The sequence below is a fragment of the Xenopus laevis genome, chromosome 3S (assembly GCF_017654675.1).
Source record: "Xenopus laevis strain J_2021 chromosome 3S, Xenopus_laevis_v10.1, whole genome shotgun sequence".
NCBI lineage: Eukaryota > Metazoa > Chordata > Amphibia > Anura > Pipidae > Xenopus > Xenopus laevis.
In genome coordinates this window covers 73,354,030-73,462,549 of record NC_054376.1, presented here as the reverse complement: position 1 = coordinate 73,462,549, position 108,520 = coordinate 73,354,030, and the positions used below count along the sequence as shown (strand labels likewise).

Here is a 108,520-nt window from a genome sequence, read left to right as displayed (position 1 = left end):
ATTGGAGGCACGCTCAGGCTGCACTGCGAATCCTTATCATTTCCGGGGGAGATGGCGAAGTCGCAGTGTAGTCCTTGTCACTTCTCCCGGGTCAACGGGCCCCCGGCTCACACAAGGTGCAGATGGAATACAAATGAACGTACTGGCGCATCCTCCGCCTCCAGCCAGCAGCTGCCTGTCAATCAAAAGGGAGCCCGGCGCGTGCACGTGACCGCTGGAAACCATGACAACCATCCATCTAAAGCATTGCGTGTGGAGCAGGTGCGGGTAGAGATTGGCGGTGATTCTGCGCAGAAACGAACGTGTATGAAGGGGACTCCCAGCTCAGCAAAACAACGGGAGTGGGTTATGGGCTCAGCAATAGCACGCTCGGAGCGAGGCCCTGACCCTCTTATATTGTTCCTATATCATTTTCGTGCAACTAATATTTTGTATTCTCTTGTATTATTACAAAAGGGTGAACTGGCAGCAGAAGGACCTCAATCCCCCTGTCATTTTTATACTTGTCACATGTACTTATAAATGTGTTGTGAAAACACACAGAGTACAAAAGTAGCTTAAAAACAACACAAAAAGACACAGAAGAGTAATAAAAATGGTGCTTGGGTTACTGCCAGCTGCAACTTCCTAAACAAACTCTTATTATTATAATTGTAACAGTACAGGGTTGTGTTTTAGGTAGGGATTCCTGTCTGAATTCAACCCACAGATACTGGATGATAGAGGCTCTTACAGCTTTGGAATCTGTTATCCAGAAACATGTTATGCAGAAAGCTCCGAAGTAAGGGAAGACCATCTCACATAGACTACATTTTAAGCAAATAATTACATTTTTTAAAAATGATTTTCTTTGTATTTATAACATTAAAAGAATGCCTTGTACTTTATCCCAACTAATATATAATTAATTCCTACTGGAGGCAAAACAATTCTATTGGTTTTATTTAATGTTTAAATGATCCAAATTACAAAGAGATCACTTATCTGAAAAACATTAGTTCCCAAGTATTCTGGATAACAGGTCCCATACCTGTATATAAATGAAAACAAGATCAAACTGGGCCGGCAGGACACCGGGAAAAAAGCCTGGTGGGCTCCTGCTGACCCAGACCCTCCCTTTTCAGCTGGCCCAAAAAAAAAACATGTCGCGGCCGGCCCCGGAGGTTTGGAAATAGGGATACACCAAATCCAGGATTCAGTTCGGGATTCGGTCTTTTTCAGCAGGATTCGGATTCAGCCGAATCCTTCAACCCAGTCGAACGAATCTGAATCCTAATTTGCATTTGCAAATTAGGGGCGGGGAGGGAAATCGCATGACTTTTTGTCACAAAACAAGGAAGTAAAACATTTTTCCCCTTCCCACCCGTAATTTGCACGTGCAAATTAGGATTCAGTTCGGTATTCGGCCGAATCTTTCGCGAAGTATTCGGGGGCTTCGGCCGAATCCAAAATAGTGGATTCGGTGCATCCCTATTTGGAACCTGGTGGACCCCCAAAATATCATCTCATGCAGCAGACATTTAGTCAACCCATGCATATAGCTGTTCATACGGCAGCAGAACAGCAACTAAAAGGGCTCATTGGGTGATAAGTACACCAAGATCTCCGTTTGACAGGACTGTATGCGCACATAAAATATTGTTCATTAAAAGTGTAAAAACTTGTTAAGGGGACATTAAATAATCACACCTTCAGGAGGGAAAATGTATTTAAAAGGAAGGGGGTTGAGAATTTACAATGGAAGTCAGAGAGTATCACTTGGATACTGTTAATAGACCAAACTGGGGCAGGTTGAATTAAACATGATGGCAGATATGTGAATTTTATAGCAACACCACAAAATGTGACAATAAAAAAACTGCATGTTACATTGTGTTCTGAGTTCTTGTTGATGGACACATAGGACCTTCTGTTGCTAAATCCATATTAGGAAGATTCCATATTATAATCCCAGTCTTTCATCTAAATTAATCTGTGCACAATTGGTTCCACTTTTGACTTGATAGTGATAATATGGTTATCCTCCTGTAACTGATTGGATTGTGTGGCTCAAACCTAAACATGTCTTAATCCACTTCTCTCTTGAAAGCACTACATAAAGCAAAACAACTACATAATTATTCTAGCATATCATAAAGAATTAATTTCCTTTGAACACTGTAAGGATTTAAGAACATAAGCCCCTAATGAATTCATTGTTGTGGCAGAAGACATTGGTATTCTGCACACCTTTCAGATACTTTTCAGTTTTGCACCTTGAGAGTGCTAATATAAAACATGATAACGATTGCTAAGTGAAATATAATTTTTTTGCAAATTGCCCATTCTGCAGACTGCAGAATTTCTGTAAAGTAAACATAGGAAGGAGCATAAGATAGCTAAGATTTGAGGGTTGGCATAACATATTGAAAGCAATGGTTGATGGGTTTAGAGATATGGATGGAATTCACTCTGTCCAGGCTAAACAAATCCAGGGCAATTCAATTAGATAAGTAAGCATATATTCTGCAACAAGACGGCAGGATCGCACTACATGGGTTCACGTTTTATATAAGTAATTATTATATACCGCTTTTTCAAACCACAGAGTATATTTATCAAAGAGTGAAGTTAGTCACCACAGTGCTCCAGAGTGAAATTCTGCCACTCTCCATTCATTTCTATGGGATTTTTAAAAGAGTATTTATCAATGGGAGAAAGTTCATCCTTTGATAAATACACCTTTCAAACTCCCATAGAAACAAAATTTCACTCTAGAGGACTGTGGTGATCTCTTTGCTAAATATACCCTCAAGTGTGTGTGAATTTCTATGAAGGATATGGAATGTATTTATCTTTACACAGATAAGCTTACTGTACATGCTCAGTGAGTACAGACAGTTGTGCCTTATTAACTTTGCCATCTTTTCGCCAGATGAAATTTCACCAATGAATATTATCCAATTTACCAAAAGCACAAGAATTAATTTTTGGCAAGAACATTATTTGCCAGGTTCACGGTGGCAAGTTGGACATGCCTAATAAAAATTCTGATGTTATGCCTTAAAACAGCCTGACCTAGATGATCTGGTGCATCATATAATAAGAGGCTGTAGGCCTACATTTCCAGTACAATATTTTGCCTGGACTGAACTCACATTCTATTGAATGTATTCATTGTAACAGCACACAGAAGATTATACTGTAGTGGGAGGATCTGTTTTGCTTGCTGGCATGCCTTTAGTATGTGTGTGTAAGAGCCAAGCTGGCTGTGTGTTCACTGTTCTGCTCATATGCTCTTCCAAGGCTAATTCATAAAGAATGAAACCATTGGCAAGAATAATTCTGTGTTTATGGAAAGATAACTGCTCAGCTGTGAGATTTCAGTTTAGCAAGCACTTATCTTTTTGGTATACAGAAAAGGGAAGGAAGCAATTTTAATGGAATGCCCAATCACTGTAATAGGATAGATCTCTGACTATTTAAGAGCAATCTCCCCATCTTTACCAATCTGGCATTCTTTACATACTCATCTTCTTTAAAATATTTGTAGTATAAAATAAATGCAACTTATAAAGAAGCAGCTAATTCGTTTTCACACATAGAAGACTGTAGGTTCTCTCTGTTATTAAAGTTTCTACTTACCCCAGCTCTGACTTTTTCCTAATCAAATAAAAATCACATCATTACATATTCTTAGGTGGCATATTTTATGACTGAAAAAATTACTGTTGGACTGGGGTGTTTGGGGCCCATGAGGGGCCATTACCCATGGGCCCACCACCCCAGCTCCGAAGAACCTCACCCATGTTGCTGCACAGCAAACGTGTATGTAGGGGACACCCAGCTCAGCAAATAAACGGGAGTGGGAAAGTGGGTTATGGGCTCAGCAATAGCACGCTAAGAGCAGGGCCCTCGCTGGTCTTATATTGTTCCCATACCATATTCTTGCAACAAATATTTTGTCTTCAGGTGAACTGGCAGAAGTAGTGGCGTAACTGCTCACCGGTGGGCCCTGGTACAGGATTGTCACCCCGGCCCCCCTTGTTGGGCTTTTCCCGCTATGAATCGCACACTGGAGTGCTGCTGGCATGATGTAAAATCTCTCCCTGCTCAGCAGCCCGTGATAACCATTATCGCGGCTCTGGCGGGCCCGGGTGCAATTACACCCCTGGTAGTTACGCCACTGGGCAAAAGGACCTCATTCCACCTGCCCTTTTAATACTTGTCACATGTACATATAAATATGTTGTAAAAAACACACCAAGTATAAAAGTAGCTTTAAATAAACACAAAAAGATCACTGCTCTTGTGATTAACTGGCTACTTCTCTCCGACTGCAGCGGGTGTGAAAAACAAATTATTTTCATGCCTACATACTCTGCACTTGCTCAGAGTATGTAGACACGAAACGCATTCGTTTTGCATACCCACTGCTTTAATATAATTAATATGTGCGCTTTAATAAAGCCAACCGGTTATAAATCTGACTGTTCTCCAAGAATGCTTTGCTCAGCGCTTACAAGCGAGTTAGTATATGTACATTTTAAGCAAACAATTAAAATTTTTACAAATTATTTCCTTTGTGTTTAACCTGGATGTCGGTGAAAGTCTTTGCAAGAGGACAGATAATGGATCTACTGTTCAGGTAAAGAGAGAAAGGTCTGGCACACAGAGCAGTTTAAACCGGGGTGCAACCCCTGGTGTGTTTATTGCATCAACAACGTTTCGGAGGGCGTTCCCCCTTCGTCAGGTGATACAGACAATACGTGCATAGCCCTTAAATAGGTAAGTGAACCCACCCCCTCATTAGACAAAAGGAATTAGAGTCCCATGTGTGTCCAAAAGAGTAGAAAAAAAGTAGAAAAAAATGTTTCAAAAAAAGTTTCAAAAGTCCATTCCAGGTGGAAGTCCATTTGTTCAATTGTAACAAAAAAGTAGCGGAACAGCCAGCAAGTAATTAAATAAGAAACAGTATACAAACTGACAAAAGTCTCAAAAACTATGTATTGTAACAAACACTTGTTGAACTGTCCCTATTAATCGAAAAAAGGTGTATTACCTTACCCTGGATGCATATTCGAATTTTTTTTCAATTTAATATCTGAAAAATAAAAGGGATGGTTAGTTAAACCAGAAGTAAAGATAAAAATTTTTTTATATATTACAAAAAACATGTTAAATTGAATTCTTCATTCAAGCCTCTAGGGGACTGTGTCTGCAAAGTCCATATCCAGAAGCTTTCACGCTGTAATAATTTTTGTTTAAGGTCCTGTCCCTGTTTGACACTCACTCTTTCCAAAATCTGCCAACGGATCTGCGACACCCTATGTTTGTATTCGTAAAAATGTTTGGCTAAAGTGGTTTCCTGCTTTTTCTTTCTATCTGTTTTCTCCTCCACGTCTGGCTGAAAATTTCTTATAACAGATTTGTGTTCATTTAAACGAATTTTGATGGTACGTTGTGTCTGACCCACATACGCCAAGCCGCATGGGCATTTAATACAGTATATAACCCCCTTAGAGTTACACGTGTGGAAACCTTTAATGTTAAAAGGTGTTCCTTTAAGTGGGTGCATCACCTTATCCCCTTTGATTATGCCATTACAATGGCCACAGTTATGACAAGGGTGGGTACCTGTAGAGATTTTTGTAGTTGTTATGTATTTCTGTTTTTTAATCAGATCTTCAATATTCTTTCCCCTTTTATATGAAAAGATCGGAGGTAACGGGAAGATGTTAGACGTCTTAGGGTCTTTCTCCAAAATGCCCCAATATTTTAAAATTGTTTTTTTGATAAACCCCGAATTGGTGTCATAAGTGGACACAAAAGGTATTCTTTGAACCGTGTCCTTTTTTCTTTGCTGTAATAAACTTTCTCTAGGCATATTTCCAACCTCCTCTTGTGTTTTTTTAAACTTTCCTGTTTGTAACCTCTATCACTGAACTTTTGTATCATTTTCTCAGACTCCTGTTTAAATAGGTCGTCGGTACTGGTTATCCTTCTCACCCTCATCATCTGACTTTTGGGTAACCCTTTAAACAAATTGGGGGCATGGAAACTCGTGGGGCGTAATAACGTATTTCGATCCGTGGGCTTTGTATACACGGTGGTATAAAAAGTACCTTCATTCAGGGATACATTCACATCCAAAAAGTGTATTAATGTGGGGTGATTTTCCAATGTAAATTTAATCGTTTGGTGACATGAATTTAGGTAATCCAAAAACTGATTAAGGTGTTCTTGTGAACCCTTCCAAATAAAAAACGTATCATCCATATATCTCATATAGGACTCAATGTACCCTGCAAATTCATTATTGGAAAAAATGAAATTCTGTTCAAAAAAATCCATGAAAATATTAGCATATGCAGGTGCCATGTTAGCACCCATGGCGCAACCCTGTACCTGTAAATAGAATTCATTATTGAATGTGAAAAAGTTATTGGTGAGAACCAATTCTAGTAATGTGCATAAGAAATTGATTTTGTATGTAGGTAAGTCCGTGTGTCCCAAATAGGTACGTACACATTCCACCCCCTCTTCATGTGGGATAGAGGTATATAAATCCCGCACATCCAATGAACACAAAATGCAATCACTCTCGGGTGCCTTGATATTATTCAATCTTAATAAGAAATCAGTAGTGTCTTTTAAACATGGTTTGAGTGTGGGGATTATATCCTGTAATGCTATGTCCACAAAAATAGCCAGTGGTTGAAGGAGTGAACCCACGTTAGACACTATAGGTCTCCCTGGAGGGTCCTTGAGGGTTTTGTGTATTTTGGGCAAAAAATAAATGTGTGGTACCTGGGCATTTTTACATAGCAATAAATCATATATACTTTCAGTGATCATGCCTTCCATCAGGGCAGAGTGTAATAAGATATTGATTTGATCCTTTAGTGCTATCATAGGATTGTCTCCAATTTTCTTATAATGCTTTGTATTGCCCAATTGCCGGAAAGCCTCTTTGTTGTAATCAGCTGTATTTAACACCACAATTCCTCCCCTTTGTCAGCCTTACAAATTATGACATTGTCATTTTCCTGTAGTTTCTTAATTGCTGACCATTCCAAGGTGGTAATATTGGTACATTTAGATTTATTCTGTTTAGCTAAATGCTCTTCGACTTCTGCTTTAACCAAGGTTTCAAATACTTCAAGGGATGGGAGATTACAAGGTGGCATATACGTGCTCCTGACCTGTAATTTGGAAATTAACTTTTTCTCCATTTCATCCTGTTTCTTACCCAGTTCCTTCCCTGAGAAAAACACCTTGAGCTTTAAGGCCCGCATAAACTTGAAGAAATCAATAGAAAAATTAAATGGTGGATTAACATGCATAGGAACAAAATTCAGACCCTTATTCAATACAGACATTTCAACTGGGGACAATTCCAAAGATGAAAGATTAAACACATTATTTACCTCCTTGCTCTGTTCTTTACAAAGGGTCTTTTTCTTCCCCCGTCTTGTCTTGCGGTGTTTCCGCGGGCTCTGTCTAAAAAAGCAGCAGGTGACGCTTGAGAAGACGTGAGCAAGGAGGCATCCGAATCTGAAGATTGATAAGAGAAGCTTGGATCTGAAGCTGTTGAAGTCGTCTGTTGTTTCCTTCTTTGGGGTCTTCTGCCTTCCTTCCAGGAATAGACCTCGCCTTTTTCGTAGTCCCTTGTGTCCCGACGAAATTTCTTTAGCTTGTTCTGCAAAATGTCCTGCTGCATTTTGTCTATGTTGATTTGTAACTCTTTCAGTTTCCCCTCGTACACCTCCATGTTCTCCTTTGTTTTGTATAGTTCCTCCGTTTTGTGCACTTCCTGGCGTACCTCCTTCAACCCAATCTGCAGTTGTTGTACTGTTAGGGTGATTAGATCCAAGCTGCAGCGATTCAAGATCCCCTGCCATTTCTCCAGGAATGTACGATCCTCTTTGAATAATACGGGTTTTAGATGTACCCTGAGGCCACGTGGGATCCGCTGCGCTCTGGCATACTCTGCGAGTGTGGAGGCGTGCAGTAGCCATGAGGTCTCTCGGCGTTTGAGTTTTTCCAATTGCCGGAACTGTTCCGGCAATTGGAAAAACTCAAACGCCGAGAGACCTCATGGCTACTGCACGCCTCCACACTCGCAAAATACAAAACCCTCAAGGACCCTCCAGGGAGACCTATAGTGTCTAACGTGGGTTCACTCCTTCAACCACTGGCTATTTTTGTGGACATAGCATTACAGGATATAATCCCCACACTCAAACCATGTTTAAAAGACACTACTGATTTCTTATTAAGATTGAATAATATCAAGGCACCCGAGAGTGATTGCATTTTGTGTTCATTGGATGTGCGGGATTTATATACCTCTATCCCACATGAAGAGGGGGTGGAATGTGTACGTACCTATTTGGGACACACGGACTTACCTACATACAAAATCAATTTCTTATGCACATTACTAGAATTGGTTCTCACCAATAACTTTTTCACATTCAATAATGAATTCTATTTACAGGTACAGGGTTGCGCCATGGGTGCTAACATGGCACCTGCATATGCTAATATTTTCATGGATTTTTTTGAACAGAATTTCATTTTTTCCAATAATGAATTTGCAGGGTACATTGAGTCCTATATGAGATATATGGATGATACGTTTTTTATTTGGAAGGGTTCACAAGAACACCTTAATCAGTTTTTGGATTACCTAAATTCATGTCACCAAACGATTAAATTTACATTGGAAAATCACCCCACATTAATACACTTTTTGGATGTGAATGTATCCCTGAATGAAGGTACTTTTTATACCACCGTGTATACAAAGCCCACGGATCGAAATACGTTATTACGCCCCACGAGTTTCCATGCCCCCAATTTGTTTAAAGGGTTACCCAAAAGTCAGATGATGAGGGTGAGAAGGATAACCAGTACCGACGACCTATTTAAACAGGAGTCTGAGAAAATGATACAAAAGTTCAGTGATAGAGGTTACAAACAGGAAAGTTTAAAAAAAACACAAGAGGAGGTTGGAAATATGCCTAGAGAAAGTTTATTACAGCAAAGAAAAAAGGACACGGTTCAAAGAATACCTTTTGTGTCCACTTATGACACCAATTCGGGGTTTATCAAAAAAACAATTTTAAAATATTGGGGCATTTTGGAGAAAGACCCTAAGACGTCTAACATCTTCCCGTTACCTCCGATCTTTTCATATAAAAGGGGAAAGAATATTGAAGATCTGATTAAAAAACAGAAATACATAACAACTACAAAAATCTCTACAGGTACCCAGCCTTGTCATAACTGTGGCCATTGTAATGGCATAATCAAAGGGGATAAGGTGATGCACCCACTTAAAGGAACACCTTTTAACATTAAAGGTTTCCACACGTGTAACTCTAAGGGGGTTATATACTGTATTAAATGCCCATGCGGCTTGGCGTATGTGGGTCAGACACAACGTACCATCAAAATTCGTTTAAATGAACACAAATCTGTTATAAGAAATTTTCAGCCAGACGTGGAGGAGAAAACAGATAGAAAGAAAAAGCAGGAAACCACTTTAGCCAAACATTTTTACGAATACAAACATAGGGTGTCGCAGATCCGTTGGCAGATTTTGGAAAGAGTGAGTGTCAAACAGGGACAGGACCTTAAACAAAAATTATTACAGCGTGAAAGCTTCTGGATATGGACTTTGCAGACACAGTCCCCTAGAGGCTTGAATGAAGAATTCAATTTAACATGTTTTTTGTAATATATAAAAAAAATTTTTATCTTTACTTCTGGTTTAACTAACCATCCCTTTTATTTTTCAGATATTAAATTGAAAAAAAATTCGAATATGCATCCAGGGTAAGGTAATACACCTTTTTTCGATTAATAGGGACAGTTCAACAAGTGTTTGTTACAATACATAGTTTTTGAGACTTTTGTCAGTTTGTATACTGTTTCTTATTTAATTACTTGCTGGCTGTTCCGCTACTTTTTTGTTACAATTGAACAAATGGACTTCCACCTGGAATGGACTTTTGAAACTTTTTTTGAAACATTTTTTTCTACTTTTTTTCTACTCTTTTGGACACACATGGGACTCTAATTCCTTTTGTCTAATGAGGGGGTGGGTTCACTTACCTATTTAAGGGCTATGCACGTATTGTCTGTATCACCTGACGAAGGGGGAACGCCCTCCGAAACGTTGTTGATGCAATAAACACACCAGGGGTTGCACCCCGGTTTAAACTGCTCTGTGTGCCAGACCTTTCTCTCTTTCCTTGATCCATTGGGAGTGCCGTCTCCCTCAGGTCCTGGGCACCAGCATTACCTAACGAAGGGCCTGAGTGTGCGCGTGGTTTTCTCAGTTCTACTGTTCAGGTTCCATTTAAGAGCAAGAAAGCCTCTGTTTATTCCAAATTGCACACCCTCAATCCGGATGTAGTATAAAGGCTTGGAATTCTATATAGGGACTGGACTAAAAAAGGCCACCTCCTCAGGGCTTTCTGGAGGTATCACCAGTCCACACTTTCAAAAGTTTTTTACAGCTAGGACACCCCTTTCACCTCAGTTAAATATTTGATAAACATCTAATATTATATGTGATCTGGTGCTTTATTATCAAGTATACATTATGTCAAGAATTCGGTATACAGTACCTTATTCAGTCTGTCATATTTTTAGCACTCAGTTTGATCTCTACAATAATTGATGATACTGTAGTTCCCCACCTGTGCAGAATATCTATTATAGGGCTCTTTTATTAATAATCTGGACACCAGTACAAAAGGAGCAAACGTGATCACTTGTGTCTGGGGCAATGGCTGCACTATGCATGCTTGCTTTAGACACGTAGACAAGTACTGTGCTATTCTGCACCCTGTTCTTATATTCTTAATAAGTTTTTTTTAATAGCACTATAAACTAAAGCGAGGAAAGAAGAAAAAAATATTATAGAAAATAAAGTAAGTAAATAAAGTAAAAAAAAGCATTCAAATAACAAGAACTCTTATTGCTACTAAAGAACTAGTAAAGCTTCATCTAGAATATACAATGGAAACTTGGCATAAAGGGTATTATGGAATTCAGAGCCCAGAGAATGGAAATTAAATTTAGGAGAACACTTGTCTACGAAGCCCCAAACTTGATTAAACATCTTCAAGTACTTACTGTATTAGCTTAAGTTTAAGGCTTTGTTTAGCAACTCAGTAGTAATAAGAAACAACTCAAACGTTTTATATATTTACTCGTGACAGTGTAATTCTTGACAAATAATTTAAAAAAAGATTAAATACATTCATTTTCATCCAGTCATCAAAATTAATTTTCACTTTCCTAGTTGTTTCTGTTTAATCATTGAGAAAGTTTTAGCTATATTAGCCTAGTATATGACAGGAGTTGTACTATAAACTAAGCAACAGAAGATGTTACACCAAAGGCTACTTTAAAAGGTTATGAGAGAACAAAGAGTACATTTATATGACATTTTGTTCTAAGCATGGAAGCAGGCACTTGACATTACAGCAGAAGGGAAAACTGCACTTGAATTAGTATCTGGACTTTAGAGAAAACACAGTCATGGGGCACTTTTGCCATAAAATTAAGACCTTTAAAGGAGAACTAAACACCCCTACCAAAAGCCCCCCTATCTTGCAAGCATTGCCCCCCTCTCCCTCACAGCGATATGATTTAGTGTTAAAAAAAACCCTTTTAAAAAATTATGACCCTTAAAGGAATTGTTCAGTATAAAAATAAAATGTGGTAAATAGATAGCAAAATAAAAAATGTTTCTAATATAGTTAGATTACATTTTTGGATAACTAACTACAGTATATTTATCCAGTTTTTATTTTTACGCTTAACTGTTCCTTTGACTGTAGAGAAGAGCAGTGGAACTCCTGGTCACCATCTTCCAGATCTTGGTGTAGTCTTCGAGTCTCTTCGCTGGCACAAAGCCGGCCCATGTGCAGTTGGATTAAGTCAGGAATTGGCTTCAACTGTGCATGCTCAAATTGGCGTTGAGACCCGAAGGCTATACGGAAGATTATGACCAGAAGCTCTGCTGCGCTTCTCTGCATTTAAGTCAGAATTTTTTAGAGGAGTTTCTTTTTTAACACTATGGGGCACATTTACTAAGGGTTGAATATCGAGGGTTAAGAAGCCCTCGCTATTTGACCACCGAAGTAAAATCCTTTGAATATCGAAGTCGAAGGATTTACCGCAAATATTTGTATCGAACGATTTTCCTTCGATCAAAAAAAGCATAGAAAGCTTATGGGGATGGTCCCCATAGGCTAACATTGATGCTCGGTAGGTTTAAAGTGCCAAAGTAGGTAGTCGAAGTTTTTTTTAAAGAGACAGTACTTAGACTATCGAATAGTCGAATGATTTTTAGTTCGAATTGTTCGTTTCGTAGTCGAAGTAGCATATTCGATGGTCGAAATTCTTTTTTTTACTTCGAATCCTTCACTCGTGTAAATGTGCCCCTAAAGCACATTTCGGAGGGGGTAATACCTGCCAGATTGGGGGGGGGGGATTGGTAGGGGGCTTTTAATTATATCTAATTGCATATAATATATGGAATTTTTTTTTTGTAATTCAAAGTTTTTTTTACTTTGAATCCTTCACTCAAGCTAAGTAAATGTGCCCCTAAAGCACATTTCGGAGAGGAGAGGGGGTAATACCTGCCAGATTGGGGGGTGGTTGGTAGGGGGCTTTTAATTTTTTTTAACTGAAACATGAGCACGAGTGCTAAAAAGGCAAGGGTAGAAATATCTGTTGTGTTGAATTTTCAATACTCCTTAAAAAATGGATGTGCAGCATGATCTCACTTAAGGGGCAAGTATAAATTTAATACGCCAATTCATTTTCATTTGTATGCTAATCAAAGCTTGTTATAATCTTGGCAGTGTGTTTGGAATTTGACTGTTTCAAAGTTAGGTGTCCTTTTTCATTACCTCCTTTCATTTCTTTTTACTGTAACAAATCAGTCTGCCACAGGTATTTTCAAATAATAATTAATGACACCTCTGGTGCTGCAGAGTTTTCCCATCTACCTACCACACCTAAAGCTATGATGTATCTACAGATGTTTTGAAGCCTGTTTCATCACCACCACCACATACCACCCAACATTTAAAGGAACAGTAACACCAAAAAATAAAAAAACTTTTAAAGTAATGAAAATACAATATGCTGTTACCCCCCACACTGGTAAAACTACTATCTTGGCTACAGAAATTGTAGCATAGTTTATATAAACTAGCTGCAGATAACAGACAAGCTTATGTTTATATAGAAAAATAAATGCCTATTTGAATCCCACCACCTCTGCAGGCTGGTTGATGGGATTGGAAGCATATTGAGCTGGGTGTGGTCGGAATAAATGCTGAGCATGAAAGGGGAGATTGAATCAAAACAGACTGATTGGTTAATCTATTGTAGCAATAAGTATTTTGCATTTAAAGTTTATCCATTCTGGTTAGAAAATATTTTTTTAATATATGTTTTAGTAGATGTATGGTATGTTGCTTCAAATTATGAGTGTAGTTATTTATAACCCACAGATCCCAAAATTCGCATAAATGTTCCCATACATTATAAAAATAAGCAAATATGGGACATCAATTATCAAAGTTATCAGTTCAAGTTTACACTATACATTTATACTGACATACTACACAACTGCTTCAAGCCGAATGCTTTTCTACCCCTTGTTTAATCCCAAGCACGAGGTGCAGGAACCAATTAAACTGCACAGTCCAGCCTTTATCCCTACAAACTTCAATCTGGTCGAGGAAATGCTTCTTGGCACTCTCATCATTCTTTCCAACAGTCAGTGAGTCCCGGATATATTCAATGTCCTCCTTACTCGTCAGCTGAGGCATACCTGTCATCAGCATCATTGAAAACAGGATGATCATTAGGTTTGTATGATGTCGAAGAGCCAAATATGCTTTCACACAGACATCCTAGAAAGGGAAAAAAATCTGTAAGACTGTAATCATCACAACTTGCACTAGTACTTGCAGTAGGACAGTTAAATAACCAATTCGTAGTACAGCTCAAGTTGCCATTTAAACAACTTTGTCCTAACACGTTTCTTATCTGATACGAAACACGTTAGGACGAGGTTGTTTTACTTCATGGAATAAAATCGAATTTACCACATCGGTGTGCCTCAGGAGTGCATGCTCATTTCTACAGTATTCTGTACCAGTAAAGAAGCACCCAAACCTGGACATGCAGCCTGTCATTATGCTTAAACATTACTGTCTGTCACCACTGGGGAGAAAACACTCCACCTGTCACCAGCGCACATGTCACGCGTGCAATGAGCCTGAAGTTTAAAACAAGTTTAGAAAAAAGTTGTTGTGCCTAGCCCATAATACATGACCTACTTTCAGTAACCTCTTTATATTAAAGACTTTTTGGAAATAACCTTTCAATTTATTTTCTGGTTTAGAAGTCTGTGATTCATATGACTGTTAATGCATTTAGAAAATTATAATTTCCATTCCATTACAGTGTCAAATTGCCTAATGGCTGGATGCATCACATTTTGAGCTTAGTTAAACAGCTCACTCTAGTGATAAAAACTTGAAGCAGTGGGGACTGGGATTTCATTTAAGGTCAAGCTGCAAATGAAATATTTTACTAAGAGCCAAAATACTCTGTGGGGGTCATTTATCAACACTGCGCAAATTTGCCCATGGGCACTAACCCATGGCATCCCATCAAAGTGCTGCATTAATTGTTCTACTTGCAGCTGGCTTTAAAAAGATAATCACCGATTGGTTGCTATAGGTAACTGCCCATAGGCAAATTTGCCCTGTGTTAATAAATGAGCCCCTATGTGTTCTTTGGTCAGGCGGTGACATCTGGTGGTGGGACTGATGACTGATTGCCATGTCATTATTTTCAATGTCCTGTCTGGATTTTCTAAGTTTCACCTTGACAACCCTTCCTAATACGGCTGTCCAGGTGAATTCCGGACATGTGGCAACTCTATTTGGTTTGTTATAGAATCCAATTCTAAGCCACTTCTCAAGTGGTCTTCAATATTTATTTTTTATAGGTTTTGAATTATTTGTCTTTTTCTTCTGGCTCTGTTCAGCTTTCAAATGGGGGTGGCTGACCCCAACTTAAAAACAAATGCTCTGTAATTGCTAGGCTAATTCGGACCCTAGCAACCAGATTGCTGAAATTACAAAACGGAGAGCTTATGAATAAAAGGTGAATTAACTCCAAAATCACGAAAAATAAAAAATGAAAACTAACTGCAAGTTGTCTCAGAATGTCACTCTCTACAGCATAAAAGTTAAAGGTGAACAACCCCTTTAAAACAATGTGCCAGTCAGATCTTATCTAAACTTTAATCAGGTGTAATCGGCTGGTTTGTAACACCGAGGAGTCAGAGAAAGGAGTGCAGAGAATACACAAATACTGTTTCCAATAGCAATAAATGAAAATATGTATAGGTTGCTTAGAATGACATTTTCTTTCACTGTGTATAATGCAGGGTTTGGGTGGAGGACCCCTTAAAGAAGTTACTCTAAAATACATAAATTAAGTGCCTGTAATTTTTTTACTGTGTCTGTTTGTAATATACATACCTGAAATGTATTAAAGTATTGACTTGTCTTCTTTCCTGATGTTCCCATTACATAAAGAAAATCAGGTGTTAACACAAAGGGCACCCTCTCCTTGTTAATTCCTAGAAAACTTTTGTAGTTACCAAGTATATGACCAAAATCTATGTGGAACAGGTTACCTAAAGAGAGAGTAAAAATCACACTTTATGTATCATTTTCCTTGCCGTGTACATAAATTTATAGACCTGTTTTGGGTATAAGGCTGAGTTATGATGAGCAGGTGTAATATAAAGAGAACCAAAGCAACAGCAAACAGCAAATAAGGAAGATCTTAATTATATAAAACCTTTACCCAAGATTAAAGGTGGCCTTAAAATGCCCAATACAAATATTAATAAAATTATTGGCCCATGTATGAGGCAGATTTTTGGCCAGATATCACTTGCAGATATTATTTTCCCATCAGGCCGAGGACCACTTCGGTGCACGCCCTATCAGAGTAAGATCTGATCTTGGGACCTAGCCAAACAAGCAGATCTTTTAGGTGTATGGCCAGATTAACACTAAATTAGGCCATTACTGTCAACACTCTAGATACACCAAATTCAGGCAACAAAAAAATTACAGATGACAATTATTCTAGGTAGTGGCAGCACTTAACACTCAAAATACATGGCTTTTTTAAAGATAAAACTTAATACAAAATTTAAATATCCTCCTTAGTGCATCTAATTTATGGATATTTATGAGTTCTCACCATTAGAAGATAATGCATTTTACTAGCATGTGCCCTTAAATTCAAATCTAACAGTTTGAGTGAAAAATGTGAATATATAGAAATGATAAAACCCCTCTGATGCTATGATGTGCATTTATACATATGGATAAATTTAGTTATTGGCTAAAGGAATTGGCATGCCTGCCTCTTGAACGATAGTAAACACTGCTTACCATATTGTATAACGTAATAGAAAAACTAATCAGACATGCATTTTGCTTAGTTTTATAATCAGTTATAAGTTAACAGACAGTTCACCTGCAGAAACCTTAATGTTTCAAAACAATACACCACAAATAATGATTTTTTTTTAAAGTTCCTTTACATTTTTTTATTTTTTACCATTTTCTTAAATTCATGTTGAAAAATGTATTATTTTGATTTTTCCCCTAATAATAATAAAATATTTGTTAAGAATAATATATAATTATAATAACAATATATAATAACATGCAGTTTCATCTGCATGTTATTTTCAAATTGAATAAAAACAGCTTAACAACAAATCAGTATTTTCATCTAAACAAATTCAATGGACCACCATTATTAAAATTTCCTGTTTTGATATACTACAGGTACAAAAATTTTTTATCATGGGCAAAAATTCTGACATTTATGCTATTTTTAGGCTTATCTCTGGATTTGTTGTTACTGATCCAAACTCTTGGTTAGATTGTATGCTACAGAGAACAGAAGACTCTAGTGTGGCTGATTTTCAAAAAATTTATTTTTCAGTTACCTAGACAGCATCATCTGCTTTGTTTTCTATTTCCCACATCAGATGGACATTATAAAATCTTACATATTTTATAAATGATGAATTATTGAAGTGGATTTTGTGTTGGCAGAGTGAATTATACAGTTAAGACTGCCTTAATAACTATGCACACATATCAGTGCTGCAGATTTCTACTGATACATGGCTATTCAACAATTTCTATATTTGTTTCAGAGTGACTTACCTGACTCAGTTACCATTATGTTGTCATTATGTCTGTCTCCAATCCCAAGCACAAACGTCGCAACGCAGTATCCAGCACAGGAATAAACAAATCTCTCCACTGCTGCACTGAACTATTGGGGAACATACCACACATAAAAAGAGTGCATATGGTTTTTGTGAAGTTGCTGATACCTTTGAAAAGGTAACCTAAAAAAAGGCAGTTGTCCATCCACAATTAAATAAAACAAAAATATCAATCAATTTTCTAGCTGCTGTGAACTGCAACCTCCATGATGTCAAGGGTTTCACACAACAGACTCTGTTGAACTGTGTGCATATGACTTTGTAACCTGCCCTTTCTGCCACTATTCACTCTTAAAACAGCACTCCATTTATACCAGGCCCTGGCGAATCAACTCTTTACATATACTGCTGACATGATGCATTACTTTACAGAGATTTTCATAATGCAGCTGGGTTGGGTTGTCACTGGCAGAATCAATGCCCACAGTTTTCAGGATTTTCCTATATCAGACATCATTTTTCACTAATGAATAAGTGGCCATAACTTGACAGAGAAGTTTCAAGGTAGATGAACTGATTTTCCATACTTTAATTTTGTAGGGTCACAAATATTTTTTTTAGCTAAAGCTGTGTTGAAATCAGTAGGGGTGAGGTATTAATACTTCTGTTCCAAAGAATATATAAAATAAAATATACACTTTAATTTCCTCTCCTGATTCACTTGCATATCTTTGATCCAACTGGCTGGCAAGATTCAGCTAATCAGATCACTTATATGCAAATGAAGCAGGGAAGGAATGGTATGCCCTGTAGTGCTTCAATCCCAAACTTCCTCCTTCAGCTTTGTAACCCGCCCGGCCACCTAATCTTACCTCCAGACTCGCTGACCGGCAGGTTTGGGTGGAGGAGCCTATTTCCACCCAATTAAACTCGCACCTGTATACATGCTCATTATTCTATTACTTTATTGGTCCCTTTCACTGTCCATCTCTGATTCCCTTCTCCCATTGGTCCTTTTTGTCTTAAATAGTGGCTTCCCCTTCCCCAAGCTGGCTTCTGTTTGTTCAGTTCCTGCTTAAGCTTTTCAAGTGCTGTTATTCTGGTTTTCAACTCGCGATTGACTTGACCCCGATTCTGCCTAACCTTATTTTGTGTTTGCTGTTTTGACACCTGCCTGGTTACCGACTCTGATCCATGCTGCCTGTCCCAAACTTTGCCTGGCCTGACTTCGCTTTCCGCTTGCTCCTTGTCTATACTACTGGTATCCCCAACATGTTCTGGTTCCCTGATTGATTATGCAAAAGATAGTCTGGGGCCCTAAAAGGGCATCAGTGAAGACCAGGATTGTCAGGGGGGTTCCTGTTAATCGAAAGGTACCTTCCAGCGGACTCCCTGGGTTCCTTGTTAACTAGCATTACAAGCTTTCTGCTTGTCACACAGGCAGGGGTGTCAGCAGGGTCAGAACTAGGGGTAGGCAGAAGAGGCTGCCTAGGGTGCACGGATGTGGTGAGCAGGTACAGTTTAAAGCAACGTCTGCCTACCCCTAATCTTGGCTCTCTTGCCCCAGCTGCCTCCCCAGCTTTTAACCTCACACCATGTGACATACTGCACGCACACACATTGGTGGGTAGGTGGCCAGCTGGGTTGCCTAGGGCATCCAGTTGGCTTGGCCCGCCTCTGAGTGTCAGCCCTGAGCCAAGTCTACCTGAATGGAGAAGAAAAAAAACTGAAGAGTCTGTGATGCACAGTCTATTTTAGTAATAAAGATTTGGTATTTTTTTGTATGACACAGGCAGCGCCGATTCTTACCTAAGGGCCGCCTGAAGCGGCTCCTGCAATGCTGCCCCTCCCTCGCAGACTTACCTGTCGGGAGGGGAGGCAGGAACACTAATGCAGAGAGAGCAATTGTGCTCTCTTGCATTAGTAAAGCCGAATTTCCGTTTTAAAAGCCAGAAAGTCGGCTCTTAAAAGGTACCAGGAGCGGCTTTTTGCCGCCCCTGAAAACCTCTCCGGCATTGCCGCCTGAGGCGAGTGCTCAGCTCGCCTCATTGGCGGCGCGCCCCTGGACACAGGCTGTTTAATCATTAAATGTTAACAGCTGTTATATGTGTTGTACTTTCTTGCTTAACCTACTGAAACAAGTGAAAATCAGATCATACACACTTGTCAGATGATAAACCTACCTATAAACATAACACATATTATTTTACATTTCTACTACCAATGACCAAAATCTAAAAAATGCTGGTTGAAATCAAATCTTTGAAGATGACATATAACATATTACATTTCCATTGTGTTTATATATCTTCAAGAGGGAAAACTATTACTTATTGGTGGTCCTGTATCTTTTTCCCCCACACTTTATATTAGGGATGCATCGAATCCAGGATTCGCCTTTTTCAGCAGGATTCGGCCTTTTTCAGCAGGATTCGGATTCGGCCGAATTCTTCTGCCTGGTCCAACCAAATCCGAATCCTAATTTTCATATGCAAATTAGGGGAGGGAGGGAAATCGTGTGACTTTTGTCACAAAACAAAGAAGTAAAAATTGTTTCCCCTTCCCAACCCTTAATTTGCATATGCAAATTAGGATTTGTTCGGTATTCGGCCAAATCTTTCGCAAAGGATTCGGGGATTCAGCAGAATCCAAAATAGTGGATTCGGTGCATCCCTACTTTATATTAGTCAGATGGGAACAGTATGCAATGGCAATATACCTTTTCCTCAATTGGACATTTTTCTTTCAACCACTGACTCAGAACTTCATCTTTAAAGGCTCCTGTGTTTCCAACTGTACTCTGCTGTATTTGTGCAATGGTGGTGGCATCCTTTACTATTTCTATCATTCCTACAGACACAAAGCAAACATTAGATGTGCTGAAATAGATCATAATGACCCAAAATATTTCCATGTCAAGCCACATATGATATGTATTTGTCTATATACTGTATATATTCTGAAGCACTTCTTTAATGCTACAACATAACCTAGGTAAGTAATCTCATTTTGAGGGGAATATTAGGGTCAGGCCACACAAGCAGATTCGGGAAGATTAGTCGCCCCAGTGACAAATCTCTTCTTCGGGGCGACAATCTCCCCGAACTGCCTTCCCCCTGCCCTCCGCCGGCTAAAATGAAAATCGCCTGTGGCAATGCACACGCGAAGTTTCCTCGTGAGGCAACTTCGGACGACTTTGGAAAGCGAAGCGCCGCATGTGCATTGCCGCAGGCGATTTTCATTTTGGCCTCTTCTTCGTCCAGAAGAAGAGGAGATTTGTCGCTGGGGCGACTAATCTCCCCGAATCTGCTTGTGTGGCCTGACCCTAATACAGGTACCTATAATTAGTAATGAAAAAAAATCATTAAATCATAATTAACTTGTTTTTAACTCTTTTTATTAACTGGATATACCTTTCTAATATGCAATATATAGGTAAATATTAGGCAGACAAAGGAGTAATCAACCACATACCTATTTTGTTTCCTGTGGAAATGCAGCCATATGGCAGTAAATACAGGTCCAATGATTCAGCTTCCCATATAGAACCCATGATGCGAAGGATCTATTGAAAACAACAGAAATTAAATGATCTATAACTCTATAAGCACAGACAGTGGCTCAGACAGAAGTGCATGTTGATGCAACCAATGAGTGGGATTTTTCATTAATGGATTGCCAAATGCAACTGGGTTTTTTTCATATTCATATTTTTAATAGAAAATAAAGAAATAACACCTCAACAGTAAGAATTTAAATATTCAGCCCTGGAATATTAACATAACTAATATCCTTATTGTGAAGAAGTTATATATAATGGAAATGAGGAAAAAAGTAAATGTCCTCAACAGTTGTCATTTGTATTGTCATGAATATGAAAGGATGGAATAGAATAATAAAATAGAGTCCACAAACACACTACGGGGCCCATTTACTAAGGGTCGAAGTGAATTTTCAAATTCAAAAACTTCGAATTTCGAAGTAATTTTTGGGTACTTCGATCATCGAATAGGCCAAAATTTGATTAAAATTGAAAAAACTTTGACTCTGAAAATCAAAGTACTGTCTCTTTAAAAAATGTCAGCTTTGACACTTTGCCACCTTAAACCTGCCGAATTGCTGTTTAGCCTATGGGGGACCTCCTATAACCTTTCTGAGTGTTTGGATAACTTTCGATCGAAAAAATACTTCGACCATCGTAGTATCAAATTCGATGTTCGAATTTCAACGTTTTTTAACTTCGTAATGTGACCCTTAGTAAATGTGCCCCTACCTGTCTCATTTGTTATGAAATATAATGCTGGGAGAAAGCATTACTTTACATTGCAAGGCTAAAATTGCTGACTCAAGAAATCTATGTATTTTTGTCAAGACAAAAGTATAAATATGCATTTCTGCTCTTAACTACTGATATGCAAATCTTTGCTGAAGTTTGTGGTTTTCATAAAAAATCTGAAAATCAACAAAAAGCAAAGTCTATAGTGGTGCACTCACGATATAGGTAACCGCCTGGGTGCTGGTTATAGCATAGCATAACAATCCAAGAATAAAACCGCACTCCAAGGTCTTGAAATCGTGAAAAAAGTGGAACGTTTTATTTCAAAGTTTCGGCACACTAACTCGGGTCGTGAGGACGACCCGAGTTATATATACACAAAAGAAAAAAAACAGCACTCACGAAAAATAAGTCAATGTCGCCTGGGTGCAGTCCTCAAAACTAGAAATGGATATGGACTGAAACCATAATGGCACTATAGCTACTCACCAATGTTATTGTTGTGGGTTCACTCAACTGATTGGTTGAGAGGTTGAGAGGACGTTTCTATTAAGTGCTATTATAGGCACTAACTTGCATTTATCACACTTAGCACAATACATTTGTTATTCTTTTATTTATGTTTATTTTGCATTTACTTCTAAAGCAATTTTTTTGCCATGATTACGTCACATCCCTTGTTTGTAGGGCGAATAAATAGAATAGCAAATACAATTTGCACTGACTCACAGAAGATATTAAAGTCACTCCTGTATACCAAAAGGCAATAATGAATAAAACTGACAATGATGATTAACACACAAACGGGAGAATGTAAAAAATTAGCAAATAGCTATATAATTTGCACAAATAGGAATTAAAATTTGCATTTTGCAATGTAATACTCTTATTTAAACTGTTATTACATTGCGAATTTTCATTGTGCATTGCGAATTTTCATTCTTGAAGGTGCCGTAATCTTTTGGAGCAAACGTAACAACTTTTTCAGTAAGTTGTTACTGTGCACTGGTGCAAACTATAAAATTCTCAAACCTTCTTCCACTGTTGGAAGTGGTCGCTAAACAGTTTCCGGGTTCGCAAAAGCTATATTAAATTCACGCAAAAGAAAGTTTTTTCGCACAAAGGCATACATTTTTGCATTGCAAATATTTTTTCCTTACCGTCTTTTGTTACATTCCACCGAAAATATCATAATACCGCTATATATGTCTGTTACACATTTTAACATTTTCCCTATGCCCCAAGAAGAACATTTAAAAAATAAGAGTTTGGGCCCACTCACTCTTCCTCTTGTATTAAGAGTTGGGCAACACATGCCAGCTGGGAGCAGATTTATCATAGAAGGGGTGGATAGATCTTGTTCACAAATTATGCAGAGAGCTTAAATTATTTGGATGTAGTTTATACAGTATATTAATATTTATAATATTTTATGTTTTCTCTATAGAATGAAATTAATTTGTTGTTTTTTATCTGAGGCTATCCAGGATATTAAATGAAAAGCATACCTGTAAAATAAGCATATCTTGCCGTAGGTCATCTCCGTGCTTAAATATTATTCCTATTGTTTCATTCGATAATGCTGTTGTGTCTGAACATTTAAATTCAAGCCAAAGTGGCTTTTTCTTTGATGCCATAACTTTGCACTTTTCAACCTATCATTTATTTAAAAAAAGTTGAAGGTAAAAACATAGTTTCACATAAAATAATTGACATATTACACATATTATATACTTTACTTTGCCAATTCACATTTTAAACATTTCATCAGTTGTGAAAAAAACTTATTGTATTCAGCTGGCCAAAACTTTGGAGGCTTAAAGGTCCATAACTAAACTCACAAACTCTAAAACCACAAAAGTAATTTAATTTATTAAAAGAAAAAAAATGAAAAAACTGAAAAAAAACACTGAACATTGTGCTAAAAAATATTAATACCTCAAAAACCTAAAAAATTTTGCCAAAAACCTCTGAAATTCCAATTAATTTAAAGCATTCCAATAGGATCAGCGCAGCTACCATTGACTTCTACAGCACATTGACAACTTTTCGTAGGCGAAGTTTCGAAGTTTTGCATTAAAGTTTTTGTGTTTTACATTTAATACATTTTGAATTTTTTTGAAATATAGGAAAACCATGAATTTTTTGAGATTCGTGGAAAAAAAATCTCAATTCGATATTCAATTCAATTCGATGTAAATGCCCCCTTTGTGTCAACCATTAATATTGATCAAGCAGAATAAGCAATGATAACATTGGGGAAGTAAAGAATAACTTACCACCAATGACCCAGCTCTTAATCCAGGATCATAAGGCACTCGGAAGCTATCAGGAAGCTTATCTGGATGTTTTGCATTTTGCAGCTTCTCAAGTTTTTGACGCAGCTGTGTAATGACTATGAATGATTAAAGAGACAAAGACAACTTACAAAATTGAAAACGTCTTTTAGAATGAATAAATATAATGGTTCAATCTATCAAACATCAAAGGTCTGGACTGTGAAATCAAACCCAATAATGATTGCCAATTATTTGCAATAAAAAATGTTTTGGTTTAACGGATATGTTGTAATGCACGATTTCCTCAATAAAAACTATTGAAAGAAAAAAAAAATGTTTTGGTTTTTTTTTGCAAAACAAAAGTCACACCAGCTTAACCCTACTGGCATGCAATAGTAGTAAATGAGAAGTGGATTTTTAAAATCTTGGAATGTGGATATAGTTTTTTTAATTAAACTAACAATCACAACTGCTGTAATTTTTATTCTGATATACAAAAAACACCAGCTATCTGTAAAACACTAGCATATAATTAGTTCTAGTGTAAATACCTTGTGAAGTTACATCATACTTCTCAGCAGAAACTGACTTGATCTCCATTGTAACTTTATGTAGGATCTCAGTTACTTGCACCTGCTTGGTAAAATCATCCAGCATTGCCTTGCCGCAGCCTCTTAAATACGCCTCAAGTATGACTGCAAACCTCTGCTGATAATGCATTGACTGAGCAATCTCACTTCTCAGAAACCAGAACAAGAAGTGGCCAATCCGTTTGCTCTAGAAATAGGATTAAATATGTAAGAACAAATGCTGTTTCCTCTTTAAATCTCTCTCGTTAAGTATTTAGAGTTGGGAAAGTTTCCCAAAGTATGGAATATATAATTAAAACAAATCTAATCTTTGGCTTGAATCAGTTCTACAATGATGATACATCATTTAGTATGTAGACATTTTTCACTATTTGCAGTGTAACAGAAGTCCATGACAGTCACTTATTTCACAATTGATGGGTACAATTGTATCCAAGCAAAGACTATGGAAAGCATATAGGATACACCTGCAATTACAATAGACTACAGACTGTCTACAGACTTTGCCTAGAAACAGTTTACAGAGTTTGGAGCTGTAGATTTAAAATGCCCTTTCAGTAAACCTACCTGTAATATAAACTTTCACAAAAGATAACTTAATCAGCTAAAGATATGCTAGCTAAGTGGCATCTTTCTTATGTCACAACATTATACATGGAAAAAAGAAAGACAACAAGCAAAAAGTCTTAAGAGGGGCCCGGCGCGCAAAGACGCTCTCGCTCTGCACCCAATACCTGGCCGCCCCCCTTCGCTGTTTGCCGATGCTTCCCGCCAGCTCTCAATTAGGAGAGCGGCTGCAGAGAGGACATTTGCGTAACTTCGAGAAAGCAGGCCCCGGGTAAAGGGCCCCATTACTCCTCGGGAAGCGACCGCGAGGTCTGCTTCCTCTATAGTTATGCCACTGACAACAACAAATAATAGACTACTGCTGTGAGTTAAAAAATAAAATCAACTGTATGGTTATGATGGGTTATTGCATAGTTGCCCAATATTATAAAGTGGGACTTATTGATATAAATATTGCAAACTGAAATGATGAATATTAATGTCTATGTTATGATAATATTTTAAATTGAAAATATATTACCTGTAATGCACGTTTTACAAGGAATCTGGATAAAGCACTGTCATGATATGGTTCAAACTTTACAGCCTTAAAAAAAAAAAGAAACTATTTGTCTTCCAATTTACTTCAAAACAGCAGGAGGGGTAATAAAAGAAGGGACTTACTAGTAAAATCAAACACAAATTCTCAAAATGTTATGACAAATAAGCCACCCAATTCCTCAATTTCATAATCATCGACTGAATGAAGTTTATAAAACTCAATTACCGCTAGTAATGCACCCCCTACCAGATTCCTGTGATTTATTTAATTCATTGTAAGACCCCCGTTTTTAAAAATGTTATGTACTTTGTGGTGCTATATAAATAAAGTATGATGATATACAAATGGAAACAAATGTTTGCATATGTCTGAATATAAGGGGTAGTAACTGTCAGGCTCTGCTGGGATTCGAGTCAGGGACCCTTGAGTTTCTGGCTCGTTGCCTTGATAATTGGGTCATATGAGCAGTCGGTAGGGTAGCTATTATCTATAACCTGGCCTTTGCAGCCCTTGCCCAGCTGCAGCCTGATTGGTGGATTGGGGTCAGTAAATTAGGACTCACCCTGTCCTATATAAGGACAGCCTTCCTCATAACCAGTGCCTGGGCTTTGACCTTCCTAAGCACTGTGGCTACGCCCCTAGCTTGGTTCCCACTCTAGTCTTTTACCTTGCCTTGTCCTGACCTTGCCTTGTCCTAACCTTGCCTGATCCTGCTCCTGTTCCAGTCCTGCTTGGTCCTGTTTCTATTCCTGTCTGCCTTGCTTTCCAGTCCTGTCTGCCTTGCTATCCAGTCCTATCTGAACCTTGCTATCCAGTCCTGTCTGAACCTTGCTATCCAGTCCCCATCCTGATCTGACTCTTCACCCACACCATCCTGCTCCAGTTCTAGTCTTGCACCTGCTCCATCCTGTTCCTGACCTGCTCTTTATGCCCACTCCGTCCTGTTCCAGCCAACTCCTCGCCCTCTTTACCCTGTTCCTGTCCTACCTTGTGTACACAGCCAGTCCCTGCCTTAAGGACTCACCTTTCCCACCTCTATCTCCACAGTGCCCCTACCCTAATCTTTGACAGTAATCCTGTACCTCAAGACCATTTTTAATCATGATACTGCTGATTTGGACAAAACTTTAGTATTATGAAATATACAATTCCTTGTAATAATTGGTACATTATGATATGTGTGTTTCACTTTAAACATTATACTATGAGACAAATATATAGGAAGTGAGAATGAAAAAGAGAACGAGGACTCATTGTCATACATTTGTGAGGCAATGTAAATGTACTTTGTGCTCATGCAAACAAATAATCAGAAAAAGGAAGTGTGGTAGCAGTTATGCAAAAACAGGCCCTACCTGTACTAGTTGTAAAAGATAATGCAGTACATCATCATCTTGCAAACTTTCCAGTTTCTGTACTGCCATGGCTCTTACATTTTCATCTGAAAAATTACAGTCAAGAAGCTGAATTGTAAGTCCAACATCAAGAATGCAATCATCCCATGCTTCTCTTTTACTCAGTAATTGATATGTCTTGGCAACCATTTCTTGTTGACCCCACTTTACTGAACTCAGCAACTTTGGATATGCTTCTGGGTGTTTAATAATTTCAGATCTGAAATGCCACAACAGTTCTTTATCCTCAGGTGTAAGGGGGTGTAGTGGGTCTGTAGCTATGATTTCTTCAAGCTGCTTTCTTAGTTGGTTGGGCATTTCAGTCCTTGGCCTTTCAAGCTCTGGATCAGACACCAGTTTGTGTTTAGGGAGTGCAACTGGATGGCAGTACTTGTCTAGACTAATAGAAATTGCCATAGATGTTTCTTTGTCAGGATTAGTTGCAGATGTAAGTTTATCAGCATTAATGCTTCCTTGTTCTTCTCCTTTACCTGGAATTTTCCACATGTGAAGGACATACTCTCCCTGTCTTAATAAAAACCTGTGATCAATTAACAACAGATTCACATAGTAAAGTAGCTGATTTTTGAATTTGGAATCTGAAGCTGCAGACTCTGGTGACAGTGCGTTAGATTTAATTGAGACATTTGGTGCTTTACCACAAAAGATTTGTAAATTTAAAAGAGCTCCTTTTGGTAAATCTTTGATTTTTAAATCAAATTCAAGCCATGAATTCCACAGAACTTCTTCAGTAAAAGGCTTGCATGTAGTTCTCCTCTGTGAAAGGACTTGTTGGCCATGCTGAATGTTGGCTTCCACAAAAACAATGATCTCAGTGTTTTTTGGCAGAACAGGTATATCAATGCCAATTATTTTTACTCTAAACTTCCGGTTGCAGTCCCAAAGTGATATAGTAAAAATCTTTTCATGGTCCTTACCTTCAATTGTTAGCTGCTCATGGTACCCTGTGACACCTGTGCAGTCATCAACCAAAGGCCACTCTTCTTTCTGGACATCATCTTTTAATGCATTAGGAGGCTTTTCCAGAACAAGGTGTATCTCCTGTCCATTTTTAATGCACTGCCTTATCCAATGAAAATCTTTAATTGGTGCATTTCCAATAATATATTCATCTCTGCCACAAACTCTCAGGACAAAATCAAGTTCACTGTTCTCCTCAGAAATCTCCAACAGTGACTTTTTCTTTGCCATCTTTGTAAAGAAACTATGCAATATTACATCTGGTGTATCATCAATAGAAACTCTGATTGTGTGGCTTGTCATTCCTTTGTGTATGATGATAAAAATGCTATTGGATGTAATTCTTTGACACAAATATTCTGGAAGTGGTTTAGAAGTCACCCATGGGTCCATGGAATATAACCTAGCATCTCTCCTGGACAGTTCAATCATTCGGGGAGTAACTAATCGACGACGTGTAAATTCTAACTCATCATCATGGACATTGCTTACATCTGTAACATCATATCCAATCAAGTAATTTAAAGTTTTCTGATATTCTATCATTTCTTCTGGGGTTTTTTCTTTCTGCACAATATGAATCTTTCCTACAGTTTTTTGTAAAACCTTCCAGTACATTATACAGTCTAGTGTTTGTATTACTTGATGTTTGTCATATATTTCATACCACTGTCCTTTCTTTTGATACTGCAGCAGAAACTGGTCTGGAGTAAGTCTCTGGTAAAAATCGCTGTTGTGGCTTTTTTCAATAGCATGCATCCAGACCTGTGCTTTCATTTGCTCAACACTGCAATTGCCAGCAACTTCAAGTAGCATTGTTTCCTGCACTTTACTACACCGGTTAATTGTGGGCATAATAAACTCTATTGGAATTAGGTCCATGGAGAATACACTGGTAGTTGCAGAATGTGGCCTCATTCTTCTTCTTCTGCGCTGGTTTTCGTCTCTTAAAACAACTGGCTGTTCATAATTGTCCAGCTCCATGCCAGATGAAAGCTAAAAGCGGAATAGAAAAATAAAAATACATAAAATGACTTAGATTAAATCCTTGTCTAAATAACTGTTGTTATAGATTAAGGCAAGCCATGATACCTACAATTCTTCTTAAAGGAGCAGGAAACCCTTTTGCAAAAAAACCCATACCCCCCACCCCAAGTAGATCCCCCTCCCTCCTCCCCCCAGGCTAACACTGCCCAAGGAAATGCCCCATTCTCCATAATTACCCCCTGGGCGCATATTCTTCCAGTGAGTTGCACGCCTCTATCTTCGGGTTCCTCTGTAAGATGACTGGGAGATCTGTATTTCTGCGGAATTACATGGAAATTGCCGACCTCCCAGTCAGCTTACCAAGGACGCGGAAGATGGATGTGTGGAACTCCACTGGAAGAATCTGCGCCAAGGGGTAAGTATGGAGTATGGGGCATTTCCCCAGGGGGGTAGTTAGCCTGGGGGAGGAGGGAGGGGGGCTACGTGGGTTGGGGGGTACGTGTTTTTTTGGAAAAGGGTTTCCATCTACTTTAAATAAAAGCAGCTATTTTAGAAATACATTAAATTCAAGAAAATCCATAACCTCATATATGATCACTAATGATCCAGCATTCAGATTACTGATACTGGCAAGTCCCAATTTACAAATTTTACACTCGGTTATATGAATTCACCAAAGAGCAAACTACTTCTGACCCCTTTTGGTGGTCTTGGGGCCAGAACTAGGGGTAGGCCGAGTAGGCAGCTAGCTAAGGGGCACAATTGGCAGAAAAAATGCTATATGGCTGCTTCCACCCACTCTGTCTTGCATTATATTCTGTGAAGCCATAGAATGGAATGTGATGTAGCCCGCTCGCACAACCCTGGCCTTCAGCAGTTCAGCGCCTGGTGCACGGTGTTGGAGGGATCGGCACCCTCCTCAGCAGACATCCAAGAAAACACTGGCACTCAAAGGCAAGTAACAGCAGGGTTATACCCTTGCGTATTTATTCTGCAAACGTGCAACGTTTCGGGGTCAGACTCCTTTGTCAAGCATGACAAAGGGGTCTGACCACGAAACGTTGCACGTTTGCAGAATAAATACGCAAGGGTATAACCCTGCTGTTACTTGCCTTTGAGTGCCAGTGTTTTCTTGGATGTCTGTGAAGCCATAGGGCATAGTCTGAGGCAGGAGGTAGAGGTGGGATTGGGGTTGAGGCTGCTAAAAGGGAGGTTGCTGTTGCAGGAGGGAGGTTGCCGCAACAGGCAGGTGGTAGGAAGGGGGCAAGTGGGGGCCAGGACAAAAGGTATTTGTCTTAGGCCAGGCACTGGGTTGTCTTACATTGTACTGCCTGTGGAAAACAAGAAGGCTTATAACAAGTTTGGAAGTTGGAATTAAAGCATTTCTTGCAATATTTAACATTATTTACAAAAGGTATTTGTGTCTATAAACACATCCACCTGTCACTTTACAGGAGAGAAGTTATTTTAGCTCAAACATGCAAACCTTTGCATTTTGCAACAAATAGATTATTAGTTCCTTTTAATAAGGCACTCTGATACTATTTTACCCTCTATCCTGGTTTAATCATTAATTGTGAGACCCATGTTTGTTATAAATTAATATAAAGCACGGAGTGTACTCCATGTCTAATAGCTGTGGTTACTGACACCTGACTTGTTTCTAACTATCCTGACTACTGCCTGCCTATACCTGAACCTGATGTGTTGACTCTCACCCTCTATCTATCTGAAACCATGACATTATACTTTTGTCTGTTTTTTAATGTTCACCACATTTTCCTTTTTAGTCCCTACATCTGATGTATTTGTGACCCAGACAAATACAAGGCAATATAGTTTTGCTATAATGAATTAAGATGAATGAGGTGATTTAACAGCTGCTGTGACCCAGGGAGACTGCATTGGTTAAAACATCTTTCCATGCTCAACACTGCTTTAATTTCAAAAGAGTGTAGAATGGTCTGCATATGGCAGATGCTTGCAATAACTATAAGGAATGCGTAGGAAAGATCTATACACACTTGTGTTTCAAAGCCCTTATGTTTATAGCATAGCACAATACACATCCAGTGCTTTCATATGTGCAGATTGGAAATAGCAAACTGCTGCATTTGCTATGGTGTTGAAGAGCAGCTCCACTGGGCAGCTAGATGGAGAAAATCAAACCACATCTTACTGAAAGGGGCAGTACACTTTCTCTAGTTCAATGAATAGGGCTTGTATTGTTTTAAGTAGGAAATTGTGTTTTTTATTTCTTGCACTCAAAATGACAAATTCAGAAATTAAAAGTAAAGTCACATTCTACTTCCTCATCCCTATACCCGTCTGTATAAACAAATGCCTCCCGTCCCCTGCTACAGCCTGGCATGCTTCATGATCATGAGCAGATTATTATTGAAAGGCTTCTTTTTTTTTACCTTCCATAGGAAGTAGAATGTGACAATTTCAGGTTTTGCCCTGTTTAGTGCAAATATAACAAGAACCATTGATATTATACAACAATTGGCAAAAGCACATTCGGCACAAGCCCTATTAAATAAATGTTGAGAAATGGGTATATTGCCCATGCTTTAAACTTAACAGAGAAACAGATTGGATGGTAAAAAAAATGAAAACAAAATGTTAAGACCTAAATAAAACAAGGGATCTCTGCATTCGTTTATCACTACTGCTGAAGAAGAAAGATATTAAGAATAAATAGATACTTCATTGGTTCCTTCCTATCTAACGGAGTATGAAGTATTTCAAGAAATTAATAATGAGCACAAATCTAATTAGCTTAGGCCTATTTGTCAACTAAGTTGGATCACTTTAAAACATGAAAACATGATTTTTGTTCCAGCCAAAACTGATCTTACAATATAATTTCCCGTAACAGTTACCACAAAATCACATAATGATCTGTTTAATAAGAAGAACAACATTAATATTCTGTTGTGTTTTTGGACCGTGGGAAGAAACCATATTAGCTAGAGTTATTTGACACAAACACAGGGAAAACATACAAATGTAGCAACTGCAGCTGGAAGTCTTATGCTATTAAACAGATGATTCTTGCTATTAACACTGAATATAGCTGTAAAAAAACCAGCACATTATTTATTTGATGTATATTCACAATTGCCATACTTGTACTAATTCATTAGGTATACATGTGCATCAGAATTTGTTGAATTAAACGTGCAGTATACCTTATTTTAACATGAGTACTATGAATAGGGCTTGTGCTGAGCATACAGTCATATGAAAAAGTTTGGGAACCCCTCTCAGCCTGAATAATAATTGAATCCACTTTCAACAAAAAAGATAACAGTGGATTTTTGCAAAAAGGTCGGAACTTCATAGGCAGGTGTGTACAATCATGAGAAAAGGTATTTAAGGTGGCCAATTTCAAGTTGTGCTTCTGTTTGACTCTCCTCTGAAGAGTGACAGCATGGGATCCTCAAAGCAACTCTCAAAAGATCTGAGAACAAAGATTGTTCAGTATCATGGTTTATAGGAAGTTTACAAAAAGCTATCTCGGGTTGAAACTGTCAGTTTCAACTGTAAGGAATGTAATCAGGAAATGGATGGCCACAGGCACAGTTGCTGTAAAACCCCGATCTGGCAGGTCATGAAAAATACAGGAGCGGCATATGTGGAGGATTGTGAGAATGATTACAGACAACCCACAGATCACCTCCAAAGACCACATTTGAGGTGAAAGGGTTAATCCAAGTTTATTACTTATATAATTAACATTCACGAGAAACGTTGATCATGTATTCGAGAGAGACAGAATACAGAATAAAGGACTGACCAGACATTATATACCCTCTGATAAACAAATATTCATGAGAAGGAAGGTAATGGAATGATAAGGCACTGGTATGGGAAAACTAAGGGAGTAACTGCAGATGTGCTTCAAGGATGATTCTCCTAGGCACAGAATACAAAAACAATACAGGATACTGATAAGAACCGACTTGGCAGATGTTACACATAACCTTGGAACAGTTTCTAGAAGGGCCCCATGGGCATTTTGAAACTGTTCACTCCCCTAAGAGGGGCCAAGAATCTGCGGGCTAAGTGTGGCCTGCATATTTTTTCCTCCACAGTACATCATTCATTTGGACAAAGAATATCTGTATGGCAGGGTGATGAGAAAGAAGGCCTTTCTGCATTCACGCCACAAACAAACAGAGTTGCTTGTTGTGTGCAAAAGCTCATTTAGACAAACCACAGTCATTTTGGAACAAATTGCTTTGGGCTGATAAGACAAAAATTTAGTTATTTGGTCATAACAAAAAGAGATTTGCATGTTGGATGAAAAACACCTGCTACCTACTGTCAAATTTGGTGGAGGTTCCATCATGCTGTGGGGCTGTGTGGCTAGTTCAGGGACTGGGCCCTTGTTAAAGTCGAGGGTCGGATGAATTCAACCCAATTTCAACTATTTCTTCAGGATAATGTTCAAGCATCAGTCACAAAGTTGAAGTTACGCAGGGGTTGGACATTCCAACAAGACAACGAACTTAAACACACTTTGCAAAGGCATTTAAGCAGAGGGAGAAGTACAATATGCTGCAATGGCTGTCACAGTCCCTAACTTGAATATCACTAAAAATCTATGAGATGATTTGAAGCAGGCTGTCCATGCGCGACAGCCATCAAATTATACTGAACTGGAGAGATTTTGTATGGACGAATGGTCAAAAATACCGCCATCCAGAATCCAGACACTTATCAAAGGCTATAGGAGGCATCTAGAGGCTGTTACATTTGCAAAAGGAGGCTCAACTAAGTATTGATGTAAAATCTCTGTTGTGGTGCCCAAATTTATGCACCTGTCTAATTTTGTTAGGATGCAAATTGCATATTTTCTGTTAATCCAATAAATTTAATGTCACTGCTGAAATACTACTGTTTCCATAAGGCATGTTATTTACCAAAAAGAAGCTGCTACTTTGAAAGCTCAACCAATGATAAACAAAACTCCAAAGAATTAAGAGGGGTTCCCAAACTTTTTCATATGACTGTACCTTTTTGCCGGTTTTAATAATGAGAAATCTAGGTTTTTGTAATTCCTTTAGCTGAAAAGGGTACACATAATGGTGCAATTTACAAAAAAGTATCAGCCAAATACACCAGATGTTTTAAGATGAAATAAAAGTAATTACCTGTTTATTCTGGAACTCTGATGCTGCTGAAGAATCATTTGTTTAAATTTTGCAGACTATGCTGTGCCTGTACTGTTGGCTATTAGGACAGTGTCACGTCTAGCTGTTCTGCTTTTTCTCTCACATTTTCTTCCAGTTACAGAGGAAGTGCAGCGAGCAGCAGGAAGGAAGCCTCAACCACACTGATTAATCATTTGATTACATATTTAGAATGCTACTGTGTACTTCCCTTTGCAGACGAAAAAGTATATTGGCAGAACCAATGAACTTATTATTCAAAGATCACAACAACTACTGACATTATTAAACTCTTATTCAATCCAAACAATGGGCGTGTTATAGGACCACTACTGTAACAAGCATCAAAAGTAAACAAAACAAAACCTATTCATGTCTATATCATTCATGCATTTATATATAATATAATGTAAGATGAAATTTACAGTTTTGCTTAACATGAAACTGCGGCTACTTGAAATGCACTCCATGCAGCAGTACACAAAAGTTTTAAAGACCATAAAAAGTTGCTAAACACAGTTTTTGTCTATTGCTTTAATCATGAAAAAACTTGCTTTTTTAATCTTGGGGCAGCTTTATCAAAATGTGAGATTAGATAGAGATCACCACAGAAAATTAGAGTTCACCATTTGATTAAAGGAGAAGGAAATGCTTGGTGCACTTGGGGTGCCAAATGTTAGGCACCCCAAGTGATTGTATTGAATTACCTAAAACCCCAGGCCAGTATTCCTATCAGCAGAAAACTGCACCGGTCGTGAGCACCACGGAACTTTCCATTTCTGTCTTCTCCTTTCTTAAAATTTCCTGGGGCAAACGCATGCACAGTTGAACAAAATAGCCGACTTTTTAAAGTTCGGCTGTTCGTTCTACTGCACATGTGCAACCGCACGAAGGAGGAAGGCGGAAGAAGATCGATCCGTGGTGCTCACTGGTATAACCCAGTTTTCTGCTGATAGGAGCACCGGTCCTAGGGTTTTTAGGTAAGTCAATACAATCACTTGGGGGTGCCTAACATTTGGCTTCCCCAAGTGCACCAAGCCTTTCCTTCTCCTTTAATACACTTCTAAAAATCCCATAGGAATGAATAGAAATTGTGTGAATTTTTCAGTGCTGGGCGCTAATCTCACATTTTCATCTATCTGCCCCTCAATGTCCTGTGGCTGCTGAAAAGGTCTGTAGGTGAATAAAGCATCTATTTTCTATTGTGAACAATCCCAACTTAGCCAAACTTCCCTCATAACTGAGACCTTTCATACCTCTTATCAGCTTACTTGCTCATCTTTGGACATTCTCTATTTTATTAACATTCCTTTTTTATAGCACTGGAGATTAAAACTTCAGTGGATATTTTAGATGGGGCTTTAAAAAGGAATAAAAAAGCCTTGCTGACAATTACATTTATTATTCACAAATATACCCAGGTCCTACTTCATAAAGGATTTGTCTCTCTTAGTCCGATTAAGGGTATATGTGACTTGCATCAAAATCACAATTGGCTGTTGTGAAAAAAATGCCTAATGCGTTTTGGCAATACCCCATAATCACTGAAGCCTATGGTTAAGGGATGTCCCCTTAGCATGTTGGGCACTGTTTTCCACAGTTGCCACTTGTGATTTTAATGAATTAATAAAAAGTGGTGTAACTTCTTGAGAAGGTGTAATCCACAGTTTTCATTTTTGAATGGTGTGAATTTCACGGAGCCCTGCATGAATGGATGCACACGTAAATCTGTTGAATGCCCCCTCTTGACCTTTAACAAAGGAATAGGGGAGAGCCTAAATAGGTTATCATTTTTTGTTTAGGCACTTTTATATGTGACTTTTTTTATATTTTTAAAATACATAACCTTACGTTTATCAACATTGAAACTTATCTGCCCAGGTTGCCATTTTGACCAGATACCCCTGCAAAGATAAAACCTGATGGATGGAATGAATTGGCTTTCACAGTTTTGCGTATTCCGGCAAGTCTAATGAAAAAACTGAATAAAAGTTAAATGATACAGAACCCTGGACATCCTACCAAGAAAATCCACTACTTACAACCAATCCATGTACATGATCCTTTGTCATCCCTATACAAACAACTTAATCTGCTGCAGCCTCAAAAGTACTTACTTCATTATAAAATGCAAGAAGGTGTTTGACATAATCTGTCCTTTATAAAGTTATAAAATTTACTACTTACAATACCATTATCCAGAATATATTAATGTGATCCCCACAACAGATATTAACCCCATTTTCGACAGGTGGAGAGCGTAATGCCTTGTAAAATATTGGAATTACACATCAGACATCAGCTTTCTGTCAATCCATTGGTATCATACCAGATAAAAATGAGTCTAAGAAAATCAAAAGAAGTGGCTTGGCTTGCTCTTTAAGTACTTGAGTGTTTGTTCACGTGGCCCTTTTTCACATTATACCTTAACCTGGGTCAACCATCAAGCAATGTGTACAGAGTTGATTTTGTCAACTAAATAAACATTTCTCTATGAGACCACAACCTTACTGTTATTGTTACTATTCATATTATGACTTCCAAATCAATTCTATGGTTGCTTGGACAGTTAGGACACTATGCAACAAGGGAACTTCATAAATTATATAATAGACAGCTGCAAAACAAAAATTAGAAAAGCAAACAAACAATTCAGAAGCTACACATTATCAAAGAAGAAAAACACAAAGGGACTCATCTACGACCACAAATGCAGTGTGCAAAGTCCAATTCTGGAAACAAATTGTCATATTTGTTTTTAGCCATAATGCAGTATTTTATTTCCCAAAATTCCAGAGTAAGTGCAGCTACACTGGGAGTTATGTCCAACTGCATGTGTGGGTGGTAGAAAATGTGATGTAAGTTCTGTGTGTTAACATCTTTGGTGGGATAGAGTCACTGGCGCTCCTCATAAATAAAATAATAGCATGTGAAGAGATCCCTTCTGATGAAGTGGCATGACGCCTCACTTATTTGTGGTGTCACATTTTTTTTAATGGATCATAAAGTAAATCATTTTTGACCTTTTTCACTGGTGCTCCATACCACAGAGTTATTAATAAGTGATCAGTAATATAAACGCTTGTTAGAGTCAATCACCGAGTTGCACTTATACACATATATTACAATATTATCAAACAAAATATCTGCACAATCTTGATAAAAAGGTACACTCTACTGTATATCAGGCTAGTAAAATGAAAGGAGGACACCATCATCAACAGATTTCAACTGTTTACTAGGAGGACATTTTTTTTTAATAAAATACATCTATGTGACCCATACAAATTGAAGTCCTGTGCAGAACCTATTCTTGAGACCCAGACCCGCAACCCGAATAGCAACCCAAATATTAACCCATTTGGATCTACTACCCAACCCATGCCCGCAACTGCCTTATCTGCAACCCACCAACCACCATTTAATAGGAAGTACTGTTGCTGCACCCGGAAGTGACAGTGGTGGGAGTAGACATAAAATATATAGAAATCAAAGAGTAAAATATAGACAATATAACATAAGATAAGAAATATAGATGAGACCTGCAACCCAACCCACAGATTCGTGACCCGCATCTGTACCTGCACTCTAAATTCCTACCCTCATCCCACTTGGTACCCGTTTATTTATGGTACCCCATGTTCACCCGAACCGCTGCAGGACTGTAACACAGACACCAATTAGACAGACGAAAACAATTAACTTATTTCAAGCTGCAAAGTCAATGTTAAGACCACCAGGACACAATGTATTCAAATAATGTATCCAAAAAGTTACTTGACTCACACATTTCAACCTAACACCTTCTCTCAAATTGCCACTAACACATTGAATTTTAAATTGATTGGATTACTTCCATGTTTGTGTTTGAAATGTCGTAGGACACTATGGTCACTCTTCCTTTTTGTATTTTGTTATGTTCCCATATATGGCTACTTACTGCCCTAGTTTGTGTCAGGGCCTCATGGCCCAATTAGCAGAGAAAGTCCGGACCAATAAGGAAGCACTAGGTACAAAGTCCAATTTGTGGTAGCCAAAGGGTAAAGAAGGATTGTGGTCGAGATTCAAGCAGAAGTTTCAAGGGCAGACAGCAATAAGTTATCATCAGGTACAAGGCAGAGGTTCAAAAGTCCAAGAATCAGTTAATCAATAATTATAAAGCACCCAGGAATGCCAAGAAGTGCAACCTATTTCTGCGTCTTGGTGTTCCTTGGAGTACAATGACTTCAGTATGTGGCCCAGGGCACCACCATCTTGGGTGTGAAGCAGAGTGCTACGCAACAGAGCGCTCCTGACAGTTGTTCTTCCGACATAAATCAGGTTACAATTATAAATAAGTGCATATACTACAGTAATAGCCTCATAGTTTGAGAAAATCTTTGGTGGTGGGAAACCCAACCTTTCCAAAAGAAAGTCATGTGGTAAAACATGTTGGCATGCACTAAATCTTTTACCATGGCATTTCAAGCTGTGAGTATTCACAGAATTAGGATTTGTTCTAGATCTAAATCTTAACAAGTTTACCTTTATTTATTTTTTTACTTTATCCTTTAATTCTTGTACAAGAAATTTTGGAATGAATGATTTTACTTAGTTAAAGCTCAAGTACTGAAATATTGCAGGCACTATCTTTCCTGCTGAGGGTGTGTGGATTACAGTGCCACCTAGCGCTAGTAGTGGCTCTTCCTTGCACAAGATCCTGATGATGTTTGCCGGCACTACCTCATTCAAGACATCAGCTGATCCTTTTGCTTTTATCTGAAACCACTCAGATATTGAAATCACTATCATTACCCTCTACAGAAAAGCAGCTGTTGTTTTGCAAATGAAGTCATACCATACAGCTCTGTTATTCATGGAGCATATATATTTATATATTTATATATATATATATATATATATATATATATATATATATATATATATATAATTCCACATGTAACGGCACTCACCATATAAAGTCTCACAGCTGGGTGCTAACCGTATATCACATATGCCCAATATGAAAGCACTCACAGCAAATTTCATCAGTGTATATAAAGATTTATTCACCGCTCACATCTACGCGTTTCAACCCTTAATGGGTCGTCATCAGGATAGTGTATCCAAGTGAGTATCACACATTTAAAAATTCTCACACCAATCAGTGTAGTGTTTCAATAGTGACATCATCATTCAATTACCCTTAACCATTACCTACACAGCCACTATGTAGATACATCTCAATTTAACCCTCTACTTCAGACACATTCTTAGAGCATGAAAAGCCAATGTATATCTGGATAATATACAGTCAAGCAATCTTACATTATAACCTGAATCAATCCCACCAGTTTCTAAACATAATCAAAAATCGCCATCCATATGCAACAAACCTTCCAATTTCAATTGATCACCCCCATCGATAACATACTATTCAGAATGTGTCATCAGTTAGCATATCCCACACCACTATTAAAAGTGAATATGTGCAGATAAAAATTTTTTATCTCCCTTATAAAGTGCTAAGTGCATAATTAAAATATAAGTGCCTTAGTTTAATATAACATATGTCATATAAATAGACATATACATTAAAGTTAAAACATTAAAACTCTTCAATCAAATAGTGTTCTGTGATATAAAAGTTAAATTCAAATCAGCAATAAATAGCCATATCATCCAAATCAAAAAGTTGAAAAATTTGAAAAATTCTGAAAATTTCTAAAAAGTCCAGAGAGATACACGCCAGCGCTGTCAGACTACCAGTTTCCCAGCGTAAAATCTATTCCAATTGGTAAAAGCTGATGAGGAGGGCATCCTATAATTCATTATAAAAAACAGGATAATGAATACATCTCATTCAACCCCTTAGGGGAGATAGTGTCCAGGGTCCGTATCCAGCGGGCTTCCTTTTGTAGCAGGATCTTCCCCCTATCTCCGCCCCTTCTCAATGGGGGAACACAATCAATCAACATTGCCCGCAGTGATGGCAATGAGTGGCCACTGTTCACAAAATGTCTGGCCAGGGGGATTTCAGTTTTTCCCGGTAGCCAACGCCGACCGAATTGCTGATCTATGATTGTTCATCCGCAATCTAAAAGATGTAACACATTTACCTATGTAGTATAAGCCACATGGGCAGACAATACAGTAGATCACATGATCAGAGGTACACGTTAATCGGTGTCGTATCTGTAACCTCTTCCCACTGTGGGGGTGAGGGAATGTGTCCCCAGTTAGTAGGCAGCCACAGGTCTTACAATTTCCACAGCGGAAACAACCAGGTTGTTTCCGCTGTGGAAATTGTAAGACCTGTGGCTGCCTACTAACTGGGGACACATTCCCTCACCCCCACAGTGGGAAGAGGTTACAGATACGACACCGATTAACGTGTACCTCTGATCATGTGATCTACTGTATTGTCTGCCCATGTGGCTTATACTACATAGGTAAATGTGTTACATCTTTTAGATTGCGGATGAACAATCATAGATCAGCAATTCGGTCGGCGTTGGCTACCGGGAAAACTGAAATCCCCCTGGCCAGACATTTTGTGAACAGTGGCCACTCATTGCCATCACTGCGGGCAATGTTGATTGATTGTGTTCCCCCATTGAGAAGGGGCGGAGATAGGGGGAAGATCCTGCTACAAAAGGAAGCCCGCTGGATACGGACCCTGGACACTATCTCCCCTAAGGGGTTGAATGAGATGTATTCATTATCCTGTTTTTTATAATGAATTATAGGATGCCCTCCTCATCAGCTTTTACCAATTGGAATAGATTTTACGCTGGGAAACTGGTAGTCTGACAGCGCTGGCGTGTATCTCTCTGGACTTTTTAGAAATTTTTCAGAATTTTTCAAATTTTTCAACTTTTTGATTTGGATGATATGGCTATTTATTGCTGATTTGAATTTAACTTTTATATCACAGAACACTATTTGATTGAAGAGTTTTAATGTTTTAACTTTAATGTATATGTCTATTTATATGACATATGTTATATTAAACTAAGGCACTTATATTTTAATTATGCACTTAGCACTTTATAAGGGAGATAAAAAATTTTTATCTGCACATATTCACTTTTAATAGTGGTGTGGGATATGCTAACTGATGACACATTCTGAATAGTATGTTATCGATGGGGGTGATCAATTGAAATTGGAAGGTTTGTTGCATATGGATGGCGATTTTTGATTATGTTTAGAAACTGGTGGGATTGATTCAGGTTATAATGTAAGATTGCTTGACTGTATATTATCCAGATATACATTGGCTTTTCATGCTCTAAGAATGTGTCTGAAGTAGAGGGTTAAATTGAGATGTATCTACATAGTGGCTGTGTAGGTAATGGTTAAGGGTAATTGAATGATGATGTCACTATTGAAACACTACACTGATTGGTGTGAGAATTTTTAAATGTGTGATACTCACTTGGATACACTATCCTGATGACGACCCATTAAGGGTTGAAACGCGTAGATGTGAGCGGTGAATAAATCTTTATATACACTGATGAAATTTGCTGTGAGTGCTTTCATATTGGGCATATATATATATATATATATAAATGGCATCAAACAAGCTGAAGCACATATGTAATAACGCCACACTTCTATCTTTATCCCCACTCTCAGATTTAGCCTATTTATTGTGTTTATATGTCAGTCGGTTTGCGTTGTCATCAGAGAGCGCCTAGTTACTCATAATAAGGAAGCCTGACACATTGCTGTTATTGTTCCCAGTCCAGCAGCCCCTTTTCACCGTATGACTACTGATGTAACCACAAAGCACAGCAGATATCAACCACAAATACATTTTTGTCAAATCAAAGTCAGCACAAACCACTACTCTAACTACTTACCATATTCTCCCGCAGCAGCCTTTCCTTCTTATGTTTTCCTTCCGTTTCTGGGCTCTTTACAAACAGATAAACAGAAGACAGATAGCGCCATCTACTGGATCTGTCAGCAAACGAGCTGGCTGCATGTTTGTGCCATCACAAAACCAGTGTCACGTTCTGCTACTACTCTTAGGATACACACAAACACCATGCATGAGACGTAACTGAAAATACATGCACAGTGTACATTTTAGGACCTTCTGTCTGGAAATGTTTGCCCTTTTCCCCATCTAAAATATTTGCATTGCTAAGAAATCGCTATCACTCTTACTTTGTGCTGACAGGTCATGCCTAAACTATTCACCCTCCTGCGAGCTCCTTTTAATTTCTCCTGACAGGTCACAGCTTCCCCATTCATCCTCCTCCCTGTGAGTTCATCCCTAGCCCCTCCTCTAAGTGATGTCATGCCTCAAACCTCAACCTTCCTCCATCTTTTTTATGGGCTACAGAATTTTGTAAGATCTAGAGTTGTCAGGTACCTAGAAGGGCCTAGCCTCTCTAGGAATTCTTCTAATTTTGAGATTTCATTCAGTCATTACAGTCATTAGTAATCAAAACAATAGAGCTACGCCAATCATTGTGGAAGTCTTTCTCTGCATTGCTGCCATATATCGACCACCAGGACCAACTGCACAATTTCCTTACTTTCTTTCATCTAACATCCCATCCATCATATTAGGTGACTTTAATATACCCGTTAACAACATTAACAACTCTTCTGTTTCTAAACTTCTTTCACTAACCTCCTCCCTAGGCTTATCTTTGTGCTCAGACTCCCCCTCTCACTCCAATGGTAATGCTCTGGATCTCATATTTACCAGACTCAGTTCAACCACCAATTTTACTAACTCACCATTTCCCCATCTCTGATCACAATATGCTCACATTTCAACTCTCACTAACTCCCTCCTCACCCCCTGCTATTCCCCAAACACGTACTTACCGTGACTTGCAAGCTGTAGACATGTCACATCTCTCTTATTCCTTTGACTCTCTTCACTCCAATATCTCAGCCATCTCTTGTCCTAATGTGGCTACCTCTGTCTACTATAGTACTTTCACCACTGCCTTTAATGAGCTTGCTCCTATAAAAACTAAATGTGCTACCCAAACCACTTCAACCTTGGCATACTGTTCATCAGGCCCGCCATTATAAACCATGGGTCCCTGTACAACAGGGCCTGCTTTACAAGTTAAAAAAAAAATTGGAGCCCCTGAGAAATTTTTTTAAAAAAAAAAAACATTGGTGCCAGGGCCCCCCTTATAAGTTAAAAAAAATTGGGGCCCCAGAGAATATTTTTTAAAAAAAAACCATTGGTGGCAGGGGCCTATAGAGTATTAAAAAATACATTTGTGGCCAGGGAATTAAAAAAAACAAAAAAAAAAAAAATTGGTGTTCAGTTGAATTGAACTTGTGGCTTCAGGACTTCAACTTCACCTCCTTTCATGACTTTGGGTCATTTCGCCGCTTCAGAACTTCAATTTCAGCTGTTTTCGTGACTTCGGCTATTCAGCTTTTCAGGTCTTCGGAAGGGCAGCACGGCTTTTGCACTGTCAAGGGGGGCACGGCTCTTTCGAAAAGTGCAGCACTGCCGGGCCCCCTTCAGGCCCGGGCCTGGTAAAGTTGTACCCCCTGTGCCCCCCCTGATGGTGGCCCTGCTGCTCATACAAAAGTGCTCATTAACTTCCTTTCTAAAAGTCAGCACAACTTTTCTCTACCTGTAATACTCTCCTTTCCCCTTCCATGCACATCTGTCTCTGCTCAAGATATTGCTGAGCACTTCAAAAACAAAATTGACACTATCAGAAGGGACATTTCACTACTCAACACCCCTAGCCTTCAACCACCCTCCCTCCACACTCCCCAGTCTCTCCTCTGCTCCTTCACCCCTGTCAATGATGAGGAAGTCTCAAAGCTTTTGGCCTCTTCTCACATTACCACCTGCCCGCTTGATCCAATTCCCTCAAAACTTCTCCGCAATACCAATCCTTGTCTAATCAAAGCCTTAACTCACCTATTTAATCTTTCGCTCTCAACTGAACTGTTTCCTTCTCTACTAAAACATGCTCTTGTCACCCCCAATGCTCTCTTGATCCCTACAATCTTGACAACCTCCGACCTATCTCTCTGCTACCTTTCATCTCTAAACTTCTTGAGCGCCTAGTCTACAACCGACTAACCTCATTCCTCTCTGACAATAACCTGCTGTACTCCCTACAATCTGGTTTTAAGCCACAACACTCCACTGAAACTGCCCTGACTCGACTAACTAATGACCTTTTAACACTTGTTATCTGGTCCTTACCCTGTCTGACTGACTAGGTCTAGCTCTTTCCTTACCAGCTCTGGCTACTTCCCTGTAGTATATATCCAGCTCCCTTGCCTGCCCCGTGGGATTCTTGTGCAGTACTGGCAGCACCCTAGTAGCTGAGGGCTATGCCTGGCTGCTATATGCATAAAAGTATGCCTAGTTAGGAATCCAGATACTCTCCTGGGGTTTAGGTTTACCATATGTGACATCCAGCAGTCCACTTGGTTATCTACCATATACTAGCTCAAATGGCGAGAACCTAGTTGAGGCCTGTGGCACCTTCCTGAATGAGAACAAGACAAATGGTAGTAAACCGTTCCAGGTTTTTACATCTTTACCCACTACCTTGTTTAAAAGGGCTTTCAGAGTTTTATTAAATCTTTTTACCAAGCGATCAGTTTACTTCAGGATATCTGGTTCCATAATCCAATATAAATGTGTTGGAGCCCTCTAGTGGACTTTGGTTAGAAAAACTACCAAATCCATGGCAACCCTCTCACATGAAACCTCAATTATGGGAAGGGAAACCAATGGACCTCTGTAATGGGGCTTAGAAGTGGTTATCTGACAGTTAGGGCAGAAGGTAAATTATTGCTTTAAAGAACAGTAACATCAACAAATGAAAGTGTTTTTAATGAAAAAATAATGCAGTGTTGCCCTGCACTGGTACAACTGGGGTGTTTGCTTCAGAAAGATTATTATAGTTTATATAAACAAACTGTGTAGTTATGAGGGCAGTCATTCAAGCACAAGACAAATAGTAGATAACAGATAAACTTTGTAAAATTGCATTGTATACTACAGGGCTTATCTCACCTGTGTATCCTGTACATTTTTTCCTTTATCAGCTTTTAATGGCGGCCCCATGGCTACAAAGCAGCTTATTATACTGTATAAACTATAGTAGAGTTTCTGTGGCAAACACACCAGTTTTATCAATAAAGGCCAACAGTGCATTATATTTTCATTAAATGGGTTGTTCACCTTCAAACAACTAGTTGTTTTTAGATAGATAACCAGAAATAAGAACTTTTTCCAATGACTTTCTATTTACTATGTGTGACCGTTTTTGTAATATTGAAGTGTAAAATGAAATCTTTCACCTTCTGAAGCAGCTCTGGGAGGGGGGGTCGCTGTTCTAAATGGATACATTCAGTTGATACATTTGTTATATTTGTCCCTGCTGAGCAGAATCCCTGGGTTTCATTACAGGCAGCTGTTAGAATTGATACAATAGTTGCTAATACTCCAGAGATGCTGCTGAGAAATTTATCAACTAAATGTTGCAAAATTGTAACAGTTTAGAGTCTGCACCTGAGTTACTGAGATGCCAGACTCAAACACCAGAGACAGGGACATTCAACTTTAAACTTAGATTTTGGAAAAAGAGTAAAAAATAAATAATGGAAAGTAAGTGAAAAAATCTTTATTTCTGGGGAACAATCTAAAAACAACTGAATTGAAAAAAGTGTTTGGAAGGTGAACAACCCCTTTAATTTAATACACTTTCATTTGTTGGTGTTACTGTTCCTTTAACATATTCAAACAGGAGTACCTCCAGTTGTTCCACAACTTCACCTCTTATAATCCACACATGGATCTGAACACCTGGCTCAGAATTGGGTGCAATTCCTAATGAGGGAGACCTCTAAATCAGGTAACCTGTCAATGTCCTGTAATTCTTCAAGGTCAGCAAACCTTTCTAGGGTAAGGTCACCCCTATATATTCAGAATTACTCTTCCCATCCACAGTTTCCAAAATGGAAAACTCTTCCCAAAATAACAACACGGATTAGTGCTTTTACAGGCCCCATATGATAGTTTATAGTACCATATTGAGTTTCTATAGTAACCAGAGTAGATTTAAATGTATGCACAAATCCCCAACCCCCAGGTTCAGAAAGTCAATTGTATTTACCAAGCTAACATGAACCAAAGTTACCAAACTCCCCAAACTAGGAGAGACACTAATCAGTGTCCTTCTATGACTACCATGCAAACATTTTTACAAATAGCCTATATGCCTCTAGAGAAGCAAGACATATACAGTAAGATGATCATACAGTGATTTTAATTTCAGATACTAATCCACAGGCTCTGATGTTAGAGGTCAATTAGCAGCAAAATGACCAAATGAGCCAGGTAAGCCTTAACATTGTCTGCAGTGATATCTTTTGCAGACACTTTTGCCCTGCTGTTTGGGCAGTTATCTGTGCTAATACCAGAGTTGCACCTCTTGGATTCCATGCTGTAAAGCAGAGATTTATTTGATGTTGTTGCTCCAATGCAGCTTTATCTGTGCAATAAGCAGCGTGTTGATTTCCTTGATATTGTAATAGACTTTAACTTTAAAAGTGTCAGCCCCTTTAATCTTTTATCTTCACTTTTTCCAAGTTAAAGTTCATCCCATTTCATACCACCACCTAAAATACTTTCCACACACAGGCTGTAACTACTACACAGGCTATTTTCCCTCTCTGTTAATGCAAAGGAGTGCTAACTCTAGCTATAATCCTTGGGTGGAGCACGAAGCTGCTATAGATATTCCTTACTATCTTACATTCCTAGAACATACTCCTGACAAATTCTAGTCCTGTATCTGACTAAACCTTGTACATGGGGTGTTATGTAAGGTATCCCAAACCCAGAACAAACCCCACGCTTCCGCCTATAACAACCATCTTTTGTTTTGGGAGGAGCCCTCCACTACACAAATACCGCATGGGCCAGGGGCCACCATCCCCTGGCCCACATGCTTCTTTTGGTGGCAACCCTTGCAGTTCTAAACCCGGTTCTGCATGATCATGAATAGGCACCAGCGACCCCCCCCCCCCCATTTGTGTTATATTTTGTTATATAGCCAGAAGCGTAACTAGAGGGGGCGGGTCCTGGCACAGGACACACAGCCAGGCCCCCGCCCCCCTCCGTACACCCTGAAACTGGCCGGGAATATGCGCCGCACAGAGGCACGTGGACTTCGCGGACTGCCGGGGGGCCCTGAGGGGGTGCGGGCCCTGGCCCGCTCGCACCCCCTGCTCCCCAGGTAGTTCCGCCACTGTATATAGCTATATATGCTATATGTGACCTGCCATTCTCTACCCATGTCTTTAATTCCATTTGTTTTAGCTAGCACTGTATTTTGGTTTGCACGATATCACATCATTTGCTGTGATTACTATATGTAATTTTTTTCTTATGCAAAGATTTCTCATATTCATTTGTCTCAAAACTCTACCATTGTATTATGGTTTGGGTTTTAATCACTACTGTGGTGTGTCTGTATTGTAAAGTTTTTTATGAGTTACTATGGTAGCCTCGGTTTGGTGCCATTTTACTGGGGGGAGGGTTTTTAAGTGTTTATTTAATCAACACTTCTGTTTGTTTTTCCCTGAGGAAGATCACACGTGATTGAAACTTTGTAAATTTTTGTTTGCAATAAATCACTTTGGACAGTTCCTGTAATGTTTGGTAGGTGTCCCTACAAATGTTTGCTTCATTTGCACTCAGGCAAGCTGATACATTTGTATTGGGAGTGCTCCTTTTTGTTACTATATATATATATATATATAATATATATATATATTATATATATAATATATATATAGTATAAATGTATAAGTAAATATTGTCCTTTTACCCTGAGCCACCATTTTGGGATAGTTTATGGAGATCACGTTACCAGAAATAATGTAGTTTTAACTGTAACAGGAAGAAGTGTGGGAGTAAAAGACAGAACCAAGGGCAATGTTCCCTTGGTTTCACATGAATCGTAAAACTCATGGACGCAAATTCACTAAAGCGTGAAGCGGCTAATGCGAGCGCAAATTTGCCAGTGTGACGTCATTTAGTTACTTAGCCAATTTACTAACGGGCGCTGGCGTAAATTTGCTAGCAAAGTGGACCTACTCTAGCGTGATTTAAAAGGAAATGAGGAGAGCACTCTGCAAACAAATTAATGCTGTGGTTATCCTTTTATTAGTCTCTAGCATTACTTCGCACCCTTATGCCAGGCAAAGTTGCTCTATGGCAAAGGGATGTAACTACGCTAATTCACTAATTTGCGCATTTTACTGAACGTTAAATTAAAAAAAAATTCTAAGTCCCAAAAAACGCTGGCGTCTTTTCCTTTTTTAAGGGTGATAGGCTGAAAAAGATCGTAATTTTTTTTGGGGGTACCCTCCTTCCCTCCACATTTCCTAACATATGGCACCTAAACTATACAGTGGGCACATGTATAGGGCAATATAACAACTCTATTTTATTTTATGAAGCTTTGCCAGGCTTGTGTAGTGTAATGTATTTGCTGCTACATATACGTCCATTGTACTTTAACTTGGCGCCATATGCAAATTAGGCATTGCTAGTGTAACTTCGCTTTGCTTGACGAATTAACACTAGCACAACTTCGCTACCTTTCGCCTCCCTGAGCGCAACTTTGGATTTTAGTGAATTAGCGGCACCCTGGCGAGCCAAAATGCAGCGAGCCTGCGCTAGCGCAACGCCGCAGGTTAGTGAATTTGCCCCATGTTCCCAGGGGGTTCTTAAAATGGCAAGTTTTTTTTAATTTAGGATTACTCAATGCCATATACTACAAAAAATGTATTTATATGAACATGGTTCATATAAAAATAGTTTATTTAGATAAAGCAGGGTTTTTCATATGAGCTGTTGTATGCAATATATAGTGAATAAAGTACCCCCTCTTGTAAAATATAAGGATATTATAAGTTACCGAGGAGTTTCATGACCATATAAAAACACGAGGCCGAAGGCCGAGTGTTTTTATACAGGTCATGGAACTCCGAGGTAACTTCTAATATCCTCATATTTTGCAACTGGGGGTACTTTATTTATTATAATACACAAATTTCATTGAGTCATGTGACAGAAATGACATCACAACTCACCGTTTATAACTGATGACATCAGAACTCACCGTTTATAAGGATATAATTTACAGGATATTCATGGCTTTTGTGTATTATATTTGTTTACAGCTCTATATTGTTTGGGGGATATAGTTTTCCTTTAAATACAAAGACTTTTGCCTAGCAACTAGGGGAATAGCAGTTGTAGGGGATTTCCATCCATAGGGACTGTTAATTTTAAGGGTTTATTAATATAACTCCACAGTAACAAAACCTACACAAAGTGCTTTTTGGTTTTGGAAACCAGCCACACTCCACACTTCTGTTCTCTTTCCATACAACTCTAGACACTCTTGGCTCACACTGGGCTCACTCACTTGGTCCGTGGCTATGCCTTTCATATCGGAGATTAGTTTTGAGTCCTCTAGTTAGGCATTTTGAGACTTAATATATGTAATTGCTGGTAGCTTGACAGCTTTTGAGAAAGTGGCTTAGTCCACGAAACGCTTCAAGCGTGCCTTTGGGATACATGGTCTGCTTATCTTTTTAATGAAGATTCAATAAAATATGGATTTTAACGACTGCTGGTGCTCCGTGTTTAATATATCCACTGGTAGCTTGACATGGACAGCATTTAAAATTGTATTTTTACTTTTTTTTTTATGCTGCTGGATAAATTGTTAAAGACTTCAATGATTTACTAACACAGCACAACATGCTGAATAATATGTGAATGTTTACACTATGACTTCTGACTATAAAATTATTTTTATGATCTGGATTTATTTCATTTACTGGATTGGATTCAGATTCATTGTTTTTATTTCACTTTTTTTCTTACATTTTCTTTTCAATTTTTGCAGCCTTTGTTTACTTGTTGCACTTTAAGTGATATCATTATGACATTATTTTCACAGCTTCCCATCCTTTGTGTTTACACCTTTTCTTTGCTTGGATAAAGGCTATTGTGTTGGCCGAAAGGTCAGCCTCCACGAATAAATTCTCACCTTGATTCAGTGAGTGCGACCTACCTTTTGTTTCCTATATATACTGTATATATGTGTGTGTGTTACAGGCCCACAGTGTGGCTGTGGCAACAGAGCCAAAGTTACTGATGTGCTGCTTCTTCTCAACTGTTTATTACATAGTTAGTTCACAATATCCAGTTTTGTTATTAGTTGCCCTTTTAACTCATATGTCACACAATAAGCTGACCTATGTTGTACACACTTTCTCAAAGAAGCAGTGCCGGATTCGCTGGGCGGGCGCCCCTAGGCCATGCGCTCCACGCGGTCCTAGCGCCCGCCCGCACTACCAGACTCTGGCGCAAAAGCGCCAGCGTGTGAGCGCTGAAGCACTGGGGAGCACAGGCGGCTGGGCGGCATGCCGCCCCCAAAAATGTGCCGCCCTAGGCCCGGGCCTATGTGGCCTCGCCACAAATCCAGGCCTGCAAAGAAGCTAACATTTCAACATTGTACTTGTGCCTTTTCCCATTGCTTCACATTCAGGGCAAATCAGCATAGGCTACAGATGAGAGTCTCACCAAAGCAGTGGTATAGTATTTAGTATAGTATATTGGGCAGCTTGAATATATTGCAATATATGGACAAACAATCCCTGTTTTGTTTAAAGGGTAAGGCAGTTTTGATAGCAAAACGTCTCAATATCTTAAATATATTGATAATAGGAGTGCAGATGACTTCTTGTACTTGTATGTATGTATTTTGCGGTTGCATGCCTCGTTGCACACCCGCTTAAATGTTTTTAAAAATTAGTGGTGAACACAACTTTCCATTGTTTGTTATATATATGTATGTCTGTTACAGGTCCACAGTGTGGCAATGGCAACAGTGATTCTGTAATTGAAAATGAGTGGAGACACAGAGCCAAAGATACTGGCGTGCTGCTTCATTTTCAACACGCTTTCTAAAAGATGCTAACATCCAAACAACATTGTACTTGTGCCTTTTCCCATTGCTTCACATTCAGGGCAAATCAGCATAGCAGTGGTATAGTATTTACACACATAAGTGTACTTCACTCACAGTAATGCCATTATTCCAATTAACTAAACACACAATATAAGATATCTATTAAAGGAACAGTAACGCCAAAAAATTAAAGTGTTTTAAAGTAATGAAAATATCACCGGTAAACAGATCTGTTTGCTTCAGAAACACTACTACAGTTCATATAAACAAGCTGCTGAGTAGCAATGGCAGAAAAGGGGCTATATGGCACTGGTTAAATAGTGGATAACAGATAACACCATTATGTTCCACAGAGCTTATCTGCTATCTGCTGTGTAACCTGAGCCTTTTCTCATTTGAATGGCTGCCTCATTGCTACACAGCAGCTTATTTATATAAATAATAGTAGTGTTTGTGAAGCAAACACATCAGTTTTACCAGTGCAGGGCAACACAGCATTATAGTTGTATTACTTTAAAACACTTTAATTTTTTGATGTTACTGTTCCTTTAGTATCTAACTGATTTACAGTATACTTGCAGCAATAAATCAGTTTAATATACAACCTTCAGTCATATTTTGAGACTAAACAGGCTGTAAAGGACATACCTGTTAAAGAAAATGAGTGGAGACACAGAGCCAAAGTTACTGGTGTGCTGCTGCTTCTCAACTGCCAGAACAGCAGCTCTCTGTGTCTAAACTCCCCCACGGTGTGGACTTATGAGTGACCCCTATCAGTGGGAGTGTGAATAGATTAATCAAATATAGAATTAGGCTAGTCTGATGCACACATACATATATTCACATAAATGTGACCTCATATTTACTGGGGACATGTGTGTGTGTATATATATATATAATCTCCAAAATATCAGCACTCACAATAAAGTTTACACCATGCCTGGGTGCACGCCACCATCTGAAATCCACACATCATCTTGAAGAAGCCGCACTCACAGGACTTATGAACAAACAAGTAATTTATTAAGAATCCGTCACTTACGTTTCGGCTGTCGCACCAGCCTTTCTCAAAGTCTATATATCCTCTATTTTGACATTCAACAATATGTCCTCTCTTGTTATCTCTTCTATTTCTACCCCTTCCTACTCCTGAAAGGGCCTGTGAAAGTATTTCAATTGACTATTTTGTGCAGCTAGCTATTTTTTCTGATTTCAACATGATATTTGTGGTTGTGGATAGATTATCCAAGATGGAACATTTCATTCCTCTGGCAGATCTGCTTTCCACTGCTGTTACCACTGAAGTTTTTATTAAGGGGATCTTTTCTCCATGGTTTGCGAAATTGATAGAGGCTTTTCGTTTACTTGGAAATCAATTTGCCACAATTCAGCCTTTAATGTCTACTGCATTCAATACCCTGGCCAATGGGCAGACTGTATGTACTAACCAGACTTTGGCAAGTATTTTTGTTGTTATTCATTTTATTATTATTATTATTATTATTCAAACTCCTTTTTCTCTAATTCTGTTTTCCATCCTATCTCATTACGATGACTTTATGAAGGATCTGTTCTGGCAGCACAACCTTAGGCGGAGGGTGATTTTATTGTTTGGGTAGGCTAAAGATGGACATAAAAGTTAGATATTGTGGAACACCAACCATCAAACACAGGGGATGGTGTGCAGGGTCAAATAGTTAAACATATGTCAGAAAAAAGAAAAGAAAGAGATGACCCATGTAACTGCACCCTCCCATCCATAACAAGCTTTTTCACAGATCGGGAGGGAAATCACTGTGGGTGAAGGGGTTGGAGGCTCTTTTGGATCCGAGGGCCAGCATTGGTAGCAGATCTAGGCTTTTATGTGCCTGAGGCACACTGTAAACATTGTGTTACGATAACGGCCTTGGGTCACCGACATTAACGACACAAGTACACCTATCTAACCACTCTATAGGGCAAACGTGGCTAACGCTGGCGAAAATTCACCAGTGTGACGTCATTTCGGCACTTTACTTATGGTCGCTTATGGTCGCTGACATAATTTCACTAGCGATGGAGATAGACTCTGGCGTAACTTCGCACTCTAACGCCAGGCGAATTTCGCTCTGGCGAAAAAGCGTTACTATGCAAATTCACTACATTTTTTATTTTACTGAATGTTACCTCTTGCGCCAGAGTTTACTTTGCCAGCTCAGACCAGGCGAAGTGCAATAGAATAGATAGGAGTTTGTCAAAAAAAAGTTTAAATTTTTTCTAAGTCCCAAAAAAACGCTGTCGTCTTTTCCTTTTTACAGGGTGATAGGCTGAAAAAGATTGAAATTTTTTTTTGGGGTACCTTCCTTCCCCCCTACATTTGGTAACATATGGCACCTAAGCTATACTGTGGGCACATGTGTAGGGCATTATAACAACTCTATATAATTTTATTAAGGTTCCCTGGCCTTGTGTAGTGTAATGTATTTGCTGCAACATATACTACGGCCATTGTACTTTAACTGCACGCCCTATGCAAATTTGGCAACGCTAGCGTAACTTCGAACTGCTGATTGTATTATCGCTAGCGCAACTTTGAAAGCATTCGGTACCCTGTGAGCAAATTCGATCTTCGTGAATTAGCGTTGTCCAGGTGAATTATGCCTGGCGAAATGTTGTGATGTGCATGAAGATGGCGCTGGCGAATTGTCACAGGTAAGTAAATTTGCCCCTATGGGGAGGGATCTCAAAGTGGGTGAAGGGGTTGGCACTGTAAGTGGTATCCTCTGGGTGACCTTGCCTTCGACTATACTGGGGCATATTGAATATGCTAAATAGTCATTTCGATTATTAGTAAGTTATATAGGTGCAACAGCACATCACCAATTTAACCCACCTATTTGCCTGGTCGATCAGCCTCCTGCTGCTAACCGATATTTTAAAGTTGCACACTGGACATTGGTTTTAATGTTGTATTAAAAATTTTGTTTTAATTTAACCATTTCGCATTGGTTAATCTACACATTATATGAAAAGAAAGACTGGCACATTCTATGACACACCAGGCACATTTTACACACCAGTTACTGGCACCCCAGGCACAATATAGACAGTGTATAAATAGAGTATACAATATATGCAATAGAAGACAGCGGGTACAGACACAGGCACATTAACTGACACAAGACACATATAACATCAAAGGAAGTGAAACACTAGGGTTAGGATGCATCCTGGCTAAATGAATTGTTAATTTGAATTATAATAAATCCTTAATAAACAGGCCGGCCCGGATTTGTTGCGAGGCCATAAAGGTGCGGGCCTAGGGCAGCGAAATTGTAGGGGTGGCATGACTCCAAGTGACATAGGGAACACAGCGTTCCCTAGTGCCCATCACTACTGTGCCGCGACTAGAAATTTGGCCCTGTAAACAGGTCAGGATAAATGCCAAGTATCAATTTCATCAGTTATACCATCAGAACCTATATGAGGAAAAATGAAGTGCTAATTTTATATAAAATACCCTCAGGAAAAACAGTAAACATAGGACATATTTTATGTACATGATCCTCAGGACATATCAGGATAATATATTTGTATGAGGGCTCCATATGAACTAATACATAATAAACAAAACAATAGAATTGTAAGAAAAACTACAAGTAAAAAGAAAACCATAAAAAAGGAAAGGTTTAATCCATGACACAAGGGTAACAACAGGGACTGGAACAGCAGCTGCTGTAGGTGACCTCAGAATGTATATTGTACCTGTCAGTGTTCTGGAAATCACTACAAATATTCTCTTAGTATGTAGCTAACCGTGCAGGTCCCTCTCATCGGTCTTTACATCTGGTGCCTCCTGTCTGTAAAGTTTTCTGAGCCCCGCCTACTTCTGTCGCTGATTGGATCATTTTAATGTCTGTACAGACAGCTGTGCTCTGATTGGGTAATCTGCAAGCAGTAAGAACCAATCAGTGTGCAGTGTTACTACAGCATCGATCTAGAGGCAGGACAGGAGCTTTCTACTGCTGTTTAAAGGGCCAGTGGCATTCAGCAACGGAGCAGGTTTTCTTTAGTTTTACGTGTCAAATAGGTTTGGGGAGGCTTAGCCTTCCCTAGCCTTAATGAAAATCTGTCCATGGGAATACATACACCAGGTCCCCCCCCCCCCCCCGATTACCAGACTAGTAAACCAAACATGAGTGTAACCATGGCAAACAAGCAACGGAAGATACAAGTTGTATCATGGAACACTTGGGGACTAAATATCCGTATTAATTGGTCAATAGTTTTGGATTATCTAAAGAAATCAGGAGCGGACATATGCCTGCTCCAAGAAACACATCTAACGGGACAGAGAGTGTTAGCACTAAGAAGGGCCTGGGTGGGCAGCCTATACCATGTGGAATACTCTTCCCACTTTAGGGGAGTAGCAATTCTCACTAGAAAAGGAATGGGCCTTGGGGTGACGGACCTCCACACAGACCCAAAGTGTCGGTACCTAGCCATAAAATGTCAATTATTTAGCTACTGTTTTATAATTGTTAATGTGTATATCCCTCCTCCTATCTCCGCGACACTTTTGGATGAAATCCTGACTCGTATAGCAGTGGATGTTAGTGAAAGAGCCACAAGAAGTGACTGCCGTCCCTAGGTTAGTCCTGCCCTTAGGTGAGGAGATACAAGACCCACAAGCAATAGCGAATGCTTTTGGGGAGTACTATAAGGAACTATATGGCTCTAGAATGGATCCTAACCCAGGGCTACCGGAATACCTAGCCCCCATTCCATTTCCTAAACTAACTTTGGAACAAGCGATAGCCCTCGAGGCCCCTATAGTTAAGGAAGAAATTGCTGATGCTATAGCCAGTTTCCCTAACAACAAGTCCCCTGGCCCTGATGGAATCCCAATTGTGTGGTATAAGGCAAACACAAAATCTCTTGCTCCAATTCTTGCCTCTCTCTGGAACACCACCACAGAGATAGGTGAAATGCCTTACTCCTGTACTCAGGCGGTGATAACGGTTTTATTAAAGCAAGGCAGAACTGATCAGTGTTGTGACTCCTACCGCCCCATCTCACTGCTCAATGCAGACGTTAAGATCTTTACCAAAGTTCTTGCTTCCCGACTTAAACTTATAATTGAAAATCTCATCCACCCAGACCAAACTGGCTTTATGCCAGGGAGAGCTACCGATGTCAATATTAGGCGCTTATATTCAAATATGCAAACACATCATGATAATGAAGGTACCAGAGTGGTAGTCTCCCTTGATACAGCCCAAGCGTTTGACACAGTTGAGTGGGCTTACCTTTGGGAGGTACTGGCCCGCTTTGGTATTGGTGATAGATTTATTAGGTGGGTGAAGGTAATTTACAAAGCACCAGTGAGCCAAGTTAGAGTTAACTCATATCTCTCACAGACCTTCGAGCTACATAGAGGTACTAGGCAGGGATGCCCTCTGTCTCTGGCTATAGAACCCCTGGCTATTCAGATCCGTAATAATAGGGACATTGTAGGCATGAAAAAAGAGGAAAAGACATCCCTGTATGCCGATGACATGTTAGTGTATCTGGCTGATCCTGAGGCATACTTGTCCACCCTGCTTCAAGTGGTAAACAAATATGGGACAGAGTGAATTGGGAGAAATCCACTATCTTCCCAATTGATGAAATTGCCACTCAGGACCAAACTCCATCTCAATTGAAATGGACCACCTCTTTTAGATACTTAGGAGTGATCGTCTACAGAGATCCTGCTAATTATATACGGGATAACCTGGAATCAGTTCTCCAGGAATACCGCAGGAAAACTACCTCCTCAATTTGCCTCGCTCTTTAGTGGGGAGAGCCAACATTGTCAAAATGATTTTCTTGCCGAAATTCCTATATAAATTACATAATGCCCCGATATATTTATCCCAACGATGGTTCAAACAAATAGATAAAGTTACCAGCTCCTTTATTTGGGTGGATAAGGCTCCCCGCATTCGTTTAGCAGCTCTTCAATCTCCAACTTCTAAAGGAGGTTTAGCTCTGCCCAATTGTTTGCTCTATTATCATGCCTCCCAACTGGTATATGCCTGCTGGTGGCTAGTGCCAGACTTAAATAATCCAGCCTTGATGGTTGAGGCGGCGAGTGCTTCCTCAATGGAGGCCCTGGCTAACCACTTGTATAGGGGTCCACACTCTGCCTTCCCGCACACCACTTCAATGGCTCCAGTCATGAAGATCTATGACATATATATGAAAAAATTATACCCGCGCCCAGAAACATGGTCTCCGGGCAACCCCCTTTGGGAAAATCCGAAACTCCCACACTTTAAACAACTCACTGATGCAGGACTTTGGGCCTCCTTGGGTATTAAGTATCTGTTACAAATTGTAGAGGGTGGGCAGCTTAGGTCCTTTCCGGTCCTCAAAGAGGAGCACCAACTACCAGCTAGAATGATTTTCCGATATATACAATTGAGTCATGCTTTTCAAACACAGTTTCAGGTTAGACCCCTCAATATAACACAGTGCTCCCTCAAACGATACCTTAGGTGACCTGACCTGCAGAAAGTGGTTTCCTGGATATACGCTATATTATTAAAACCCTTGGACTCTCAATTAGAGAGGGTGCGTTTAAAATGGCAGGCTGACATTCCAGGAATATATGAGGAGGCGTGGAATGAGGTCTTGGAGCAAATTCCGATACTTAATATATCTAATAGGGACAGGCTCATTCAGATCAAATTCTTTCATAGAACTTACCTGACGCCCCATAGACTAGCAAAGATATATCCGGGAACCCCTGACACCTGCTATAAATGTGGGACAGAGGCAGGAACTCTGTAGCATGTCTTTTGGGAATGTGCTCATATGCAGAGGTATTGGGGTAAGGTCTTGGGTTTCATTCAGAACAGTTTTGCGCTTCCTCAAATTCTTTCCCCGGAACTTTGTCTAATGGGACTTACAGAGCCTCTCACTCTTCCCCCGCTCCGCAGGCAGTTCTATCCAGGGTCGGACTGGACATGGGGGGGCCCACCGGGTAACTATACTCCGGCCCCCCCGCGCGCATGCGCAAGCGGCTGGCTGCTCGCCAGCGTGCATGCGCAAGCGTCTGGCCGCTCGCCAGCGCGCATGCGCGAATGTCTCGGCGCACGCCGGTGCGCATGCACAAACACCGCGCATGCGATACCGGCAAACAGATTAATTTTTATTTGGGGGCCCAGACATCGGCGGAGGGGGGCCAGAACATTGGGGGAGGGGGGCTGGGCCGGCGGGGGCCCATGAAGGCTGGGGCCCACCGGGTTTTTTCCCGGTTTCCCGCCAGCCCAGTCCGACACTGGTTCTATCTGCAAATGCTATACTTTGCAAAAAAGGCTATTCTACTCACGAATAAAGACACAAATCCCCCCACTTTGGCCAGGAGGAAATCACTAATTAATGATGTCTTGCCACTGCAAAAGGCAGTATATCTAGCTAGAGGTTGCCCTGATAAATTTCAGGCAATATGGGGTGAATGGATTGACTTGCCGGATACAGCAGCACCATGCGTATGAATGTGGGTGATATCTGATTTTCCCTTTATGCAGCCTTAAGATGTATGCAATTTGATACAAGTGTATAAGTATGCATTAAATGACCTAAAGTGATTGTACTGATGTAAGACATTGCAAATGTTTGTTGTTTAATTAAAAACTATTAAATAAAAACTTTTTAAAAAAAAAATCTATAATCATATCATTGGAAGAATTTTAAAAAACTCATACCACAGTAGGTGGACTTTTTAAAAAGTGAAACATAAAGCTGTAGAATTACTTTGCATTGTACTCCAGCAAATACCTATACCAACCAGGGGTGGTAATAGAAAAGTTCAGTTACATAGGGAGGAGACCAATTGGATTGAGCCTTTCATTACAATTCAGTCTAAATAAACCTTGGAGTTTAAAACCTTGTCAGAATGCCACCACTAAGGTCATATTGAGTCTAAAATTAAATTGTGTAATGGCTGGCATTGTAATTATCCTGACCAATAAGCACAGATGTGCGAAATATGTTGGCGCTATATAAATACATGTTTTTTTTCCAAATCCGATCAGGAGAGGGGACAGGCCTGGCGGGGGCCCATTAAGGGTCGATGCCCACCAGGTTTTTTCCCGGTGTCCCCCCTGGGCCAGTCCGACACTGACAGGAACAGAAACAGGAACATTGAACTTTACACTTAAATTTGGGGAAAATGGTAAGAAATAAAAGATGGAAACTGGAAAACAATCTGAAAACAACTCATTTGAAAAAAGTGTTGGGATAGTAAATCACCTCTTTAACTTTGGTATTTGCCCATATATATATGTATATATATATATATATATATATATATATATATATATATATATATATATATATATATATATATATAGATATATATATATATATAGATATATATATATATATAGATATATATATATATATAGATATATATATATATATATATATATATATATATATATATATATATATATATATATATATATATAATATATTACAATGTAGGTCTCTATAAAAAATATATTGCATAACCAGCTCATATGTAAAACCCTGCTTCATGTAAATTAACTATTTAATAAAAATATAGTTTGTAGTAATATGTGTCATTGGGCAATCCTAATTATAAAATTACCATTTTAATAACTTAAGGTCACCCCCTGGGATCCTATAATTAATGTTGCACATAAACAAACCAAACAAGCCATACATGTTAGGTAACATGAGTCAATTAACAGACAAAGATCTGTGTTTTACTTCCATACTTCTATTACAGTTAGAGCTGCATTATCAATTTACAAGTTTGAATCTCCGGAGCGTTGTATTCCCAGTCTAGCGATCACTAGGGCTCTCCATTGCCCGCTAAAAAGACAATATCTAAGATTGGATTGCTGTATACCTCAAAAACCACAGATTATTGAGGGGGGAAAAACTGAAAAATACAAATAATATAGTGTGGTATTTTATAAAAAAATTGTGACACCCGTGGTGCTTCTTATATTTTTAATTTGTGCTTAGTCAGATATCCTCCATAAGTGAAAAAATAGTATCCAATAAACATATGGTGATAATTAAGTTAATAAAAAAATTGCAACAAAATGAAAAATTTTAAAAATGGAAAAAATACAAAAGAAATACATAAAAATACAAAAGAAGTGAAAAATGTAATATGTGCTTTGTAACACAATTTAATTCGAAAGCAATGGAGATTAAAGAGATTGTGGAAAAACATTGGAATGTATTAAGTCTGGATAGAGAACTAGAACCAATTCTCCCCAATAAAACAAAAATTATTTTTCAAAAGGCCCCAAGTTTGAAACAAAAATTAGTACATACTTGTAACAATAAAAAAATTTAAAAAAAGGAGTACAAATTCCAAGGCTTTCTTCCCTGCAGCCTCTGCAAGGCATGCAGGTACCTTCAAAAGTAAAAAAAACTGGGGAAACCTTTCAAATTAAAGAATTAATTAAGTGTGAAACAGTAAGGGGCCGATTCACTAAGGGTCGAATATCGAGGGTTAATTAACCCTCGATATTCGACTAGGAATTAAAATCCTTCAACTTCGAATATCGAAGTCGAAGTATTTAGCGCAGATAGTTTGGTCGAACGATCGAAGGATAATTCCTTCGATCGAACGATTAAATCCTTCGAAACGAACGATTCAAAGGATTTAAATCCAATGATCGAAGGAATATCCTTCGATCAAAAAAAGTTAGCCAAGCCTATGGGGACCTTCCCCATAGGCTAACATTGACTTCGGTAGCTTTTAGATGGCGAACTAGGGGGTCGAAGTTTTTTTTAAAGAGACAGTACTTCGACTATCGAATGGTCGAATAGTCAAACGATTTTTACTTTGAATCCTTCGATTCGAAGTCGTAGTCGTAGTCGAAGGTCGAAGTAGCCCATTCGATGGTCGAAGTAGCCCAAAAAAAACTTCGAAATTCGAAGTTTTTTAACTTCGAATCCTTCACTCGAAGTTAGTGAATCGGCCCCTAAATGTAATATACGTATTGGAGTGCCCATGTGGCCTCCAATATGTGGGAAAGATGACTAGGAAATTGAGGGAGAGAATAGGAGAGCATATGAATTATATATATAAAGGAAACAAAAAACACTCCGTATCCAAACAATTTTTATGAAAAACACAATAAAAATCCAATAGGCCTAAAATGGTTCGGAATAGAGAGGGTTAATCTGGAGACTGGAGAGGAGGGGATTTGGTTAACAAAACACTACAAAGAGAAAGCTGGTGGATAAATCCCTGTCCCCACAAGTTTTAAATGTTGATTTTAATCTTAGGGCATTTTTAGTATAATGTAACTATTTTTATTTCAATGTAACAGTTTTTCATTGTAATAGGATGTATGCTGTTTCAATGTAATTAATTGTGAGAAATTAGCGATTCAGACTGGGAAGTGTGCAGGACTAATAAAGTTAGGATTTGTTTGGATCATCGTGGGCAATAAAAAGTGACTAGTAGGCAAAACGCTCTAGGATGAAGCCAGCCGACGAAACACCTTAGCGAGGACTACCAATTTTGAGAGCTGCGGAAGCTTTTCACAAACATGCGCAGTGGATGGTAAAAGACGCTGAGAAACCGGGAGCAGCATATAGAGACTTTTATGCGGATTTTATATATATGTGGTTTTACCAAGAACATCTGTGAGTGCATTTTAAATATTTATTAAAGTTATAAAAGTGCTTCTGCACATGTCACTTTTTTTGTGCCCAAGCAGGGAACAAAGAAGATCGGGAGTGGAGCAAATCATCTAATATATCCAACGCCTGCATTAACTCATGTCCTGTGAGTATAATATAGTATATAATATAGTTTTAAGTTCTGGTTTTCACTAAATTACAATACAAGCCTTTAGCAGCACTGTGAAGTGTGGATCCTATTTTGTCACTTTTTTCAAATTTTTTTCTCTTTTTTCTTTTAATTAATTTTTTTTTCTATTTTTTCCATTTACCAATATTTCTGAAAATGTCTGTAAAATGTTTCCCACATAACAGTGCAGAGTAAGCATAGTGGAGCTTGTGGGCGCCATCTTCCGGATTGCGAGTCTTCATCTGTAACTGAGCGACGTACTGGCGCATGCGCAGTTGGAGCAGTCTTCCGGAGCATACCGACTGGGCATGCACCAAAAGTGCCAGAAGTTTCATAAGAGGACCCGAATTGACGAAGAGGGCCCAAAAAAATCCAAAGATTCGTAAGATGTTGCCCACAAGCTCCACTGCACTTACTCTGCACTAATATGTGGGAACAATTTAATGGACATTTTAAGACCTATTTTGGGTTGAGTTCTCCTTTGAGTTTTTACCCCTTTTGAGCCTTGGATTTTTTTTTTCAACGGGAGACAAGCAGTGAATCTATATAGTGTAGCATCTCTAATAAAATAGCACGGCAGCCTTTTTGGTGTTTTACAGGTGATAACTCAGTAGATACCGTTGTGTTATGGGTCAGCTTTAAAGCAAAGATAGGTCAACCTTCCCCCAAAACAACTTTTAAAGTAAAGCAAGATAACCCTACCACCCGTTAATAATGGATGGGTACTCACAGGATCAAATATTATTGCCTTCACTGCATTTAATTGCTAGTAGAACAGATTTGCTCCTTGTTTGCTGGATTCCTGCAGGACATTTAGTGCCGAATATTATAAAATACCTTTTTGCAAAACATATTTAAATTAAAAATGCACCACCTTCTACTGTACCTTTAAAAGTTCCCAAGTTTATATGATGTATTTCTCTGTAGGGTTACCTTCTGGTGCCATCACAGCCTGACACACATCATCTTCGTCAACCTCCTCAGAGGCCAATATCTTCCTCCACTTTATATGCTCTTTAAGTGGAAGGTTGACCTAGTCTTGCTTTAAAGCTGACCTTTAACATATTGGTGTTTACTTAATGCAAAGAGGGTAAGCTTGTCCTATTAATTTAATATAGTATAGGGTGCTTAATTAACACCTGTAAAAAAAGAAACACAAGAAAAGGGTGCTGTGCTATTTTATTATAAATACTACACTATATTAAAAATAGTACATTATTTACTGTTTGTCTGGCCTTAAACCTAGTGTGCGCTGACCTTCATTTAGATATTTGGTGTCTGACTTGGAGGGATACAATTGTGGGATGACGGGGAACTGTAAAATAACTGGAACTTTGGCAACTATTTTTATATGGACTTATTTTGTTTCTGCTCACAGTGCCCACTTGTGCCAAAGAAAGGACAAAAACACATTGTTTTTGCTTGGTGGTTGCCAGCAGTAATTTCTGCCTCGCTTACAGTATTTGACCAGCACCATTTACCCACCACTGTATCTGTAATAAAATTCTTGGGGCCACCACTCTGTTTGTCACAAACTGTTTGGGACAGTGTTTCATGAAATGCAGGAGCCATAGCATGTTTATTGATCCAACCATGTAAAAGGGCATATTACTATGCTATGATCATCAAACTGGTTAATCTTTTCCTCTTAGAGCAGTGGTCCCCAACATTGAGCCACATTCAAGTGTAAAATAATGTTGGAGTGCAACATAAGCATGCAAAAAATTCCTGGGGCTTCCAAATAAGGGCTGTGATTTGGGTATTGGTAGCTCCTATTTGTACATGAAACACAGAAAAAAAGTGCCAGCCTTTGGTCTAACCCAAGCTGTGGTGTTGACCAGCTACTAAAAACACCCTTGTGCCAGCGCTCGGTCTAACCCACATTCTTGAGTTGACCAGCTGCTATAAATGATAAAAAGCCAAGATTTGTACACAAAAAGAAGAAGAAAGGTTGCCAGCACACAGTTTGCTTTTAAAAATAACAAAAAACGAGGTGTTACTACCACACGTTGGCCAATTTATGTACATAATTTGGCCAAAGTGTGGTACTAACACCTATTTTTTAAGGCAAACATTGTGCTGGAAATTGTTCTTGTTCTATTGGTAGCTCCTATGTTTACTTGCAGCCAGCAAGAGGCTCTATTTGCCATTACACCTGGTTTTTATGCATCCAAACCTTGCCTTTAAGCCGGTAGAGGTTGGAGAGTAACACATTGCTCAGGAGCCACTGGTTGGTGATCACTCCCTTTACTTTCTGCCCTAAGAGCTTTCCACTGTTGGGACACAAGATTTGGTTCTGTTGATAATTTATGATTAAATGATATCACAATCCTGCAAAAAGGGTTTGGATTCACTAGAAGCCCAAATTGAAGGCTGAAGTTTCAATTATTACTCAATTCTCATATTCTCCTGGCCATGTGCTCATATGAGCAAACTGGTCGAGTTGTGTGATTATTATTATTTTAATGATTAAAAGATGCAGTTAACTACATGTGGAGTAAAATGCATTTGCAAGTTTGAAAGCAAATCTAATCTCCTTGGTACCTTTCTTGACATCTTTTATATGTATCATGCTCTAAAGAACAGCAAAGTAACAGCTTACAAAGTCAAATATAAAACGTGCAAACATGTTTCAATGAACGCCAATAACTTTTATTAAACAAAGTAACTCTTGATGTCGAAACAATATGGCCGCACTTGGCGGACCAGGTTGGTTTCACCATACATCGCTCCACTTCAGGCACCCCCTGACGTTCATGTGCTCCGCCCATTGAGTCACAGCTGTCCAATAACGTAACGGACAAACCGATATTATCCACTCCGTGCGGCGGATCCCTGAAAGTAGGCGGGGCTTAAGTATGTCGTATTTCAAAGAAGCTAATATATAGCCAACGGTAGAGACTGTTTGAAGAAGCCATTTTGTTTTCAGGATTGTATTGGAGCACCCTGCTTTAAATCAGACGGCCAGAAGGGGGGCGGCGGCGCTCCAGATGAGCGATATCAGCGGTTAACTTTTTTCCTCGTTTAACTATTTGACCGCTGACACACACACAAACAATAGAAATAAGTGAGTTTAGTGGCGGCATAAGATGGAAGAAGAAAAAGTTGTATATTCCAGGTCGCAGCTGCTGCTGTTTGCCGGCACTAAGCCGCTGGAGGACGCGCTGGAGATGTTCGTGCCAGAATCCAAGCAATTCATGAGCTCGGACACTGAGCTGTGGAACTTCCTCTGCAGCCTCAAGCAGGACTTCTCCCCGGTCATCCTTCGCAGTAAGGACGTGTATGGCTACTCCTCCTGTCGCTCCGTGGTGCCCGACCCTAGCTATTTCTCCCGCAGAAACCCGAAAGATCAGCCGCAAGTAGCGCCGGTGCCTCCGCCTAGAAAGCCGCCTGTCAAGAGAAAGCGGAGAGGCACGCGGCTCACTTGCAAAAAACGCCGGCGGCGGGACAGGGCTGACAGTGTGGGGGGCAGCGAGGAGACGGGCAGTGGGAGCAGTGGCTGTAGCAGCCCGACCCCGTCGGACGTCCTGGACAGATCCATTGAGGAGATTTGGAAGGCGGCCACTCCTAAGCTTGCGATGTTCCCCAGCATACGGGTCAGGGATGTGTCGTGTAAAGCTAAAGTGGTGGACGCGTGCAGGCGTGCCCAGGAGATCTTACAGGTCAACCTGCAGCCTGTGGTGAGGATCAAACGCTTCCCCGTCCTTTCCTCTTCTTGAAAAGGCAACCGAGCTTTGCTCCTTGTGCACTTTTACTGCTGGGGACTTGGGGGCACACAGTCCTCTGGAGGTGCTCGCCCCAGCGACAAGTCAGCCTGTTTACATGCCCCCTTCATTCTTTATTCCCGCTGCACTTTACTACACACATTACTACTTTCTGCTAAAGGAATCTAGAAAGTTACAAGTCTGTATGTTGAACTGTGCTCTAGAGGAAATACTGAGAAGCCACTACTGTCTTGTACCAGGAGAAAGAGCTTCTACTTTGTCTTTCCATTTTGTCATTCAGCATGGTGCAGCCCCAAACTGCCTCACTGGGGTGGAGAATGACCCTCAAAGGAGCAGTTTTTGGACACCAAAAGGGCTTATGCAAGAGAAATCCATTGTGTCACTCTCCAGTCGCTGAATTACAGCTCCTAGCATCCATAATTATTGCAAAGTGTTTGGGGAGTCTAGGAGCTTCAGCTCAAGTCCTGGCGGAGTTCTTAAAGTTGGAAATCAGCATTAACAGAGCTGGCTAATTTATTGGCCTCCATCATGGCACAATTTTTATTGGCAGGTATGGAATCCCTACAAAAAAAACTCTTGAAATATTTTGGCCTAGTTGCTTCTCAGTTTGGTATGACCTCACTTGGAGTAGATGCTACAGATCGTTTGTAATAACCTTATTCCTCTTCTAGTCTTAACTTCTGACTGCTGTAAAGATGTGAATCATGACATTTTAAAGGATCCCCCTCAATCTCTAGAACATGCTTATTTATGAATCCTTATAGGAATAACAATGCAATATCACACTTTTCTTTAGACTGAGTCTGAATCGGAGATGTGTAGTTAACCATCATGTTACCAGTTAAGCCTGTAACTGAGTGGGCTTTTGACATGGTACATTTTTTCCCTCCCCCGTACATGGAGGCTCTGATCTACCATATATCAGTGCCAGTTATGAACACCTATGTTTATGCAAAGACTTCTGTTGGGGAGGACATCCCAATGATATAGTGGCTATTGTCCTATAGGCAACGACTACCTCAACCGTTTTTGAACTCCACAGAAGTCTCTATCCAAAGACTAGTTAGTTTTCTATTTTGTACTCTGTATCATTTCACTTAAATTTTGTGCTAGTTGCCAAGTGTTATGATCTTCAAGAACTGTGACAAAGTAAATGCAAGCTTATGCAAACTGATTTTTTTTATTTTAACTTGAAATTGTAAGGGCAAAGCAAGTACAACCCAACTGTTTATTATTCTATATGAATTAGTAAGCACTATTTTTTTTTCCCCTGTAAATACATGTGGCGCGGTGTTTGTCCTAAGCCTTACTGAACAACATATTCAAATTTTAGCTTTTTGCTTATGTGCTATAAACAAAACAAAGTCGTTACTTCAGTAGAACTGAGTATAGTCTTTATATTTAGCTGGCTTATTTGAGGATATGCAGCAATGTTGTTGTCCGTGCAAAGTTTAGTGAAACTTTGTAATTATTGTACTTCAGGAAGGATATTTATTAACAGTAAAGACCTAAAATGTGACTGTTGCTCTTCTGTATGGATGAGGTACTGCCTATGGATACTGTAGCATTAAGAAATAGGCCTCTGCTGTCTAACGCACGTGCCTTTCCAATTCCTCATGTAATCTTTCAGTGTTGGCACAAACCTGTTAAAGTAATTGAATGACTACATAGATTAAATACTGGTGCTAGGTCAACTTTTCACATTAGTCTGTTCTTTGTAAAAATATGACCGATAAAACACGTTGTGTGTTTGTAATTTTTTTTTTTTTTTTTTGTAATTGCAATTTTATTTCCAAAATAATTGTATGGTTTCCTTCCAACAGTGCCTAAAGTAGATGATGGTTCTTTCTGTGCAGAAGTAACTCTCTTCTACTACAAAACTGTATATAAGAGAATCCATTCTCTGAAAATTTCATATACAAATACATAGACTTCTTATCACTGTAACAGTTAACCCATTGGTGGTATAAAAATAATGCATACCAGAAATCACTTTAAAAATTGTGTATTTTGTAATTCTGTGATCATACTTGGAGGTGTGCATTGCCATAAAGCTGTTATATTCTTGCTAGCATATAGGCTAGTTAATGTGTTGCATTAGAGAAAAATGTTTTGTCCTTTAGTAACTTATTGAGTCTAAATAAACTTCCTTCCAAATGATGATAAAGTTCATTATTTCTAAATTACAAGGTAACATTTTAAACACATGAATGATTTTTTGTGATCGTAAATCTCTTACAAATAGTCTTCACTATTTTCCCTCCATACTTGTCTTTAAATTCCATGATTTATTTGTGTTCCTTAACCTAAAGGAATAGTTCAGTGTAAACCGGGTTACTAGGCTGGGTTACCATTAGTTAGCCAAAAATGTAGTATGTTAGGCATCCTCTCACTCCAGCCTTTATACAACAGAACACTACTTCCTGCGTTTCAACACTCTAATGCTGAGTTAGTCATCGACTTGAAGAGGGGCCACATAGGTCATAACATGTTCAGTGCATTTGCAATTTGATCCTCAGCATGCAGCTCAGATTCAAAAGCAAACATAAATGACCCATGTGCAACCCCCCACCTCAAGTCGCTCATTGGTTACTGCCTGGTAACCAATCAGTGTAAACCAAGTTAGCTGCAACAGAGGCGCCTGGCGTGTTTATACAAAGACACTGTTGTTTTTTCTCCCGTTCCACATTGCCTGATGAAGCAGGAAATGCCTGCGAAACGCGTTGCAATACTGTTTTGTGAATAAACTATTACTGAAAATTACCACTATCGTTGGTGTTGGCTAGGAGGAGGTAAGTCCACTACTACCTCCTCTGAATTACCCATTGGGTTTTTTAAGTGTTTTTAGCTAATTTTATCCTTTTGGCGCCTCTGTTTTGTTTTACTACTAAGCTGCAAAGTAATGTTCTGGCTATTGTGTTAGACATCCAGTCACTCCACATTATATTTTTGGCTAACTAACTATATTAGAAAAAAAATTTTATTTTGCATTGGCTATCTATTTAGCCAGTTTTTATTTTTAAACTGAACCATTCCTTTAAAGGTACCTTTATACAACCTTCGTTTGTGTGGCATTCAGGCAATGAGCCCATGGATGAATATGCAAGTGCCTTGCACACTCATTTAAATAATCCATTTAGGCCTACAGTCAGAACGACTGGAACTGCAAGCAATAAAGAGCTGCAGGCCCTCTCCACTTTCTTATCTGTTAGTATAGGATATACTAATAGATGGGAAGGTTAGAATTTTTATTCTGCCGATGCTCCAACTAAACTAGGCCATCTTAAAGGGGTTCACCTTCAAACATTTTATCAGGTTCAGATGGTTTCGGATAGCTCATCTGTGCAATTACTTTCTGTTTGAGAGAGTTTTCTTATACTGAAGTGTACAGTTTTAATTTGTCACTTTCTAAAGCAGCTCTGGGAGGGCTCACCAACTCTGTAATTATTCTAAATTGATACATTTAGTTGATACACTTGTTATCTTTAGCCCTGCTGACCAGAATCCCTGAGTTTCATTACAGCCAGCTGTTAGAATTGATACAATTGTTGGTAATATTCCGACGACACTACTGATACATGTATCCACTCATGCAGCCACTAAATGTATCCAATTTTAACTGCTTAGAATCTGCTCCTGGAGTATTAAGCTGCCAGACTGAGACACCAGAGACATGACATTACATTTTAAACTTCAATTTAAAAAATAAAAAATGTCAATCAATTGAAAAGACTTTTTGTAAACAATCTGAAAACAACTAAACTGAAGAGTGTTTGGAAGGTGAACAACTCCAAATGGGATAAGTAATGGGATAATTTTGGTCTAAACATTTATCTTATCTTCAAAATGGCCCCCTTTGTGCTCCCTATAGATCTGCTATAGTCCCTGGTTCAAATAAAGGTTAGGCATGTCCTAACTGTTCTCCCAGAAGCACAGTGTAAGGGGGAAAGCCAATCACAGCCTTGCAACAAAGACAGGCTTCAGTTCCCTATCAGGTTAGCCTAGCTGCTGTTCCTATACTACAGTGCAGAGTGCTGCTGGCTTTACAGCTGAGCCTGGAGAAGTCCATAGTTTGAAGTGGAACAGATGGGCTGGACGAGTAGGTTGTTTGCAAAAACTTTCAATACATGAACCTAAAACTTTTTTTTTTTTACACTTTCCTTCTATATTTAAATAAGTATAATGCAGTGGCACATTTGTTTTTCACACTATAGGTCTACTCTAAGGTGCTGACCTATTTCACTAGATTTCCATCATGAATTTGGCATGTACCACTGAAAGTCCACGGTTTTAGATTTTGACAATGCATAATAGTAAACGTGAAAAAATAGTTACGCATACCCTGTTTATATCGATGACTAGGGTTAGCCAGCGTGTTAAATTGCGATGTGACTTTCAAGATGAGTGTTTGCAGCAGGAAAAAATGGCAAAAAGTCAGCTGTACAAAGCCTTTTATATTTGTGTTTGATTATTTGAAAAATCGGATCTACTTGCATACTTCTGCACGTAAAAAATTGACCTGTTTCCTTATTTTGTAGTTGATTAGGACTTTTGATTTTGTGATGACCTCTGTTCATATTTGTGGCAAACGTAAGATGTGACTTTCCATCTTATGTTCCTAAGATGAAAAGCAGGCCATCACAGACCACAGTCAGCTTTAAAGGACATGTAAACACTACTTTTTCTATCATGTATATAAGTTGGCCACATCTCCCTCACCCAAATGGAATTATTTACTGCATACATCCCCTCTGTTTGCAAGAGACATAACATTTCCCTAAAACAAATAGCTTTCACCCGGGGGTCCTCTGACACATCATCGGTAACCTTGCCATCTGCAAACAGGACATATATGCAGCAAAGTTCATGCAAAGCAGAATGCAGGCTAACACAGGCAGAATTTACTATGATAAGTCCTGCTTGGATTGAACACTGCAATGTTACTCTGAGCTCAGGAGAGGGGTTAGGATTTAAAAATAGGAGCAGGCAGCTAGAGCAGAGTTTTAATGGGAACCAGTAATACTATCTCTTCATTGCCTGCTAGAATGGAGGGTGTGTTTATTAATCTGAGTTGAGAAGAACTGAGCATGCTCAGTAGCCAACCGCCAAAGGAAATTCCAGAGGGAGGGGGATGAGTGGGTTAGAGGAGGAGAAGGAATCCTAATTAAAGGAAAACTATACCCCCAAAATGAACACTTAAGCAACAGATAGTTCATATCATATTAAGTGGCATATTAAAGAATCTTACCAAACTGGAATATATATTTAAGTAAATATTGCCCTTTTATATCTCTTGCCTTGAGCCACCATTTCGTGATGGTGTCTGTGCTGTCTGAGATGACCTGACCAGAAATACTTCAACTCTAACTGTAACAGGAAGAAGTGTGGAAGCAAAAGACACAACTCTGTCTGTTAATTGGCTCATGTGACCTAACATGTATGGTTTGTTGGTATGTTTGTGAGTACAGTGAATCCTACGATCCCAGGGGGCGGCCCTTATTATTTTAAAATGGCAATTTTCTATTTATGATTACCCAATGGCACATACTACTAGAAAAGTATATTATTATGAAAATGGTTTATTTACATGAAGCAGGGTTATACATATGAGCTGTTTTCTGCAATATCTTTTTATAGAGACCTACATTGTTTGGGGGGTATAGTTTTCCTTTAAGTGTTGCTGCAGCCTCACTATTAACCTTTGAACAACCAGAATGGCATGTATTTAGAGATTTCCAAGAGGCCCTTCAGTGATTACATTTTTGTGTGAGGGGTTTACATGTCCTTTAAAGAAGGCAGTTCATGTTTTTAATATACTGGAATGTACAGTTTTTCCAATGCAGGCAGATGTAAAATATTTAGTCTTATCTTAAGGTGAGTGACTCTTTGCCTCTTCTATAGCTATGACTTCGTCGACATGCCAAGAATCAGCAGATTTTAGTTTAGTTAGTATTGCTTCTAGTTTTTGATCTATAGAAGTGAGAAATATTCATAAAACTATATATATTTGGTATCGGTGCGTTCGGGAGACACAACACTTTCCAAATCCGCTGTGTTCTCATGCATAAAATAAATTTTGTTTCTGATATATGCTTTGTATCATGCAAAACTGTTTTTTTTTTTTTTATACACTTAGAAGCCCATATCTTTTTACAGGAGTGAAATTACAACAAAATTATAGCATATTTGGAAAGCCTAGGTTGTCCTGAAAAAAAAAAATGTATCTTTTTTTTTTCTGGGTAAACTAAAAGACCCCTCCAGGAAAGGCCCCTAAAGTGAAAGAGCACAAAATGTTCAAAAATGGTCTGGCAATAAAAGCACTAACTTGGCCAAATTGGCTGGCAGTGAAACGGTAAAAAGGGGCATAGATTTGCCAGAGGAAGGGGGTCATTCTTCCATTGTACAGAGTGCTGGTAAGGCTGCATTTAGATTATGCTGTACATTTTTGGTCTCCAGTGCTCAAACAGGATGTTATTCAATTAAAGAGGGTGCGGAGAAGGACAACTAAGCTGGTAAAAGGTATGGAAAGACTAGCCAGGCACAAGCACAGTTGTGGGTCAACAAAATTCCCTGCATTCAGTTGTGTGGAAAACCCCATTCATTGAAGTTTCACTTTATTTTACATTTACTTGTACTCTGTGTCACTGCCTTCCTTCTGCCTCCTTTTCTGAATCAAGCACTGCTGCACCAATTGGCACAGAGGACCCTGGAGGTGTAATTTTGTTACTATACACAGTGTGCCAACTGCACTTTTGCACCAAATAACCATGATTTTTAACTCTGCATTTTTCCTATACTGTCAGTTTGCAAGGGGGATTCCTCCTAAAAACCGATGCAATTATGCTTGCACTTCATTGTGAATTGGGTGTAGCTAAAATCTGGCATTTCCAGAGTATGTTTGATGTTTGTAGCACATCTTTACTGCGTCTATTGATACAGGGCACTGTAGAACCCTGGAGCTTCAGCCTGGTTAAGAGGTAGTGGTAGATCCAGATGCAGCAGGGACATGCAGCTGTGCTGAGTAGAACTGTATTGAGGAAAAAGGAGCACATTTTGATGCAAGTCCTTTTATTGAATGTTTTTTTTCATGCTACTTATCGGTGGGCAAATTTTGGGGTGTGCAACTGTGCTTGTGGTCATAAATTACCCCCTTTGAGCTAATACCACCTCAAAACCAAGCTTTAGCTCAAGGGTTCCCACCAAGCCCTTTGTCAATAGGTGTAAAGCAGATGCACCAAAAGCTAAAAACCCTTATAATAGCTTTTATTTTCATACACGCAAATGCATTGGGAACACTGCACATTCTATTCCAAATCAAAACATGCAGAAAAATGTATCACATTTGTGTTATTCCTTTACAGAAAGTGAAGAAAACATTAGGCTGTTAAAAAAAAAAAGTGTCTGCATTCTTCTTTACAAACATACAACATACAAACATTCACTGTATAAACTGAAAAATGTTTCAAGATTTTGCTTTCCTTTGAATCACTGAACTAATATTAAGTTGTATAACCAGTGTTTCTAAAGAACTGCTTTACATCTGTGTTACATTGAGTTGACCAACTTCTGGCACCTCTTACATTCCACAATTCTTATGCATTTCTTGGTTTTGCCTCAGAAACAGCATTTTTTTATGTCACCCCAAAAGTTTTCTATTGGATTAAAAAGTGGGAAATGGGCTGGCATTTCTACTTCGGCATAAGGCAATATAAAAACCGTATTTAAACTGATCCATGATCCCTGGTATATGATAAATAGGCCCAACACCATAGTATTATAGAGTTACATCCCCATATCATGATGCTTGCGCAAACCATGATACATTGTCTTCACAGTGTACTATAGCTTGAATTCAGTGTTAAGGGATCGTCTGACAAACTATCTGCAGCCCTAGACCCAAAAAGAACAATCTTGCTTTCATCAGTCAGTGTGTTCTTTGGCAAACTATAACATCTTCAGCCCGACAATGGGACTTTGCAGGGGCTTCTCGATAGCTTAGCTTCACATAGGTGTCTTTTAATTATAACAGTATTCACAGGTAACTTTAAACCTTCTTTGATCTTCCTGGAGCTGATCATTGAGTCTTTGCTATGTTGGCTATTCTTCTATCCATTCAAATGGTAGTTATCAATTTTCTTCCACGTTTTCAGGTTTTGGTTTTCCCTTGACAATCGACTTTTCAATCCAAGTATGCTGTGCTTTTGAACAATGTCTGGAACAACCCATTTTACTCAGATTTTCAGAGAGAAATGTTACTATAACCAGCATGCACAACATTTGCTGCCTTCCTTCTTTAAATAGCAGCTGTAATTGACACTTGTTTTTTCACAGAATGAATGACCTCACTAATTGAACTCCACACTGCTATTATTATTTTGAACAAGCCTCAATTAATGATTCATTTACACAGAATCAGCAGCATAACTGTCTTGACTATTGGGTCTGTTTTTTTTTTATCTCTACTATATTACTACTAAATTATTTGCCATGTAGAAATATAATTTCTACCGAAAACAGTGATTCATCAGCACTGCTATTATTCTGAACACAACTGTATATATCTACATATTCCTCAGGGGTGCAAAGTAGAAAGGCTGTATTCATCAAACACACATATACACACATATACACACATATATACTGAATATATATACTGTATATATCAAACAGAGAAATTATATTCTGCCATGTTCATAAAAATTCATACATTTTTCAGTCTCTTTTCACTTGAGGGTATTCACTTTAAGAGCAATGGCACATAAGAAGATTAGATGCCCATGATAAATCTCCTCATCTGCGGGCGACTAATCTCCTCCAAGTGCTTCTCCACCAGCGATAATGATTTATTGCAGGGGACTAATTTCCTCGTGTCCCATTGCCATAAGAATATATTTAACAAAGGTTGAAAGTAAGGGTGCACCATTTGAAAAATGCATCACTAAAAATCATATGCAAGTGAATAGTGAGCCTTTGGTGAGCTATGGGGTGGCCTCTGGTGTGGTGATACATTTTATGGAAAAAAAGACCTCCTGCTATGTCTATAATTCACTGTAATGTACTTATAAAGAGTAATCATGACCTTATATTGTATCATAGAACAATGCTAAACTGTATGAACTTAAATCTGTCTAAAGAAATGTGGTTCTAAGAGATTGTTTAAACCGTGAAAGATGAATCATCCTCCAGAAATGTTTTTTTTTTTTTTTTTTATCAACTGGAGGCTGGGTCGGACTGGGGGGCCTGGGGCCCATCGAGACTGCTGACCAGGGCCCTCCTCTGGCCCCCCGTCCCACTACTGTGATGCGCCGTTCGCCATCGCATTCGCACATACACAAATGCCCCCCCCCTTCGGCACGCATACGCACACGGTGCCCCCTTGGCGTGCATGCACACACTGTGCTGCGTGTCGTTGAAAGGTCGCATGGCCACTCCGACACTGACTGGAGGAGTTCTACAACATAAGCCTTTAAAGTTTTTTTTTTTTCTATTTTAATACATATCTCCCATGATCTATTCCTTATAATAAAAATCTGTATATTGTTTGGACTTTTTTGTGTGGTATTATTATGGTTTGTCCACTCTCTTGGCTGTTGGTCCAGGGTGGAACATCTGGCACTCACATGTTAATCAACAAGCACAGATAATTTCCTTAGTCCCTGTCTTGCTATATTTCGGTTTACCTGCTTGAGTGTAGTACTTACTTTCAAGTGGGCATGGGTTGTCTCCATTCAACCCCACCTTTATTTCCACCAAAATACTGCTTTCTAGATATCCAAGTGACATAGGGCCTCAGGATAGAAAGTTCAGATTAAAATTATATTTGGTATGCTGAAATCTCATCCTGGTTATAAAGGTGGACAAATAATAAGCCCTAGCCTGGCATTTAGTGCTTTAGGACAGAAATTAAGCAATCCTGTACAACATCATATTCAGGCATCATGCATACACTGTTTACTTTGTATACATAATGACAGATTAATAACCTTTATCTCAATAATTGATAGCTCCAATATTTTTGAGATGACAAGACCAAAATAATATCCTCTGGGCAAGTTTCCATTCATACAGTACATGGTCATGTATATAGTGATCAGGATATTATGTCTAATTTGTTTTTACTATACACACTATACACACTTTACTATATATATTTAGTAATATTTTAAAATGTGTTTATCATTGTCCTCTGAGGCTTCATTTTCCTTTGGGGTTACATGAAAATATCTTCCTAGCAATGGTTGCCAGGAGACAAAACTTACCAACTGTTAATTACAGCAACTCCTTCTCATAAGCTATTATTTGGTAAGCACAATCTTCAGCCTTGTGTAATGAACAGTAACTACATGACACCTACAAAGCATATTTATATAGAAGGGTATGCTGATTTTGTTGATATATTACTTGTTACAGATCTTTGCTACATTAATGATAGAAAGTATTTTACTTATTTGCTAATACAGGTTTGGTATCTGTTATCCAGAATGCTTGGAACCTGGGGGTTTCCAGATAACAGATCTTTCCATAATTTGAATCTTCATACCTTAAGTCTACTAGAAAATCATGTAAACATTAAATAAACCTGATAGGATGGTTCTGCTTTAAATAAGGAGCAAATATATCTTAGATTGAATCATGTACAAAGTATTTTTTTATTATTACAGAGAAAACTATAAATTATTTTTAAAAATTTGGATTGTTTTGATAAAATTGAGTCTACGGACGACGGGCTTTCTGTAATTTGGAGGTATTCTGGATAATGGGTTTCCAGATAATGGATCCTATACCTTTAACAAAATGATATTGTTGTTAATGTTCATTGCTAAGAAAAACCATGTTTAAATTCAGTGGGGGTAGAACATGTCAGTTCAGGGGTCGGCATTAAAACAACAGCTTTGTTGATCGTGAGAGCACTAGTATTGCAATGTTATAATACATATTGTAAGAATAGACCTAAAAAAGCACATAACATCATTTAATGGCCAAAAATATTGATTTTGGTGAGTCTTGGTTAATTTGCAGCAGCTTGGTTCTTTCAGTCCCTATGTGCCATAGCAGTCACTATCCCTGTGGAGCTGTGCGTCCCCAGTGCTTATTAGCAATATGGCTGGACAGCATGCCGCCCCTAAAAGTTTGCTGGCCTTGCCACAAATCCGACCTGTTCATAATTCTGATACAAGGACATTGGGTTCCCTGAAAATAATATTTAACAGTATAAAATATATTTTACTGACAAGAATATGTGACAATATAAAATAAATTTTACTTTTATAGCAAAGTGAAAGCAATGCTTATGTTTATCAAAATATATTTTCCCTGTTTGATCATAAGATAATGGAATGATCCTTTTGCTTTTTGCTATAACATGTTCGAAAATCATATCACAGACATTGCTATAGCTTCAGAGATGTCAATAAACCCCAACAGAGAAATCATTTAGAAAAATCCTGCCTTTTTAAGTACCTTATTATATATTACTGTGGAAAAAGGAGAATAAAGCCTTAGAATGGCAGGGATGTATTAATTGTCTCCCCAGTGACATAGGGTGTTACCACAGGTACAGTATATTTACATGGGTAGTGCAGAAATATGTAGAGTCCCATTAAACGTTCAGTTTTGAGCATCATTCGTAAATATGCTATCTTGTGTCAATAGAAAGATAATAATCTAGTTCTGGTATTGTAAAGTGCTTATTCCATTCAGGCATTGATACCTTTACTCCTTTTTAGAAAACTGATGATTATTCTAGCAGGTGCTGTCTTGATTTCTCTTATCAGATTACAGATGCAAAATTAGCTCTCTTAAAAGGGCAGATGTCACTTGCTGCCCACCTTCATAGGCATGCACAGAATTGTGCATCTCAGGTAAGCTTTCACTACAACATAATCTTTTCATATCAAGTTCATTGTACTTTTAGGAAGTGCATTTACTAAAGTTCATTAAAGACACCAAAAAGATATTTTTTTGCCCAATGAAAGCAACTTTGCAATATCCATTAATTACAAATTTGTAATGTAAAGTTATCTGTATATGTATTGCTATTGGAAGCAGTGTTTGTTTGTCCGTTTATATTCTCTGCCCTGGTGGCTCAGATTGTTGATACCATGTACTGTAAGACAAGGAAACTGATTAACAGACCTGCCTTTGCTAGGAAACTAAGACTTTTACAACACTGTTTAAAAACAGCCAGGAGATGCTGTTTTCAATTGCAATTGTTTTTAAAACTAACTTTAAAAATACTGACAAATAAATTTGTGTATAATAATATGTATATTTTAAAGTTGCTTAGAATTATATTTTCTTTTATTAGGCTTTTTTTTATTTTGGAGTTGACTTACCCTTTAAAATTGGCTATAATTTCCTATTAATGCAATATATTGTACCAAAATGAACCCAAGTTCCATCTGTACTAAAATATTAAAATGCACCAAATTTGTGTTGTGACAGCTGACAGAATTACCACAAGCAACTAATTTCAGCATTATTTCTGCATGTTTTGGTTGAATATATTTTCTGCTATAAATTACAAAAGTCAACAATGCATGAATTGTCATTACCTTATATTAAAAAATAAGTTTTTAGAAATTCAAAAATGGGGAAAATTTACTAAAGGGCGAAAATACGCTAAACCGACCGAAGTATGTTGCTTGGCCATTTAGACCAACAATAAATCAGCAACTAGCCTTGACCTGTCTTGTGGAATAAGAATGATGTAAGAAAATGTTTGGTTTAATGTAATGAGTTGCCAGACAAAGGCAATTTTACCCAATGTTATTAATCAATCCTTCAAAGCTGTATTGAGTATTCTCCTCCAGCAGTCTGTTATAGTAAATACTATAGTACATAAGGGGACAAACAAAATCCTTTCTTAAACAGGTACTGCATACTCCAGCTGCCTCCCCTCCCTCGGAAATTAGCTCTTAAAGTACCAGGAGCAGCATTTTTGCCGCCTCTGGTACCTAGTGGGGCGCTGCCGCCTGAGGTGACAGCCTCAACTCACCTCATTGGCAAAGCACCTCTGGCATTGTGCAGAGGGAACCTGGAGAAAAATCTTTGTGAGGGGCCTGGGCCCCCAAAGTTATACCACTGTTAGTGTTCCATTAGCTTTAAACACCTAGCAAGCATTCAAGCTTAAACATGGAGCTCCAAGCTGAGTGGGTAAATCTCAGTGAGGCCTAAAGCTATCCAAATACCACATACAGAACACACATTAAATACTATAGTACATAATGGGACAAACAAAATCCTTTGGTCCTTTCTTAAGTTCATCATTGACTCATTTTGCATTTGTAACCCCAATTGTGTTGGGGTTATTTTTACAACAACCAAAATAACCTCCAAAGATGTTAATTTGATTGCTGAGGAGAATTTTAAAAACAAAACACTAAAATATTTGACAGAACATAAACATGCTCCAAAAATGTGAGGTTATTGCTATTGGAGACAAGGATTCGTGAGCAACATAATATCACCTACCAGTCATGAATGAATCATACCTTGCATGTAGTTACGGTCATCTTCTTTTAATGAATGTAACGCTACCTGGGGCCACTTGTGTGACTTTTCCCTTTCCAGTACAATAACAACAACCAACCCTATGAAATGAGGGAGATTATGATCCTGTTTTGTTTTTTGTCCCCAAATTCCTGTTCACAAAAATGAGAATATGAAATAAGGAATAGTGACCATAAAAAAGCTTTTTAAAACAACCATAGGCCATGTTGTCCGGGCTGCTTTTGTACCGAATTGTTACTTGAACTGTTTTCCCAACATAACTGTCCCTTCTCAACCTGACAGATTCTCTAATGCTAATGGACTACTGCTGCACAAATATGGCAGCCTCCTCACAGAGGAACACGGGGGATCAGATAGGTAATATAAAAGTATCAGGCAAACACTTTTATGGCAAAATTATAAATAGAATGCAAATGTTATAAAATAGGTAAAAAAGGATTTTGTTTCTGGTGTCTTACATCTCTTTAAAAAGGCCTGGAAAGCATCATTACTTGCCTGCATTCTTCTTCTTATGGTTGGTTAAAGTCCAGGGCACCCTTATCAATTTACATTAAAATCAACTGTTGCATAGACTTCTTCTGATACCATACCACATTTGATTATAATTCTTTAATGTTCACCCATATAAACTTCATGTGCTGCCAACCACCATATGCTTTCTATTATTATGCATTATCAAGTGCCAACTTACTATACAGTACTTAACAATTAGTAACGTTGTTCTAGACAGTGATGCATACTGGGGCTCATTTATAAAAACTGGGCAAATTTGCATGTTGGCAGTAATCATGGCAACTAATCATTGATTAAGTTTTTTTTAGTAAGCTGCAGGCTGAACACTAAAACCAATCATACTGCCCTGGAGCAAATTTGCCCAGTATTTATAAATGAGCCCACTCTTTTAAAACAGCACTGTACTACTTGACTGTATGAGAATATTAGATAATTTGTTTCCATCTTAAACTGTAAATATATTCATTGATTATTCTTTTGTGCCTTATCTTCTAGTAGTATGAGAGATACATTCATGATTTTGTCACAGTCTGTCTGGGTTACTTTCATCTTTTTTTTCACTCACCAGTCCAGTTTTACTAACTATTTTATTAGCAACTAACAGCGCTGCACGATAAATGGGTGTATACACGGAATATTCGCATTTACATAGTAACATAGTAAGTTAGGTTGAAAAAACACACGTCTATCAAGTTCAACCTTTTTACTTTTTCTAACCTGCCTATCTGCCAGTTGATACAGAGGAAGGCAAAAAAAAAAACCCATCTGAAGCCTCTCCAATTAGCCTCAGAGGGGGAAAAATCTTCCTTCCTGACTCCAAAAACGGCAATCGGACTAGTCCCTGGATCAACTTGTACTATGAGCTATCTCCCATAACCCTGTATTCCTTCACTTGCTAAAAAGCCAACCAACCCCTTCTTAAAGCTATCTAATGTATCAGCCTGTACAACTGATTCAGGGAGAGAATTCCACATCTTCACAGCTCTCACTGTAAAAAAAACCCTTCCGAATATTTAGGCGAAACCTCTTTTCTTCTAATCGGAATGGGTGACCTTGTGTCAGCTGGAAAGACCTACTGGTAAATAAAGCATTAGAGAGATTATTATATGACCCCTTATATATTTATAAATAGTTATCATATCACCCCTTAAGAGCCTCTTCTCCAGCGTGAACATCCCTAATTTGGCCAGTCTTTCCTCATAGCTAAGATTTTCAATACATTTTACCAGCTTAGTTGCCCTCTCTGCACCCTCTCTAATACAATAATGTACTGTTTGAGTGATGGGGACCAAAACTGTATGGCATATTCTAGATGGGGCCTTACCAGTACTCTATAAAGTGGAAGGATGAGCCCCTCCTCCCGTAAATCAATGCACCTTTTAATACAGCTCAAGACCTTATTTGCCCTTGATGCTGCTGACTGGCATTGCTTGCCACAGCCAAGTTTATCATCTACAAGGACTCCAAGGTACTTTTCCATAGTGGATTTGCCTAGTTCAGTCCCATTAAAGGGCATGTCAACCCTCACATCAAGAATTTAATCAGTAAAAAGCCTAATTACATTCTTCACATACAGAGTATTCTAGTCCTTCAAAAGCAATTTGCTAAGGAGCTTAGTTTATTTAAGCTTCCTGCTTCTTTCCTCCATGATCTGCCTCTCTCCCCCCCTCCCTTCAGAAAGAGCGCTTCTGTTTGGCGATATGCACATGCGCACTTCGTCTCAAACAATCTAGCACATGTGCAGTAGAGGGGAATCGGCTTCAGCTAAAACCTACAGCCGCGTCATCAGTGACCTCTGAATACACGCCTATCAATTCTATCCACCAATCAAAAAATAGCATTGGTAGTTGCTATACCGACTTCAGACTTGTAAGCTTTAGCTCTCTGCTCCCCCTGCTCCTAGCACATATTTCTTCTGCTGACTGCAGCGAGGGAGAGAGCGGAGAGTTTAACTATTACACTGCCTTTTACAACCAGGATAACCATGTAAGTGCAGCACTGCGCAATACAACCAGGAAGTACGCAACCCGGAAAAAATGGCCATCGGTTAAATGCTTGCATCGATTGAAAAAGAAAGTGGTGCAGGGAGAAGGAGGGGAATTTCGAGGCAAAAGTAATGCGGTTCGGGTTGGGTTAAGGTAACCTATACAGGCATGCCAATACTGAAAAAAAGGTTGACATGTCCTTTAACTTGTTCATTAATGATTTAGGGAAGGTTATTGTAGGTAATGTATTAGTGTTTGCAGATGACACAAAACTATCCAGCCCAATAAATTCCATCTAGAATGTGGTATCCTTGAAACAGGATCTTGACAAACTGGCAATCTGGGCAGCTAAGTGGCAGATTCAATGTTGATAAATGTAAAGTAATGCACCTGGGATGTAAAAATATCCAAGCCACTTATACCCTTAAAGGACAAGGAAAGTCTTAAATAGAATAAGGCTAGAAATGCTGTATTTTGTATACTAAATATAAACATGAACTTACTGCACCACAAAGCCTAATCAAACAAATGATTTATGCTTTCAAAGTTGGCCACAGGGGGCTGTCATCTTGTAACTTTGTTAAACATCTTTGCCTGACCCTGACCCTGCACATGCTCAGTGTGGTCTGGGCTGCTTAGGGATCGTCATAAACAAAGCTGCTTGGATTCTGCATGGCTGGTAAGTAAGGCGGGGGCTCCCCCTGCTGTTCATAAGTATGATTGTTTACCTGCTCAGCAGTTAGGGACCATCTGACAATTCCTATCCACTGTAGTAAATGAAGGGAGAATTTCACTGCATACAGTCAGGTTTCTTATAAAAACGGTACACATTTTTTAATTAAAGTATATTGGAGATAGGTTTCTTTTTCATTAAAGAAAGTAAAAATGGGATTTTATTTTTTTGCCTTTCCTTGTCCTTTAACAACCACCCTCTGTACCTGATCCTGTAGCCAGTTTCCTATCCATGTGCAAACGGCTTCATTAAGCCCAACAGACCTTAGTTTAGAAAGCAGTCGTTTGTGGTACACAGTATCAAACGCTTTGGCAAAATCCAAATAGATCATATCTACTGCCCCCCCCACTGTCCAGCATCTTACTTACCTCATCATAAAAAGCAATCAAATTTTTCTGACATGACCTATTCTTCATAAAGCCATGCTGATTGTTGCTTATAATGCCATTCACTAGGACAACATTTTGAATGTGATCCCTTAACAAGCCTTCAAATAATTTGCCTACCACCGATGTCAAATTTACTGGCCTATAATTGCCAAGCTGAGATCGTAATCCCTTTTTAAATATTGGAATGACAACAGCTTTTCTCCAATCCATAGGTACCATACCAGATGAAAGTGAATCTGAGAAAATCAGAAAAAGGGGCTAGTCTAAAACTGAACTAAGCTCTCTTAGAATCAGGCGGTGTATGCCCTGGAGCCTTGTTTACATTAATTTTTATTAAAGCTTTATGGATCATAGCCTGAGTTCTGATTCTGGATTCTGATTTTGTACTGTGCTGCTGTTCTGGTTATGACCTGGTTTCAGGTTGTGCATAAGTATGATGAAACAGTTGTTAGTTACAATTAATTTTTGGTAGCAGCAATGAATGTTCCCTCAGAATATAATTTATTGCAGATTGTCAGGATGCTGGGGTGGCTCCTGTTGAAAGTGTGAATAGATAGTAACCTATGCAGGAAGAACAAGCTGACTGAACTAGGAAAAGTTTTTGAGGCACATTTCATTCAAGGATGATTCATATGTGCAATTTAATGTTAGACTTGTTTTGGGCATTGTTTTGATTTATATAAAAATATTTATTTTGCGGCACATTGACTGAGAAGGTACAAATCTCCCAGAATTCTCTACAAGACCCAGCAAAGGAGAATAACACAGGCTGCGTGTAACCAGGCTGAAATAACCAACGCAAGTGCTAGGAGTGATAAGTCATCACATGGGGGAAGGAGAGGTCTCTGACAAGGAAGCAGGAAGTGGAAGTGAGGTATGTGTATGAGGAATTGATGGTGTTTTGAAAGTCCTGTGGAGAGCAAGGTCTGGTAAATCTGTGTTTATTTTGATTAAACAGCCTATGGGTGGCTAAAGATTTGGTTGAATTGGTTACAGGTGATTAACCTGTCAGTTTCTGCATTTATGTTATGTACTATTGTACTGTTATAAAAGCTCCATTGTAAATAAAACACACGGATTAACTGTTGGACAAGTTACCCTGGATTTTGCTGTCTTTTACTTTGAGAAATTATTGCCACGGCTACCATTAGAATGAATTCCCACAATACATATATTAAATTATGATCAGAAAAAGTAGTTTTACATGAAAAATCCAAGTATAATCCTTGTCTAAAGCAGAAATGATCTGTATAAAAATGCACTTTACCCCAAAACATGCATTTAGTCAAGTCAAAACTAGTTACCATACATTATTTGTAGTTTCTTTAGAAATATGTAATATGTATAAGAAAATTAACTTAGTATTATACTATATCAGTTTATTGTGTTACTCAGGATCATATTTATCAAAACAAACTTCACCACAGTTAAATGGATATAAAATCCCTAGTTCTCCATTAAGGTGTATAGGATTTTTAGTAGCTTGCGACAGGACATGATTACTCTTTATAAGTACATTAGAGGGCATTATAGACAGATAGCGTGAGATCTTTTTTTCCCCATAAAATGGATCATTGGGCCAGAGGCCACCCCTTTAGAACTTTCATTTGAATCAGCATAGGTGGTTCTTCACAGTAAGGACAGTGAGGTTGTGGAATGCCCTGCTAGATGATGTTGTGAGGGCTGATTCTGTTAATGCCTTAAGGGTGGTTTGGATGATTTCATGGACAAGCATAATATCCAAGGCTATTGTGATACTAAAATCTAAAATTAATACAAATATTGGATATATAGTTTGTGAATGTATGAAGGGGTTGGTGTGAGTTTGTGTATATATATGTGCACTGGGTTTCATTTGGAGAGGTTGAACTTGATGGGCTTTGGTCTTTTTTTCAACCAAACTTAACTACTGTATGTAACTGCTGTATTTATCAAAAGATAAGCATGCACATAAAAACCCTATATTCATGAATAAAGAGCTGTAACATATTCCAGAGTGACCTGTAGTAAGCATTATTTTCACTTTTTGACAAATATAAGTGCAGAGTTTTGTTTAGATCTGGAAACTGGAATGACCTAGTGTAATTAATATTATAGTATTTGTAGTTAGTATTGTGTATCACCTGAGTGATAACTTACACTAGGCCTAAATTTCAGCAAACATGCTTCCCTGGTACCGAGGAATCTTCTATTCAAATCATGGGTAGCACTTGATCTTTATTATTACAGTTGTTGGACACCTGTCAATCCCATATATATCCCTAATATAAATATATAATCACGTGTGTAAAACTTTTCATTCGGCTTTTTTTAGAACATTGTTTTTTCAGCTTTTTTTTTTTTTTTTTAGAATATTGTTCTTTCACACTTCCATGTAGTCACTTTTAAGAAAGGAGGTGACATCTGTTCGCCAGAAGTCACCAGAAACCCTCCCCTTTGAACCAGAATGCTTTTTAGAAACAGTTTGTGCATATTGTGCTAAATGTTTCCATTAATAGAGCGAGGCATCAAAAGCACCTTATGTGGAGCAGCAGATGCACAGCTGCTTTGTAAAAATGTTTAAAGGACAAAGGGGCAAATTCACTAAAGGGCGAATTGTAGCCAGTGAGCGCTTCGCCACACTCCGTGCCACTTTGCCAGGAGCAAATTCGTTACCACTACCTAATTTACTAAAATGCTAAGTTACATTCTGGGCACTGACGCTGGTGACTTTTCGCTAATGTTACTTTCACATTGCGAGCGGTTTGAAAGCGAAATGGTTAATTTCTGCCTAGGGAAACCTTGCTAGCACTCTTGCGATTAGGGTGATTTGAATAGGACGGGTACATTAAAGTTGCATGGACGTCTTTATTAGTGATGTTGGTGTTAATATTTGAAGTTGGCACTTTTTATTACAAATGTCCAAGGAACCTGAATAAAGACAAAAGAGATTCTCTAATGCCCTCCACATGAGCCCACCCTAAAATGAATGTTCCATGCCTCTTAAATATCTGGGGAAAAATGTTAACACCAAAAAGTTTAATAGGACTTTTGCAGGCAATCCCGCTTTTAAAAAAAAACTGCTGAAATACATACAAATATTTATGCTTATGCTACAGTTTTTCTCTGTGCTAGAATAATAATCCAGATGTGTTTTGCAAACTGCTTATAAATGATACCTAAAGGACATAACCTTGCATGAACTCCAGAATCTTCTATTAGAACATTGTGTTGCTTTTTCCACATGACTGAGAAATCTGTCTGTTTTTATCCAGTTAGAATTTATGTAATTGCATGAAAGAGGGACAGTGTGAACACTTAACTACCAAACTACCACTCCACTCACCAAAACCAGTGTTCTAAAATACATTTCCATTATTCCAAGATCTAAGAAGAGAAGAAGACCATCAGATAAAGCACCATTTTAGAAAACAGTCTAAACTTTACCAATGATGATCATTGAATCATTTATCATTGGATGAAGCAATTACAGCTATCTTGTAATGCTTAAATTGGGTAAAGGGCAGAATGTATGACCACTGAAATCTAAATTACATTTATATTGTTGTGTATAACAGAAAGATTAATTTTGGCAATTTAGTGTTTTTTGTATTTTGGTTGTATGAATTTATCACTTCTAACCCTTATATATTTATATCTAGGATTGTTCAGGAAATGCTTATGAAGATATTGGGATATGCAACCTGAAGTTTGTTTTTGTTATTCTGGAGTGGCAGAGTAGACTTTTTGGTACTTGGACTGCTGTGGATATGCAATTTAAGAAGTTTGCTTAACAACAAATATAACATAGTTACTTGGATATATAAAATTGTATATGTAGTGCTATAGTAAATTGAGTGGCACCGTCTATACTAAGAGCTTACCCTAATATATATTGGTGCTCCGGATGAGACCTTTCTCTCAGGGATGAAGCCCTCGCAATTGTGTGGAGGCAGGGTGTAGTGCAACTGTAATAAATTGCAGTGACGAATAATTGTGCGCCAGTGGTTCTTTATGCTTAACCAGAGAACATAGTTTATTCAACAGCGTCATCCACATAGCAGTTCATAGAAATCAACAGGAACATAGAGCAACAGATGATAGCATATACTCACAAGCACCAATGATCAGCTCCGTCCCTGCAGGCAAGGGAAAATACACAGCAGCAAATGAAGGTACACCCCGCTTTCATCTTGATCCCTCTGATTCTCCTCATCTGAGCCTTAGGCTGCTCAACTAAATAACCTATCTGTCGCTCTTGGGGGCAGATTAACTAAGTGCCGAATTTGCGCTAGCGTCTGCTTCGCTCACATCGCAACACTTCGCCAGGCGTAAATTCGCCCAGATAATGCTAATTCACTAACGTGCAAAGTTACGTACAAGGTGGCAAACGCTAGTGAAATTGTGCTAGCGTTACTTCGGCAAGCAAAGTGAAGTTGGTTAATTTGCATACGGCAGGAAGTGAAAGTTGAATGCGCGTAAATGTTGCAGCAAATACATTACATTACACAAGCCCAGGGAACCTTAAAAAAATTACATAGAGTTGTTATGCCCTACACATGAGCCCAGTGTATAGTTTATGTGCCATATGTTAGGAAATGTAGGGGGGAACCCGGGTACCCAAAATATAATTTACGGACTTTTGCAGCCTATCACCATGAAAAAGTGAAAAGACGCCGGGGTTTTTTGGGATAAAAAAATTGAGGAAGTTCTATACACTCTATTGCGCTTTGCCTGGTCTGAGCTGGCGAAGGCAAGTCTGTCGGAACAGCTAATGTTCAGTAAAATCCGCATCAGTTGTGTCCATTTGCCAGAGCGAAAATTCACCTGGCGTTAGAGTGTGAAGTTGCGCTAGTGTCTATCTCCTTCACTAGCAAAGTTGTGCCTGCGTCCGCTATTAATTCGTCTAAGTACCGAAATTACGTCATGCTGGCGTAAGTCACTTTGCCCTTTAGTAAATGTGCCCCCTAGAGTGACCTATTACAGAGTATAGCTTATACTTTACTAGGCCTAATGTGCCTAGGTTCCACTACCCATTCCCTTCCTGCCTGCATGGTAAGGGCTAAATCAATGGACCCCGAGCACATGGTTACCCAGACCTTTATACTATAGCACAATGCCATCTACTGGTCACTTGAGGACACCAAGGGGCATAGCTTAAGGCAGAATAATGAAATAGGTCCCCCATTAGGACCCATTTAGGCATCTATAACACTGGGGATTTGCCTGCCAATATTATTAAGGGTGGCTAATTTACCAGACCCCTACATATATACTGTATATAAACTTTTTTTGTAAGGTGAATTTCAGGGATACTGTCATTGGAAAACATGTTTTTTTCAAAATGTATCTGTTTATAGAGCAAACAGAATTTTTAATATTTCATTTTGAAATCAAACGGTTGCTAGACTTATTGGCAGTTTCCCAGGTGCCCCAGTCATGTGACTTGTGCTCTGATGAATGTCAGTCACTCTTTACTGCTGCACTGCAAGTTGGAGTGATATCACCCCCTCCCTTCCCCCAGCAGCCCATCAGCAGAACAATGAGAAGGTACTCAGATAGCAGCTCCCTCGTAGATATTAGAACACCACTCAATAGTAAAAATCCATGTCCCACTGCGACTCCTTCAGTAACATTGAGTAGAAGAAACAATAGCCTGTCAGAAAGCAGTTTTATTGTGCAGTACTGACTCTTTCTGAAAGCTCAAGACCAGGCAAAATGACCTGAGATGGCAGCCTACACACCAATATCACAACTAAAAAAAATACACTTGTTGGGTTAGGAATTAAATTTTACATGGTAGAGTAAATTATTTGCAGTGTAATTTAGAAACAAAAACTACACCATAAAAATCATGACAGAACCCCTTTAACAATTTTGTGACTTTGAAAGGAATCTAAACTAAAAAATTAATTGATGTGAATGTTTTTCTGAGCACTTTCTAAATTTACATTAATTTCCTATTTTAATGGTATCTGAGATGTTTGCAGTTTAGGCTGCTAATACCAGACTTTTGGCTCAAGCCCTAGGGTTAAATAAGAAAAAAAGTCACAATCACTTGGGGTTCCAAATAGTAGGCATCCCAAGTGATTGTAATCCGTAAACTTATACCCAGGGGCTGTGCTCCTGTTAGCACAAAACTGCTTTGCTTTGGTTCTTCTTGGTGAGCACCACAGAGCAATAGTCATCTTCCCCTTTTTCTTTCTCCAAAATTCTGGGGCGACACATGCACACTAGAGTAAAAAAATCTGGCTTTTTTTTATCAAAGTTTGGCATTTTACTCTATGCACATGCCCACCTGCACGATGAAAGAAGAAGCAGGAATACAATTGCTCCGTGATGCTTGTTCGGTATAGGTAAGTAAATATAATCACTGGGTAAGTGAATATAATTACTTTTGGAAAACATAGTGATTTTTTACTTTCCTTCTCCTTTAACTGAATCCAGGAAGTGGATGGACATTTGGAGGCACATTTATCAAGGGTCGAATTTCAAATTCATGTGAGTTTTTTAAAACTCCCAAAAACTCCCATAAATTTGACCAATCGAAATTTATTAATAAAATCCGATTTTTTTTCATCTCTGACAAATTGAAACGACCCGAAAACTCAAATTCGATCAAACCTGATTCAGGTTTTTTCTTAGAAAAAAACTCGACAGTCAGGAAGGCTGCAAACATCTCCAAAGCGATCCCTGGACCTCTCCCATTGCCGTAAACAGCAATTCAGCAGGTTTTAGGTTATAGTAATATTTAGTAATAGTTGAATTTGAATTTTAAAAGGGCCAGACTATGATAAATCTTGAAAACCAAATTCATATGTTTTAAAAAAAAACAAAAAAAAACTTTAATCGAATTTGGATAACTCCCTAGTTATTTGAATTTGAATTTAAAAATTTGAATTTGAATTTTCAATTCGACCCTTGATAAATCTGCCCCTTAGGGTAGCTGACACTCTGGGCCTGCAAAGAGAGCTGGAGACTCATCTTCTATAATAAATACAGAATATGAAGCAGGTCAGTGTCAATTAATTTAACAAGGAATGTGCTTATTATTAAAAAGAGTTAATTGTTTAAACAGTTAGAATTCTCTCTCAAAAGGTAAGGGTGTCATAAAGCAGTTGCTTTGTGCTGGCAGCATCTCTTTGTGGTTTTACCCATAGAGACTTTTTGTATGACTGTTGGCCAAATGTTGTTGGCATCATACTTGTCATGAAGACACATGGCTTAGACTAGAGATGCTGATTTATGTTTATTTATAAAAATCACTGAAGGGAGAAGCACAAATCTAAAATATTAAAAAATAATATTTAGCTAAATAAAGTATCATTAGCAATATAAACGGTGTTTACATGCTCCTCCATTCAGTGAATGATTAAAAATACACCAGGATCTCTTTCTTAAGTCCAGACTGAAGATGAATATGTAAGCAGTCTACATACAGTACGTACCCCTAGGAGGCCATCTGCACAATTTGGAACAATTGTTTGCTGCATAAAGTGCAATATGTCAGTGTTACCTAAAGCCAAGACAAAATGTATACATTGTGTATTATTAATGTATATAATCACATTTTAAACTCACAATGGACAAATTTTTTCATGCTTTTTTAAAAGTTCTCTCCAAATTAAACCATATTGTTTTTCACTTAACACAAAACTGTTTCTACAGAATTAAATGATGAAAATATTGCACAGAAGGAATATGCAACAAAATAATTTCCCTATGTATCATATAGTATTAACGTTATTTGCATTCATATATACGTACAGCATGTTCCCTGAAATTGGTTTTAAAACATTTTCAACTATATAAACATTCTCTTCTTTCCCATTTCAAATATCAGGTGGTCACACATATGGATAGTCATATTGCATGGATACAATGATTTGTGTAACATAAATAAACAAATCAGTTTGTTTGATTCTTTCACATGCCTCGCGGTGTTAAATTGGTAAGAAACTAACGCTTCATATCCTTCTCGTTATGACACTGTAATCATGCAAATCCATAATTGATCACTAATATGTCCCATTAATAGGGTTGTGATGAGAGATGGAAGTGAAAGAGAATTGTAAGTTTTCAAAAGATAAAGATTGCAGGTCTATTGGTTTCTGATCTAGCTGCATGATGTGTTTGTGTGTGTATGATAAGGACAATCAACATGACTGAACTAGAAATCAAGAAACCAAACTGATTGATAACCTTCAGTGCACACATAAGGTCACTGGCTGTCCTGGAAATGCACAGGCCGCACTTACCTGCAGACATACTTCCCAAGTATCCCGCTGGACAGTCCCATTTTTTATTATGCTGCCCACTGTCCTGGATCTTTTTAAGAAGTCCTGCATAGCCCTTAAATGCCTGCTCTTTGGGCATGACAAAAAGTTAAAGATAGCTATGCATTCCACTGTGGGACACACTTCTTTAACTCAAGCCAATAATTTCTAGGCACACTTTAAACAGTATTCCACACAAACAGTTTATTACATAGAAAAGGAACTGTTTCGAATTAAAACTTTTTGACATTCAGGCAGAACAGTTGGCTAATAAACTAAGGTCAAGAGAATTAAAGCAATAATTCAAAGCGCTTATTGAGGAGAGTGCTTGAGAGACCATGAATAATCTGCAAAATTTAACAGATATACTTTCCAGTTTCACACAATGGCCCACTTTTTGACAATATTCTTAAAAGTCATTATAGTGTAGCATTAATGGAGTTTTACATTTATAGATTAAAATTATTGAACAAGCTTATCTGCCCTTTGGAAATTGGGCATTTTACATCTGCTTAATATATGGGAGATTTTAGACTGAAATGTTGTGCTCCACATGCTTTAAACACACTATATGACACCACATAATTTGTTAAATGTATTCAATTAATATTAATGGCCATAAAACCAATAAGAGCATTATTTCTGAATTCCTACTACCCTGTTTAAATATTGGTCAGTGCTATTATTACACTAATTTATTTTTTTATCAGGGTATGTGGACCAGGCAATTGTTTTTCATGCTACATAGTACCTCCCAACTGTCTCATTTTGAGTGGGATAGTTCCGCTTTTGGCAGCTCAACCTGCATAAATGAAATGTCCCGACTTCCTATTTGATCTCCTGCGCTGAACAGCCAGAAAAAAATACAAAGTTACTAACTTAATTGGCTTTTGGCAGGGAGCCCAGGATAAATAGTTATATTTTCTAACCGTTTTAGATAAGGAGGTCTCTTGGAAGACTGACATCTTAAAGGGACATTCACCTTTATTAGCAAAACTGTAATAACACGTAAAAACCACAGAAATGTGTTCAAACTTCCATAATCTGGCAAGTTTTGTAAAATGGACATGGTAAGTAGGGGGTGTGGCACAACAATCGGTGTGGTCAAAACATTTCATAATTTTAGCTTTTATTTGGTCTGCAGAGGGAGCAGGGTATTTGATTATTTAACCCACTCTTACCTCCACACTTACAGCCTATAACTAAGGCCAGATGCACCAGAGATTTGCCAAGTGTTCCTGATCATAGTTATGTATACTGATATTTTTAACATTTCAGTTTTTTATTAATAGCTGTGCTAAATACAAACTACCTCTGTTTTGTTACTTTTCATATTTTGCCCTTTAATAGACCATAATTGCTGTCATTGCATCATCTAAGGTCACATTTTCTAGAGTTCTGCCCTTTTCTGCAGCAAAGCATCCCTTGCTTTACCTGGAGGTCAACTTTGATAATGTGATTCCTGTGGACATAAACCAGCTTCAGCATCTTAATTCCTTGAGAAAGGTGTTCATTGCCTTTGTTATTATTATTATTATCAAATATTTGCACCACTGTTCAGCTTTAAGTTAAATTTTACTTTCTTGTTATAGAATTGCCTATTCTAAGCAAATGCATCATTTTTAAATGCTTTCAAATGACGTTCACTGACCCCAGCTGCCAAAAATGGGTAATTTAATTACCTATTTATCTTTCAGTCACCTTTACAAATGTAGGGATTTGAAAATCTTAGACACCCTTACACTTTACAGACAAGCACATCCCTAGTAATATGGACACCTCAGTGGGTCCTTATGGGGACCTTGTGCTTATGTAACCCCTGTAGTTCACACAGTGTACACCAGATGGCACTGTGCCAGAGTATAAAATGTTTAGGAACCATGAGGTCTGGGTCCATTGCTTTAGCCCAACCAAGCAGGCTGGAAGGGAATGGGTAGTGTCGACCCTAGGCACCTTGGCCCTAGTAATTAGACAGCTATACTCAATTATAGATCACTCTAGGAGTGATAGAGAGGTTATTTAGTTGAGCAGCTCAAGGCTCCGCCGAGGAGATTAGAGGGATTAAGATCCCAGGGTATTACTGACCCGGAGTAAGGACTAAAGTGTTGAGATAGGGATGGTAGGAATTCCCCAAGTCTGCCACTTGAAGATATCCTGAAAACTGGGCAATACCCATCACATGCTGTCAACTTACTCTCTGCTGTATATTCCCTAGCCTGTGGGGATTAAGCCTATACGTGCTGTGAGTATATGCTTCCTTTATGCTGCTGTGTATGTTCTATGCTCCATTGTGGATCAATGTGCTGAATGATCTATGTCCTATTGTTCAATAAATACAGTTCTATGTTCAACCGTTAAAGAACTACTGGCGCCCATCATTGTGCTATCGCACCTAGTTACAGTTACACTATACCCTGCCTCCACTGCGTTGCAAGGGCTTACCCCTGAGAAAGAGAGCTCATCTGTGGTCTCAGCCCACAAAGGAAAGTAGCTAAAACTGCCCTTGCACAAGTCAGTTTACTATAGCGCTACATTTTGGCGCCCAACATGGGGCTCTTAAAGGGTTAAACTGAAACACCGCACGCAGCCTAGTGTGACAGGTGCTGCGTGTGCGGACTCAGTAGGAAAAAGGCACCTAGGCGGGGAAAGTCTGTAGTTCTTATTCCCCGAGCGGTGTGCCTACTGATTATATTGTGAGCGTGTACCCCTAACACATTTTGGTCACATAGAAGCATAATGGCTCCCCTGTCTGAAGCTGCCTTGTGGGACTGGCCCTTAGAAATGGGAGCGGATCCTGACTACACGTTTGTAGTGGATAATGTCCCAGAGGGGTGCCCCATAGATATTGTGAATCACTCCTTAATGGGCAACCCCATATTTGATGCTTTTGAGTATGTTGCGCAAGAACCGTCCGATGAGAGAGGATTTGTCCGGGTCTTGTATTGGGTCCCTGCTGTACCTCACAGTGATACATGGCCTTCCAAGGTATACCCTATGGGAGTCTCTGCAGAGGGGTGTCCGTGCCGGTATCAGAGCCTGCCTAAGTCTGCCCAGCTCATATGTAGTCCCCCTACATCGCTGCTTAATCAGACTCCTGTGTATGAAGACACAAGTGTAAATGAATCCTATTATGGCTCCAGCCTATGGGGAGAGAAAAGGGGCTGCAGCACCAAGGATTCAGGCTGCGCTGAAATTGAAATGTCTACCCCTGGGCTTAATCCATTCCTAGCTGATGAGGCCATAGACTTTAATGACTTTCTACTGGCTAAGGAACATGTTAGTTTGGCCTTGGACATAGAACCATTGGTGGACAGTTGCCCTGCGACACCACCACCATCACCACCACCTTCACCACCACCTATACCCCCTCGTGTAGGAAAAGTTGCTGTGAAGGAATTTTGTGTTGCGCAACCTCCAGTGCCAACCCCCTACCCTGCATGGGTTAAGAAGGGAAAATCATGAAAAAGTAGAAAGGGGCGTACTAGATTATCCCAAGGGGGTGTTGCCCGAACCATGGCGAGACGTCCCACCCTGGAGGATAGTACTGCCGCCATATTGAGTTTGGCTTCCATGCTGTTGGACTCGGCTGAGTCAGAGAGGTGTGTTGACGAACCTATTGCTGAACTTGTTGGTGAACCTGTTGTTGAACTGGAGGTTCCGGAGCCTACTATGGAGCCTTTGCCCTGTGATACTACCCGGGTGTTGCTCGAACGGCATTATGTATACCAGGGTACCTTTACCCCAAGCGAAAGGGGAATGATGATTCCGGCCTGTGGCGTGTGTGATATGGAAGCGCCCAATGCCTTGAAGGACCCGGATGGCGTGTGTTCGCAATGCGAGGCCCGTTTATGGATGGAACCCTTCAACCGGGCTGATCAACCTCCATTGGTGGAGAAGACACGGGACAAGGTGAGCGGCAAAACTATTCTCGTCTACCAAGAGATAGAGGGTACCCCTGGGGATTAGCGGCTGTGACCCCTGCACCAGAACCTGTCCCAGAAAAGGTCCCAGAACCCGCGCTAGAGCCGGCCTTTGTACCCGTAGCCGTATTAGAGGGATCCCCCAGTGAGTCTACGCTCACCCCAGATTGTGCCTCCCCAACCGCAGTGGTTCAACTTGAGGGAGATGTGCCTGTGACCGCGGCTGCGGTCAGTGCAACAACCCCGTCCGGCTGGACAGCAGATGTGTGCTTCACTACCCCTTCATTGAAGCCTGAGGGCTTGTGTGATATTTTGGCAGCCGTGATGCCTACACCATTGGTTGTGCCTACACCAGTGTCGGATGCACCAGGGGAGAAGTGTATACCCCTTCTGCTATAGGGGCCCCCGTTTTTTATGTCCCTGCACCAGAACCGCTACCAGAGGACTGTCTGGAAAGGGCGCGGCATGCGCTTGAAGTTGATGCGGCCTGCAGGCCTGACGCTGCTTTTGTATCCTCAGAGGAGGAATACTTTCAACCTGTTCTGATGTTGGGAACAGAGAACCTTCTGGCTGATTCTAAAATCTCCTGTACTCCTATGGTTGTTACAGGAGCCACCGCTCCTCAGATGAGGTCTACTTCTTCTGAGCCAGAGTCGTCATTCCGCAAAGTGTTGCTAAGTGATTTGACGCCTTGTGAGGATTTGACTGTCACCATCTATACAGCCCTTGCTGTTCCTACTCCAACTCCAGTCATAGCCCATGATGTGGATTGGAGGAAGTTTTCTTTTAACCAATTGGGGCCGATTGCACCCATAGCCCCATCTATTCGTGACCCTCCAATATTGGAGGATGATGAGGATCTGCTGGAAAAGTTGATGTTCTCCAGTGTGAATAGTGTTGATGAATCCATACTGGAAGTTCCTGCACAGATTCTGTGGCAAAGCAAAAGATCTGTGGTGAGTGAGCCAACCAAATCTGTATGCCCCACAGTGATGGTGCCACAAACTCCTAGTGAACCAGGAGAAAGCACTCGTGTTGCTGAGCTGTACCACTATGAGTGGGGAAAGATATCCCTGGAGAGGGAAAATAATTTGTTTGCTGCTATCCCCAAGTCTAAGGAAGACAATCCCTTAGGACCAGTTCCAGGATGGGAAGAGTATGAGGAGAATACCCCCACAGCTGAACCTGAGTAGGATCCTTCTACCAAAGTGCCTCGCAGTTTTATTGCTCCTCCCATCATAGGACCCGAGGAGGAAAAAGAGTTTTGGGTGTTGCCAGGATGGGCAGATTCCAATGTGTTCACTTCTGTCTCCAGAGTGCAGAGAGTAATCAACTTCCATGTCCATAGAACTTGGGGTTACTTTATGCCCTATGCTCCTCTGTGGGTGTACGAAAAGGTGGCTGCATCTTACGAGAACTGGCTGATCAATGAGATCCTACAAAAGGAGAAGATGCACCACAGTTGCTTCACTAACCCTGACAAGGTGAGGCGTAAGCATGATTGGCAGTACCTGCGCTCCATTGAGAAAGAGTGGTGGTATGGTCGCACCATTCTCAAGAATGCGGTGAAGATCTGTTGAAAGTAGAACCCCACCAAGTACTTCAATTTGGAAGTTTATATGGGAGATGGCCAATGGGTGGACAAACCTCATCCCAAATACTACATCCCCCTATGAAGACACCAAGGCCAGGTTTCTTCATATGATCTGAGTCTACTGGTGGGTGGTGGTTTCTTCATGGAAGGACATTGTGTTTTTCCACTGATAATACTCCATTGGGAGTTTGTTTCCAGTTATGTTTTCCTGTCCCTCCAAAGTGACTGAACTTTCTTCAGGGAAGGATTTTTCTTCTTTTGCTCCTCTTGGAGTAAGGTCCAAGGACTGTTTTAGTTAACACCTGCCCGTTGGTAGGTTAATCCAATTTTTCCCCTTACCCTCCTAAGTGCATTTAAAGAGGACTGTGGGCTCGACTATTTGATGGACTAGAATACTGATGTATTTGAAATGCAGCATTTCTAACTTGTACCTTCTTTTGCAGGTGTTTACTGACAAAGTTTACCTGCCCATGAATGAAACTGTTGCTATTGATATGTTTCTTTCCAGCTATGCCATTGTACCTGGGTTACTCAGGAGAGTTTCCCCGAAGAGGTTATAAGGTAATGGTATAGAAATGCAATACATATAGCTAAGTGCAATGTATTTTTGGTCTCTGAAAAGGTTTCTTGCATGATGTGCCTTAACTGCTATATTTTCAGTATTTGCTCTTTGAAAGGTTCCTTGCCGGGACCGAAGGCATTCACCAGGGGGAGAATGTAGGGATGTGAAAATCTTAGACACCCTTACACTTTACAGACAGGCACATCCCTAGTAATATGGACACCTCAGTGGGTCCTTATGGGGACCTTGTGCTTATGTAACCCCTGTAGTTCACACAGTGTACACCAGATGGCACTGTGCCATAGTATAAAATGCTTAGGAACCATGAGGTCTGGGTCCATTGCTTTAGCCCAACCAAGCAGGCTGGAAGGGAATGGGTAGTGTCGACCCTAGGCGCCTTGGCCCTAGTAATTAGACAGCTATACTCAATTATAGATCACTCTAGGAGTGATAGAGAGGTTATTTAGTTGAGCAGCTCAAGGCTCCGCCGAGGAGATTAGAGGGATTAAGATCCCAGGGTATTACTGACCCGGAGTAAGGACTAAAGTGTTGAGATAGGGATGGTAGGAATTCCCCAAGTCTGCCACTTGAAGATATCCTGAAAACTGGGCAATACCCATCACATGCTGTCAACTTACTCTCTGCTGTATATTCCCTAGCCTGTGGGGATTCAGCCTATATGTGCTGTGTGTATATGCTTCCTTTATGCTGCTGTGTATGTTCTAGCTCCATTGTGGATCAATGTGCTGAATGATCTATGTGCTATTGTTCAATAAATACAGTTCTATGTTCAACCGTTAAAGAACTACTGGCGCCCATCATTGTGCTATCGCACCTAGTTACAGTTACACTATACCCTGCCTCCACCGCGTTGCGAGGGCTTACCCCTGAGAAAGAGAGCTCATCTGTGGTCTCAGCCCACAAAGGAATGTAGCTAAAACTGCCCTCGCACAAGTCAGTTTACTATAGCGCTACACATATACTGTATGTTGCAGCATTTTACAGTGAAAACACTCATAGACTCTAAAAAATTACCTCTTGTATCAGTCATATTTTTGCATGTTAAATTTATGTTTAAAAAGGTAATTCACCTTTACATGAGCTTTTAGTATGATGTAAAGAGTGCTATTCAAACCACTGTCTGGTTGCTAGGGTAATGCTAGGGTAATGCTAGGGTAATGCTAGGGTAATGCTAGGGTAATATGAACACTAGCAACCAGACAGCTGCTGAAATTTCAAATTGGATAGCTGCTGAACAGAAAGCAAAATAATTAAAACCACAAAAAATAAAACATGAAGACAACTGCAAATTGTCTCAGAATATCACTCTTTACATCAAACTAGAAGCTCATGTAAAGGTGAACAACCCGTTTAAATATACATTTAACATTCAAAAACACGACTGATACAAGAGGTAAAGAAGTCTGTGTGTAGAAGAGCTTACAATTTTTTCCAATGTTTTCACATTTTTTTTACTATACATTAGAATCTCTGAGCGTTTGTGCTGTAAAATGCTACAACATCTGTTGCTTATCTCTTATTAAAATCTAAATCATTTATTTGAGCTGTATTCTGATTCCTGTTATTATCATTATGAATGTATACAAATGTAGATACTTTACCTTGATTAGTTCTTCCCCTTACCTGCAGCATGTAAGTTTGTGTAACATGTTGTATTCAAATTGTCCAAGTTGTTAATAAAGCTGTTGAGATAGGGTATAAGTAGAGGGTGGTAGCCATTCTGGCAGTGTTAGAGAAAGGGAAAGAGGTTTTCTGAGGGAGAGCCGGGATGGTGGAGGCCCAGTAAAGGCAAGAGTATGTGGCAATTCTGAGTAAGGACTATTTAGAGGTGAACCAAGCAGTGAAATAATAAAGCTAAACCCTTGTTAAGTGACTGAGCCTTCCACAACTTCTTAACAACTTTAAAGGGATACTGTCATGGAAAAACATGTTTTTTCCAAAACACATCAGTTAGTGGTGCTGATCCAGCAGAATTCTGCACTGAAATCCATTTCTCAAAAGAGCAAATAGATTTTTTTATATTTAATTTTGAAATCTGACATGGAGCAAGACATTTTGTCAGTTTCCCAGCAGCCCCTGGTCATGTGACTTGTGCTCTGATAAACTTCAATCACTCTTTACTGCTGTACTGCAAGTTGGAGTGATATCACCCCTCCCTCCCCCCCAGCAGCCTAATAACATCACCCTGAGAAATGTGATGGTGGGAGGAGGTTATGTTATATCCAGCCAACAACTTCTTCCTGTTAATGTCTTGTTTCTTTCAAAGCACACTGAACACTGTGAACCCACATGGCAAACAATTTATAACAGAAGCTTTCACCTCAGTGATCATGAATAATATTGCCCTGCAGTGATGGCCTTGTGCCAAGGTGTGTAGAAACTGGAAAATAGGAAGTCTGCTTTGGTGGAAGTATGCAGTATGACTAGAACTGTATATGAGCTATGCTTCTCAGGAATTGGAGACTAGAACAGGAGCAGCACTAGAACTTGCTAAAAAGCACTGAAATTGGTGGGAAAGCCAGAGGGCCAAAATTACTATTTTTCAGTGGTTGCAAAACACAGGAAGTTTCTATACAGATTTTTGGCAAAGAGTATGTAACTGCAATACTGGGGATAACACAAGAAAGACATAGCTTAGTACTTTCTCTAACAAGAAACTACTGATCGATAGAGCAGATATCTCTGATATCTCCACAGAGGAGCTTTAAAGTAAAATTCAGTCTCCATAGAGTTTTCACTGAAGCTGTCTTTGTTCCCTCTGCTGTGGCTACATGTTAAACAATTTCTGGTATAAACAAAGGCACGTGCACAGAATTACCTTAAACTAATTGTATAGCTTCATGGCTAAATCATACCTCCCAACGTTTTGGAAATAGAAAGAGGGACAAAAAGATTTGCCATGTGAAAATCTTTGACGACACCTATGTTGTGACCACACCCCCTTATTACAATGTTCATTTAACAAAATTTGAACACATTTATGTGGTTTTTATGTGTTATTACAGTTTTGCTAATGAAGGTAAATTGCCCTTTAAGATGCAAGTCAAATTGTCACCAAGAGACATGCTTATCTTAAATTGTTACAATAGTTTCTTTGCTTATGTTAAACTGTAACAAATGTATCTAAGTGCACCAGCCACGTATACTGGGCTCTCTGCCAAAAAACGATTACGTTTAAGAAACTTTGTATCTTTTTCTGTCTGTTCAGTGCAGGATATTAAAGAGTAAATCAGGACATTTCAGTAACAATCTGGGACTGCGGGCTGAGCTGTCAAAATCAGGACTGTCCTGCGAAAAATGGGACAGTTGGGAGGTATGCTAAATAACACTGTGTATATTGCATGTAATCTATTCTACCATTAAAAATGTTGTTCTTGAATCAATAATAGTTTTTTTTTCTATAATATTGGTGCGTAGACAGCCATTTCAGGGAATTATGTGTGATCCTGTGCTTTCAAAAAGAGCAAGCACTTCACAACTGAACTACTTTCAGATAAACTATTGTTTCTCCTACTCAATTTAACTGGAGGAGTTCCAAATTGGGTTATATAGATTTGGATTTTTACTATTGCGTGTTTTTTTTCATATCTACCACTAGGTGTTGCATGGGAGCATTTTTAGTAATCCAGGTTTCAGGGAGCAGATATCGTGTTGCCTTCCACTTCTTTTGTTGATAGGCTGCTCGGGGGGAATGGGAGGGGGTCAGATCACTCCAACTGTCAGTGCAGCAGTAAAGAATGACTAATGTTTATCAGAGAACATGTGACTTGGCTAAGGACACATAGGAAACTAACAACATATATAACCCCGTGCAGATTTCAAAATTAAATATGAAAAAAATCTGTTTGCTCTTTTGCAAAATGATTTAAATGTAGGGTTGTTATTAACGGACGCATTTTGTAAAAAAAAATAAATAAAATAAATAAATTTCCCATGACAGAATTCCTTTAACATGGGCAAGGGAAAGCACAAATAGGACTTTTTCATTATATTTTAGATAATGGTGTGCATAGTTCTTTCCATCAATCAGAATTTCTAAATAAATTGCAGATATTTGCATATGCACACTCAAAGGTAGACAGTCTAGAGCAGCTTACTGTGAATATTTGCCAGGGTTAAAACATGAAGATGGTCCCAAATTTATAGTAAGCTTTAGGAGTAAATATCAGTCATTTAATGGGGCAGTTTTATAGTATTTCATCATATGATCTGTTTCACTGGGGGGAAAAAGTGGCCTGAGTCAAAATTTACTCAGCTGGCACATTCTTGTGTCAAGATTTATTCGCTGCAACATCCCTGCGGCAAGGTCAATCTACCTACCTCATCCCTGCATCAAGCTTAACATGCTTGTCTAATTTTGTACTGTATCGTAACTGAGCATTTATTGAAACATGGTCAATCCTTTGTGCTTTTTATACATTTTTCCAAATACAGTATACACAATTTTCTAGCTGTTGACACGTGCTCTAATTAATGCAAAGTCTGTGAAAAACATCATTACTCTGCCAATAGTGTATTTATGATTCTAAGTAAATATGAGAAAATATGCCTGACATATTGAGGCAGACTTTGGCAGATTTAGACCAAAGAGAAAATGTATACTTCACTAAATACTGAAAGCCCCTATAGGTTACTAGATGTTACTAGTTCTAGGCATATTATTACATTACTAATAGGTAGTGTATTTAACTCTTTGGTAAAATCTATTGGGATACTATAATAAAAAGTTTGTTTGCCCAAATCTCTTAACCTGTAACAATTGTTTGAGTTATGCCAGTGGGGCCAAATTTCATAGTACACAATAAAAAGCAATCCAGGAAAATTTCCACCACTGCTGCTATCACTTGTAAAAATAACATTCAGGCAGATTAGCCTGTGCATACTCACAGAGAGGCTTAAGTATGCATTTTTATTTCCCGAAATCCATAGTGTGTGCATAAAAAATCTTCAGGGAGGCCATCTTAGCTGCACACATGCCTCCCTGTACACTCCCCCAGTCCTAGTTGGAAAGCAGGGTCTGCAGTATTATAGTTACACCACTGTGCAGGTGCACCCTGGCTAACACAGCAGTTCCGCAGGCCGTGTGGCATTAGCCTAATACAGTGATGTGTAGATTCCACTCATATAAGATATCCTGTTCTTACAAGATAAAAGCTTACATTTCCTACTGTTTACAGACTGGATCCTTGACCACTGTAACTGAATGTTGTGTTTTAAAGTGATATGGGATAATGCGTGACAAGGCTGATACTTAGTAAAGGTCCAGTGAGACCTAATCCATTTGAATTGACATACAGTTGTTTCTATGCTGAACATGAAATAAACATCTCTTCGAAGTGGATATCCTGGTAATATGGCTGACACATTTATGCTGGGCTGTCAATCCTGGCTGACAATAGTTAAACTACACAGTGCGGGCCTCCTTGCAAAAAAAAAAAACAGTTGGAGGGGCATTGCGCATACTTCAAATCCTATCACCTCACACTCCATCCACCCACTTGCATCCCCCACTCCCGACTGCTTGCTCTCAGGTAGGAGAGAGGCTAGAAAGGGGGAATTTCTTTACATCTATTGAGAACCCCCAGGATCCCTGCGGGTTCTGCTTCATCTACAGTTATGCCATTCCTGTCTGATATCTCTGCACCATGGATAATGGTCCGTTTTGACTGGACATGTTGGAAGATTTTACCTGCCAATGTACTTTATCTGACACTGTATGGTTCACTGGAAGTGAAGAGAAGTCACAGCTTCACTTACTGCAGTTTCAGTCATTCAGCCTGTTGGCCTGAAAGAATGGAACAATAGAAAGGTTATACTGTGTATGGCAACTCATAGAATACCCATGTATCTGGCCTAAAGGATAGTATCGATCTGCCTATTGACACCTTGAGACAATTATTTATAGTATCTACTGTCTGACAGCATTGTGGTTCTTAAACGTATAGCAGAATTAAAATTGAAGATTAAAGGGATACTGTCATCGGAAAATATGTTTTTTTCAAAATGAATCAGTTAATAGTGCTACTCCAGCAGAATTCTGCACTGAAATCCATTTCTCAAAAAAACAAACAGATTTTTTTATATTCAATTTTGAAATCTGACATGGGGCTAGACATTTTGTCAATTTCCCAGCTGCCCCCAGTCATGTGACTTGTGCCTGCACTTTAGGAGAGAAATGCTTTCTGGCAGGCTGCTGTTTTTCCTTCTCAATGTAACTGAATGTGTCTCAGTGGGACATGGGTTTTTACTATTGAGTGCTGTTCTTAGATCTACCAGGCAGCTGTTATCTTGTGTTAGGGAGCTGCTATCTGGTTACCTTCCCATTGTTCTTTTGTTTGGCTGCTGGGGGGAAAAAGGGAGGGGAGTGATATCACTCTAACTTGCAGTACAGCAGTAAAGAGTGATTGAAGTTTATCAGAGCACAAGTCACATGACTTGGGGCAGCTGGGAAATTGACAATATGTCTAGCCCCATGTCAGATTTCAAAATTGAATATAAAAAAATCTTTTTTTTTGAGAAATGGATTTCAGTGCAGAATCCTGCTGGAGCAGCACTATTAACTGATTCATTTTGAAAAAAAAAATGTTTTCCCATGACAGTATCCCTTTAAAGGAAAAGTAAACCCTTGGAATTTTTTCCTTTGCTGATCTTTTTCGCAGTTCCTCTACTGGATCACCAAATCAAGATAAAATTATAAATCAGCACCATAGGATATGCAAAAAAACAGAACCTAGCACAATATTGTTATCATTCAGTGCAGTCACCAGTGTGTTACAACACAAATCTGTATGCCTCATGTTAACAATCTATAGTACAGACAAATGTGTTATTAACAGTACATCATATTTACATCATTAACATCATCGTACATCATAGTATTTTAATCAAAGTATGCTGTTCCATGACAGCAACATCTCAATTGAGTGTATTGAACATAAATAAACAGTCCTTGAACTAATGACTTGGAAAGCATGTCTAATTTTTGTTCCAGTAAAACCTTTACTTTCCTCTCACAACTTATTCCATTGGCAGCAGCTGCTGTTTTTCATGGCATACTTTTTAATATGTCCTTTTGGAAATGAGACAAGTTATTCTTTTATAGTTTACACTATGAAGTATAAACTGTTGCAGAGTTCTACAAGAAATACATGAAGAATAAGAAGAAATGAAAGAAGCTCTCTCTCAGTCCATACCACACTACAAGAACTGGTAGAACTATTTTGTAATGCTTGAAACTGTTTTAATTTCAATATGATTCTTATCTTATGTCACAGAGTTCATTAGCTGTTAAAAATAAATGTTTAGATGCAGTGTCATGCTTAACTATGGTAAAGGGGCAACTGCAAAGCTACTGTATAAGCTGTGCAGATTTGTTTTAGGCAGTTATTGCTCCCAAACTCCTACAGTAGAATTAAAAATGTTTTATTATTTTTTTTTTGGTTATTTCCATGTATGGGAAACATGTACAGTTATGCAAAATATTCTTTCACTTAAAGGAAAATCCAACCCTTAACTAAAAAAAACCCTACCCCCCTACTCTATGTATAACCCTCCTCCCCCCAGCCTAGCTGCCTCGTGCAGATTCAGGGATCACAGTTCAGGGCAGCCATCTTCCGGGTCTTCGTGTCTTCTTCTGGCGCTTCTGCAATTTCCATCTATTTCGGCGCATGTGCAGGTGTCGCAAACGGGGAAAAATTGCTCCAAAAATTGCGTTGATTCGCCATTCTCAGTCTCAGATTACCGAAGACCCGGAAGATGGCTGCTGTGAACTGCGATCCCCGAATCTGCACGGAGGGGTATTTCCCTGGGTAGCAGCTAGGCTGGAGGGGGAGGGAGGGGGGTCTATGTAGGGTAGGGCTTTTTTTAGTTAAGGGTTGAATTCTCCTTTAAGAATGACAATATTTTCAGCACCTTAGGGCTACTTCACACGGTAGTTTTTTACATAGGTTAAGAAAATCCAGTGAAGCAAATGCCAATAGACATTGATATCACTACTTACAGACAATAGTTTTCACCCCTGCAATTTTTCCACTAGTGGAGAAACCCCCATGGGGTATATTTTTCAAAGAGTAAAGTTAGGGATTGCCACAGTAGAGTGAAGTTCTGGCACTCTTCATTCATTTCTATGGGATTTTGAAAGGTGTATTTATTAAAGGATGAACTTTCACTTTCACCCATTGATAAATACTCTTTTAAAAATCCCATAGAAATTAATGGAGAGTGGCGGAATTTCACTCTGGAGAACTGTGGCGATCTCTATCTTCACTCTTTGATAAATATACCCCCCATGTGTTTTGTAGATAACAAGTTGTCTAATTCCAGGCAACGTCATTCCATAGCTACTTGGATCAAATAAAGCACTGTCTTGGCATAAACTCAAGGGATAAACCTCTTTATAGGTTCCTGGTAAGGCCTCACCTGGAGTGTGCAGTTCTGGGCTCCAGTCCTTAAGAGGGATATAAATAAGCTGGAGAGAGTGCAGAAATGTGCAACTACACTGGTAAAAAAGATGTGTAACTTAAACTGTGAGGTTAGACTGTCAAGTTTGGGGTTGTTTTCTCTGGAAAGGACTCTTTTGAGGGGACATGATTACACTTTACAAATATATTAGAGGACATTATAGACAGATATAGTGGGGATCTTTTTTTTCTTAAAAAGCTCACCACACCAGAGCCGTCCCTTTAGATTAGAGCAGTGGTCCCCAACCAGTAGCTCGTGAGCAACATGTTGCTCTCCAACTCCTTGAATGTTGCTCTCCGTGTCCTCAAAGCAGGTGATTATTTTCAAATTCCAGGCTTGGAGGCAAGTTTTGGTTGTAGAAAAACTAGTTGTACTGCCAAACAGAGCCTCAGTGTTGGTTGACAATCCATATAGGGGCTACTATAAGGCCAATCACAGCCCTTATTTGGCACCCAAAGAACATTTTTCATGCTAGTGTTGCTCCCCAACTCCTTTTACTTCTGAATGTTGCTCACGGGTTCTAAAGGTTGGGGATCCCTGGATTAGAGGTATAGAATTTTCAGAACTGGTTCTTCACGGTGAGGAAAGTGACGTTGTGTAATGCCCTGCAAAATGATGTTGTCAAGCAGAATCTATGAATGCTTTGATGATTTCTGGTTTGTTGGCATAAAAATGTCTCAATGTCTCAAATATATTGATAATGGGTTGAGTGTATCTGTATGTATATGTGTATATATATAAAGTATATATATATATACTGTATATATATATATACTGTATATATATATATATATATATATATATATATATATATATATAGATATATATATATATAGATATATATATATATATATATATATATATATATATATATATATATATATATATATATATAATGAAGCAATATAATTCTTAATGAATCAGATGAAAACTAAGCATAGGACTGGCCAGATATGGGATGACTTTGACGTAGTTGGCCAGCTTAAATATATTGCAATTTATGGACAAACAATCCCTGTTTTGTTTAAAGGGTAAGGCATTTTATTGTAGCAGTATGCACAAAATGTTGCTGTCTTAAATATATTGATAATGGGTTGAGTGCAGAGGACTCTTGTATTTGACTATATGTATTTTGTGGCTACAGCCTCATTGCACCCCCACCTAATGGTTTTAAAAAATAGTGGTGAGCACAACTTTCCCTTGTTTGTTAGTTTATACAGGAGCAGTGACCAGCTCCATGTTGTAGCTCCCACCCTTCCCAGCTATAGTCAGGTGATCCCACTGGTGTCTAATAAAAGGGCAGCCAAGTTTGGGAGGTTTACTTTGAAAGCAGCAAGTAAGTTGCAGGTAAAACCTAGTCCCTTTGTAAAATGTATAACGAAGCAATAGAATTCTTAATGAATCAGATAAAATTGAGCATAGGACTGGCCAGATATGGGATGACTTTGACGTAGTTGGCCAGCTTAAATATATTGCAATATATGGACAAACAATCCCTGTTTTGTTTAAAGGGTAAGGCATTTTTTAGTAGCAGTATGCACAAAATGTCGCTGTCTTAAATATATTGATAATGGGTTGAGTGCAGAGGACTCTTGTATTTGACTATATATATATATATATATATATATATATATTTATATATAACATTTCCGGGTTCCCACCCTTTCTCAAGGATCATGGACATCATATGACAGCAGACATTTATGCAAGAATAAGGCACACCCACCTTATACATATGCAATTAAGTGCCATATACATTTAACAATCCAGAACACAAAGGTCCATTCTCTCCTTGATTAATGTATATATAGCTCACATTAGCATAATAGCTTTATATCCATATAACTACCTTAAAATAAGGGTTGCCTTATCATTCTAAAGCTGGCCACAGATGCAAAGATCCGATCGTACGAATCAATGTATGATCTGACTTTCCCATCTCCCGACCTGCCACTAACCATTCAGATCAGTCTTACCATTCGGACCAAATAAAGTAGTTAAAGAACAGATCAGCCGATGTTCTGCCCCTGACAGCAATCATACATTAGACAAAGCTATTTACAGTCTCCCACTGAAAATTGTATGATCGGCAATACACGGAGAGATATTACCCGCAGCCGACAGAAATTTTCTAATCTGTCCGATCGACCAAATGCCGATCCCGGGGTGGGGGGGCAACAGACTCAATCACAAGAAATCTGAGTGATTTTCTGTGTGAGTCTCATGGTCCCCCGCCGGCCCAGACCTGCTTCCCATATCTGCCTAACCCCAAAACAAAAATGTGTCGTGCGGGGCACGACGGCGTTCGCACATGATCAAAGGGGCCGGGGAAGTTTGGAACCCGGTGGGCCCCGGTGCTCCAGTTCGACTCTAATCTTGCCCAGTATAAGTGACATGCTAAAAGCCACATAAAAGGACTGAAATTTAAATTATATTTAAAAATATAGTTTCTATATATTTGGTCAAATAATCAGGGACAGTATACCCTCTTGTTCAACATGAGTTTCATGAACAGCGCATGTACATTTTGTCTGTTGATTTAATCATGAAAAATCACTGTTTTTTTAACTGAAAATGTGGTGAACAAGGTGTATACTGAATCTTTAAAGGAGAAGGAAACCCTGTAAAAAAAAAACCCTGTACCCCCCACCACATGTAGACCCCCCCTTCCTCCTACCCCCAGGCTTACTGCCCCCCCCTGGGGAAATGACCCATACTTTATATTACCCCTCATTGCAGATTCTGGTAGTGGACTTCATGACATCCATCTTCTGGGTCCTCGGTAGCTGACTGGGAGATCTTGCTTCATGTAAATAAACCATTTTTATAATAATTCACTTTTTAGCAGTATGCGCCACTGGGTAATCATAAATAGAAAAGAGCCATTTTAAGAAATAAGGGCCATCCCTGGGATCCTAGG

The 108,520-nt window shown here is 39.0% G+C and overlaps 2 protein-coding genes across 3 annotated transcripts; one reads left to right on the top strand and one right to left on the bottom strand.

The window, feature by feature from the left end:
- Positions 1-12,337: 12,337 nt before the first annotated feature.
- Positions 12,338-42,340, bottom strand: pik3cg.S (phosphatidylinositol-4,5-bisphosphate 3-kinase catalytic subunit gamma S homeolog). Of its 2 annotated transcripts, none has more exons than XM_018255783.2 (11): positions 41,948-42,340; positions 26,911-28,926; positions 25,535-25,600; positions 24,409-24,634; positions 23,858-23,973; positions 23,087-23,233; positions 20,777-20,867; positions 20,022-20,152; positions 17,298-17,409; positions 15,579-15,736; positions 12,338-13,934 (listed from the first exon to the last, which is right to left on the bottom strand). In XM_018255783.2, the coding sequence occupies exons 1-11, from the start codon at positions 41,948-41,950 to the stop codon at positions 13,653-13,655; spliced, it is 3,348 nt and encodes a 1,115-aa protein (XP_018111272.1). In that variant the 5' UTR covers positions 41,951-42,340; the 3' UTR covers positions 12,338-13,652. The 2 variants fall into 2 exon arrangements, with proteins under 2 accessions (XP_018111272.1, XP_018111273.1); XM_018255784.2 differs by lacking the exon at positions 41,948-42,340 and adding an exon at positions 34,080-34,187.
- A 22,415-nt stretch (positions 42,341-64,755) lies between these two features.
- Positions 64,756-67,816, top strand: ccdc71l.S (coiled-coil domain containing 71 like S homeolog). Its single transcript, XM_018255782.2, has one exon. It carries the CDS (start codon positions 65,021-65,023, stop codon positions 65,648-65,650), a length of 630 nt encoding a protein of 209 aa, XP_018111271.1. The 5' UTR covers positions 64,756-65,020; the 3' UTR covers positions 65,651-67,816.
- Positions 67,817-108,520: the final 40,704 nt, after the last annotated feature.

What these genes read in the sequence shown, in the direction of transcription:
- ccdc71l.S (XM_018255782.2), top strand. Translation starts at nt 65,021, where the DNA reads ATGGAAGAAGAAAAAGTTGTATATTCCAGGTCGCAGCTGCTGCTGTTT.
- pik3cg.S (XM_018255783.2), bottom strand. An exon ending in GTATGATGTAACTTCACAAG is followed by an intron (nt 23,974 to 24,408) that starts GTATTTACACTA and finishes AATCATTCATAG; the next exon opens with TCATTACACAGCTGCGTCAA. An exon ending in AAGATATGCTTATTTTACAG is followed by an intron (nt 20,868 to 23,086) that starts GTATGCTTTTCA and finishes TGTTTTCAATAG; the next exon opens with ATCCTTCGCATCATGGGTTC.